The 144,179-nt window shown below is 37.3% G+C and overlaps 3 protein-coding genes across 4 annotated transcripts; 2 read left to right on the top strand and 1 right to left on the bottom strand.

The window, feature by feature from the left end:
• Positions 1–34,282: 34,282 nt before the first annotated feature.
• On the top strand, positions 34,283–64,541 carry LOC131043619 (disease resistance RPP13-like protein 4). The gene is made up of 2 exons (XM_059209962.1): positions 34,283–34,430; positions 63,286–64,541. Exons 1-2 carry the CDS (start codon positions 34,283–34,285, stop codon positions 64,539–64,541), a joined length of 1,404 nt encoding a protein of 467 aa, XP_059065945.1.
• Positions 64,542–64,711: 170 nt separating this feature from the next.
• LOC131043608 (inactive disease susceptibility protein LOV1) lies at positions 64,712–66,037 on the top strand. The gene has a single exon (XM_057976838.2). The coding sequence runs from the start codon at positions 64,712–64,714 to the stop codon at positions 66,035–66,037; it is 1,326 nt and encodes a 441-aa protein (XP_057832821.2).
• Positions 66,038–82,569: 16,532 nt separating this feature from the next.
• LOC131043629 (type IV inositol polyphosphate 5-phosphatase 11) lies at positions 82,570–88,300 on the bottom strand. 2 transcript variants are annotated; one of them, XM_057976865.2, is made up of 7 exons: positions 87,169–88,300; positions 86,252–86,385; positions 85,928–86,004; positions 85,700–85,825; positions 83,819–84,069; positions 83,585–83,722; positions 82,570–83,004 (listed from the first exon to the last, which is right to left on the bottom strand). In XM_057976865.2, exons 1-7 carry the CDS (start codon positions 87,493–87,495, stop codon positions 82,843–82,845), a joined length of 1,215 nt encoding a protein of 404 aa, XP_057832848.1. In that variant the 5' UTR covers positions 87,496–88,300; the 3' UTR covers positions 82,570–82,842. The 2 variants fall into 2 exon arrangements, with proteins under 2 accessions (XP_057832848.1, XP_057832847.1); XM_057976864.2 differs by having other exon boundaries at positions 87,088–88,299.
• Positions 88,301–144,179: the final 55,879 nt, after the last annotated feature.

Raw genomic sequence — 144,179 nt, 5'->3', positions numbered from 1 at the left:
GGTGGCACAGAGGCATTGCGCCGCATATTTCAGGATGACACAGTTTGTGGCTATGAGATCCCCTGGCAGGAGTTTTTAGATTTGGGTTATGTACTGCTGCCATTTGTACTGGCAGGATTCATTGGGGGATTCCTTTGTCCTGATCGTAGGTCAAAGGGATTCTCGGTGGGATGGGGATTAGTGTTGGAGGAGATGGTCACACAGGGTTGGAGGTTTGTATGGGGGTCAGCGATGCTGGCTTATTTATACAAGAGTTTACATGAGGTAGTATACCTTGGGTACGGCAGTTTGTCAGCTGGCGTGACCTTATTACAGGTATGGTGCTGGGAGCACATTCCAGCAGCGAGGCCACTGGTAGATAGAGACAGGCCCGTAGGTGCAGCATATGCCTACGGATATAGAGGTCTAGTTGTCCAGCGTAAGCTGGGCAAACTAGAGCATTGGAGGAGGGTTTTTGACGACATAGATACGGTCACCTAGAGACCGTATATAGGTTGTGAGGTATGGGTGGAGGATGGGCTGGAGATGCCCTTTGTATTTATGACGAGGTATCTGATTGGGAGGACCCTGTTCGTCATTGAGCGGTTTGTGGTGACCCGAGTTTTGAGGCAGTTCGGGCGCCAGCAGGGGATTCCTTAGGGAGCATGCTTGTATGCACGACGGCAGTAGGATGTGGCCGATTGGGGGCCGACTATTGATAGTGCCGTGGCAGTGGAGGAGTTTGCGGGGTTGGCCGGGCAGATCTGGGACTATGCCCTAGAGATTCAGGACGCAGGGATGACAGATGAGTTCGCCTGTTTGTTTGTTGCGCGGGCAGTGGCTAGGATCTCAGATCCGAAGGAGATGAGGCTAGTTTTTGACTCAGATGAGATGGAGGGAGACGGGGGAGATGATGGAGATGATGGGGAGGATGGAGGAGGTAGAGGAGCCAGAGGGAGGTAGGGAGGTAGAGGTGTGGAGAGAGCGGTGCAATAGGGGAGGATAGACAGGGGGAGAGGTGGATTGGCTATTGGAGCCGGGAGAGAGGGGAGAGTGGGGGAGTTGCTAGCTGCAGTGGGAGGTGAGGAGGAGCTGAGGAGACTAGCACAAAGGAGGAGGGAAAATGTACTCCCACCTCCAGCACCGAGGATAGGGCGAGTGGGACGGGTTCCTCCAGCACAGGTACCGCTGCGGGTTCGAGTGCCAGGTCATGTGGAGGATGCACAGATCCAGACCTTGTAGATTATCATTCAGCAGCTGCAGGCGCAGATTTTGACCTATCAGCGACAGATTTCTCAGTTGACCACTGAGAGAGATACTGAGATAGAGCGGCGAGGATGAGCGGAGGAGGTGGTGGTGAGTGTGCAGAGAGCAGCGGCGGGTGGTCCGATGAGAGACACCCTGAGAGAGCTGGCGCTAAGAGCCCAGGAGGCAGAGTATTATAGGCGGCATTATGAGGCTGCAGTACCCAGGGATCGACGAGTGGAGAGTTTTGCACAATCGAGATCGACTCGATCTCGAGCCACTGGGTCACGATCTGAGAGCCGAGGTGTGACGGGGCCACCCAGACAGGACCCTCCTGGAGATCCAGGGGCGGGTGCATCTGGAGCGAGACCATCTGCGTTAGGAGATAGTCATACTTGAGAGACATGGTCTCTGTTGTATTGTTGGATCATTGTTATTCTTTGGACTGGACACAGTGTTTGGACACCTTTTGTAGATGTTGATCATTTTTGAGATATATATATGGCACCATTTTTGATCTATGTGATGTGTTTATATGGATGTATGTTATGTGATGATGCAATATATGATGTAATGCATGATGCAGGATGTATGCTTTTTATATGCTGTGTGATGTAGCTTAAAAATGAGATGTATGTTTTAATATGCTGCTAAATGTATCGTGATATGTAAATGATGTTAAATGATATGCAAATTATTTGTAAAATGATATGCAATTAATTGTAAAATGATGTGCAACTAATTATTTTTGGAGCATCCCGTATTCTGTATTTGCCATCCGATAGAACCATATTTTTGCTTTCTTTGTAGATATCATCATTGAGCATTGATTTGTTTAGGATATGTTGAAAATTTATACAAGCATAATGGTATAATTGAACCATAATGACCTGAGAAATATTTACATGATATTTAATTTTGCAAGATAGCACAAGCGTCAAGGTATAACTGAACTAGGACGACCTGAGTGCGTATTGCGTAAATAGACAAGATTTGATCATTTGTATGCGTGAAGTGGAATCAGGCCTTCAGTGATATTTGATGTATCACGTCTCGAGACAAGTATTCACATAGTACAAGTGATCGCCTCCCAGACAGAAGACTAAGAAAATATTGGAAGTCCCCCTTGACCTCTAGCTGTGAAGCATTTAGTGAGACAAGGAAGAGAATCCAATAATGCAAAAAGTTCAAAATGCAAAACTAGTTAAGATTTTATGCTATAGTACAACATTCAGTACTTCAGAAAATCATCCATCCTTGGTATTTTTGTGAGTTGTTTAGTTTTGCTTGGCGATGAAGCGTAGTTGTTTGTTGGATGTCATGCTGTTGAGTTTTGCATCTAGTCTTGATGTCTTGAGTGTTTGCAATATTGATATGATTTATAGGCCCCTACCGAGTGTGCCTCTTGATGTGAATATATACAGTGAGTCCAAGCCATGGTGGATTAGTGGTAGGAGGATATATATAGACAAATCAGGATAGTGACTACGCTAAGTATGTCCTGAATGGATATTTGCTAAGTGTCGGGCGATGGCCGATAGTGTTTGTATGGATAACATGGTATGGAAATAGATAGATGAGCCATTCTTTCACAAGAGCGCCTGTTTACCAGGTTTTCACCCTTTGTTTTTATTGTACTTTGTTTTTGCTTTTTCTGGATTTTTTAATTTTTTTGTTTGTTTTTGGCTTTTTCCGTGCACTAGGCTACTTTAAGTATAGTACCTCTTCAGATGGATGTTGTTAGTTGGTTCGTCGAGCACATCTCCTTCAGAATTTGTTAGCTGATAGACACCTGATCCATAAACTGATATGATGACATAGGGACCCAACCAGTTAGGCTCAAACTTCCCTTTCTTTTCTCGATCTTGCTGATTTCTAGGATTTTCTTTGAGGACTAGGTCACCGACCTTGAAGTTGCGGGGAATGACCTTGTGATTGTAGCTCCTGCACATGCGTTGCTGATATGCTTTGAGATGAGTATAAGCATGTTGGCATCTTTCATCTAATAGCTCAAGTTCTTGTAGGCGGTTAATTCGATACTCTTCATCAGAGATTAAGCCTTTCAAAGAGACTCTGAGAGATGGGATCTCTACCTCCAGGGGTAAAATAGCCTCTGATCCATATACCAATGAGTATGGTGTTGCCCCTATAGGTGTGCGTATGCTGGTCCTGTATGCCCAAAGTGCTGGATTGAGTTGTACATGCCAATCTTTGCCTGCATCATTCACTGTTTTCTTGAGGATTTTTAGTATTGTCTTATTAGATGCCTTCGCTTGACCATTTCCCTGTGGGTAATATGGTGTAGAGAACCTATGTTGGATTTTGAATTTTTAACATAGTTCTTGGACATCTTGATTCTTGAAGGGTCGTCCATTATCTGTAATGTTTGAACTTGGAATACCATATTTGCAGATCAGATAATTTAGTATAAAAGAGGCAATTTGTTTCCTGGTTACTGTGGTCATGGGAACTGCTTCTATCCATTTGGTAAAGTACTCTGTTGCAGTTATAATGAACTTGTGTCCATTTGAAGATGAAGGATGAATTTTGCCAACGAGGTCCAGTCCCCACTGACAAAAGGGCCATGATGTTGTAAATGGCTGCAGTTCTTGTGCTGGTGCATGTATGAGATTACCATGGATTTGGCATTTAGGACATTTCTTGGCAAAGTGATATGAGTCTTTCTCCATTGTAGGCTAGTAGTATCCCATCCTTAGAAGATTTTTAGCAAGAGTAGTGCCACTTGAATGTGTGCCACAAATACCTTCGTGAAGCTCGTGTAAAGCAGAATCGGAATCATTACGATCAAGACAATGAAGAAGAGTACCATCAAGACCTTGATGATATAAAGTATCAGCGGTAAGGGTGTAACGGGAAGCTTGTCAGATAAAGTTATGTTTTTGGTTACGAGATTGGTCAAGGGGTAAGATATTATGCTTGAGATAGTCATATATTTGTCCATATAATGGAGAATCTGAACCAGTCAAGGCATAGATAACATGGGATTCAGAATGGTCATAGGCGGGGGAGAATAGTTGCTCTACCAGGAACTCATAACGACTCTGTTGCTCTGGAATTTGTAGTAATGAAGCGATAGTAGCCATTGCATCGGCTGCTTTGTTGTTCAACCTTGGTATTTGCTCGAAGGTGATGTGCACAAAATACTGTTTGAAGTCATCCACCATTCACTTGTAGGGTAGTAGCTTGTCATCCTTTGTCTGATAGTCATTGTTGATTTGATGGATGACCAATTGCGAGTCCCCATAAACTTTCAACTCTGTGATTTTCCATTCTATGGCCATTTTGATGCCTATGACCAGTGCCTCATATTTAGCCACATTATTGGTGCATGAAAACATAAGTCTGTATGATCTTGGTATAGTGTGTCCTTCAGGAGTGATGAATAGAATTCCAGCACCGGAACCATGTTGTGTATAGGATCCATCAAAGTATAGGGTCCATTGTTTAGTAGAAAGAGAAAGAACGTCCCTGTCTGGAAATTCAATCTCCATGGTGTGTTTTCCTAGTAGGGGTGCTTCGGCTAACTGATCTGCAATTGCTTGTCCTTTGATGGCACGTTGTTCTGTGTATTGGATGTCAAATTCACTGAGAATCATGACCCATTTAGCCAATCGGCCTGTAAGAGCTGCCTTGCTGAGTAGATATTTGAGAGGATCAATTTTTGCAACTAACTTGATGGTGTGTGCTAACATATAATGTTGGAACTTCTGAGATGCAAAGACCACTATTAAGCAAGCCTTTTCAATGAATGTATAGTTGAGTTCATAGCCATTCAATGTTCTACTGATGTAATATATGGCACGTTCCTTTCCTTGTTGATCTTCTTGTGCCAATAGTGCCCCCAGCGATATGTCTGTGGTTGAGATATATAAAATAAGAGGCTTTCCTACGACTGGAGATACTAGAACTGGTGGATTCATCAGGTACTGTTTGATTTGGTAAAAAGATTCTGCACACTTGGCCTCCCATTTGAATGGTACATTTTTGTGTAGTAAATGGTTAAATGGTAGACTTTTATCTGCTAGCTGAGCGATGAATTGCCTGATTGATTGAAGTCGCCCTTGTAGAGATTTGAGTTGACTGATATTCTTTGGTGGTGGCATGTCCATAATGGCCTGTACCTTTGCTGGATCTACTTCAATACTTTTAGCTGAGACTATGTAGCCTAGTAACTTGCCTGATGTAACCCTGAAGACACACTTCTTAGGGTTAAACCTGACTTGGAATTTCTCCAATCGATCAAAGATTTTGGTTAGGATACCAAGATGTTCGGCTCTGGTGAAAGATTTAGCTAGTAAGTCATCCACATAATCTTCCATAAATGTGTGCATCATGTCATGAAATATTGTGGTCATTGCTCTTTGATAAATGGCCCCTACATTCTTTAAGCCGAAAGGCATAACATTCCAATAGTACGTTCCCCAAGGACAGGTGAACGCGGTTTTATCTTGATCTTCTGGGGGCTATTTTGATTTGATTATAGCCTAAGAAACCATCCATTAGTGAAAGAATTGCATGGCCTACTGTGAGATCTACAATGATGTCGATTCTAGGCAGAGGAAAGTCGTCTTTTGGACAAGCTTTGTTGACGTCTCTGAAGTCAGTGCAGATTCTGATACTACCATCTGGTTTTGATACTGGAACGATGTTGGAAATCCATTCCGCATAGTTAATGGGTTGGATGAATCCGACGTCTAATAATTTCTTTAGTTCAGTTTTGACCATGAGTGCCACCTGTGGATTCATCTTTCGTAGCTTTTGCTTGACCGGCTTAACTCTTGTAGAAATGGACAAGTGATGCATGATTAAGTGTGGATCTACTCCGGGCATATCAGCATATGACCAAGCAAAGTTGATTTGCTGTTCTTTAAAGAAGATGATGAATGCCGATCTTTCTTTCTCTATCAGAGATTTTGCAAGGTGTATGTTTCTGGCTGCTTCTGTGGTGCCAATGTTGATTGATTGAGTGGGCTCAATCAATATGGGTGATCGCTCATGAAAGTGTTCAGGGAGAGTGTCAAGTCTCCCATTGTTAGGTGCCTTAAAAAGGTTTTCACCCTCAGATGCGTCCTTTATTTTTACTGTTTTATGATCTAGAGCTGCCATTGACTGGTTTTCAGCATTGGATCCTTTATTTAGTTCATTTTTGTGACTGAGAGACTTGACACTCCCTGATTGATAGATATCGTTATTTTGTTCACTGGTAGAGCCTGTGTCAGGATTTACGGTACATAGGTAATGGATAATAGATTCATCATTTGGGAAAATTGGTATATCATGGATTTCAGGTTCATCCCAGTCGATGAGATCAGGAAAGACAAGTGGTAAGAAATCGTTAGGTGGATCAAGTTCGGCTACTGTGAGTGTTAGGACAGAGTTTTCATCGCGATGGTTCTTGGTTTTAAAGAAGTTCAGGATTTTGTCGAGATCTTCGATGGTATTATCCTCCACATATACTTGCTCATAATGTTCCTTTTCGCTTTCCTCGGCATCATAGATATTCTGCGGTCCAAATTCAAGAGGTCTATCTTCTGCAGTATGTTCTTCTTGGGAAATAGATATGGAATCAGTATCACTAGAGATATCTGTAGTAGCATTGAAGCAGGTACCCCATTCATATTCATTAGAATCAGTCTCATAGGCATCATCCTAGATTCTATCTGTGCTGTAAATAGGTAGGTTGTATGGTGAAAATAAATCTTTGATGATTGATACCATTTTGATGGTTTTTTTTGATTCTGTGTCAGATCCGTCCTCTACTTTCTGGATTTGTTCATAGACGATGCTTCTTCGGGGAGAGATAATGGTATCTGGAGATGACCTGATTTGTTCTTGAGATATTGGTGTTTGAATATGAGCTACTGCTGCAGATAGGGCCTTCTTATGACTTAAAAGATTTTCCTGATGTAACTTCTAATCTTGACGTTCCCGTGCCTTGCGGATTATTTCTGCTGATTCAAAGAGTGCTTCCTGCTAGGATTCTTCTTTGTACTTTGTCTTTACTTTCCATTGAGGTTTGGTAGGTAGGTGTGGTGGCCGTTTCAATAGGAACATGAGTTTAGAACCCAATCCTGCTTTGTTTCTGCTAGGTTGTGAAGGAAGATCTATAGGTTCAGTGACTCCTTCTTTGCGTTTGCCAATAGGTCCTTTACCACCATATCCCATTTGTTTCATGATTAAGTAGCCTTTTCCATACAGGTGTGTTGGTAGAACAATGTCCAGAGTGGCTGCTCTATGATTTTCTTCCTCATCTTTGTATAACCAGCTAAGAACATCTTTGTCCTCTGATTCATGTGCTAGAGTACCCAGTTGGATGAAGGTACCATCAAATTTAGTGATGGGCTGAGTGGCCAGATGTGTTGATGTAGTAGGCAAATCGTGCGATCTAGATGATGTTGGCAATTTGGCCAAACATAAAGGTTCCAAAGAGTATTCTCCCATACCTTGGTCTTTGATTTGCATTTTCTGCTTGAAGTCTCCCCATAAGGATTTAGATTTTGTTGTGTGTGGATCTGATGTTGAAGATTGCTGCTTTTCTCTATTATGAGGAACCAAACTGTTCTGGGCTGCCCCCATTGCGTTGCAATGTTGAAATGGATTGTGATCAGCAGATATGGATATTTCTTGTCCATCATAAGGAAACTTGACACACTGGTGATATGTAGAAGGTACCGCTTGCATTTCATGTATCCAGGGTCGTCCCAACAAAATATTGTAGGTTAGATCAATATCTAAGACTTGACAAATAGTATCCTTTTGTACTGATCCCACTTGAATAGGTAATATCACTGTGCCTTTAGAGGACCTTTCCTCATCATCATATGCTTTTATGGTAATCTTCTTGTAGGGATCAATAGATTCTTCTGAGAAGCCTAATGCACGGATAAGCTTTAAAGTACATATATTAAGGCCGACTCCTCCATCTATTAGGACTCTTTTGACTCGGTGTTTGCAAACAATGACTTCAATATGGAGAGGAGTATTATGTGGATGGATCAAGGAAGCATCGTCATTCTCGGAGAAGGTGAGGTTATGAGGTCCTGTCATATGGGCGACCATGGCTTGAAATCTGTCTGTATCCAGATTTTGAGGTACATTGGTTTCCAATAGTGCTGGTTCCAATATGTCTTTGTGCTTAGGTGATAGTTTCAATAATTCCAGGATAGATATCTGAGCTGGAGTTTTGCGTAGTTGGCTAACCAAGTCATATTGGATTTTTGGTGTGGTAGTTGCAGGTGCAGTATGTCCTTTCAAGACATATTTCTGAGTTCGGGTCGTTACATTGACAGATTTATGATCACGCTGATCTCGGATAGTGATGACATTTACTTGATAATCTTCAGCTGATATGTGGTTGATGGTGTTGTTGTAGATGTGATTAATACAAGCTCTGTGTGTATCATTTGAAGTGGATGCTCCATCTTTGTTGTAATTTGGGAGAGGATTTTTAAAGGCTCGGTGATCACCATTTGTTTTAAGTCCATCGACTGTTAAGTCACCTCGATCAATCATGTCCTGTACTATGTGTTTCAATCTCATGCACTTGTTTGTTCTATGACCCTTGTTGCGATGGAAATCACAATAGTGTGAATCATTCCACCAAGGTGGTTTGATTGGGGGTTCATAATTGTTGATTGGAGGCAAAGACAGAATCTTGTTTGCCAAAAGTTCTCTGAATGCGGATTCTAATGATTGTCCCAGTGGTGTGAAGATGCGCTTTTGGAAATTATTCATGTTGTTGCGTGAATTGTTTTTAGGTCTCGGATTCATGTTTTTGCTTTGAGTATCATTGGTGTTGTTTGTATTTAGTTGTCCTTGATCAGTGTTTTGTGCATATGTGTTAGCATTTGGTGCAACATTTTTAAGATTTTTCGTGTTTTGAGGATTTCCAGATAATGCAAGCACTGGTTGCTTTGATTTAGGATCATGTAATTCGTTGTTGCCTTCGTTTTTGTTTTGAGTCCAAAATCGAGATTTGTCAAGGTTGGTGTTGTTTTGGTTATTGTAGTTTGATGAGTTCGTTCCTTCCTTGTAAAATTTGAGTGTTCCCTTTTTGACACACGCTTCTTCCACTTGAATGCCATTTTCAATCAATTTAGCGAAAGATGGTATGCATTGAAGTTTTAGTCTGTAACTCATCTCGCCATTCAAGTTATCGATGAAGATTTCCATTTTCTCCTTCTCAGGAATATCTCAAGGATATCTGGAGACCATGCATCGCCAGCGGTGAAGGAATACCATGAATGTTTCATTGTTCTTTTGTTTGGTATTGCAAACATCTAGCATGGTTATGGCATGTTGGATGTTGTAGGAATAGTGGGTTATGAATTTGTTAACCAACTCATCAAATGATCTGACAGGTGGTGAGATTTTGGATAACCATTCCATGGTTTGCCCTCCCAAGCTTCTGGGGAATAACCTCATTAAATAGGTGTCATCATGAGCAAATTCAAGGCTCAGTGTGCAAAATTCCCGTACATGATCTCTGGGATCACTTTTCCCATCATATTTATCAAATTTGGGAACGTTCGACTTTGGAGGAAAAGGCACCATGTTCAAGCTTTTGTCAAATGGATAAGGACAAATTTCATTTAAAGAGTACCGCACTGTTGTCCCTTGTTGCATATCCTGTATTTGTCTTTGCAACATTTGCATTTGTTGAGTAAGGGTTGCCAAGGGTATATTGTCTTGCCGAGGAAAAAGTTCTTGCCTTGTATTGGTTCTCAGCTAAAAAGGTGTGGTAAATGGTATATGTTGCTCTGGTGTTTCTAGCTCAGGTATATGCATTTCGGGTATGCGTTGTTCTAGAATGTGTTGTTCAAAGGTATGTTGTTCAGGTATGCGAGTTTCCTCTTCTCTGTGTTGTTCTTGATATGCAATTTGTCGAGAACCAGTTTGAAAGATGTTTGGGTCGAAATCTTCAGGAAGTTTAACGCCCTTGCTTGTGAGCATCAACAGATATTTTTCTTTGTCATTTTCCATGAGTTTTTCGACAAGTTTTTGGAAGGAAGGATTTTCTTGACATTCCCGAAGAAGTGCTTCAGTAATTTCAGGTTCTTCTACGGGTGGAACTTCAAAAGGATTTGATAATCTTCGATTTATACTTGATTCTGCATGTGTCTCGCTTTGTTTGTCTCGTTGAGAGCGAGTAACAGACATTTTAGTAGAAACTTTCAGTGATAAAGGGACAAAAGCCTCTTCGATGGGTTGCTCGGGTGTTGGTGGTTCTGGTCGAGATGTGTTATATGTGATGCACTCGTCGGGAAAGAATGCTGGATTGATTTTCCCGCCGCGGTTTATGGTTTGATTAAAAGCAGACTTTTGATAGTATGCTCTTGTTTTCAAAGGTTCTTTGTCAAATTCGCTAGATTTGTTTTGGATGTAATGTTTGACGTGATGAAGGAATACCCGATGAGATTTGAAGAGTTGACGATTGATGTATAAAAATTTATTTCTCTTGATGAATTCGGAAAAACTAGGTTGTTGTTTCTTCAACGTGATGTTACGATAGAGGTTCTTTCTTCTCAGAATAAGGGGATTAGTCATGCATGAGTGATCAATGGTTTCCTTTGATTGGTTTGGATTCAGTTGATTCTTGTTTTGAAAAATTTCAAATCTTACTTTATCAGAGTGAAGGTTTAGATGCCCCTTCACGATAAAGCGTGTCAAATGATATGGATAAAAGCTTCCCGATCTGGAAACTAGATTTGATAATTTGAGAATTTTAAACAAAGTGTTTTGAGATAGAAATCCGTAAGATGGTAAAGGATTTTGTTGATACTGATGATGAAATCTCTGGATTATGATAGGAGAGACGTCCTCTATTGTGCGATTTGTTTAGGATTCTGACAACTTTTGTTTTGACACAAATTGAGCTCAAGAAATAGTTTTAGTGGTTTGTTTGTCACTCTGGTTTGATGAAAAATGGTTTTTGATGAAAAAGGCTTCTAAAAATGTTTCTGAAATTTTGAAATTTTTCTCGGTTTTTGCTCTCTGTTTTCCTGTTTTGGATCACGCGTTAGAACAGAGTCTACATGCGCTACTGAATTTACTGGATGCGCTAAACGAATGAGCACACGCGCTAAGCTGCCCCTAGGCACGCACTAAAGTTTGGACTTTCTGAAAATGGCGGCCTAAGAGTTGAAAAGTTTATGCGCTATCCTGGGTCTGCTAAGCGCTAACTTCTAGACTGAATGCGCTAATGTTTCTATGCCACGCGCTAAGCTTTTTCTTCTACGCGCTAAAGTTAGGACTGTTGAAAATTGTTGTGGAATTTGTTCGAAAAGGCTACGCGCTATACTGGGCCTATTACGCGCTAACTTTTAAGCTTTATGCGCTAATTCTTGGCACCTACGCGCTAAGATGTTGCTGCTACACGCTAGACTGTGTTTCAGATGAGCTAAAGAATTTTATTCTGTTTTGCCCAAGGATAAAACGCTACTGTTTTAACTCCATGCGCTAATAGAAGTGTTCCACGCGTTAAGATGTTGCTTTTATGCGCTAGACTACCCTGATTTTTCCGTTTGGATGATTTCTTGAGGTTTTTGAATTTTGTTGAGAAATTTTCAAGTGCGATGGATGATTTTCTGAAGTAATAAATGCAAGCACGACACAAAAAGTACAACCATTTTGCCTAATCTAACAAAAAGTGTCTGTTCTGTGAGGATGTGTTCAAATCCCCAATGTTTTAACAGGTTTGGATACAAGTAATACACTTCAAAAGACTCTTTATTCAAGGGTCATAAATAACATCATAGCCCACTAGTCTCGATACTCCGTCAGCTCAAACAGCCGTGTCACCCCCTAGAGGGCGCCCATTTTTTTGCCTTTTGCCAGAAATTAACCCAAAGTGAATTGCTTCACAGTTGAGTAGTTATCTTGGGAGATATATGGTGAGTAATCTTGGGGGCGGATTCTTCCCCACCCTTGCACTATGATGTTATAAATGTTTGGTTACTGACTCAGTTCAAAGCTTCTAATTCTATGGTTCGTAATCAGGCTTCCCGTTCAGCCGTCAGTGATAAACTCCCTCAGGAGGCTTCCCAACCTTTAGAACAAAGGCTTTACGTATCTCAAGGATACTGGGGGAAGGCTAATCATTTCGCGCAACCGTTGAAAAAGACTTTCGTCACTTTCCACATTTGATTATAGTGGGTTGGAATTCTTGGCGTCAAAGTCGTTCCCCACTTAGGTCGTTCCCTTCACACCGGCCATAAACGACTTTAAGAGTTGATTGCAACTCCTCGGGAAGGCAGGCTTGCTAAAGGTTTTAATGCTTGAATTATTGAAAGCTGTAAGAGTGGTCTAGATTTTTGATCACCCAGTTAAGGGGAGAGAATATTCCTTCCACTTTCAAGACAAGGCAATCAAGTTGTTCTTTTTAGCCTTCAAAACAATGATTTGCTAACTTCTATTTGGAGATGTTGCTCCAACAAGCATGATGTTCTTTTTAATCTTGAAAAGAAATATTTTCTGATCTATAAAAAAGAAATGGTCAACAAAGCAAATTTTTGATTTGGAGGTCAATAAAAGAAAGTGTTTTTAAAATAAAATCCCCCGCTCTATCTGCAAGAAACTGTTAGCATCCTGCAAGCGAACAAAAGAAATAAAATGTTAGATGATTTGGGGGACTTCTACAAATCTAAAATTTCAATTCGGTTACAATAATTTTTTTTTTGTTTGTCTTTGATGCGCTACAGAATGGACTGCACGCACTACAATAAAAATCAGATGCGCTAAACTGATGTTCCCCTGCGCTATACTGTTGCTTGGATGCGCTACTCTGTGAATTGGAAGCGTTGTTCTGTTCTTTTTCTTTCTCCCGCGCTCAGTTCTGCAGGAAAATTTGAAATATCATGCACTAACTTTTGAGTTTCACGCGCTGGATGATGGACTATAAGCGCTAAACTGGGGATCGGATGCGCTAATATGTTAACTTGATGCGCTACTCTATGTTTTTCCTGTGTCGAGACCTATAGGAAAATTTTTGGTGAAGTCATGCGCTAAGAAAAGGTCTTCACGCGGTAAAGTATAGCTCCCATGCGCTAAACAGTGAGTGGGATGCACTAGACTGTTGATCAGATGCGCTATGGAATGTTTCCGACGCGCCGATTCCTGTTTCCCGTGGACCTACAAAAGTCATTAATTTGAAAAACCGATTTGTTATTTGGGGTCGGGCCCCACAGTGGGCACCAGAAATGTATGCGGAAAAAGTGGGTTGATAAAACTCAATATGTGAAAATATGACAAAATAGTAGTCCACACACAAACACAGGACTTCTTGATGCAAGCTATGGAGTAACGTAGTATTACTCAGCTTCCCAAGGAGGGTCCCATGGTTCTCTATCTCACAATGTCCCTCAAACCAATGTTTTTGCTCTCAGATCACTGAACAAAATGGTTTAGGGATGGCAAATGCAAGAATGAGGGATGCTCTGATAGATTTTAGTATGAGATGTATTGTAAGCTATGTATGCTTCTAAGAATGCAATAAACTATATGATAAGATGACAAGATTAGTATGAATACTATCCTAGCATGATATATTTAATCTATGATTGAACTAAAATGATAAAGAAAGTAATCTAAACATGCGTATTTAGTCTACTTCCTGATCTAAAAGAGAGGCTAAATGATGAGCATAAAAATGATATGAAAGCTTGAAAGAATTTGAGCATAAGTGTGATGCTGCAAAATTGAAAGATGATTGTTAAGAATGGAGGAATGAGAGCTCTATTTATAGCACAAACAGGGAAATGGATGGTCAAGATTGAAAGGTTTAATCAAGGGCCAAGTTTGAAAGTTGGGGATCCATGTGCACAATTGGCACCAATGAAATGGTGACAAGTGTCAACATAGGATTGGGTTGAGAAAAGAGGTTGGAGGCATTAAAGGCTTGAGAAGACCTCATGGTTATCTAAAGGCTAAGGGTCAAGTCTAAGTTAGGCTTACCCACTGGATTAAGAGTTAATCTAAGGATAAACCTTTGTGCAAATGATTAAGAGATAATCATGGTCAAAGCATTAATGGCTTGATGAGACCTTTGGGTTGGGTAGAGGTTGAGTTAAAACAAATGTTTTAACCATGTGGGAGGGTTTGAGTTAACCATTAATGGTTATTGGAGACTTTGGGGATTAAGTGGTTGAAGGTTGAAAGCCCTCAATGGTTATCAAAGACTTTGAGCCATTTAGTGGTTGAAGGTTGAAAACCTTTAATGGTTATCAAAGACTTTAAGGTTTGAGAAGTGACTTCCCTTTGCTTAGGGATGTGACAAAGTTTAGAGGAGGGTTAGGTTAATTAGAAGCGATTAGAAGATTCTAGAAGGGATTAGGAATAGGTTTAAGATTTTGCAAGTGGATGGAGGGATAATAGGATTTAATTGAAATAATTTAATTCAATTTGGTTGCTATTTGGGGAAATTAAATAAATTAGATTTATTCAATTTAGGATAACTATTTAATTAAATTTTGAATTTAATTAAAAGTGGATAGGGGGGATTTAATTGAATAAAATGATTTATTCATTAAATGGTATAGTGAATTTATTTAAATAAATTGAGTAATTTATTTATTTAAATAGAGGAATGTGGATAATTTAATTAAATTGGATTTAATCAAATAGAGAAATGAACATAAAATATTCATTTAGGAATATGGTCATTTTTATATGTCTACAGGAACTATGTTTGATACCCATTGAGGATATGCTATAGGTTTGATGAATCCCATGTCTAGTAATTTCTTCACTTATGCTTTGAAAATGAGGATGCATCTTCTTTAATTTTTGTTTAACTAGTTTGGCTCCTGGATTGACATTTAAGTGATGCATAATAAGATCTGGATCCAACCCTGGCATGTCTTCTTATGACCTGGCAAAATTGAATTGCCATCATTTGAAGAATTCCATATATTGCTGCATTTCTTGTTTTGATAGAGAAGTTGTTGGATGTAGAATCTTTGATTACTTTGTTGTGCCAATGTTAACTGCCTCTATTGGTTCTACTAGGATAGATGACCTCTCTTGATAGTACTAAGGTAAAGTGTCAAATCTCCCATCTTCTGGTGCCTCGAGAAGGTTTTCACCGTTAGATGCATCCTTTCTTTTTACTTTTTCTTGGTCTAATGTTGCCAATAAATGGTTTTCAGCATGAGACCTCATATTGTTTTCTTTATTTTTACTTTTACAACTGGGATATTTGGCACCCACTTGACTGGAAGATGCGTTGTTGAAATCCCTGGTGAAATTTGTTGCGGGTTCGATTGCATTAAGATATAAGGATATGGCATGGTCATTAGGAAAGGTATCAATGACAGTATGTTTTTCATTTTCCCTGTCAATAAGTTCAAGATGGATTAGAGGTAAGGGGTCCTCAGGTTGAGATTCTTCGAAGGTATTAAGGGTCATGATAGAGATGTCAAATTTTTCGATATGTATTTCAATTTCTAGAATGATACTCTTGTTAGAATCACCTCTCACAAGTAGCTTCTGATTGTCCTCAATTAAGTTCAATTTAAATGAATGTGATTCTAATTCAGGTGGGCTAGATCCTAACATTTGTCCTACATACGCATGAACTACATCAACACCTGCATCTTCTTCAAAGCAACTTTATTCAGCTGATTGTTCATAATGATAGGAATCCCATTCCCATTCATTAGAATTTGTCTCACTTGCAGCTTGCAATTTGCATATTTTTTCACATGGTGTTCGATTTGTTTCTTCTATTTTTCTTGCTATATCTTGTCTACTCTCATATTTAGCTTCCTCTGCACTGATATAGAGTTTTGTCAACCTAGCTATCAAATCTCCTTGATTTGTACCAGCTTCTTGTCTGTTTTGATTAGGAGTTAACTCTACTTGGGAAGTGCCTTTAGTTTGTTTTTCCTGTTGATTAGAAGTTTTCTTCTTTTGCCATTTCATGTTTGTTTGTTCTCGTTGTTTGGTAAATGTTTCTTCCCTTTCAATTGCAAGTTGTTCTTGTCTGTTATCATGTTGATCTTTTTGCTACCTAGAAGATGTGTCCTCTTGTAGAGTGACTTATCCATACCATAGGCTTGATTTGTCTAAAGCCTGCTGAGTATGAGGTTGTATAGGTTACGAGATACCTTCTTTTCTTTTTCCTACAGGACTCGTTTCAGTGTATCCCATTTTGTAAAGGATGTTAAATCCTTTTCCATATTTTTTTGTAGGTATTCTGACATTATTGATCTTTTGTTGGACTTCTTCATTCTTGTATAGCCATTGTAGCACATCTTTGTCTTTTGTTTCCTTTGATAAGGTCCCAGCACTAACAAATACTCCATCAAATATTGGAAGATGTTTCACAATTGGTTGTTGTTTAGGGTTTGATGGTTTTCCATAGGATTCAGGAGAAAGTGGTAACTGTGATAATGAATATTCTTCGTTCCCTTGATCTCTTAGCTGCATTTATTTTTCCATACTTGACAAAATTGAGGCAAATTATTTTTCCTTGGATTGTGTGGTTGAAGATGATGCCTCCCTATTATGAGGAACAATGACCTCTTCAACCGGTTTTAGATTACTACCGTACTGGAATGGATTTGAATATGTTGAGATCATGATTTCCTGCCCATTGTATGGAAACTTCAGGCATTGATGATATGTTGATGGAATAGCTTGTATGTCATGTATCCATGGTCTTCCCAAGAATGTTGTATGATAAATCCAAGTCTATAACTTGGCATGTTGTGTCTTTCTGCAAAGGTCCTACTCTAATGGGTAATACCACAATTCCTTTGGAGGAATGCTCTTCTTCATCATATGCTTTGATTGTGATCTTTTTACGTGGATCAACTGTATCTTCAGAATAATCGAGAGCATGAATAAGAATTAATGAGAAAATATTTAGGCCAACTCCCCCATCTATTAGGACATGTTTAACGTGCATCTTATGAATGAGGACTTCAATATGCAAGGGAGAATTATGGGGATGTTGCAAGGACATGTCATATTCCTTGGTGAATGATAAGCAGTGAGGGGTTGTGAGGTGTCCCACCATGGTTTGGAATTGATCTAAATCAAGATCTTTGGACATTGTCGTATCTACTAATTCTCTTTCAAGAATTTCTTTTTGTGTAGGTGAAAGCCTTAAAAGTTCTAAGATGGATATTTGTGCGGGAGTTTTTTGTAGTTGATCCACTAGACTATATTGTTTTGAAGTGGATGACGTGTTAGTTGTAGGACTTGACAAAACAAATTGGGTTTTCTTCTTGTGATAGCATGAGAAGGTTCTTGGTGTTGTTTCTCTTTAACCACAATCACATTTACCATATTTTCATATGTATGAGCATAGTTCACCTTTGCTTTACCCTTACCATTATGTGCTACTAGTGATTCACCCTTCTCATAGTTAGGAAGCAGAGTTTTGAAAGTTGTATGAGATTAATTTGTCATATGTCCATCCATAGTTATTACACCATTATCAATAAAATATTGGATGACATGTTTCAACCACTGACAATTATCCGTTTGGTGTCCCTTGTTTCGATGAAAATCACAATAATGGTTGTCATTCCACCAAGAGGGTTTCACTTGAGGTTCAAAGTTTCTTCTTTCTATAAAATTAATAACTTGTTTGTGAGAAGAGTTGATGCAGAGGAAGGGTGTGATAAATGAACCTTTAATATTTATAAGAGAAATACAAGGTTCAAACCCCTAGGCCTACTAGCACCCAAATGGCTTAGATAGGTCAAATGCAAACCAACACTTATCCAAATGATTCCAAAGGTATGGAATGTTTATAAAACTCCCAAATAAGATGTTTCAAATAGTTTTGTGGTTCTAAGAACTTGTCTTTAGGCAAAACCCTCTTTTTAGTCTTCTAGGCCTAGTTGCCCAATTAACCCTCCAGTGAAGAAGATCAATTGTTTCCACTCAATTTTTCCAAATAGATAAAAAAAAAAAATCATATATCCTAACACCCTTTTGGATCTACTTTGACATACCCAAATCTTACATTAGGTTACTTTGGAAAGTATATGCTGTCCTACAACTATGCACTGTTTTGAGACTCCAAAAATGGTAAATTTACAAAGGAGGTCTATGATGTCTTAACTCACTGACTCCAAAACTTTAAAAATTCATCTAATATGGTGTAAAAATAAGGAATATGTAATTGGTTTCAATTTTTAACCTCCCTAAGTACAATATCCCAAATTTAGCCTTCCTCAAACCCTTAAAAATATGGTTTCACACATACCCCTCTTCCAAACACTATACCACCAAAATGATGATGGATTCACCTTCAATAGGAAATGTCTTGACATTTTTAATCATAAAATATACATCTCCTTAAGGTGGATTTTCTACTACTGCTCCTTAGCAAGCATTTTCTCCACTTTTACATTCACTATTTTGGTGATCACCTCGGTTCTCCACCCAATATGCACATCAATATGTTAGTATTGCATTGTACATGTTAGATGAGTGTCATCCCATAAATATTAGGCCTTTTACATTCATGGAATGACCATTCTCATTGTAAATCAACCAAATCAAATGCCAAATTACACAAATCTATTAGACAGTCAATGCAACTGGTCTAAAGTCTGAGACAAATGGATTATCAGTGCATCTTCCCTGCAAATAAGATGTTCAAGTTCTCTTCAATGCATTAGGAATTCGAATACACACTTAAGATAAAGTTATCATAATCCAAAACACCAAAACGTTGCAAGAAAATAAGAATTTGTTGTTATTGCCTACACCAGCATAATCTACCGTAGAAAACATTACATAAACCTTTTATAACTTCCCCCTAACTACACAAACTAATTTTTATTGGTTACCTCTCATAATTAAAGCATTTAACTCTCTAAAAACTAATTTCCCCCCAAAACTACCTAGTCGTTGCCTTTCAAATATTCAAATTTGTCAAGTATGGAAAATGACATTATTTGATCAAAAACTCCTAACTACTGACACTTAAGGTCTTGAAATGTTTTATTAAACTTTCCTAAACCTTTCTAAACTCTCTAAACCATAAATTCCTATTACATCTTTTTGTTGGTCCTAAGGTCCTTACCAGGTCCTTTAGAACAAATTACAAACTTATTACATTTTTCATCATTAAAGGCCATAATGGTCCTCAATACATCATAATTGATTGGTTCTTCACTCCCATGACCTTCAAAAGTATTTAATGGCTTCATTGAGTTCTTTGGTCTTCTAGGTGCTCCTGCACCATGCTCCCTAAAAATGAAAAAACTCTTGTCCCAATAGTTTGGCTTGAGTTTATCTCCATCAACTGGCCAATGCCTCCTCATTGGTTGGTCTCCTAATGTGATCTTTTTCCTTCCATCACCCGCACTCACTTTGCCAAAAATATTAGAATGAAAACAAAATTTATTAGGTCCTATTTTCATATCAGACTGCTGCCTTGCTGCCCCATCTGACTTTGCTACTTCATAGTGGTTTGTTGTTTGCTGCACCACTTGAACCTGTTCTCCCTTCATTTGACCTTCTAATGGATATTTTATAGTGCCTATTTGGAAATAGTTCAAGTCCCAATCGGATGCTCTTTTAGGACCGATTTGCTGCTCTGTCATACCTTGGGTTTGCTGCCCCCAACTAGTATCATACTCATCTCTACCCTGCACATTCAATGGAATGTTGCTTCCAAAACACATCACTATCTTGTCATTACTCCTGTAATCTAGAGGTTGTAACTTATATATCTGTCTACCCTAATGCACAATGTAGGCATTTGAGTAACCATCATGAAGAGTTCTTCTTGCCCATTGCCATGGTCTACCCAAAATTATATATCCACAACTCATAGGTATGATATCACACATTATCTGATCATGATAGGGACCAATTGAAAAATTAACAAGAGTTCTCTATCTAACCTCCACATTCAACACTTGATCAACCCAAGTGGCCTTGTAAGGGTTAGGATGATCTACTATTGTCAATCCTAGCTTAATCACCACATCAACTGAAACCAAATTGTTATGTGAACCAGAATCTATAATCAATTGACATAATTTACCCTTGCTCAAACAATATGTTCTGAAAATGTTCACCTTTGGTTCTTGTACTTGCTCACCTTGTCTCACCATAAGGAATTCTCCCTCTATCTCTAGATATGCTAGTACTTGTCAACCGTCTTCCTTCGTCTCTTCTTCTTGTGTCAAACCCACTCTCCTCTCTTTTCCTTTATCTGATTCAATCCACTTAGGACACCTAAAGGATTGATGACCTACCTCATTACAATTAAAACACTTTCCTTGAAAGGTTCCACTTCCTCTTCCTACTCGAAATCTTCCACATCTATGGTTGTATCGTCCTCTTGGTTCGGAAGTAGTCCCCTTGTCTTTATCATTTTATTACCAAGTATAATTTGTTCTTCCTCCTCTTCCTCTCATGGATCCACCTCCTCTATTGTTTCCTTGTCTTTCATTCTTCCTCTTCAACTTCTCTTTTGCTCTCACTGCTAATTGAAAACATTCTCCAAGGGTTCTTGGCATATTCAACCCTATCTCATCCTGAATATTGTACTTGAGGCCATTGATGTATCTAGCCACCTTCTCTTCTTCATCTTCTGCTCCTCCCCTAATTCTCAGGGTGTGAAATTGTTCAGTATAGGACATTACATCTAAGTCCCTTTGTCTCAAGTTGTTCCTCCTCATCTTTATCTGGATTGCCAAATTTGAAGGCAAAAATTGACTCCTCACCATAGTCTTCATCCTCTCCCAATATGAGATTTTATTCAATCCCCTGTCCTCTCTCTCATTTTGAATACTTGTCCGCCATGTAAGGGTTGTTCCCCTTAGCCTTGCTTTTTCTATTTTCACCTTCTTGTCTCCATCTATATCCTCTAGATCAAAATAGCTCTCAAGTACCTCTATCCAACCACACACTTCTTCACTCCCCCTCTTGCCTTGGTAGATTGGTAAATCAAATTGTGTCCTTGTACCAGTACCTTGTACTACCTTAATCAACCTTATGAATCTTCTCTCCTTAGGGTCTTCTTCATCCCCATGTCTCCCATGTGCTTGCTCTTCTCCTTCATTGTTTTCTTCATGATTCTCTTCTCTTCCAGGGTCTCTTCTTTCTTTCTCTAAGGCTTCTATCCTTCCTTACAAGTGAAGTCTCTCCCTTCTCATTTTTCTTTCTTCCCTTTCCTTGGTTTCCTCTAACTCTTTATTTTCTCTTTCCTTCTATTCTAGGGCTGCTTTCAACTCTTCAATTTCCCTTGCCATTTGGTTTTTAGGTGCCATGTTCTAGTTTGTTGGTTTTCCTCCTTGAAGATCTACTAATTAAATCTTTGATACCACCTGATCCAGAGGAAGGGTGTGATAAATGAACCTTTAATATTTATAAGGGAAATACAAGGTTCAAACCCCTAGGCCTACTAGCACCCAAATGGCTTAGATAGGTCAAATGCAAACCAAAACTTCTCCAAATGATTACAAATGTATGGAATATTTATACAACTCCCAAATAATATTTTTCAACTGGTTTTGTGGTTCTAAGAACTTATCTTTAGGCAAAACCCTCTTTTTAGTCTTCTAGGCCTAGTTGCCCAATTAGCCCTCCAGTGAAGAAGATCAATTGTTTCCACTCAACTTTTCCAAAAAACTAAACAAAAAAATCATATATCTTGACACCCTTTTGGATATACTTTGACATACCCAAAGCTTACATGAGGTTACTTTGGAAAGTATATGCTGTCCTGCAACTGTGCACTATTTTGAGACTCCAAAAATGGTAAATTTACAAAGGAGGTCTATGATGTCTTAACTCCCTGACTCCCAAACTTTCAACAGTCATCCAATATGGTGTAAAACTAATGAATATGAAATTGGTTTCAATTTTTAACCTCCTTAAGTACAAGATCCTAAATTTAGCCTTCCTCAAACCCTTAAAAGTAGGGTTTCACACATACCCCTCTTACAAACACTATACCACCCAAATGATGATGGATTAAAATTTAATAGGATATTTATTGACACTATCAATCATAAAATATACATCTCCTTAAGGCAGATTTGCTAGTACTGCTCCTTAGCAAGCATTTTCTCCACTTTTACATTCACTGTTTTGGTGATCACCCCGGTTCTCCACCCAATCTGCACATCAATCTATTAGTACTATATTATAAATGTTATATGAGTTCCATCCCATGAATATTAGGCCTTCTACATTCATTAAATGACCATTCTCATTGCAAATCAACCAAATCAAATGCTAAATTACATAAATCTGTTATGATAGTCAATGCAACCGGTCTAAAGTCAGAGACAAATGGATTATCAGTGCATCTTCCCTACAAAGAAGATGTTAAATTTCTCTTAAATGCATTAGGAATTATAATACACACTTAAGACAAAGTTACCATAAGCCAAAATACCAAAAAGTTGCAAGAAAACAAGAATTTGCTATTATTGCTTGTCCCAGTCTGTACACCAGCATGATCTGTCGTACAAAGCATTACATAAACCTTTAATAACTTCCCCCTAACTATAAAAACTACTTTAGATTGGTTACATCTCATAATTAAATTATTTAACTCTCTAAAAACTAATTTCCCCCCAAAACTACCCAGGCGTTGCCTTTCAAATATTCAAATTTGTCAAGTATCGAAAATGACATTATTTGATAAAAAACTCCTAACTACTGACACTCAAGGTCTTGAAATGTTTTATTAAACTTTCCTAAACCTTTCTAAACTTTCTAAACCATAAATTCCTATTACATCTTTTTGTTGATCCTAAGGTCCTTACCAGGCCCTTAAGGACAAATTACAAACTTATTACATTTTTCATCATTAAAGGCCATAATGGGCCTCAATTCATCATAATTGATTGTTTCTTCATTCCCATGACCTTCAAAAGTCTTTAACGGCTTCATTGAGTTCTTTGGTCTTTTAGGTGCTCCTGCACCAAGCGTCTTTAATGCTGACCCAAGTGGTTCACCAATGTTTGTAAATTTCCTTCGAAAGAAATTGTTGAAAGTTGATTTTTGGTGATTGTTGTTTTGTTGAGCCGCTGCTGAGTGATTGGATGAATTGAAAACTGGTTGCTTTGGTTTCATATTATTGTTATCATTTATCCCATCATTGATGACATTTCGATTTCTCTTCCGAATTTTGGGCTTATCATTGTTGTTGTTAGCATTGTTGTTAGGAGGATGGACTCCTTTGTATAGCTTCAGCTCACCCTTCATTACCATAGCTTCCTCCATTCTGATTCCATTATCAATCATCTTTTCAAAATTTTGATGACATTGCATTTTTAGATGATAGCTCATTTGTCCATTTAGATTATCGATGAATATGTCCATTTTATCATATTTGGGCACCGTACGAGGATATCATGAAGCTAACCATCTCCATCTTTGTAAAAATTTCATGAAAGATTCTGCACTCTTTTATTTAGTATTACATAGGTCTAGCATTGTGACCTCATGTTGTATGTTGTAAGAGTATTGTGAAACAAACTTATCCACCAATTCTATGAATGATCTAATTCCAGGTGGAAGTTTGGAAAACCATTCCATAGATAGTCCTCTTAAACTCTTTGGAAATAATCTCATTAGGTATGTATACTCATGTGAAAACTCCATACTCATCATGCAAAATTCTCCTATATGATCTTGGGGATTAGTGCTTCCATTATATTTATCATATCTAGGAGTTTCACAACCTGTAGGAAATGGTATCTTGTTTAGATTTTTGTCGAATGGGTAAGGAAATATTTCTTGAAGCGAGTATCTTCTAACAATTCCTCTCTACATATCTTGAATCTGTGTTTGCAGTGTTCGTATTTGTTGTGTAAGAGCTATGAGAAAATTATCAACATGATTTATCCTTGCATAACCATGAGTTTGCATTCTATTATAATCTTGATCTCTTCTGATATCATCCCGACTATTTCTTGTATCCTCATTAGATTTGGCATTGTTGAGAATTTTTACATCATCCTTTTGGGAATGGAAGTTTCATCATTAGTTCTTGTGTTATCAAGAATTGATGTGTTGTCCTTTTTGTGACCAAAATTCTCCTCGTCTTGTTCATTATCATGGAAAGGGTCACTCTCCTTTGTCCTAAATTGCTCACATCAAAATATTGGGGGAGTGTAACACCAAATTTTGCTAACATTAGGAAGTATTTTTCTTTTTCTCCCTCCAATATTTTCTCCATAAATTTATCGAATTTAGGATCTTGTTTGATTTATCTGATATGTTGATCTGTTATGTCCTCTTCTTGTATTTCTCTTTGGTATGCCATGTTCCTATGATCTTTAGTCATTTCAAATGTTTCTATTTTCATTTATGCGATCTTACGTCTCTGTGCTCTAGTTAAAATTGGCATACACGTGTGTTGAATATTATGCAAGGATTTGATTGTCTAAAAGGTGTTTCGATAAGTGACCAACTGTCAATATAAATATGATAGAGTGATATGACATGAAAAGATAATTCAAGTATTTGTAAGTTTGCAAGTTTTTCGATCTTTGGTTGGAGTACAATGATGATGATTTTGATAAGACCAAGTCCAATAGGAATGATATATCCTATGATATGGGATGAGCTTATCTTGATAAAACGTTATAGTTTCATGATAGAGGATGATAGATCCTGATGAGAAACTATGTTTCGAGTGATCATTTTATCAAAGAAGGTGATAATGCACTTTGAGATGTTAGATCTTGAACCTGTTGAAGATGAATACTTCAAAATCTTGGGGTGTCTAGTTCTATAATCGGTTTTGATAGAAGATTACTTAATTGAGAAAACCAAGAAGACAACCTAAGCACAAAATGATAGATTTTAGGTGTATACGCTTAGTGTATATTGACCAAGCAAACATGACAGATCTGGAAAAGACATGCAATAAGACAACTCTAGATTGACAAAGACAGAATCTTGTACGACAATTTAATAAGCTATATACAACAATTTAGATAGTTCCATATGACAAACTAAGAATCCCATATGACAATTTAGAGACAACCATACGATAATTGATAACAAAGAACTTTTGCTGATCTGACTCATATGACAATTTAGAGACAACCATACGATAACTGATAAAAAAGACCTTTTGCTGATCTGACTCCTATGACAATTTAGATTAAATAGAACGATGAACTAGCTTTCTCGTATGGAAAACTAGGAAACTCATATGACTTATGATAGAGCAGAGACAATTTTTGACTTTGACAGATTTTTGACCAATGATGTTTGATATTTTGGTTATGGTTTCTAGTTTTAGATGTTTCAGTTTCAATGCCAAGGATGAAAACACAACAAACACTCAATATGATAAGTGACCTCAAGCACAACATGCTAAATCCTAAGGAAGTTGGCTGAGAGAGAGAACCTTTGCTTGAAAACTTAGGTACATAGTCAATAGCTAATTAGAATATGATCGCTGAGTCTCATGCAATGGATTCTCAACACCATATTATCCGACTCCAAATGCTAATGGGGGCATGATATGGCAAGTGTCTTGGGAGAGTTACTATCTCTCTTGCACAAAGATTATCCACCTTTCAGAGGTGAAATGAGTAGCTTCTATCTTAGGGTTCCTAGTAAGGATTTCTGTTTGGAATTACCCTGTGTAGTTGCACAAGCACGATTTAGACATATAGCCCAACAAGGTACCAAAACAAGAAGTAGTCATGCAAGCGTGATTCAAACCATGAGGCCCTACAAAATGTTTGATATGAGAGATCTCAAAAGAGAAAACTCAAATAATCCAATCATCTGAGACTTGAATCCCGAGAGGCCTATTTTTTAGAGTGATTCAGAAAACTTAGGTCTAGCTGTACTCACTTGGGTCGTTCTCACAGGGTGATTACTTTTTCCCACCATGACAGGCCCGCTAAAGGTATTCAAATCTCAAACTAGAAGCGCTTCAAGGGTCAGGATTTTTGATTGTCCATATGGACAAGAGCATACTCTCCTACCTTTTAGACAACTTCTCAAGCATAGAAAATAGGATTGTTCATTTATCATTAACAAATTAAGTGTGCCTAGAAAACTTTAAGAAGACACAAAATTTTGGTTGAGTTTCCTTAGGCAACTTGCAAAACCAATACATTAGTAATCATGTTATTTTGAGTAATTGATTCTTTGGCCCGCGTAATCTTGGATAAACATTCTACAGAAAACCAGTTAGGCTGCTAGAAAACTCACAAACAAACTAGGGTTAGCATTAGTAATAGCCAAATTTAAGCATAAAAACCCTAAAATGAACTCTGTTTATGAAAAGACAGAAACATAAATTCGTATGAGTTTACTCACTCAACAGTATGAGTATTCCCACATACCCATACGAGTGCACAAAGAAACTCGTATGGTACTGAAAAGGTACTCATACGAGATTCTAAAGATAGCACGACCAAAGATCCATGAGATTGAAGATTTGAAGATGCAAGAGGCCAAGAAATGAGATTTATGGCCCCACAGTGGGCACCAAAATGTCGTGAGTATGAAGTAGGGTACCTGCAACTGCAACACAAACACTCAATAGATCATTACAAGCATGGTTAGCAAATTAAAATCAAATAAAATATAAACCATGGCAAAGCGACCTATCGTCTCCTAAGAGATGCGAGTGTGGATTTGCTCGTAAATCTAGATGAGAAATCTTAGTGACTTGACTACACCAAGATGAAGGATTTAAAATGATATGATGTGCAAGATTGATGAATGCATGATTAAGCTAGATTGATCCAAGAAGGTAATTAGGCTAATGATATGCATGATTATGCTAAATGATAGATGCAATAAAGCTAGAAGATGATCAAATTAAGCTAGATCTAAGATGCAATAAATGATTACAATGATAAATTAGAATTCTAGAAATTGTATGCCTATAATAACAATGTTTGAGATGGAATATATGCCTCTAATAACAATACTTGAGATGGGATTTATTGTGCTCCAAAATGGGGGATATTTATAAGATTTCCAAGGCCAATGGGAGGTGGCAGGAATCAACGGTTAATATTGAGTCTGAAGATATCAAGGGTCAAATTGGAGGAGGTTGGAGAAGAGGTTGGAGGGAGGGACACTTTCCATCTCTATGGTGACAAGTGTCAAGGAACCTTTCTTGTAAGAGGGCAAGTGTCCAAGGGAAGAGACGTGGAAAAAGTGACATGTGTCTCAAGGGGAGCATTTTCAACCCATAGGAGGTTAGAATAAAGAGATTAGGATGTGCAATAGTATAGGGTTAGTTAAACCAAGGATTAGGTGGAATGGGTTAGGTTAGGGGGTGGTTAAGTTAGGTGGTTAGAAGTTAGGAGGCATGTGGGGAAGTTACTATATGTGTCAGCCACAAAAGTATCATTAGGAGTTTTTCTCGCATAACAGGATAATTAAGGAAAATAATGAGCTATCTACTACATCAACAAAACATTAGTGGGATACGAGCTAAATTATCACCAATAGAAAAAACATGCTTAGGAGTACTTTTCGCTTCTCAAAAATTGTGACACTATCTAATCTCTCACTCAATCAAATTGATTGCTAAAATAGATCCATTAAAGTATTTCCTCAACAAGGCAACATTAACAAGAAGACTAGCAAAATGGGTCATGATTCTGAGTGAATTTGAAATCAAATATGTGGACAGAAAAGCTATCAAGGGACAAGTCATTGCAGACTAGCTAGCAAAAGAACCACTTCAAGATGATCATCCCTTAAACATTGAATTTCCAGATGCTGATATCTTCACAATCACCAAATAGATAGGATAGTTGTACTTTGATGGTTCATATACCCAACATGGATTAGGAGCAAGCATTTTATTCATCACACCACAAGGTCACACAATTCCAAAGGCATATAAATTGAGTTTTCCATGCACCAACAATATAACAAAATATGAAGCTTTGGTCACAAGAATCAAGATGGTCATAGAATGGAATGTCACACAACTATAGGTTTTTGGAGACTCTCAGCTCGTCATCAATCAAATTAATGATGATTATCAAATAAAGGATGAAAAACTAATGCCTTATAAAAATATGGTAGATGATTTCAAGAAGTATTCTATAGAAATCAATTTTGAGTAGATTCCAAGAAATGACAACAAAGAAGCATACGCCATGGAAACACTTGCTTCTCTACTTCAGACACAGGAAATCAAGAGCGTTACGAATTCCTTATGGAAGAGTTGTTTTACCCTATCCATGAATGTCCCAATTCCCAAATTATTTGTCACCTTGTTGGGCATAATTTCTCCCGCTATGGCCAAAATTATACATACCTGAAAGATAACACCCTCCCCCCTGACTTGTCAAAGAACCAAAATCAAAATTTCATTTGCCAATCCTCTCATTATACTCTTGTCAAGGATACCCTTTTTAAACAAGGTCTGGACGGTACTCTATTAAGATGTCTTGAGCAAGAAGAATTTGAAAAGGCCTTAAACAAAGTTCATAATGACATTTGTGGCACTCATTTAAGTGGTCTTACTCTTTTGAAAAAACTCATATGTTTGGGCTATTATTGGCCAACTATGGAACGAGATTCTTTTTAGATAGAAAAAATGTGCAAACAATGCAAGATCCATGGTAATTTAATTTATGCATCATCACAAGAGATTCATGTTTTGGCAACATCTTGGCCTTTCTACCAATGGGGTCTTGATCTAGTAGGAAAGATAAATCCTCCTTCATCCAACAGTCACAAATTCATCATTGTAGCTACAAAATATTTTACAAAATGGATTGAGGCAACACCTCTCACAAATATCACAAGAAAAACATTTATTGTATTTATCTTGAGCTACATCATATTTCTCTATGGCATACCCATGACCATTATCATTGATAATGGGTGACCGTTCAAGAACTAGGATGTACAAGAGCTTTGTGAGAAATTTTAGATCCAACATAGATTCTCTACACCTTATTATCCACAAGGGAATGGGCAAGAAGAAGCATAAAACAAAATAATTTTGAAGATCCTAAAAAAGGCAGTGAAAGATACTGGCAGAGATTGGCATATTCAATTGAACCCTGTTCTATGGGCCAACTGTACCAGTATCCACACACCCACATGAGCCACACCTTTCTCTCTTATCTATGGATCATAAGAAATACTACCAATATAAGTAGAGATACCTTCTCTACGCGTATCATTAAAAGGCCTCATACCAGATGAAGAACAATGGGTATCTAGACTGCAAGAGCTAGAATTGATCCATGAACAATGCCAAAATGCCTTTGATCATTTGAAATTTTATCAGCAAATAATGTGTCGAAGCTATAATCACAAGGTGAAACCAAGAGCATTTCAAGTTAGAGAACTAGTACTAAAAGAAAATCCATGCATCCAGTCAAATCCAGAAAAGAAAGGGAACTTTAAACCAAACTGGTTGGGTCTGTTTGTTGTCACAACAATATTTGGGTCAGGAGCCTATTAGCTATCAATGCTAGATGGGGATTAGCTCTAGGAACCCATCAATAACATGCATCTGAAATTTTTTTATGTCTAAAAGCAAAAAATCCAAAAAAAATAAAATCAAATATTAAGAAAAAGGTTGATAAAAATAAGTAGTGAAAACCTGGAAACAAGCGCTACTTGTCAGTTGGCTCTTCCGTCTATTAGTTCATGCATCCTTCCGCTTGCATTCATTTTCATCATCACCGTTCATATCCATAATAAATTCTTTTGTACATAATCAAGCAGTGCCATCTCACCATGGTTTGGATCATTGTATATACCATAATAAAGTTTGTTTCTAGAATGGGGGCAAAATCCTGAACCTAGTTGGGGGCAAAAATTTCCATCATTGAGCTTAATCAAATAGATAGAACAACAATTAGGCAACACTCGTCAAGAGAAAACTAAGACACATCCAACATTGAACACAAGATCAAATTATCAACCATCAAGTATCAAACTAAAAACATAACAAACACATATCAATGGATGATATCTTTTGACTAATGGTTTTAACACTTGGACAAGAATGGTTCAACTTTTGTATCTTGATTTTTTGCTATCATCATTCTTGAGTGACTCAAGGATGTCTTTGACTAGAGGAACAAGGAAGGAACATGATATTTTCTTGTCTATTGTCTGAAAATTAATCGTTAATATATGCAAGTTTGTCTCAGGACATGATCATCAGAGTATCATCGAGGACATTTCAGATTTGTATATAGGAATGGTTAATACCGCATGTTTTATGCAAGCAACACTTAGGTCATCTTGGTTTAATTATACCTTGATGCTTGTGCTAACTTGCAATATCAAAACCTAGGAAAGTAGTGCTCAAGTCATCATGGTTCAATTATACCATTGATGTTTGCACTCACTTCCCACATTTTAAAGCCTCAATGATGACAAAAAGCAATGACCAAATGACTGGTCCGATCGCAACATTTCATTTCATTTGTATTTGCATATTTAAAGTAGATTGCATTTCATTTTGCATGGGATCACAAGAGCTCATATTTTCCAAGGCCAAAAGCTTCAAAACATGTGTTATCTCTCTTATTAAGTGATTGAATACATTGGACATTAACAACAATAATTAATTGATCCATTCAGCATGATAAGTCAGTTCAGTTCATCACATATAAGCATGGCATAATAAGACATCAGTCATATAGATCATTCAATCATTCATTTACAATCGATCATTCCTGGCATAAATATCAATCATGTAAAGTGGCATCATGATTGCATTGCATTGAATCCATCTCATATCAATATGCATAAATAAAATCATATAAGCATCATAAAATAGGAAACATTTCATTGCACATGCATCACATAGTACATAAATTCATCCATCATGTAAATACTGCATTACCATATGAGAGGTGTATATCCATCATCTAGAGTATATAGCCATATAGAAAGTAAAGCATACATCATGAAAGTAGTTACACAACATAATCATATAGCAATTAAAATGCATCCATAATCTCATAGATCACATAGAATGAATTAAATCAACTGCATATCATTTCATCAAAAAGATCAATGTCCAGGGTACAATGATATCACAAAAATATCTGAGATACATAAAAAATATACATTGTGGGAATCCTCGATATCTCATCACAAAAAGGTGTATACATCAATGGATCAATGTACCATATGTGTGACCACTAGGACGTGGAGTGAAACTCTGTCCTGATGCGGCAGGTTTGGTAACACCAACTAATATCCCTGTACTTGGGTCCTCACCTGGGGGATCTCTTTGAAGGGGCCCTATCACTCCTCGGCTCTCAAACTAGCTTTGTTTTGATCTCCTGCTCATATGTGAAAATCTTGGAGCCCTCTAATCAACAAGAACAACAGTGTAATATAAGGTCCTGTAATATAAGGTGCACCTATCCTTGGCTGCACCTCTCTCTACCATGAGAGAAGCCATCCAAGCTTGTACCTACGTCATCTTTGCCTGTGCCTATACCTAGGTCATTTGTGCCTATGCATGTGTCTATACTTGGGTCGTCTGTGCATCTGTGCCTGAACCTGTAATTGTGCCACCTGGACCTCTAGCTTGGCTATCTGAGAATCTCTCTTTGCCACTCGACCCTCTAGCTATTGAACCTAACCATGCAGGTCACTAATTTGAGCCTATTGCTGATGCAATGACATCCTGATGAAGATCTACCATGGTTCCTCTGCCTATGGCTGCTCAACCTATGGTACCTCAGCCGGTGGCTGCTCAACCTGTGGTACTCCTATCTGTACCTGCTTAAATAGGGGAACCTCCTACTCTGGAACCTACTGCCCTTGGTCCATTAGACTTGATCTCCTTCATGTGACCACCTGGGTCACCCAATCCATAGGTAACTCTCTAGTAGATCTAGAACTGTTGGCTCTTGGTGTGCCTATTGAACCAAGGGAAAGATGTGGTGAGGGAATATGGTTAGTTTGAATATAAATTTGCATAAAACATTTAAATAAACACAACAAACATCATTATACATTCACAAACCTTCACTTGTTCCTCAAATTGAGTGTGATGAGGTTGAAGTAGCGCCCCTTCTCCAACCTAATTGGATTTTCTCCTTGATTAAGTGTGGTTGGCTCTCCAAATGTGCACAAGATGATTGAGAGGATGATAAAATGGATGGATTAAGAATGGAATGGATGTGAAAGATAAATTGTTAAGTGATGGATGAGTGTGGATTTGGCTATAGTTTGGGTGTTTGGATGATTTCTTGCACTCAAAAGGGCATCATGAACTTACAAAGCTTGGAGATGTCAAATGAAGGAGTGGAGTCCCCAATTTATAGAAGAAGGGGAGAATAAATAGAGGGCTAGGATTGATCCAAGATGGAAGGCCAAGATTGCATGTGAGCCCACACATGGATCAAGAGAGGTTGACAAGACAAGTGTGGAGTCCAAGAGATATGCCATAAAGGCATTTCTTGTCTCCACACTCCTCAAGGTTTATTGGGAAGGCTTCCCAATGCACCTAGGGAAGACAAAAGGAATACAAATATTCCTTGGATGATGAGAAGGAGAATTTAAAAATTCTCAAAAAGGGAGCATGGGGATTGGAGGAATAAAAATGAATTAAAATTCCTTGGGTGAAGGGATACATACCTAGAGGAATGTGAGATTTTTGAAAATATCACATTCACCTAGGAAAAGAGCATTTAAGGAAGGTAGTTGGATGGGGTTTTGAATAGAGAGATGTGAGAAGAACATTTAAGGAAAGTAGTTGAGTGAGGGGACAAGGAGTTGACTTTGTGGCTAATCATGAGGATTAGCCACTAGCAACCCATTAGAAGAAATATTAGAAGAGGGATTAGGTGGGATTAGAGCAAGTGGGATTTGTAGGAGGATTTGAATAGGAGAGATAATGAGTGGAGGTAATTAAAAATTAGGAAATAATGGTAAGTGGGATTAAGAGGGTTTCTAGAAGAATTAATTAGGCTAATGATGGATTAGAAAAAGGTGATTTGTAGGAATCACAAAGATTAATTAATTAAAAGGGGATTCAAGAAGAATTAATTTTGGATGCCTTAGAAGAATAAAGGGAAATTGATTTATTAAATAAATCAATCATTGGATTATAGTGACAATATTAATTAGATTAAATTTAATAAATATTGAGAAGAATAAGGATTAACATAACTAAATTAATTAATTATGTGGGAGAGTTAAATTAATTAAAATAAATAATTTAAGTGTACATTTTCCCCCTCTTTTACGCAACGACCAAAATTTGGTGATGGGTAAAAGATAGAAGAAAGAGGATGCCCTGATGCAAAGCACAGGTGATGTATACCCCCTCGAGAATTTTTTGATTTTTTTTTTTTTTGAAAAAATTAGCAGAAAATTCTTGGAAAGAAGAAGGAAGGAGGAAAAATGACGAGTGAATGATTAAGGAAATGCGTAAAGAAATAGAAGAAGGAAAGAGATGAAGGGATGGGCATGTGAGGGGGCCATATAAGCCCCATAGGGCCCAATGAAGGGTCATTGTCACAAATAAGCTTTGGAGCATATCAAAGCTTAGAGAGCAGAAGAAGAGATGGACCGTATTCCAACACACAAGCACCGCACCATGAGGGTTTGCAGTCATGAGAGGCCCACCTATTATGGTCCATTGATACGTACCCCAAACCTCCTTTGTGATTTGATAGATTTAGTGTAGATTTTAGGGCTAGAATTAGGGCTTGAAGTCTAACAGGGCAGACGAGTTGATCATCGTTTCAGTGCACGTGCCTCTAGGGGTACTGTGAGCGTTGGCAAAAATGCACCAATGCATGTGGGGGAATAGGGTTTAGAAAGGGTTATGGGGTGGGAAAACGTGCTTGGTGCGAGCACCCACACTAGTCTATTTTATGGTTTGATCTAAGGGGGAAAAAGGGGGCACGCGACGCGAGAACCCGCGTTGATTGGGGCTGGGTCCAAGATCAAAGGGGTTCAACATGTGCGCCTATGGTATAGCACGAGCGGTACAGTTTTGGTGCGAGCGCTAGGGAGGTATAAATGAAAGAATTTTGATAAGTATGGGTATGGGAAATGTCTTAACGGGGATCATGAATGCCTTGAGAATAGAATAAGGGGAGGGTTAAGAAGAATGGTAAGGGATAATGAAGTGGTTTGCGTGGATGTAGGTAGAGTTAGGGCCATTGGCATCGAGGGAGCACTGGCCAACAACTATGAGGCTCTACAGGAAGTTGACGGTGGACAAGCTGGAGATACTGGTCATGGTAGGATTGCATTCTGTAAGCCGATGGCCAAGGATCAGAGCGCATACTACCATGATGACTGCACTAGTAGAGCAGTGGGATAGTAGGACTTGTTCCTTCCATCTACCTACAGGAGAGGCAACAATGACATTATTAGATGTATGGAGGATATTGAAGATCCCCATTCACGATGTGATTCTCGAGTACCAACTAGATGCAAAAAACTTATCTTTGAGAGATTTGTGAGTATGAGGCACTGCCTATGATGGATAGAATCCAGATGCATCTAGGGAGAGCGATGGAGATCCACACATTCCTTGCCTGTTTCTTGTGATTTGTGGGTTTTTGAGCAGACAAGTGATGCCTGATCTGGGAGGGCATGGATTTCCTATCGAATGGAGCCAATGTGTATATTATATGGTACAGGACTATGCGGAGTATGCCTGGGGAGCAACGATGCTTGCTCAGCTATATCATGATATGCATCTCACCATATAAAAGGATTATGCTAGTCTATCTGCAAGGGTTACCTTACTACATGTATGGGCGTGGGAGCACATTGCAGTGACTTTGCCACTTGGTGTATAGGACAGGTGAGCCCAACAACCTTACATTGATAGATACAGGGGCCTTTTGCATTATACACGGATATGAGCTATCGGGTTTTGGTGCTACATTTTTTATGAGCTCATGGAATTTACATCACATAAATTTTTAGACAGTGAGAGATAGAGGGGATACTGGCAGTTGCATTGGGCAGGCGTAGAGATATGGTTTTTTTGGGTGGTCTATATATGTGATGGAGTACTGCGCACCATATAGGGTGGCTCAACAGTTTGGCTAGATACAAGATATAGTAGGAGACATATCACTCTATCCTCAGACTACTTGGGAGGTGAGATAGGGACAAACGGTGAGTCCACTGGAGAGGAGGACCAGTTTATAGATGATGACCTATCTGGTTTGGGACGAGTAGAGGGGTGTAGGGGAGGATCCAGGGATGATGGGAGGATACATAAGCTGATGGGAGGCACACCTACCAGTGCATGTGACCATTCCCAGAGTATTAGAGGATGATGAGTTCTAGCTGGCTGTAAACAATATAGTCAGAGGGGAAAAGGATGCTCCTAGAGACAAGATTTTGGCAGGAGGAGGCAGGGGTGTCATGAGGTAGAGGAGGGGGTAGTGGTATGAGGGAGAGAGCCAGAGGTGGTCATGCTAACACAGGTATAGGTGATGACAATAATAGGACAGGAAGCAGGGGAGGGAGGTGGTGGAGAGGATGAGGCAATGCTGATGGAGATTTTAGATATAAAAGCACAGGGTACAGGAGTAGAGGTCAGAGGGGGAGTATCCTAGGCATATTTTGACAGGGTTTTGCAGGAGAGGGATGCGGCTAGAGCGAGGTTACACTCACTTGAGGATGATATATAGGTGGAGAGGGCAAGGAGGGAGAGTTTGCAGGTAGAGGTGGAGAGGCTACAATGGGAGATTGGTGATTTGACAGAGAGCCTACAAACAACCAGGACAAAGGTGGATGATTTGCAAAGGAAGGGAGAGGAGGTAGAGAGGATGTTGGAGGAGGCAAGGATGGGGACTATTATTGGGGAGTTGTAGAGAACCTTACAACAAAAAGATGAGGAGATGGAGAGGCTCTGAGAAAGGGAATAGAGATTAGAGGCAGATGTTACTCGCCTACGGGGGGGACACAACATGACAGATGTTGGTCCCCGCAGGGCTTGAACAGATGTATTCTGACATGATGCAACATCAGGAGAGGGTGGAGAGAGTAGGATGAGAGGCTGCATATTATAGAGGTTTATACCATGGAGTGGTACCATCAGATCAGAGAGAAGCATCATACATTGAGAGTGTATGCTCCCGCATGACCCATAGCTAGCATCCTACATAGATCCAACAGATAGGTGGATCAATGGGTTTCAGACCACCTAGGAGAGGGGGAGCAGAAGGATCCAAAGGAGGAGGAGGTGATGAGGAGAAGGCTGGGGAGATAGGAGGGGAGAGATAGCCCCATATGACTTATGCATTATTTTTGACCCTTCAAGGCAACCATTATACCATGACTGTCATACTCATTTTTTGAGATATATATATGATTTGGTGGCAGTTTATGCATGCATGTACTTTATTATGGACATTTTTTATTATTTTATGATGTGATGCATTGATGATGTATTGTGTTGACCCATTTGTGATGCAAGATACTTATACTTATGATGTGCTACTGAAACATTGATGGATGCAGGATGGATACTCATGCATGTGTTTATGATAAATCACTGACACTTTGATGGATGTAGGATGGTTGTCTATGTGGATGCATATGTTTTTGGTATTTTATGATACATATGTATATGTATGATGTATTATTGTGGGATTTTTCTGATGATTTGAGAATGCATAAAGTGATTTAATGGATTAATCTAAAATGGTTATGTAACGAAATCTATAATGAAATGAACATTTACACCTATGAAATGAGAAGTGTAACAAAATTTGGATACAAACTAGGTGATAGGCACACCATACAGAATAAAAAATAATAATGCAACAAAATTTGGAATGTAACGTCAATGATGGCTAAAAAATGATTGACGTAACAAAATTTTGAGATGCAACCTTAAAAACAAAAGATTAATGCAATATCTAAAAATGAATAATGCACCTATATGAATAATGCAAAATTTATTTGTGAATATGCCAATCATAATACAATGACCTTGAGTAGGATAGAAGAATAGGGGGGAAATTGAAGACTCCATGGGAATGCTAGATAGGGAGAATTGAGGACTCAATGATAATGCAAAATGGTAATGATAGTGGGGGGAATTGTGCACAAAAGATGTGGAGAGCCAACCTAGTTTGATATTTCCCTAGGTAACCCGCACCAATGATTATAGGAACCAGGATGCCATGAGAAACCCAAGGCATGGACTAACTCACAAACAAGCGAGAACTCCCTACACACAGCTATGCAAGTGTTGAAGAACACTAATACAAAGTTGTGGGTACGTGCAAGGAAACCCTCAAACACACAAATATCCCTTGTACACAACAAAGTAAGTGTTGACAAACACTAACACCAGGTCTCTAGTTCGTACAAGAGAAATCCCAAACATGCCATATCATGAAAACATGCCCTAGTATACACCCATCATAAACGTACCAGGATATGGAGAATCTGAGCAGTTGTAGATAGGATCAGTTGTAGGGAAAAAGATGCAAGTTGAAAATGAAAATCCGAAAAATCAAACAAGTCACTCACACATGACCAACTGTCATCTCTTGCCAGGACTAGGATTAGGATAAAAGATTAAACTACCAGGCGAGGGAAGGATTCATCCCAAGATCAAAGGATAAGGTGGATAAGATTGACTAGGCAATTTACCAGATGACCATGAGGACTAACTTGCAGATGTAGGATTGGCACGAAGACTTGATGAAGCTCACATGGAGGCACAAACTCAGGATGCGGGGAAAAGCTTAGTGTGATGGGATAAAGCTCAGTTTAACAGGCTAAAAGCTCAGTTTGATGGGGTGATCCTTATTCATGATTCAGGAAAAGACTCATCATCATGTGAGTGATCATTTTATCGGGTGTGGCTGAGTAGGCGAATGATAAATGCTATGGTAGAAGGGTCGGATGGCAGCAAACATAGATATCTTATGGGTGAGTGGTGTGGGTGAGCCTGACCTGATAGATGATGGATCCAGATTATTTACCTTGATGCTTGCACGCATGTTTTCACCAAGGTAATTTCCCATAGCATCACAAAGTGGTTTTAAGTGATGGACGATTATTCTTCTTTACTTTTTCCTTTTTCATTTTTTTGTATTTTTCTTTATTTTTTGATTTTTTTTGAATTTTTCTTTCTTTTTTTTTTTTTAATTTTAATTTTTGAGATTTTAAGACAATTGGTGACCTTCTGAGGACTAGGCATAGAATCTCTTCAGGTGCATGATGTTCATAGGCTCATCCAAGGGATCTCCTTCAGGAGTAGCCAACTGATATGCCCTTGAGCCATACTTTATTGTGATCACATATTGTCCAAGCCAATTAGGCTCAAACTTGCCTTTCTTCTCTCTTTCTTAAAGGTTTATCTAATTTTCCATAAGGACAAAATCACCAACTTCAAATTCCTGGGTTCTGACTTTCTTGTTGTAACCCAAGCGTAAGTGATTCTGATACACCTGAAAATGGTTTAAGGCCTTGAGGCACCTTTTGTCTAGCAAATCTAGCTTTTGTGGCCTGGCAACTCTATATTCCTCATGTAGGAGGATATTCTACAGTGACACCCTTAGGGAGGGGATCTCTATCTCAAGAGGGAGGACAAATTTAGAGCCAAAGATGAGGGAATATGGAGTGGCACCTGTGGGTGTGCGAATGGAGGTGCGGTAAGCCCAGAGAGCAGGATGGAGTTGGAGGTGCATGGCCAACTTCATTGACTGTCTTTTTAAGAATTTTGATTAAAGTCTTATTAGAGGCCTCAACTTGACTGTTACCTTGCGGGTAATAGGGAGTGGAGAAGTGATGTTGGATATCAAACTTATGACAAAGATCTTTAACATCCTGATTTTTGAAAGGTCTACCATTATCTGTGATGATGATCTTGGGGATTCCATATCGACAGATTAAATAGTTCAGAAAGAATTTAGAAATCTATTTACCAGTGGTAAAGGTAAGAGGGATAGCCTCCACCCATTTGGTGAAGTATTCAGTGGTGGTGATGATGAATTTATGACCATTGGAGGATGCAGGGTGGATTTTCCCAATGACATCGAGCCCCCACTATGAGAAGGGCCAAGGTGTGATAAAAGGTTGTAGAACTTGTGATGGAGCGTGGATCTTGTCACCATGCTTCTAGCAAGGGATACATTTCTTCATATAATTGTATACATCTACTTCCATTATAGGCCAGTAGTATCCTGTTCACAAGAGTTTTTTAGCTAAAGTGAGGCCACTTGAGTGTTCCCCACAGATACCTTCATGCACTTCACGTAGTTCCCATCCAGCCTCTTGTTTGTATGGACACCTTAGGAGGGAACCATTGAAATGCCTTTTGAATAGGGTGTCGCCAAGGATAGTATAACAGGCACATCAATGGATAAAGGTTTGTTGTTGGGTTTTAGTGAGGTGTGGGGGAATGGTGTTATCTCTGAGGTAAGCGAAGGTCTCTTGATACCAAGGGGATTTGGGAACAATGAGTACGCACACCATTTTAGACTCTAGTAGATCATATGCCGCTATGAAAAAATTGCTTGACCAAAAACTCACATTTCTGACTATATGCCGACACCCGAAGGAGGGAACCAATAGTGGACATTGCATCTGCAACTTTGTTGTTTGTATGTGGAATCTGATCAAACTTGATTGATGTAAAATATTGCTTGAGGTCCTCAACCATACTGTGATAAGGAAGAAGCTTGTCATATTTTGTTTGATACTCGTCATTGACTTGTTGAATGACAAGTTGGGAATCACCATAGACATGTAATTCCAATATCTTCCATTGGATAGCCAAATGTAGTCTAATGATTAATGCTTCATATTCTGCAATGTTGTTAGTGCATGCAAAGGCTATCTTGTATGATTTAGGGATGCAATCTCCTTGGGGTGTGATCAACAATATACCTACCCCCGATGTGTTTTGGGTGCAAGATCCATCAAAGTATAACTACCATGTGGAGGATGCAGTGACAGTCATTATGAATTCATCTGGAAATTTTATGAGGATTGGGTGATCACTTGGAAGCAGAGCATTGGCTAGCTGGTTTTCTATTACTTGTCCTTTGATTTCCTTCCACATATTCGATGTCAAATTCGCTTAACAACATGACCCATTTAGCAGTTCTGCTAGTGAGAGTAGCCTTTGACAAGAGGTACTTGAGAGGACCGATCTTAGCAATCAATTTCATTTTATTGTTAAGCATGTAGTGTTGGAACTTTTATGTGTTGAAGAAAGTGCTAAGTATGCTCTTTCAATAGGGGTATAATTAAGTTCATGCCCTACTAATGTGCGACTGATATAGTATATAGCATGCTCCTTTCCCTAATCATTTGTCTATACCAATAATACCCCTAATGCCACTTGTAGCGTCGTAAATTGTACACACTTGCTAGGGTGGTACAATTTCACACCTAGTTTAGCACCCGCCTTGGCGCATTTTGTATTTTGCATTGCATTTCCCCTTTAGCACTTAATTAATTAAATTAATTAGGTCTAAGGTCCTATTTTATCATCTCCTACATCATAACGTTGGGCCCTTTCATTAAAGTGTGCCCCTTTCAATTTATTCCTCCAATACATCATTTAACCAAAAACCCTGATTAGGTCCTATTTTGAACTTGGGGGCTTGATTTCGGGGGTCAAAACATCTCGAAATCAGCTGTACCTTTGGGATTCACTCTAAAATCATCATATCCGATGGCCCTGAAAATTTGGTGAAAAGTTGTCGGGACCATGGCGCCCAGAGTGCAACATGGTCCCGGACATTTTTCCCAAAATTTTAGGAGCGCGATCCAATCATAAAATAAATCTTAACCCCAAGAAATTGGCAGGAGATTCAATCTCTAAGTCGGCCTAAAGTTGAAATTAAGACCTAGGGTTTCATACATAAGAGCTCTCTTTCTTCATTTAAAAGGATCCAGATTTTTGGCTTTGAGGGACCTTCTATGCAGTGAAAGAGCATATCTTTGAAGACTTCAACAACATTCAACATCCTTCTATCAAGCATTTATCAATTTCATTCATCCATTTAGGGCTTGGAAGACATTGAAGAACAATAGGAGATTACCGACTGAAGATTGGCTTGTACTCCTCCCTTGAGGGTTGGGTATGATTTCATGTTGTTTTCATGTCTTTGCATAAGCTTCAATATATCCTTTATTCATGCTTTAGATCACTTTGCATCTTGATTTAGAGAATTCACATTATCATTTACAAGCAATTAGGGTTTACTTTCTAGGTTGCTCTAGTTTGCTTTCTTGCATTTAAGGACCTTGCACACACACTAGGTCTGCACACACAATACATTTTACAATACAACTTGGCTATTCATGGAGGTGGAAATCACCGAAGCAGGGGTTTGACTAAGGCAAAACCCTATATAGCCGCCCAAACACCTTTTCAGATATAAGTGCAGGTTTCGGGACTCAGACGATGCCGCAAGTTACAGATCCGGAAGAAGCAGACGGAGACCAAACAACACACCAAATCTCAAAGCAAAAGACCAGGACAGGGGCGTGAGGCACCCTGGTCCTTCTAGGACAGGGGTTCTGGGCACCCTGGTCCCTGGGACAGGGGCGCTGGGCGCCCTGGTCTTCCTGACAAACAACATTTTCAGCATTTTTGACAGCTTTTCTAGAGTGCAAAACAGCAGTTTCTGGAGCAGTTTCAGGGGCAGAATCAGGACAGTGGCGCCCGTGCCCCTGTCCCAAACATTTTCATTCATATTTTAACACCAGGTACATGTTTACATTCTTGTCTTGTCCTTGTGTTTACAACTTTCCATCATTTAAGTTCAATTTTGTAATCTTGTTATTAGTTCATACTTGCACTTTGGGGTTAGGGATTGAACTTGCATCATTTCATCTTTCAATTGCAACAAAGGAATAGAAATCCTAATAGGTATCCCGTGGCTCTCTCTTCCACAAAAAGAAGTAGCCAATTGTGTGATACCTCTAGGCTCTTTCGTATTCCACAAATGTGTGATTGAAAGTGAGATTAGGGCATGTTTGCTTAGTGTCACTTTTTCTCCTACACATTTTGGTGAACCCGACGTGAATCTATCATTGCTTCCTCTTGCATTGCATTTGTTAGATCTAGATCTAGATTTAGTGTGTTTTCATTTCATTTTCATTAAAAAGAAAAAAAAAAAAAAAAAAAAAGTGTGTTTCTTTGCATTGTGTGTTTAAATTTTATGCAATTTCAAAATGTCAGATTTTTATTTGCAAGATGTTCATATTTGTGATGATTATGAGTTAGATGAAGCTTTAGATGAGTTTTTGAAACCTAAATATACCAAACCTTCATTTTACCAAAAACTCATAAACATTGTTACTATGCCATTTCATTGTGATGAGAAAGATAAGTCGAATGATTCCTCTCAAGGGTACATTCCTATCAGCTCTTCCACTAAATCTAGTAACATGGTTGTTTTCAATGATCCCCTCTATGAAGAGATATCTCCTTTTGAATCAAAAGATAAACCTTTTAATAGATATGATCATGCTTTGTTGAATGATGCCCTTGATGCCTTTGTGTCTCCTAAAAAACACTCCCTTCATGAGGATCCTTTTGTGCAAGAAGATGACATTATCCCTACATTTCCTAGTGATGGCCTTTCCTTTTCCAACAAAATTCCCACTAGAGATGATGAATTAATGATAAATGCTTACCCTTCTCCTAAAGTTGGTCTTACCCATAAGCATCCCTTAGAGAAAGAAGATGAAATAATAAGCAATTTCCTTAATTCTCTCTCCCCTAAAGATCATACTGAAAATATTTTGAGGAAAGAGGATGAGTTTAACACATCTATTGATGCTCTCCCTCCTAAGGATGAGGAATTAATAAACAATGTTATCTCCTCTCCCGAAATTGACAATACTTCAAACATTCCTTTCAACAACCTCACTATTTGGGATGAACCATTAGAAGAAGGTATAGATTATTCTCTACGCCTAGCCAAAGGGGATGAAATCAAGATTGGAAACTCCCTTGATAGTTTCTCCCCTTCCTTGAATCTCAATTATTCTCCCTCTAAAAATAAAGCATCTCCCTCTCCTCAACTTGGTTCTATTCATAAGGAAACCCTAGTTCAAAGCAAGATGGTTAACATTTCTTTCAAAGGTCTCCCTCTCAAAAGTGAGACTTTAGAGAGTAATGTTGATCCTTCTCCTAGAGAGTTTATTCCCCATGTAGATCCTTTGATAGAGGATGACATGACCTTTCCTAGTATTACTCTTCCTACTAGAACATCAATGCCTATCCCTTGTCTCTCTCCTAAAATTGATTTGATCCGTGATAAGATTTTAGTGCAAGAGAAGACTATCAATAATTCTTCCAATACTTTTGTTCATTCCTCTAAACCATCCTCAATCAATTTGATACATGTGAATGAGACACCTAACAAACCTCTCTTCACTGTCCAAGGTGCTTGTCCTTCTCAAAATTCTCAACCTTTAAATAAGCCTATCTTAGTGGTTCAAGGTAGTTATGCTAATGATTCTTTTTGCACTCCTAAGAAACTTGTTATTACTGTGCAAGGAGGTTATTCCTCTAAGAGCCCTTATGAGTATGCTAAGAAATTGACTAGAGAGAGTTATCATGCGGTTGCCCATACCTATAACACAAGAAACAATAGGCAACCCAATCCTCCTCCAGTTATCCCAACTTCACTTCCTCCTTCCCAACCAATTCTTCCGCAAGCTCCACGTATTTCACAAATGCTTAGTAAGGACTATGATCTCATAGAACAACTTAAAACTACCCCTGCTAAGATATCCCTTTGGGATTTGATCCAAACTTCTTCTGCTCATCATGGAATGTTACAAGATGCCTTGAAAGATTTGAATGTTCCTCCACCTAATACATCTAGTAATATAGTGTCTTTGGTTAACTCTGTGATGAATCCTAAAGCTCAAATTGTGTTTACCCAAGATGAGTTGCCTACTAGTGAAATTCAACATCAATATGATCCCTTGATGATTGTGGTTATCATAAATGACACTGCTATAAGACGAACATTGGTAGATAATGGCTCTGGCCTTAATGTGTGTAGCATTAATCTATTGCATAAGATGAATGTGGATACATCCCTTATTGAGCCTGACTCTCGTCCCATTCGAGGCTTTGATAATGTGGCTAAGTCTTCATTAGGTATTATCACCTTTCCCGTCACAGTGGGACCGGTTACTTTGCTTACTCCTATCCATGTTATGTCAGGAAATCTAACATACAACTTGTTATTAGGGAGGCCTTGGATTCACAGTATGCAAGCTGTCCCCTCTACATTGCATAGACAAGTTAAATTCATTTATAACAATAAGACATATACCTTGATAGGTGACACTAATCTCCAAGCTTGTTTGCAAACATCTAAGCCTTCCTCTTCTAGTAATGACTCTTTGAGCAAGATACCTATGGATGAATCCTTACCCTCTGATAATCAAAATTCTTTGGATGAGTCTGAAGCTCCTGAAGAAGATCCTTCTCAACTTGAATATACGCATGAAAAGGCTTTTGATCCTGAGAAGGTTCTCGCAGATGACGATTGGGGATCTCTTGATTTTAATCCCACCTTTGTAGGTGAGTATAGGGTTCCTCCTAGAGAGTTTAAAGTTAAAAAGAAGGAAGAAACTAAAAATCAATCAATCTTACCTAAACCTATGAGCAATAATTTTGTGGCTGCTTCTCAAACTTCTTCTCCTCACACCTCTAATTATGAAGAGTTTGATTCTTTGTCTTATGAAAAACCACCTTCTCTTCCTGAAATGGCTGATCGTTATGGTCGTGGTTTTCGCATTTTTGCTAAGCATGGGTATCATGGAAATGGTTGTGGTGCTCATGAACAAGGGATGAAGGTTCCTCTAGAGACTAATTTTCACAATTATGCCTTTGGACTTGACTATAATCCCTGCAAACGCACCAAAGCATCTAAAAGACCATCTCTCAATGTGAATGCTATATTTAGTAGTGATGATGATCTCACTTCAACTAAATCATCTTCTACTTCTATCAACTCTCATTCCCCTCATAAGGAAATCTTGGCAATGAACAAATCTCTTTATGAATCCCCTCAAATTTCTAAATCCACTTATGAATCTTTATCTCCTATTCATCATAAAGTCCTTTCCTCTAGGGATAAGGCTCTAATAAATTACACTCATCCCTCTTCTAAGATTTCATGTGACTTTTCTTCTTCAATTTTTATCATTTTATACATGTTTTTGATCTCATTTATAGTTGAGCATTTAGCATGTCATATTCAAATACCTCATTCAATCTATCATGTCTTTAAATAACATTAATGGCTATTATGTTGCTCATCATTATGTGACATTGGTAGCTCATTTACTGGGGGCTCATTGTCATTCATGATGGTACAATTTCAAGTGCAATCATATTTTTTGAAGCAACATAATAGCCTAATTTTCTTGTTCCTATGGGGACAAGAGTGATTTCATACATCTCTTCTTTTGCTTATGTCCAAATCTCTCCCTAGAAGATTGTGTAAGTCCTTCTCATTGTCCTTATCCTTGGGAGGCAATGATCTTTCCTTATTTTTATCTAAGGATCCACTTTTTCCTATTTTGTGGATGGTGTGGACTTTATTACTTGATGTTATGCCTTGTACGCATTTGTTGTTGTTTGTTCAAGGATTCTCTCTTACAAGAGGTGTAAGTCCTTGACTACAACCTCTTTTGCACTTGGTAAAATACATCCATAACGAATTCACTCTCCTAATTGGGTTAAAAAGAGCGTCATCCTTCATTAAGAATCATTTTCACCTTGCAAAAGAAGGAAGTATTGCATTCTTATTCTCTTCTTTGTCTTATTCTAGAAGATGTTATATTTGCCCTCTCGGGGATAGGTGTCTTTTTGTACAAAGATCTCTTCTCCTCTAAGAATCTCCTTTACACATATTACAAGACATCCCTTTTCAACTATCTTATCCTTGCTTAAAGAGTGCAAAACTCTCTTGCTTGGATCTATGACATTGTTGCATTTTTTGGGTATCTTCTTTTGTAATAAAGGTAGGTATCCTTGTTCTACTTTACTTATGACATAAAAATTACACTTTTTGAGCAATGGGTCATTCTCGGAACCAGAGCACAGACTCTTAGAGCGAGATGTCTCCATTTTTTTCTTTTATACAAGGTGATTATTCTCGGAACCAGAGCACAGACTCTTAGAGCGAGATGTCACGCTTTTGTACTATACATATACAGGTTGTAGCATACTCGGGCATAGACTCCTATGAGGTGCTTCTAACCTCCCTTACACACACATGCACGAGGTGGAGTGGAACTAGCAGCATAAGGCTAGACTTTCTCACTCTCCTCCCTTACATGGATCACCTAGACAGACTCTAGGGGCTAGTTTTCCATGTCCTTTTTCTCATGGATCACCTAGACAAGATCTAGGGGCGAGAAGTCCATGTTTTCTCTCTCACTATTCTTCTCATGGATCACCAATGTGTGTATTCATGCTTTTTTTTTCCTTTCTTTTCTTCTCTTTGCATTTTGTTTCCATTTACATCCTTCATCTTGTGTTAGAGAACTCTCAAATCCTCACACTCTTTGTTGTGTTGGAATTGAGATTTAGTCCTCTTTCTTACCAAATGATTCTCCATTAGTTTTTGATCTCATATCAAATCTTCTTGTGAGCATTTGTCATCAATTTTCTTTAACAATTCGAAGTGGTAAACATGATACCCTGTTTCAACTCACTAAAATTAGCAAGCAGAAACAGGGGGGGGCATATAGCTACCCTCGAATTTTCATCACCTTCCTTAGTAAGCATTAGGTGATTTTGTGATCTAACGTGTGTTTTGTAGGGTGCGGTTCCTAACTGTGTACTGTAGATACCGCTGGGGGCTTCGTTCGACAGACTTATGGATATATCCTTTTTCAAATAATGTTTACTTTTCTGTACTTTAGCTTGCATATGCACGTAGTGTTCATATGACCGCTAAAGTGGGGGCTAAATGTAGCGTCGTAAATTGTACGCACTTGCTAGGGTGGTACAATTTCACACCTAGTTTAGCACCCGCCTTGGTGCATTTTGTATTTTGCATTGCATTTCCCCTTTAGCACTTAATTAATTAAATTAATTAGGTCTAAGGTCCTATTTTATCATCTCCTACATCATAACGTTGGGCCCTTTCATTAAAGTGTGCCCCTTTCAATTTATTCCTCCAATACATCATTTAACCAAAAACCCTGATTAGGTCCTATTTTGAACTTGGGGCTTGATTTCGGGGGTCAAAACATCTTGAAATCAATTGTAACTTCGGGATTCGCTCTAAAATCATCATATCCGATGGCCCTGAAAATTTGGTGAAAAGTTGTCGGGACCATGGCGCCCGGAGTGCAACATGGTCCCGGACATTTTTCCCAAAATTTTAGGAGCGCGATCCAATCATAAAATAAAGCTTAACCCCAAGAAATTGGCGAGAGATTCAATCTCTAAGTCAGCCTAAAGTTGAAATTAAGACCTAGGGTTTCATACATAAGAGCTCTCTTTCTTCATTTGAAAGGATCCAGATTTTTGGCTTTGAGGGACCTTCTATGCAGCGAAAGAGCAGATCTTTGAAGACTTCAACAACATTCAACATCCTTCTATCAAGCATTTATCAATTTCATTCATCCATTTAGGGCTTAGAAGACATTGAAGAACAATAGGAGATTACTGACTGAAGATTGGCTTGTACTCCTCCCTTGAGGGTTGGGTATGATTTCATGTTGTTTTCATGTCTTTGCATAAGCTTCAATATATCCTTTATTCATGCTTTAGATCACTTTGCATCTTGATTTAGAGCATTCACATTATCATTTACAAGCAATTAGGGTTTACTTTCTAGGTTGCTCTAGTTTGCTTTCTTGCATTTAAGGACCTTGCACACACACTAGGTCTGCACACACAATACATTTTACAATACAACTTGGCTATTCGTGGAGGTGGAAATCACCGAAGTGGGGGTTTGACTAAGGCAAAACCCTATATAGCCGCCCAAACACCTTTTCAGATATAAGTGCAAGTTTCGGGACTCGGATGACGCCGCAAGTTACAAATCCGGAAGAAGCAGACGGAGACCAAACAACACACCAAATCTCAAAGCAAAAGACTAGGACAGGGGCGTGGGGCACCCTGGTCCTACCAGGACAGGGGCGCTGGGTGCCCTGGTCCTCCTGACAGACAGTATTTTCAGCATTTTTGACAGCTTTTCCAGAGTGCAAAACAGTAGTTTCCGGAGCAGTTTCAGGGGCAAAATCAGGACAGTGGCGCCTGTGCCCCTGTCCTGAACATTTTCATTCATATTTTAACACTAGGTACACATTTACATTCTTTTCTTGTCCTTGTGTTTACAACTTTCCATCATTTAAGTTCAATTCTGTAATCTTGTTATTAGTTCATACTTGCACTTTGGGGTTAGGGATTGAACTTGCATCATTTCATCTTTCAATTGCAACAAAGGAATAGAAATCCTAATAGGTATCCCGTGGCTCTCTCTTCCACAAAAGGAAGTAGCCAATTGTGTGATACCTCTAGGCTCTTTCGTATTCCACAAATGTGTGATTGAAAGTGAGATTAGGGCATGTTTGCTTAGTGTCACTTTTTCTCCTACACACCACTATAGTAGCTGATATGTACAAAAGAAGTGGTTGTGCTGGAATATGAGGCATAAGAACTAGAGGTGATGCAAGATATTCCTTGAGTTTCTCGAAAGCCTTCTAACACAGGCAGTCCCATTTGAATTTGGTATCTTTGCATAATAGGTGCGCAAATGGGTGACATTTGTCTGCAAGCTATGAGATGAAGCATCTGATGGATTGGAGCTTCCCTTGGAGGCTGCGTAGATGTCCAAGGGTCTTTGGGGGAGGCATTTCCATGATAGCTTTCACCTTTGTAGGATCAACCTCTATGCCTCTGCTTGAAACAATGAAGCCTAACAATTTACTTGATGTGATACCAAAGATGCATTTCTTGGGATTGAGGCACAGTTTATATTTTTCCAATCTCTCAAAAATTTGCCTTAGGATAGGGATGTGCTCATGTCTTGTCTTGGATTTTCCTAGAAGATCATCCACATAATTCTCCATGATTTTGTGCAAAATTTCATGGAATTTTTTTGTCATTTCTCATTGGCATGTAGCTCCCGTGTTCTTGAGACCAAAAGGCATGACTTGATAACAAAAGGTGCCCCATGGTGTTGTGAATGTCATTTTGTGTTGGTCTTCCTCCGCAATCCTAATATGATTATATCAAAAAAATCTGTCCATAAATGATAATATTTCATGTCTCATTGTTAGGTCCACAAGCATGTCTATGTTAGGGAGTAGGAAATCATCCTTAGGGAAGGCTTTACTCAAATCTCAGAAATCAGTGCAAATGCGGATGCCCCCAATAGGTTTGCTGATAGGTACAACATTGGATACCCATTCAGGATAGTCTATTGGTTTTATGAATCTAGCATCCAACATCTTTTGAAGTTATGCTTTGACAAGGAGTGCAATGTGTGGATGTATATTGCGTAACTTCTGCTTTACTAGTTTTGTATTTGGATGAACAACAAGATTATGAACTACCAAGTTAGGATCTAGGCCTGGTATGTCAGCATATGACTAGGCAAAATTGATCTTTGCTTCTGTGATAAAATTGATAAAGTCTCATCTCTCTTGATCCATCAAGGACTTGGCAATGAGCACATTCTTTGGAGTGTCTTTGATGCCCACATTGATGGTGTGTGTCTCCTCTATTAGTAAGATTGACCTTTCCTGCTGAGGAGGAACAATGGTAGGGAGGTCAATTCCCTCACCCTCAAGTGCCTAATCCAGGTTTTCACTTTCAGATACACCCTTTGTTTTTACTTTTTCCTCATCCAAAGGTGCATCAGAGAGGTTTTCACCTAGGGAATCATGATTTTTCTTTTTATTATCTTTTTTGCGACTAAGTGTATTGACCTGACTACAAAAGTATCCTTTTTCATGTAATTGAATCCCATGAACTCTGTTGCAGTCTTCTAAATTGTGCATAGTTAAAAGAGACATGAGAGCATTGTCATCAGCACAAATGTCTAAAGCGGTTTTGTCTCGTTGGTCACAGTCTATAAGCTCGGGGTGAATAAGTTGTAGTTCATGTGAGGTGGAAGGGGTTATGAGGGTGATGGTGTTGACGTGGGTGTCAAAGAAGATGTCATCTTCGTATTCAAAAGGCATTTCATGGAATTCCTCTTCATCAACGTCTTTGACATCCAAAGAAGGACTTGAAGGGGCACCAGTGATAGTGATCTTAGGTACTAGAGTATAACCCAATCCCCTGTTATATTTGTATGAGATGGGATTTATCGGTGCTTTGATTCCTTTCTCTTCTGGCCCCAGGTCATGTCCTTTATAACCCATCTTCTCCACTATGGCTAATGCTTTTGGATACATCTTCTTGGATATTTTTGTTGGATCTTCATCTTCTTCCCAGTACAACCATGAAGAAACATCTGTCTCAAGACTCTCCTCATCAAGTGGACCGCATTGTTTGAACGTAGTGTGCTTACATTGTATAACAGGTTTCTGATCTTTTTTAATTTCTTTGGGCTTACCAAATGACTTAGGAGACAAGAGGAGATTGCCTATTAATAAGACATCCTCAAGTTTGTATTCTCCACAACCATTATCTAGGATCTTGACTTTGGGCTTTTGAGATGAGGTGGAGGCAAATTTAGATGCATCAGATGGGGGAGTTGGAGCAAGTCTGTTTAACGGGCAATGATATGGATGTTTCCCCTCTAGGAGCGTATAATACTGAAAGGGTTGTGGATCACCTTTGATAGTGATCTCTCTACCATTGAATGGAAATTTGATGCATTGATGGTAAGTGGAAGGAACGAATTGAAGGGAATGAATCCACAAGTGTGCGAGGAGGATGTTATAGGGGAGATCAAGATCCAAAACTTGGCAAGGGGTCTCAATTGTAATAGGGCCCACTTGAAGAGGAAAAGTAATCATTCCCTTGGAAACCCTTTCTGCATCATCATAGGCTTTTATTGTGATTCTTCTTGACGTATCAATGAGGTCCTCAGAAAGCCCCAATTGATTTATTAACTTATATGTACAGAGATTGAGTCCAGATCCACCATCTATCAAGATGCATTTAACCTTGTGTCTCTAGATAAGGGCTTCAATGTGCAATGGTTTATTATGATCCTCATCTGTAGGAGTGTCATTGGAGGTAAAAACAAGGTGTTGCTAGGCAGTAAGATTTCCAATTAGAGCTTGGAATTGGGCAGCATTAATATTGTCGGGGACACGTGACTCGAGGAGGGCTTGTTCCAAAATCTCCTTGTGGATAGGGAAGGTCTTGAGGAGCTCTAGGATGGAGATTTGTGCGGGGGTCTTCCCAAGATGGTCAAGGAGATCATATCGATGGGTGGATGACATGGAAGGAGGTTTCGATGGAGGAGGTGCTCCTTGGACAGTTACTCTCCCACGACGGGTAGTTACATTGAAGTCATTCTGAGAGTGGGAAGCGGAGGGTGTGGCACCTTGAATGACTATCTTAGTAGGGTTAGGTTTGCTTTCCAGTTGAGGAGGGGTGGGATAACTTTGAACAGTGATCCTAGGTTTGCTTTGGGAAGGGGGATGATTAGCTCCTTGGACAGTGATGACATTGATGTTGTTATCTACAGGCTCAATGCGACCTACCAAAAAGTCAAAGCCCATTATATGATTGGTATAATCATAGTTCACGACATTAGATGATGAGCCCTTGCCTTAATCATGCTTCAGAAATGGTTCCTAGTACATCTTGATTTTGTCATTATTGTTACCAGGTTTCGTTGTTGCTACCTCGATATCACCCTTATCAATAAGATCTTGTATGTAGTTTTTCAGTTTCATATACTTTTGTGTGTCATTCCCATTGATACGATGATAGTCACAATACTCATTCTCATTATACCACCTAGGTTTAGGTTGATTTGGATCAAACGGGTGAGTTATCAGAAAAACGACCACACTCGCTTGGAAAAGATTTTGGAACACAACCTCAATGGGCTCAGCGAGGGGAGTATACTCTCTTGGAGCCTGATTGTTAGATCGGGGTGGTTTCCCTTGAATAGAAACATTGTTGGGAGGCCTTTGAGATTGATTTTGATTGTCCCGATGAGTATTGAATTGGTGATTAGCAGTGGTGGTCTTTGGAGGATCCGCCACAGTTTGAACCCGTTTTGCATCAGTAACACCATCATTGACTACGTTCTTGTTCTTAGACCAAAATTTTGGTTTGTCATTGTGATAAGAGGAGGAATTTTGACTTGATTTTTGATAATGCTTTAGGGTGCCTTCCTCTAACAAGGCACACTCAAGGGATAGGCCCTTGTCAATTAACTTTTGGAAAGACTTTATGCACTGAGATGTCAAGGGTTTTGATAGTTCGAGCACCATTGACAATGTTATAAGTGTAGTGGGCCATAAAATTTTCTGCTAAGTCCAGGAAGGAGGTGATAGAACCTCAAGGCAAGGAAGAGAACCATGCAAGAGAATCTCTTGTGAGACTCTTAGGGAAGAGCCTACAAAGATATACATCATTATAGGAGACTTCTTGGCATAAGATATGAAACTCATGGACATGGTCTCGGGGGTCCCCTTGGCCCTCATATTTTGTGAACTTAGGCATCTCAAACCCTGGTGGGTAAGGTGTGATTGATATCGATGGATCATAAGGACAAGGACAAGGACAAAATTCCTCAAACAAATAAGGTTTTCTCTTGTTAATCCCTTCCTTCATGTTTTTGATGATGTTTTTCATGTCCTGGATTTCCTTGATGATATCCTGTTGTGGATTTTGGACATGATGGATTGTGTTTGTCCCTAGTATCAGATGAGTCATGGAAGGTATACCACCACCACTAATGTATTGATATGATGAAGAAGTGGGAATGTTTTATGTGATGACCAATGTAACGGGGACTTGAGTGACAATTGGTTGTGACCTGCGAATTGCAGTGATGGGAGGAAGTGAATCATGGATGAAGTTAGCAGCACTATTGAGAGGAATAGAAGATTGTGGAATAGAGACATGTGGTTGGGTAGAAGAAGATGAGACATAAGCATGTTGGAGAATGGACGTGATCAAATTGGATATTGGTATGGATGTCAAAAAGGAATAAGGTGGGATGGAAACCACATAAACAAATAGCGTGGGTGCTATTGATTGAGATGGGATGATGGGGGGGGATTGATTGGGGTTGAATGACAGGCGCAACGATGTGAGTAGGAGAAAAGTATCCTTGTGGTTGTTGATCAAGAATGGATCTATCGAAATCAGGGGGAAAGCGAGCTTCATTTTCAATAAGAGTCTTTAGAAGACCACTAGGATTATGTTGGATGAATTTATCCATCATTTCTTGATTGTAAGAATATTCTAGGAATGTTCGCACTTTCAGGGAGAGATCATCTTGATCAACCATGTTAGGATCCCCTTGTGGTGTGGGATATTGGATGTCAGGTTGCTTACTTTGTGTAGGATATTGTGTAGGGTCTTGATATAGGACATGAATGTCTGATATTCCATATTGTTGTTCAACCATCTTCTTCTTTTGGGATCGAGTTGTGACCATTCAAGAATAACCTTAGGAGAATTTATTGGAAGAAAAGTTTTGATGAAAGGACTTAGCTAGGACTTTGGATTTTGATATGATTTGGATTTGATGAAATTGGATAGATTGATTGATGGGGTCCTTGGATTAGGAGGAGAGTTGATTAAGATTGCACCTTAGTCCTTGGATGAGGATTTTAGGTGCGAGATGTTGATGAAACCACAAGCAAGCCAACAACCAAGTTGGGTAAAATTTAGACCTTATAATAATGATCTCAGTCTCTTTTCTACTAAGGATTGACTAATGATCCCAAACAAAATAAAGACATAGGATAAGAGTCTTGATCGACTCAAAAGATGAGGCAAAGGTACTTGGGGGAGATTCTTTCCCAAGAACAAAGGCCAAATGATTAATTGATTGAGGATGAGGTTTAAATAGAACTTCACAAGGTATAAAACCCTAGCGTGATGTTGATTTGATTGAAGGATGATTGATTAATGATGATTGATTAAGGATTGATTTGATCAAAGATAATTGATTAAAGATTGATTGATGTGTTAAGTCCTCAGAAAAGGTTGGTGATGAAAGATCAAAGAAGGGTGATAGTGATGACTAGAAGAACTTGATGACAAGATTATCCTTGATATGGAAATGACTCAATAAGTGATAGGCTTGGATGGCAAATTGTATGAAGGTATGTGACCACCCCGATTTTGATGATAGTTGGTATTGATAGACAAGACGGATCCTTGGTGTAAAGCAGAGACTCTTAGTTCATCGCTAGCATCAAACTCATTTCCATGACCATAAATATAAGAATGATATCGATGCAAAAAGGTCCTATGTTTAAGCAAGAGTTTGCGGTTGGTATACCAAAACTTTCAACGTCTAATGAGTTGTGCTTGTGTGAGATTCTTCTTCTTGATTGGACGATGGATTGACTTCTTAGGATGTTTGTACAACTTAGGCTTATGAAACATTTGGCAAGTGGAGTTTCGACATAGTTTTGACTTATTGGAAAAATTTGGACTTGAATGTGACTTGGACTTGACCAAGTTTGATTCAAAATTTGGACTAGGATATGACTAGGACAAAACTAGGACATGACTAGAATGACAATTTGGACATGACTAGGGTATGACTAGGACATGACGTAAGGATGACTAGGGACTATGACTTGGACTAGGCTTGACTTAAATTATAATGTGACAAAAGATGACTTAGACTTGGACTATGATGACTAGGATGTTGACTTGGATATACCAATTCTACTCTTGGCAAGAAGACATAGAAAACACATTAGCCATTGACTCAAATAGAGACATTAAAAACAACATGATATCCTAGGGAGTTGGTTGAGGAGGAAAACATTTTCTTGTTGACTCAAGTACACACCCAATAGCTAATCAGAATACGACCATTGAGTCTCAAGAAATGGATTCTCAACATCGTATTAGCCGACTCCTGACGCTAATGGGGGCACGAGATGACAAGTCTCTTGGGGGAGTTATTATCTCCCTTGCACAAACATTATCCACCTTTCGGAGGTGAACCCGATAGTTTCTATTCCTAGGGTTCTTAGTAAGGGTTTCCATTCAAAGACTACCCTTTGCAGTCGTGCAAGCGTGATTAAGGCCTATAGCCCAACAAAGTACCAAGAAAGATGTAGTCACGCAAGAATGATTGAGACCTAAAGGCCCTACAAAATGCTCGATATGAGAGTCAACTCTCATATAGCTCCGTAATCCGAGATTTTCATCCCAAGAGGCCTATTTATTATAGTGAGTTGGAATGCTTGGGTTTTAGTCGTACTCACTTGGGTCATTCCCCTCTCACCAATGCCTATGATAGTGTGCCAGACAAATCGAGAGGGCAGGCCCGCTAAGGGTTAAAAAGCATGCAAGCAAAAATAAAAATAAGACACGGAAGCAAGTGGTTAATTTTAAGCCCAAAAACCCAAGTGTTAGCTATCTAGAAAAGCACACACAAGACTAATCTAGTGAAAATTTGGTCTTCTACACAACGTCCTGCAAGAAACCAGGTTAGAAGTCTCAAATTATGTCTTGGACTGCTTCGATAAAACCTACAAAACTCAAAAATCTGATCAATACACAAAATTCAGTAGAAATAGTGCTCGCGGTATTCTGCAGATGATCGCCCTGAAGTGCCTGTGAAAGCATTGAAATGCTTGCATACGTTCTATAGTGAGGTTTGAAAGCCAAAAAATAGAAAACACTTAAAAATGCGAAAAATTCTAGAAAAACACAGATTATACTTGGAGCAGTTGCGCTGCTCTGATGTCGGTTGCACCGAAGCGTGTGTGCTCGCGCCAAAGAAAGAAAAGGGCTAGCAGTTAAATTTTTTTTTGAAAATTAAAATTTTCAAAAATACGGGGGATGTTTTCAAAGCACTTGCTCTATTCATAGAGCGCTCGCGCTAATGTGGCGTTTGTAAAAATAAAACACTAGATAAAACAAATGAACTTATTTTTTTTTATTTTTTAAAGTATTTTTTGTGTGATGTTAGTAACTAATTAAAGAACATAAAGAAAAATGTATAAAAACAAGAATAAGAAGGTGGATGGAGGAAAATTAAAGTCGAACGCATTGTTACCGCTGCGCTCATGTTGATCGACAAACCTACAAAAAGGTGGGTTATGAAATTTTAAATTTAAATCGATTGCGCTAAAGCGCTTGCGCATGCACTAGAGCCTGTATCACTTGTGTCAAATCTATATTGCTCGCATCAAAGTGCAGTCGCTCACGCTAATCCAATACCTATGACTAAAAACCCACAAAAGCTTCACAAAAAACACGTTAAATTAGGGACGTGGGTCCCACCGGAAGTGCCAAAATGAACCAAGGGAAAGATGTGGTGAGGGTATATGGTTAGTTTGAATAGAAATTTGCATAAAATATTTAAATAAACACAACAAACATCATTATACAGTCACAAACCTTCACTTGTTCCTCAGATTGAGCGTAATGAGGTTGAAGTAGTACCCCTTCTCCAACCTGATTGGATTTGCCCCTTGATTACGTGTGGTTGGCTCTCCAAATGTGCACAAGATGATTGAGAGGATGATAAAATGGATGGATTAAGGATGAAATGGATGTGCAAATTAAATTGCTAAGTGATGGATGAGTGTGGATTTGGCTATAGTTTGGGTGCTTGGATGATTTCTTGGACTCAAAAGGGAAACATGAAATTACAAAGCTTGGAGATGTCAAATGAAGGAGTAGAGTCCCCAATTTATAGAAGAAGGGGAGAATAAATAGAGAGCTAGGATTGATCCAAGATGGAAGGCCAAGATTGCATGTGAGTCCACACATGGATCAAGAGAGGTTGACAAGACAAGTGTGGAGTCTAAGAGATATGTCATAAAGACATTTCTTGTCTCCAAACTCCTCAAGGTTTATTGAGAAGGCTTCCCAATGCACCTAGGGAAGACAAAAGGAATAAAAATATTCTTTGGATGATGAGAAGGAGAATTTAAAAATTCTCAAAAAGGGAGCATAGGGATTGGAGGAATAAAAAGGGATTAAAAATTCCTTGGGTGAAGGGATACCTAGAGGGATTTAACCTAGGAAAAGAGTATTTAAGGAAGGTAGCTGGATGTGAGGATGCATAGAGAGATATGAGAAGAAAATTTAAGGAAAGTGGTTGAGTGAGGGGATAAGGAGTTGACTTTGTGGCTAATCATGGGGATTAGCCACTAGCAACCCATTAGAAGAAAGATTAGAAGAGGGATAAGGTGGGATTAGAGAAAGTGGGATTTGTAGGAGGATTTGACTAGGAGAGATAATGAGTGGAGGCAATTCAAAATTAGGAAATAATGGTAAGTGGGATTAAGAGGGTTTCTAGAATAATTAATTAGACTAATGATAGATTAGAAAAATGTGATTTGTAGGAATCAAAAAGATTAATTAATTAAAGGGGGATTTAGGAAGAATTAATTTTTGATGCCTTAGAAGAATAAAGGGAAATTGATTTATTAAATAAATCAATCATTGGATTATAGTGACAATATTAATTAGATTAAATTTAATTAATATTGAGAAGAATAAGGATTAACACAATTAAATAAATTAATTGTGTGGGAGAGTTAAATTAATTAAAAATAATTAATTTAAATGTCTACATCTGTCAATACAACTAGTACTACTCAGCCATCTCCCCCATCATCATCTCCTCCATCTTCGCCTCCACCACCATAATCTCCTACATCTCCTCCGTATCCACCTCTTCCATCCCCTCCATCTTGTCCATCATCTCCACCCCCACCTCCTCTCCCCCCACCATCCATTGGCCGTGTAGGAGCTCTACATCATGGCCTCTCATCGTCCTCATCGAATGCTAGCTCTGGCTCATCAGGACAAATCAATCTAGGAAACCTATGTGCAGTAAAATATGCAGCATACTCGCCAGTCATCCCGCTATCTATGATACCTAGAAAATAGCCCCAATCCTATGGCCCCAATGATAGGTACTCTGTGCACGGCTTCTCATATGAAATAGTAGACCCCCAATTAGACACATCAAGTCTCTTGCACACATAGTAAGTTGTACCCTATGGAATCCCTTGTATCCTGCCATATTGTCTCAGCACCCTTGTGCAAATGAATCACTCAATAACATAGGGTGTAGATCTAATTAGGTACCGAGTCAAGAATGCATAAGGCATCGCAACTACATCCTCTGGCCAGACCTCACAGTCTCTATAGGGTCTCCATATCACTGTGTCCATTTCATCTAGTGCTCGTCGCCAATATTCCACTTTTCCTAGCTTTTGCTGGACAATAATACCTAGATATCCATAAGCATAAGGCCTACCTATAGGTCTCTCTCTGTCTGCCAATGGTCGTGTGATGGGTAGATGCTCCCAGGCCCATATATGGAGAATTGTCACCCCTGCTAATAATGTGCCTAACCTCTGATACGCTACTTGGTACAAATCATAATATAGGTGGGCCAACATGCAAGATCCCCATGCAAATTGAGTCCCCCGTGTAACCAATTACTCAAGGAGACGACCCCATCCAATGGATAATCCCTTTGACCTATGATTAGGACAAAGGAAACCCCCGACGAATCCAACAAGCACAATAGGTAATATGGCATAACCTAGATCAAACATCTCCTACCATGCAGTGTCATATCCACCAACCTCATCATCGTCAAAAACTCTATGAAGTGCATCTGTACCACCCTACTCGCTGAGATCATAATATACCAACTCTCCCATCACTGGGATGCACAATATCTGATATACATCCTCTAGTGTAATAGTCATCTCACCAGTCGGTAGGTGGAAGGTGTTGTGCTCACTATGCCAATGCTCATCCAATGCTGTCAGAAGACCCTAGTTAATCAAGTGTCGGGGCATATTAAGAAGAGAAGATAAGCCACACCTATTGATGTGGTCTTTCTCTTCCTGGCTAAGGTGGGGTATCAACGTCCACATCTTCGGGAAGCGCTCCCGAGACTGGAGAACACTAAAGTACTCCTACAATAAAATCACATCATCATATCAGTATCTCGATTCATCTATCTATCAATCAAATCAATCTATCAGTCTACCTTGCTCGTGTGAGATTTCTATCAAATCTTGTTGAGCCCCTATCAATGACTCTCATCTATCATGAGGTCATTATCAATCCTATATTATCTAACACATCAATCGAGATAATCGAATCTGATCATCATTTTCATTAATTAGGCATATCTAATTTTATTAATTTGATACTTAATCAAATCTATCTTACCCTATCAAAAATAAAAAATAAAAAATAAAATCAACTTGGTAGTATTTCATCACCTTTATAAAAAATCGTGGCAATTGGGGAGTTAAGGCACACGATTTTTGTCCATTGTAATCAATCTCAAAATTTGGCCTCAGTGGTAGTGTCTCAATTCGTGGTGTCTTGGGGGGCTCACCATTGTGGCGGCGACGTCCTTGTGGCGCCTACCTTGGCGTGTGATGCCATATTTTATTTGTATGTTTGTATACCACTAATAAGTAATGTTTGGTTTGAAACCGACACTTGATGGCAATAGTTATTATTTAACTATAATGCACTAAGTTAATATATTACACTTGAAGAATTAAATATGAGACAAGAGATCTCATAAAAGATGAGAGAATGAACTTCCTCTATTATTGGTGCATGAACTACGAAGCCTCTAATTTCCCAAAGGAGATACGCAGAAAGAGTCATCACGAATGAACTCTCAATGTGTAGGACTTGGTCTAGCGATGACCCTAGCCTTGAGAGCTTACCACTTTTGTGTGTAGGCATATAAGCAGTGACATTGAGTTGACACCACTAGGGTGAATGGACAAGTGTGTCAGTACTTCTAAGCTAGAGGAAAAATACTTGATTGATTGTGTTTGTAGTAGATGTTAAGTAAATTGTATGTCTTATCGTGAGATTTTGCCAAGATCAAGAGGCAATGGAAAACACAAATAAGAGAGAACAAAATAGATGATAGAAATAAACTGTATTCTATCAAGAGAAAATACTGATCAACTGGATCATCAATCATTCGTTACATACAATGAATATGAGCCTCCTTATATAGGCAAGGCTTATGGATATGTGAGCACACAAACATGACATGTGACTCAATAAGAAACAAGGGTAGGTAGAAAATAGGTGTGGGTAGGTAGGAGAAATAATATAATAGTCCACATGAGGTGGATCACCCACTGAATGTGGAGTGTAACAACAAGATCAACACCATAAAAGGTGGAAATTCTCCTACACACACTATCCCAATGTGGCACAAACACCCAAGTGTCTCATACCCAAACTACTATGAAATGCATTTCCTAAGTAAACTTAAGTAAGGTGTAATAATATCCAAAATGAATAAATATTTACACCAACACTTATTATATAAAAATAGTATAATAAAAATAAACTTAACACATCCCCCCAAAAAGCATAATTATGCAGTTTTTACCATTAAAAAAATAAAAAATAAAAATAAGGAACAAATGGTCACAATATGCTTGTACCCCAAAGGAATAATTGCGAAAGTGACTTCATATCAAGCATAGATTAAAGGTGAAAATAAAAAAATCGCTAAATATTAATACCGACTTAAAAAACAATCATACAATTTTAACCATTAAAAAAATAAAAATAAAAATAAAAAATAAGATAAGATAAGATGACTTCAAATCAAACATAGACCTAAAAAGAAAGAAAAAAAAAAGAGAAAATTACTAAATGATAATATTGACATAAAATGACAGTAATGCAATCTTCATCAATAGAAAAATAAGAATAAAGATAGGGAACAAACTAAAGTGACTTCAGACCAAACATAGATAAAAAAGAAATCAGACATGCACCAGCTTATCAAGAATGATAATTGACATGATTCGCATATAAGAAAGGCAACATCTACGGCCGTAAGAATTTATGAATAGTGTTAAATGATACGTTTCTTTCAGTCCATAAGTGTGACTATACCCTTCATTAAACGTAATATGCCTTCCCACTTGGCACTCTATAAATATTTTACTCAAAACTTGGTCTACAAACTTGTTGAATATCTGATACCAATTCACTAATGTGACCAAAATTATGAATTAGTATATTGTTTCAAAATCAATTCAAATATTCGATTTAATCTTTGGGTCTATATATTTAAATTTTTCTTCTGACTTTAAATTAACGATGTTTGGAATTCATTAGACAAAAAATGTTTTCTTATGGTCAAGCTTTGTTATTGATTCAACAAATAGATAAAAAAGATCGAGCACAACGAACAAATATAAAGTATTGTCTAGGACATTGATGTATGCTAATGATGTAAGGTTGATAGTTTATCATGTTCTTCTTGTGTAATAATGCAATGATGGTATTAGCTCTTAGGTTGATGTTTGAATGGTTTGAAATGAATTAGAGTTTCTCCTTAAGTACACCACTATAACATGCAATTCAATGAATTTTGTACTCAAGAGAACATTTAATGATTAGTTGGAGGGAGTCATTGATGACCCGAATTTAAGATTTGAATTTTGAAAATAATGAAGTGTCATTATTTTTTTTGTAGTTAGTAAATTGACAAAAAAAGATTGACTTGAGATTTTGATCTAGTCCTTAAAAATGTATGTAGATAATTAGAATTAACTTAAGTTCGTATTATTTTCAAACTTTTTCCTTATAATACACCACTTACATGTTAATCATTACACTAATAATAATCTTATCGAAACGAACCTAAACTATAATCATTAGGAGAGATGATCTGGTAATTGAGCAACCTAACTTTGTTATACATGACATCTTTAAATCACTCCCTATTTTTATTTAATAGTGGGTTACTTGGCAAGACCTTTTCTTATAACTAAGGATGCAAGTCCATAGCATTAAATATGATGCCACAATGACATGTTTTTTGTTGAGGTATCCAAAAAAGATCCCTCAAAAGGCTATACGGTAGTCGTATATTAAATTATATTCATACGCATTAATTCAAGTTTTAGTGGTGCATCAATATGGCATCACATTTTGTGTTTCTTTTTAGATATAAGAAATACATCTCATTAAATTGTGAGGACTCGTGATCAACACTAACAACTTTAAAATCACCACTAATAGTATTCTAATATTAAAATTATTAGACATTAGATTAACAAATACTATGACAACTAATGAAATTTATTCAATTATGAATCCATTCCCTCAAAACATTTTCCATTATTATAAATATTTTTGTAATTTAAAATATTTAATATTAAAAATAATAATTAATCTAAAATATATTTAATAATAAAAAAATCAAAATAATATAAAATATTACAAACATATTAAAAAATTGACGCAAATTGTAAGGCACAAGTTACTGTGAATTGCAACAATTTAAGTTTAGCTCAACATAATACAATTAAAAAAATAAAAGAATATGGTGAAGTTGAGGGAGAAGTGAAAGCAAAAGAATTTAAAGTACATTTCCCCGGAAGAAACAGTGTTAAAGTTTGTATTAAGAAGAAAAGTATTAAAGAACAAAATTAAATTCTGTGCCATCCATTCCTTAAAGCTAAAGCTAACTCGGCAATCAGACAAATCGAATGTGATGTCCCTACCGATGTTCTGTAAAACTGAAGCTGGTAAATAATTCTTAAGCCAGAACTATTCTTTAATACTTTAATTAAAGTAAATAACTTTGGAAAATGCAACGGTCAAAAAAAAAAAAAGAATAATTAAAGTAAAAGCGATTAGAATAACTTGGGCACTCGGTAGTCTGGGAATCCTTCCCAACAAGTTCTGTCCGCACTCTTATAAACTTGCATTTTGCCCTCCTCTACTTTCATCCACTGCAGTTCAATCGGTTTAAGTTGTTTAATAATTGAGTACTAAGCTGCAGTTTCTCAGTTGTTCATAATAGTATTTGAGTGGGTTTTTAGTTATATTTGTATAGGCTGTAATTGTATTTGAGAGCGTTTCTGATTTTATCTGGCGTTCAAGAGTACTTCAATTTCTTAGTTATTGTTAAAAAGGATTTTATAAAATATGGCATCTGGTTTTGGTTAATGTTGTAGTTGGAAACATTGGAGGGATGATAATAGATGAGATGACTAAAGAGGTTTCACTTGTCCTCAACTTCAGAGAGGACTTTGAATGGCTGAGGGAGAAGCTCAGAAGCATAATAGGCTACCTCAGAGATGCAGATGCACAGAGTGCCCACAATGAGTCCGTGAAAAGCTGGCTGCTGGATATCACAGAGGTTGCTTGGGATGCAGAGGACATACTGGATGAATGTGCTGTTCAATCTACTAGAGGTACTAGTCATAAATGCTCCCAATTCTCTTGTGTCCGTACTTTTAGTTCTTGTCAGTTAGTGTTTCGCTATAAAATGGCACGTCGGATTAAGGACGTGAAAGATAGGATGAAATCCATTATGGAAAAGGGAGCGGAGCTGAAGCTTGTTATGGATCTCATTCATCCAGAGCAACCCTCCACAAGTACATCTGGGAATGTGAATTTGAGGGGATCAAGCCTAATAGAGAGCGGCTCACGACCAGTGGGTATTGAGTCTAAGGTTGGACAACTCCTCCACCTAATAGATGACCCTGCCTCTCCTCTCATTGCCGTCGTTGGAATGGGCGGCGCTGGGAAGACATTTCTAATGCAAAATGTTTTCAACAGAATAAAGAATAAGTTTGAGAAGTCGATCTGGCTCTCTGTTTCTCAGGCTTATTCCCTTAGAAAGTTGCAAGCTGATTTGGCCTCTGAAATAAAAAATTTGAACAAGGTGGTTGATGGAAAAGTGAGTGAGGTGCAAGCAGCAAAGTTGATTCATGACAGTTTAGCAAGCAAAAGGTGTCTTGTTGTGCTGGATGATGTGTGGAGGGCAACAGGGGAGGATGACTTGATATATGCACTTGGCCTTCCAAGGGGGAATGACACCCACTGCAAAATTGTAGTCACAACAAGAAGCAGAAATGTGTGTGGCGACATGGATGCCCGTGTTTATGACATGCAACTTTTGTCAGAAGAAGAGAGCTGGGAGCTCTTTTGTGCTTTTGCATTCCCTGACTACCCACGAAATCAACCGCCAAAGCCATTTGAAGGGATTGCTCGTGAAATTGAAAGGGAATGTGGGAGATTGCCCTTGGCTGTTAAAATGGTGGCAGCATCTCTGAAGTACAAGAGATTGTCAAGCAAATGGCAATCCAAATTGCAGCATATAAAAGAGGCATCTTCTACCAACGACCCAATTATGCAGATTCTTCAGTTGAGTTATGATTCTCTCCCTGCTCATCTTAAGCCTTGTTTTGCCCTGAGGATGAGTTAATAGAATCCCAATATCTCATAAACCTGTGGGTAGCAGAAGGATATATTCCTCAGGGAGAGGACCAGCTAGAAATTGGATGGAAATATATAAGTCATCTTTACAATCTATGTTTGCTCGAGAGTGCAGCATGCTATTATGGCACTGGATTTCATCGTCATAAGCTAGATACTATGTACAAATTGCATGATTTAGTTCTTGATTTGGCCATTACTATATCAAAAGAAAGTAAATGTGCATTTAGTGTAGAGGAAGCCTTCAAGAAAGGTACAACTAGGGTTTTAATGGTCAAAAATAGCATAGGCAACGGTGATGTACACGTAATGGCAAGTAACAGGGCATATTCTGCATCACGTCTTCGCACTTCTTCTTTCTCTCAAAATAAAAGCATTCAAAATATTCCAGCAACCCTGCTTAGAGGTGCTAGAGTACTGCGCATTCTTGACTTGAGTCGTACTAGCATCTCATCATTGCCTGCTTGTGTTGAAAATTTGAAGCTCCTTAGATTTTTAAATTTAAGTGAGACAAACATTACTAAAGTCCCAAAATGTGTAAGAAGTAATAAGAGTCTTCGCTTTCTTGACCTTTCCAACTGCTCTGGTCTAGAAAGGTTGCCTAATTGGAGTGGTGAACTGAATTGTCTAGAACATCTGGAACATCTGGATATAGGAGGTTTCAGGGGATTCATGCCCAAGGAAATATCAAAACTTGTATCTTTATGGGTACTGAGGACATATGAATTGGGACCAAATATCTACAAACTATCAGCTGAAGACAATGAATTCTTAAAGCTAGAACATTTTGGCAATTTGGTCAACCTCCGTGAAGTGAGAATAGATATTGATCATGAGGCTGAATTGAAAATTTTAGATGATGGGATCCTTGCCAACTTGGTGAAGATGCGTATCCTAACAATAGAGAACAATGTTGAATGTGATAATCCTCCACCTCTATCAGAGAAGATGATAGCTATGAAGGATCTTGAATTCATTTACTTACGTAACTTTGCAATGCCAAATTGGATATATGTCTTCTCAAATATGATGAAATTGTGTTTATTTGAAATCCATTCTGCTGAATATCCAGCACTACAAATGATGCCCAACTTAAGAAGTTTGGAATTGCTGCAAAATAAAAATTGCAAGGCATTGCCAGGAGGGTTCTGGAAGCCCGGGGGATTCCCCCAGCTGTGTTTTTTTCATATTTCAATGTTTGACCAGTTAGAAGAGTTGTCAGAAAAAGAAGAAGGAGCAATGCCACGCCTTCAGAGACTACATGTACGTTTCTGTGCCAGTCTAAACAGAGTTCCAGTTGGATTGGAGCTCCTAAAAAGTTTGAAAGCTTGCAGCTTTGGAGCAACTGAAGTGGATCATTTGTTCAAAGAAGGTGGGGAATTATGGAATAAAATGAAAGCCAGTAATCCCAATTTCATTTATGAAGAATTTTTAAGTAAGGTTCTGGAGGTTGGGATAGTAAAATATAGAATAAATGTATTTTAACCTTTCCTTTCATAGTGTGGGTATCAGTGTATGTCTAATTTATATATAAAAAATATATTTAGTTTTATAAATATATAATTTAGATGTTATTTTAATGTTTTTAATATAGAGATTAATGTGCATGAAAGGTTGTATATATAGATATGTCTATATGGAAAACATATTAGATTGTTTACAAAGAGGTTCACAATATTATTCAAAAATCAATTAATGAGCAAAGATCATGTTATACTTTTTTCTATGTTAATATTTATAAAATTTAAATAATGTAGTTCATGTATGACTATGGCTTTTCAAGAAGACTACAATTATTTTCCCTTTAAATCCATCTATGTTTGTAGGTATGTGAAATAGAGATCTTAAGAAAAAATTGTAAAAATAACTAGTTATAATTTTTTTTATATATTTTTATATGAGTTATAGATCTATTTTGTAATCACTAAAGGAAAAATTGTTAATTTTAATTAAAAAAATTATATGCAAATTAAAATGTTGCTAATGTTTGTGACTTCAAGGTTTTTATTGGTGATAAAGTTGGATGAAATACTACTCTATACATTGTGTACATGGGTTTATTTTTGTAGGTCAGTAAAAAGAAACATGTTAGTTTCATGGTATTGGTAATTATATCCAAGTATTTCAATTGTTGTTAAATATAGCATAGTCAAGTGATTTTATAGGTAAATTTGCAAAAAAAAATTGTTTTTAAGATCAACCTTTTTATTGTTGATGTAGATGAATAAGGATGTCTAAAACATCTATTTGTATTTTAATTGTAGAAATTTTCAACATGTACCATCTAAATTGTGGGGTTTGCAACAACAAGATGCATTGGATAGCTTATTTTTTCTATGAATTTTTTTAAAATCTTATTGATATTTCTTTGAGGGTTTGGAAGTTTGTATAGACCAACACAAGCATCTATTTATAATAATTGCTAGAAATTTACATAGAATGGAGAGTTCATATTTCCTACTAATATGTTTTGTGTAGTTTATCATGTCACGGACAAATTATAGAGTTAGGGTTTCTAATTTTTATTTATAAAACTAGAACAAAGTTGTATACTATGAATATTCACTAGTATATGAAAATTTTAATAATAAATATGTTTTAACTCCTTTTGTTGGATGTTTGTGTATTTTCATATTATTATTTATATTGCATTAAGGTTCCTAATAGCATCCCATGGGAGGAGGTTTGCATTCTATAAACAAGCATTATTTATGTTGAAATGGCTTCTAATTAGTTGGATTTCTTGGTTCAAGTTCAACCGCATTTGTTAAATGTTGTATTATTGAATTTGAATAATAATATTATTAATATTATTTTATAGCATTCTATTGTTCTTATTTATCTAATAACAACAAGCACACTCTATGAAATTTCACATTTCTAAAGTTATAAAGCTCTAGGGCCAAATAAAATATCTAATATCTTTTGCAAACAATTGAAGAATGGTTGTAAATTAGAATTATTTTGGTTCATTTACATATGATTTCTAAACAACTACAATGTTGAGTAAGATTCTTTTCATGAAATGCGTAGAAGATATTTTTTTAATATTAATAAAGGATAGAATTTGTTTGTTAAAAGGGTGATAGTTTTATTGCTTATTTAGTAAGAAAACTATGAAAAATATTTAGAACTATTGCTTTAGGTTTTCAACCCAAGTTAGATAAAGGTTTCGTAAATTAAATTGTGTTGATAATTTAAAATATATTTAATAATTTTAAAAGTTTGTTTATATAATTGGAAGGGTTGAAAAACATAGTTTCTTATGTAGGAAGAAATATACTAGAAAAATCAAAGGAAGATGTTTTTTTGAATCATGTATATTAAATATTTTAAATTGGTAAGAGTGAGTCCATGAAATATTTAAGACTATATATAATAATTGATTGTTGGGTTTAAATAACTAATTCATCTTGAGCTAGATATTGATAATTTTAGATTGTGAACAAGTTCTACTAAAAGTAGCAACCTAGCTTATTTTTAATATATCTCTTAAATAGTGATATGAATCCTATTTATTTTTGGATATGTGGTTTCAAACTAAGGAATACATGTTTTCTTTAATTTTGTTAAATTTTTTTTATATTGTTAATCATTTATAAATATTTTTGCTGATTTTGAGCAACCATACTAGAATCCATTTATGGAAGAACAAGAGTCACAACATAGAATCCAATTATTAGAAACCACCTCTACACTAGAAGTCAACTATGGAAGACTAAGAGTCACAACCTTAGAATTCCACATTAGAACATGTCCCTTTGGGATTTGAACTTGGATCTCCACAATGAGAACTCGATGATTTAACCAATTGAGCTCAACCCCTTGAACAAATTTTGTTAATTCTATCTTATATGATTTATTTTATATGATAAAAAAAGGAGTATTTTTCTTAATACTGACAAAATTATCATAAGAAAAATCCACCTCTACACTAGAAGTCAACTATGGAAGACTAAGAGTCGCAACCTTAGAATTCCACATTAGAACATGTCCCTTTGGGATCTAAACTTGGATCTCCACAATGAGAACTCAATACTTTAACCAATTGAGCTCAACCCCTTGAACAAATTTTTTTAATTCTATCTTATATGATTTATTTTATACGATTAAAAAAGGAGTATTTTTCTTAATATTGACAAAATTATCATAAGAAAAATCAATATGATATGTTTTAGTAAATTTTGTTTTATGAACTAGGATCATATGAGAATTTAATGGAAGGTGGAAAAATAATTTAGTTCATTCTTCACAATAAATAAGTATTGGAATTGAGGAAAAATCAACTCTACAACTCCTAAAGATCACCTGCTTGCAAACCTATCACAGAAGGAGAGAAGCAAAAAAGATATGGAGGCCAGAATTCAGAGATCCAAAAAAGAGGAGTCATATTGATTGTGCAACGAGAATGCAATTCAATAATTATAGTTGTTATTAAAAATTCAAAGAGAGAATCCTTATAAGAGGATACTTGAAACCCTAAAGGTGAAAACCCTAAAGAATTATAAGATTCCTAAGTTTAGCTTAAGCATAGAGTATAATAGACTAATAATTAAATAAATAATTATTAGCTAATAAAATATTACTCTAACAATAAGCAATACCTATTTTTTGGATTATTACATATGATTATCTATCTATGTTGATATTATGAGAATTAAGTATTTTTAGTGATTCTATTAACACTAGCAAGTTAAAGGGGAGTTTAATGGGTGATTAGGAAAAGTGTTTTTGAGATGAATTTTTTAGTTCTAATAAATCTATGTTTACTAGTTTGTGTTCGAGGATCATTTAGTGGATTTGGTAATGATGTTTATAGTGTCATGTTTACAATTTTTTAAATTATATTATTGTTTTGTTTGAGTCTCTAACTTAGTTTCAGATATTATTTTATATGATTATTTATTTTATTTATATATATATTCATGTAAATCTGTTGTATTATCTCCTTAGGAAGATGAGTCTATTTATTTAGTGGCATCTATTATGTCATGGATAATTCAATTTATTTGTGATATCGATTATACCATGATTTGTTATAATTATATGTTAAATACATTTTATCATTTTTCTACTCATGAGGTTAGGGTTCACTGCAAAATGAATTTATCTCATGGTTTGAACCATTTGAAAGAATGTAATGTGTATTTTAAATTAGTGCATTTGTTTGAGAGAGTAGGGTGGTGGCCATATGAGTAGTAGTTTATTGGAGTTAGAACACTAATATTCTTCACATTTGATTTATCCTATGAGTTAAGATTATTAATTTCTTTTTTTTTTCTACTTCAATCCCAATACTTTGAGACATCCTCCCCCATTAAATGCTTGGATAAGATTCTATATGTATCATCTCGTAATAGGCACAACATTACTAGATTCTCTAATTCTTTATTGAGAGGGTCCATAAGTAGTTTATGTTATGATATGTTGCACCACTAGACATATGATATCTCTAAATTAGATTGTGTGACTCTTTATGTTTTCATTCATGTTTTTACTTTCAGGTAGGGTTCTCCATGGTTACTATCTATAGTTAAACAAGTAATATCTTATTTCAAACAGTCATACTTGGTTTTATAGTATTATTGGGACCAAGTGTGTGTTTCATGTTTATATAGTATTTGTTTGTGTTAACTTATGTGAGTGTCATTTTTGTTGTGATCTTGTAATGTATGGTGTGACTATTTTATCAACTTATGTGTTTTCACTTGATATGCATGTGACTTGTGTATTTGATTTATGAATACTTGATTATTTACTTTTGTATACTACTAATTTTGTGTATGATCTATGCATTTTGAAATTTTCCAATATGTTATATATTTGTGTTTTGTTAAGTTTAGATGCATGTAGCACATAATACATGTAGTGTTACCTTGATCATGTGTTATTACAAAGACACATGATATTTCATGGTGAGAAATTTCATAGTATATATGGTAGCTCTTTGGAAGTTGTGTATTGTCTTTGTATGAAGTCAAATATTGTAAGATTGAAATGAAATTTAGTTTTTATTATGGTCATATTTTCTTAGCTCATGTCTTTGCGTTTATATGTGTAAATAATGCTAGAAATGATGTGATATAAAATCTATTCCATGTATTTGATATTTTTTGTATTTATGGTTTCATGTGTTTGATTATTTTTTAATAAAATAAATAAACTAATAAAGATAGGCATTAATATTATATAGTAGTTATTGGGAAAATGGTGTCTCAACTTTGCATTTACATGAGGTTACTATTTATAGTAATTTTTTATTTGAGCATGAAATGGTGTGAAATTCTCCCCAAAGCTTTGGATTGGATAGATAAGCTTGCCAGTATATTCTTGTCATAAGATCACAATTAGTTTTGAAGATATTAAAGTTTTTTTGTTTTTAAAGGGTGCGATGAAAGGTTTAAATTTAATTTTGAGGAATTTAGATACTCAAAAATGCCCTGAAAAGTTGTCATAACTAGCATAGTAGGTTATGAGGTGATAGATCACTTCACAAGATTTCAAGTGCTTCAAATGGTTCATCAATTGGACACACAGTTCACAAGTTATGGTCTCTGAAAGTTTGGACTCCTAAAATAGGAATATAAATTACATTGGACACATAAATGAGCTATAAAAGGGAGGAACATGTGTTGATGTGTGTTTTGACACGTCCTAGGGCATCTAGAATGGAGATAAGGTTGGCTCTACTTTATTGGGTGGTTTTAGCTCATGGTTTTGTAATATTGTTTGACGGTTTCTTGTATTGTATCTCCTATATATATGAGGTGCGTGAGATAGAGGTTGTGTGTAAAAGTCTTATGGCTATTGAGTTACCTCTGAATATCTGATTAGTGGTACTCCTATGAAGAGTTTTCTCTGCAAGTATATTGTAATTTATTATTGATTGTTGAATAATATACTGGGCTGCTTTTGGATTGTGGGGTTTTTCTCCTAAAAGGGTTTTCCCCATGTAAATCATTGCGTTGTTGGGTTGTGGCATGCATGATATTATGTTTATTTCTGTTAAGTTTATGTAACTGTTGTAATGATCTGTAAAACTTTTGCATTACCCTCCTCTCAAGGTTAGTGTATGAAGTTTTTCTTCTACTTAACTTCCTTACAAGTGGTATCAAACTTGATCACCTTTGGTTTCAATTTTGGGTTGTTGGGTTTTTTGAACTAATCCAGATTTGAGTGGGAGCTTGTGCAGAAGATACTTTTGATCTTGTTGCAGGAATTTTTAAATGACAAGTTCATCAGGGAGAATAGAGGTGGAGAAATTTTTTAGAAGTAGTTTTGAGATGTGGAAGCTAAAGATGGAAGATCTGCTAATAAATCGAGATCTATGTGATGTTGTTGACACAAATATCTCAAAACCTATATATCATATTGTGGTTTCTCATTATGATATTATGGATCGAAAATACAAGGGTCTAATCAAATTGTGCTTGGCAGACTCTATTCTCATCAATGTCCACGAAGAGAACACTGTAAAGAAGCTATGGACTAATCTTGGTGAAATGTATCAAGAGAAATCTTTAATGAATCATATTTTATTGAGGACGAAATTGTATTCCTTGAGAATGGAAGAGGGTGGACGAGTTACAGACCACCTAGAAGCATTTAATATGTTAGTGGCTCAATTGATATCTGTTGGTGTTAAGATGGATGAAGAGGAGAAATTCCAGATCTTGCTTTGTTTTTTTTCCTGATGCATGGGATTCTCTTGTTATGACCATCGGTAGTTTTTCAGTTGTTTTGAAGTCTGAACATGTGGTGGGTGCCCTACTTGGTGAAGAGATGTAGAGGAAGGTATCCAATGGTTCGAAGGAATCCTTAATTATTTGTGGAAGACCTAAGGAAAAAGGCAAGAAGAATGAGAAGCACGATAAGTCCAAATATAGAGGGAGATCAAAATCTCTTGGAAAGACCAAAGTTATTTGATGAAATTGTGGCAATTCAGGTCACATCTGTAAGGACTGCAAAGAAGTCGAGAAGAAGTTATATTTTCTTTGTCTTTTATCTTTCTTGTAAGTTATATATTTTTTTGTCGTTTATCTTTCTTATACTTTAAGTTATATTTTATGAATATATTAGCAAGGTGTTTGGGAATGAATGCTAGTAGATTTCCACAATCCATGAGATTGATATACACTGCTTATGGATTCAATTTTGTGTGTTTTTTTGTCAATGTTTTGGGTCACACTTCGTGATCCATCATCAGGATGAGAAAGAGATCATAAGGAGAAAAAATATTTCTTTCTCATCTTGATGAGGGATCATGGAGTGTGATCCGAAATGTTGATGAAAAACACACACACACAATCAAATCCAGAAGCAACACATATCAATCTTTGAGAATGGTTTCACATCTCTAGTAGTCATAATGTAGATTCTAGATTTTAGGAGATCTTTTCATTTTTTAGACTAGGTCAAATTCCAGTAATCAGTAGACTCCTATCATCATTCCCTTCATATCTCTCTATCTCACACTCTTTGTCTCTCCCAATCTCTAGACCTATCTATTTTCCAATCTCTCTCCTTCTCCCTCTCTACCTCTCTCTATATCACTCTCTCTCTCTCTCTCTCTCTCTCTCTCTCTCTCTCTCTCTCTCTCTCTCTCTCTCTCTCTCTCTCTCTCTCCCCCTTTTTCTTTATCCCACCCTCCCATTTCCCCTCTCTATTTATCTCTCTCAACCTTTCCCTCTAGACTTACCTCTATCTCCCCTCTCCCTCTCTCTACATACCCCTGCATCCCTCCTTCCCCACATATATTTATCTACATAAATATCCCTCTCTCTCTCTCGCTCTCTCTCATTCCCTCCCTCCCTCCTTCCCTCTCTATTTCTCTTTATCCCACTCTCTTTGTCTCCCTCGAGATTTATACATATCTCTCTTCCTAACACTCTCCCTCTCTCCCCTCTCTCTACCTCTTTATATCTCTCTCTCCTCTCCACCCCAAGATCTACACAGGTATCTTTCTACCTCTCTCTCTCACCCTTCACTCTCTCTATATATACCTCCCTCTCACTCCCTCTATTTTTCTGCATAGCTCTCCTTCTCTCCTTCTCTCCTCCCCTCTCTCCCCTTCTATCTCTAATTATAAACTTCTCCCTACTTCACTACCTACCTCTATTTATCTAAATAAATCTATCTCCCACCCTCTCTCTTTGTAAAAATCAATATCTTTACTATTGTATTTCAATTATGTCTAAAAAAGGAAAAGAAGGGTCTCAATATTGTTTCCTTATTAAAAAAAATGTTACTATTTTGGATTTTTTATTTGAAAGGGAAAATAAAGGTTTTTTTAATTGTTATTTGGATTTAATTTTCCAAAGGAACTTTATATCCAAGTTAGTTTGCAACTCATATGTAATTGATTGCATTTTCTTTAAAAATATGAAAAACACAAAAATAAGCTTTTTTTATTTAAATTAATTAAAAGTTACATTCATTGATCAATTTTGATTAATTTGTTGATTTATTAAGTTAAAGAGTAATCTTTTGAACTTAGTTAACTATTTGATTCTTATTTCAATTGATTTAATTATTTAGTTTGGTTCATTAGTAATACAAAAGACCAAAAATAAATTTATTCAAATTCATTTTATTACATTTAAAAAAATCCAAAGCATCTAAAACAAACAAAATAACAAAAACATTTACTTTTGCATACAATTTAGACAAAATAGGCAATCAACACATCCTACATAATTAAAACAATCAAACTAGAATAATTAAGTAAGATTTATAAACAATCAATAAATGATCAATGCAATCAACTCTTGCCAAGTTTGTAGTAATGTGTTGCCTATTAAATTCAATCATTGAGAACAATCTTATGTGAACCAATTTTTATTCAAATGGCCCTGATAGATGATAGCTCACTGTAGCAAATGAATTACTATCCAAACTAGGCAACAAGTTTTATACCAAAAAAGAAGTACAAAATTTTGATCATTTTAATAAAACTTGATCCAAAATTAATAAGAGTGGTGCTGAACTTGCTTTGGGACTTTGGGGGGGGGGGGGAGGGGACATAGGTGAATCTGTCTGGACCAAATACTTAAACTTTATTTCACAATCCACAATCAATTTAGCCTTATTCTTATCAACACCAATGAAAGATAAAATAATGAATCACCATGCATAAGCAAGGAAAAACTACAGTGAGATTCTACTCACAATATATGAAATGATTACAATATTGTTTTACACTCACTACCAAGGAAGCACACTATTCCCTGAAGGACTTGTAGGTTGAGATACACTATCCCAAGGTAAGTACAAAGGACTTGTAGGTAGAGATGCATTGCCTCAAGGAAAATAAAAAACATGCGAAGAAGACTCACTATCCCCAAGCAAGGTACATGAATATATGGATCAAGAATGAAATGTAATGTCCCGCCAGGAAACCCCGAAGGGATAAGCCAAAACACAAGAATAGAGTGCAATAATTTTTTTTAAAAAAAAGTTACACCACATTAAGATATAACAAGATATCAAAGATTCAGATTACATAGCGGAAGACATCAACTAACACCTAAAGAGTTTCCCAACGAGATTACTTAAATTTCACAATTCACTCAACTCACACAATTAATCCAATAAGCTGATTATCTTAATAACGAGATAATTCTTAATCAGGATAATTTCTTTTAGAAGATGGAAATATAAATCACAAGCAAAGATTCATCCATTAAGATCTATTCATAATCTTCATTCAAGCTTTTCATTAAAATATAAGCCATGCATCTAATATTCTAACACACTAGAATTTCATCATCAACATATGAGATCTTTACAAGCATACTAAAATTTCCTTAACAACAACTGAATATATTCCACTATTCTAAGTTACTTTCTTTCATATTCCAATTTATTGCATTTTAAAAGACGATTGCATACATGCATCTACGATAAATCTCATCTAAACCACTTATGCATTCGATCAAAATGGTATTCAAGAAAGGACTGCATATAAGCATTTAAAGTTAATTCCATCTTATCCACTTATACATTCTAACATAAGCTATTCATACATGATAAAGTTGAATAAGGGAAACATAAGAGAATAACATCACATAACACCATAATGATCTCGGAGTTCACCCCTAAAGGGCTACATCTCCGGGTCTGCTCAACTGCAAGACCCCTCTGATAATTAATAAAGTTAAGAATACAAGAGGTTACACCATTACAATCCGGTCATCAAGGCAAAACATAAACAATATACAAGCGACCGCATCGGTCAATTAATACATAAACGATCCCTGAAAAGAAAAGGATCCAGTTGAACATAATCAAAGCTAATACAAAGGTCCAGGAGAGCATCCACAAAACTGAGTCATCACCACCCAAGGTCTAACATGAAACCAGGTATTCACAAGGGTAAAGACAATAGGGTGACCCACAAACGTGCTCCTAACAGGACAAAACGACAACACACTAGTGAACGTAGGGACAAGTGTCATCACACAACCTAGTATGGTTACCATGGCAGGTCTTCATAGGCCCTGGCCCCATACACTGGGTTACCTTGGCAACCTAATCCGAGCCTTTGGCCCATCCAAGCCTCATGTGGACCCACACATCCTCTCGTGAAGACAAGGATGATGGATTGCCATTTCAGGCCTTCTCACAGCATGTCGGGTCTATGTTAGCACTCGTCCCATGTGTGAGGCACATTTATCTTACTTAGAGATTACATCCCAATCTACTGTTAGGTTATCACTTATTAGACTCACTTTCGATGGGTTACCCAGCAGCCACTTTGGGTGCGGCCCCCAATCGAAAGCCACTTTCCCATACGACACTAGACTATACTCAGACGAACTCAAAAACCAAGGAATAGACATGGTCAGACGAACGAAGTTCAAAATGGAGAAATCCACCATTTGGTCAAACATGACTTCATACGAGGTGCACTGATCGATGGTACTCTAACTAGAGACCTGACCAACTACGGTCAACCACGAATCATCATTCGACACCCACACAAAGGATATGACCAAATACGACACTACCACAAAACAACAGTCAACTCGGAACCGAGGACTGAAACAGTTACCCCAAGTAAATCCATACGACAGGGACCTATCAAACAAGCATGACTTGCCATTACATAAGCAAAAGCGAATACAAAAATTAAACTCGCATAGGTAATATTCAGCAGATACAATCTTTTCCGAATTGATCTAAACATTAAAAGTCGATCAAGTTTTCTACATGATCTATAATAGATTGCAGTTATCTACCTCATTTTGATACAGGTTGTCCTTGGTTTTCTAACTCTCTAAGGTTCATTGCATCGAACATACAAAAATCCATAACGAGTTCTTTAATCAATTTCACAAGAATATAATTTAAACAACCATTAACCAATTAATTAAGATATTTAATCTTCAATTAACATCATCATTGGCGTACTGGTTCAAAATAAATCCTACACATTTGTCTTTTCCAGAACCAATTTACACTATACAAATCAAGGAAATATACATATTTAGGGAAGCCAAATAAAGAAAATCCATTCCCAGATTAACAAATTGTTTCGTTGAGCATATAAAGAAAATTACTAAAATTAACTATTAATTAATGAATATATTTAATAATCCATGATTAATTAAATATAACAAATTAATAATTAATACAAAAGTGACAAATTAAATATTTAATTACCAAAATATGCATTAAAATAAGATGAGTTTTGAATATTAACTATTGTATTTTTTAAAACATTATACAATAAATTAATAACAAATCATACTTGAATTTTTTTAATTAAATGCCAATATTTATTAATAATCAAAAAACTTAATTAAAATATTAAACATTAAATGATATTAAAATATTATATATATATATATTTTTTGAATAAGAAAAAATACATAAAAAAAACATTTTTTTAAAAACTAAATTGCAAAGGGCAATATGGGGAATCGAGCCCGTGCCCTAGCCGCAGTGGCGCCGCCGCGATGGGCGCAGGACCTGTGGCTCCCACGTAGGGAACGCAGCGCCCTGCGGCCACCGCGGGGGACACCACTCCCTGTGGCTCCATGGTTGTGGCCTCCGTGAGAGGGGGGAGGAGGAGGCAAGTGGAGCTCCGCTCCCCGCCCTCCAAACCCCAATCCAATATATTTTTTTTTTTCTTAACAATTTCGATTTTAAATTCAAAATAACCAAATGAAATGGTTCAAAATTTCATATTTCAATTTAACATAAAAGAAATCAATTTTTCTATAATTAAAAATTTGGGTTTTAATAACTTCCTCTCTAAACAGCAAAACCCCATAATAAAAAAAAAAACACAGTCTCATAAAGAGACTTACAATATAATTTTCCAGAATGATAAGGTTTCACAACCCCAAACCATATTCCAACAAAGATTCATAATGGGCTAAAAAGAACCATTTTAACACAATGATTCAACTATGTTTGCAAGAACACTAGTCATAAGCATAGTTCTAAACCCACAAATCCAAAATTAAATCTAAAATCAATTTTAAAAGATTGGATTTTTAACACAAACATTTTTCAATCAACCAACAGAGCATTTCCAAGGCAACAAGGAGGACAAATAAGGTAATTCCTACCTCCATACGCATTCCTGGAAGAGCTTGAAGGAGAGCCCAACCTGCAAGATCTAGAAGAACTTCTTCCTCCCAAAACCCCCAAAACTCCTCTAAAAATATTTTTCCAACAAAACATTTTTCCAAAAATATCCATCCTCCAAAATTTTCCAAAAGTCTAGGTTATAAGGAAGAGTTGACCAAATTTTCATTTTTTTGGAATTAAAATTTTTATTAAAAAAATAATTCTCAAAAATAATTCTTTTCCAACTATATCAACAAATTAAATTGTTTTTCCCATTTAAAATTGATTTTCTCACTCAACTGAAATCTAACCTTTCTATTTCAAAAATGCCAAAAGATTAAATTAATTCTATTGCAATTAAATTTAAATCTTTCTTTTTCAACAGCATATACAAAATGCATTTAATATTCAAAATCAACCATTTAATTGAACTTACTCCCAATTTAAGACGAGTAATCCAATATCAACGATAATCGCATAACGAAATCCCGATTAATTTAGTCCATAATCTTTAATGCACAAACACATATTTAATCAAATTAAATACTAAGGACTAATTAGCCAATTTAACCATACACACCAAGCACGCAAACCAAGAAAGTCAACCAGACAGACGACTCGCAAACCCAAACAAAAAGGGAATATCGACAACGACTGACGATGCTCACTTGAGCACGACTATGGTCAACTAGGGTCCTACGACCACCTAATCCAACTCTAAGGATAAAAGAGGTACACTCAAACCTGCAAATCCAGGTGAAGACGAACCTCGCACTCATGCGGCGTTGTACCTGAAATCTCCTACAACCAAGAGTCATACATGCATATATATGTAACTTAATGAAAGTGTTAGCTCGATTTTAATACCACGAAATAGGCACACTAAACAACTTGCATACAACTGGTGCGAAAACCACAACGACAGCTATGCATTAAATCAAACATCTGACTATAACATTATATTAAGATAAACTAACCAAGATTAAACCGAGATCAGAAATTGATTAGGGCAGGGGTACTACATGGGCCTTCTACAACACTACCTTTGGAAATCTCCAAGTATGAAGTTATCCTTGAATCTTTATCTCAAGCAACCAACTTTAGAACAATCACCACACATTTTCTCTGTCACAACTTCACATCACCAACTTTTGCAAATAATATAATCTTGTAAGTCCAGCAAACATATTGATCCACACACTCATCCACACCATTAAAATCAATTGGTCTTATATATATACCATCTTCTTCATTACAAACATTAATTAGGTTGGTCGAAACAAAGGACAAGCATAGGTCCTATCAAGATGGCCACCAAAAAATAATTGTGGTGAAAGCAGTCCAATCTAGGAGATAGAGAGGACCTAAAAATATCATATAACTTCTTTCTAAGTAGTTTAGAATAATTCACACCTTGTCACACATATTACAAGGTTGGCAATAAGTAACATGTAGATACAACAAGCAACACATCATTAGTTGGACCAAAACATATCTTCTAGATGAATGGCCCCGATGGGAAACCTCACATGCCAAGGTAGGATCGAAAAAAAATGCAATGCATTCTTCAAGGAGAGACACCCAAGCATTCAAAGTAGGCTGAAGAGCAATTCTTGTCGATGAAACTAGAGCAGTGACATTGAAACACACATTCCAATCACAATGCACCATCAAACAAAAGATATAACATCATGTGTGTTGAATGGTTGAATGGTCTAGAATACTGAGAGGGGGGTGAACTAGTATTCCCACAATTATAAAATGTTTACTGATATATTAACCTTAGCAATTAATCTCATCAACATGAATCATCAAATGCAGAATAAATATATAACATAACCACAAAATGAACACTAGATTTTTTAATCATGGAAAACCCAAATGGGAAAAACCACGTAGAGGGTTAACTCTTAAGATAATATAACTAGTTATATGGTGTTTACAAAAGGAGTGGCTCAGTGTTGGATGGCTCAATGCTAGATTACAATGCAAATCACTACCAGAATACTCACTGCAATAGAAATAAGTGAATTGAGGAAAATTGCATCTCTAAATGCACGAGGTCGGTTCCAAGATAAACTCAATTAACAACTCATAGCAACTCACAACAAATATGATAAGGGATCTCTCCAACCTATCCACAACTGCCTGCAACAAATCCGATAAGGGATTACTTCAACACTATCTGCACTCTGTCAATCCAACTGCTTGCAGCAGATCTAGTAAGGGATTATTGCAACACTGTCTGCAGTTGCACTTTTCCACATACACCTTCACAACTCACATACTACTACTACTCTCCTATCCACAACTCATTCATCTACACAAATATGTATTCTATATATATAATCTGGTAAGCACATACACCGAGATAATATGTTGGCCAAGCACAAATGAATTACACAATAGATCAACACACTACATAAACATGTCTCGACCAAACTAAGTCATCCTTCACTTATCTTCTACATGCTTCCTTCACACACTTCAATTACTAAAACACATTGCCTTTATCACTGAAACAAAACAACTTGGGTCTATCAGACCTATAGATACAAACCCACGAGTACATATTCCAAGCATAACAACTCCTATCTTCAAGATATAGATGCCACATATTCTAGATAAAACATTTGATAATACAACAAACACAACTGATACCAGAGTTCGATACATTTACCATGATAAGAAAAACACAAGATTCCAAAGAAGAGGATCTTCTAGAAATAACCCTAGTAGATCATACATGCCTTACTTCTCAATGCTTGTTCAATATCATTGCTTTGCTCAATATGCTACATTCGGTCCTAACCAGACCACTGGGTTTGACATCAATGACAACATTCACACAAATCTAAAATTCTCCCCCATTTCATTGAAGGAAAAATGTCTCAAAAAGAACAATCTCAAAAACATGTTTGTATGTATATTTGCATTTAACCCCCCCTTACTTATATCACTCATATTTCTCCATTTCTTTATTTATCTTTCTCCCCCTTTGACATCAAGGACAAAGGGTGCCTTTGATGAAAAATAAAACAATTGAGTTCAACAACAAAAAGAATGTCAAAATTGTATATCAAACAGAAATTCCTTAAGTGCTTTTCTTCTGAAAGGCTTCTATTGATCCTTTGTGGAGGTGTTTGTTCCCCCATGTGCATGGTGACTCTGGTTCTGGATTCAATGTTGTCTTCCTACATATTTTGGTTGGGTTTTCCCTTATGGGGCTTGGTGTCAAAACCCTTTGTTGGGTGTTTGCATATGTTTATTTGCCTCTACTTTTTATGGTAAGGACCCTATGGAGGTGGGTTCGGATGAAGCATATCTCAATGACTTCGGTTATGCAAGTCCTTTAAAGGTGGACTCTTCTTTTTTTGTAGCCCTTCATCTCTTTGTGATGGTTGCAGAGGTTTGCTTACTTATGAAGTGAGCATTCAAGAGGGTTGGTTGATGCTCCTGTTACTTTCCAATTTGACTAGGGGTTGATTTTATTCTAACTTTGTGTTTCTTTAAGGCTTTTGTTCTAAAGGGATTGGGGCTCTCCTTTGGGTATCTTGTTGAGGTAAGTGTTACTGTTAACAATGAACCTATTGAGGTTGTCCAAGATGCTTTGTTTGCAAGGATTTCTACCAATAAAAGGCTTAGGAATGCCTTTCAAAACCCTTTCAACATTTTTGTTCTATTCCATTCTTTGGCTATCTTGTTTAGTGATTTTTTGGAATGGCTAGGCGATTCTATTGTTGCAAGGTTTTTGGGTGCCTTCCAAAACTAGTTGTTTTTTAGATATTTTTGGTCTGCTTCCTTGTCTAAAAAAGTCTTTATTCAAGGTGGTCCTATAGGTAAAAGGTTGCAGGAAGCCTTTCAAAATATGCTATTAGAAGACTATTCCCTTAGCTACTTTGTTTCTAGTGCAAGGGTTTTTGTGTGGAAGATGGTTTGGGTTGCTTTCTTAAATCCCTTAGTTCTAAAAATGTGAAGCTTTTAAAGAGATCGAGATCTTTATTCCTACTAGTTTGTTGCTCTGGTCAAAAGCCTCTCTCTAAAAAACTGATCTTCTCTTTTTTGTTTTGGTGGTCTCACTACTTGTGAATTCCTCCCTCTTGTCCACCTTGTTGGTTGTTATGTAAGGGTTCGAGCCCTCTCTTACTTTATCTAATTAGAAAAATATAATATCCCTTTCAAAAAACTCCAAAAAAAACTATTTCAATTGATGTCAAACATTTTCAAAACAAAATTGAAAAATATAATATTTCTAGAAAATAACACGACACTAACCATATATATCATGCTAGCTCATAATATGAAATTAACAATATATGATTTTACTAATTATCACTAATATTTCTATTATTTTGAAAAAGTAAGGTGATATCCACCTACAAGTGAACACCACTTCCAATATGAATAAAGCCAAATTATTGGAGAAATGAGGACAGTCCAAAACCAAGTATAATTTCTTATATCAAAGATATTTAAACAGGGGTCATAGAATCTTGAAGAAGACGTCTACAATATATTATCAACAAAAATCGAGCAATAAGAGCAATTAGAAATAGAAATAATAATAGAATATGCTCTTGCTTTAAGCCTCTATTATTCCTCCACATTCAAAAGAATCAAAAAATAAATGGTCCCCAATGGGGGAAAACTTATAATGAATAGTTTTTTATACCTCAACTATAGACAACAGTTAATATTTAACAGATTTTGTGTTATGTGAAGGCGTCTAGATGAATGGTTAGAAGAGCTTTAACAGGTCTATGATCCGACGCCTTTATATGGTCGATAGAGTCATAGTCCTGCACGTCGGCTTTCACATTTGTTGCACGATTCACTTTGTACAATATTCTATCAGTCCATGATGGAACTCTTTCCTGGAAAAAAGAAAATTTCAAGGTCTCAATGAAAAAATAAAATCTGTACTTTAAACAAACATTTTTTCTAATAGACTTTAAATTTTATTTTTTTTCAATAAAAGTGGATAATTTCACTAAATTTTTTTATTAATATTTTTTATTTTTTACACGGATTTAGTGAGCATACGGGAGGAAAGACTCCTGGGAAGAAAACCTCCAATCACAGCTCATAAAATAAACCTATAGTATCTAACGGATCAATTTATGCACCCCGCCGAAAACCACATACAAAATGCGGTCACAACACATATAATATCAGTTTTACATAGACTTTAAATTATTAATAGAATTTGACTAGAATGAATTGATGTATAAATTGAAAATTGATATGTTTATTTTAGATGATCAAAATTTATGAAGTAAATCAGATGCCTGGGATCCACCTTCTTGTTGCAGAGGGGTGGGTGGCAGGCCCTTAAGAGAAGGAATTAGCACATTCACTATTCCTTTCATATATAATGATGTTTTATTTTGATTATCGTGAATATGTGTAACACTATTTTATTAACAATGGAACATTTATTCATTGATATAATACCTTAGCACTGGTATCATAATTGTCAGTCCCGATATCATATTTGTAGGTGGGTCTGAAAGATAGTGGACCTTCGCAGAAGCCATGGAATATCTCCCCTCTTTCTGCCTCTCTAGAAAGTTGGTCTTTTGCTCTCAGCAGCTGTATATACATTTGAATATCTATGTCACTCTGAAGTCTATTAACTCGTTGATGAAAAAACATTTGCATAAAGAGTCTTATTCTGATATAAATTACCTTTTGGAGGTTCTGATTAATGAGAAAACTGACTGATTTTCTGCTTCCTTCGATTCTGTAGTTAAGATCACCCAGCCACACCACTACATCGGACTGCCCAACAGCAGGAGATAAAGCAGTTTCGTGCTCTGGAGTTTTCCAGGCAGGAGAAAGACTGTTGATTCGGCTTGGACTTCTCTTTGCTTTGCTAAATATGGTTTGGCAAATTCGCTGGTACTGAACATTTCGCTCCAGGACATTGTTCTCGTGAGCTGCACCAAATGATATGAGAGAGTTATATTAAAAAGCCGGATGCATCTGTAGACCAAAAGCAAACTTATCAAGTTCAATTTTTTTTTTCTAAAATTCAAGATATTCAGAATTTTTTTATTGGTATTCTATTTGAATTTCAGACTGTTAGGGAAGGATGTCATAGTTGTTATAGCTATTGTCACTTATCTTAAAGATTCTAAATGTTATATCACATTTTGAAGATTTTTATTTTGTTTTCTTTATATGTAATTTAAGAGTTTACAGTTATTGTTTCAACTTTTGAATAGTTCTAATGAACATTGGAAGATTGTTCCGTCAAATTAATCTTCCGTCAAATTTATACACAAATGACCTCTTAATTCTTCACTATAAGTATCAATAAAATTACATAATTCCTCTGCTTAATAATTTTTTTCAATATACAATGAGACTATTGATCTAAGATACATGATTACTGAAACATGAACGATTGCCCCTTAGATTCATCTGTGAAATTCTGAAAAGTAAATGGACGGTGGCTAAACTTGACAATTCTGCCATGGAGGACTTTTCTTCTCTCCCCACTGACTTTTCAACTTGAGAGTGAGCTGGACTGCAATATTAACCTATAAGATGAAATCATGGAATCCAACGTATGGAATTTTCAAGATTATTTGGAATTATGTTAAAATTGACGACCGTTAACACTTTTTTTTGGTGTTTCCAGCACCTTATTTGAGTGGTCCAACTGTATGCACAATTATGGTCAATCTTATAGGATAGGATAGCAGTCACTTTAAATTTTCCTGCCGACCAAATGTGAGACCCAGATTCAATTGTTGATTTTTTATTTAGATACAGTGACATATTCGTCATCATGGTTGACAATGTGTACGTTTTGTCGGGGGAGAATGGACCATTTTACCTACGCACAAGGCAACTGCATTTATGGGTGGAGTAATTTTGTGGAACCTTCTAGCTTGAAGCTTTTACAGGTATCTCTAACAGGTTGGAGGACCGGTATATGACATTTCTTACTCGTGATACAGTGAGGCTGATCTTTTTAGATTTGTTGTTAAATCAAAATTCATAGGTGTTATTGAACGTTCTAATTTTCATTTCAATTATATTTAGGGTGATGGTTATGTTTATAAGATCAATTTTCAGAGGTGTGGCTATTAATCCAACATCTCCGTTTGACATATCTTGAGGAATTGATCTTGGGTTGAGACTCTGGTATCAGATATCTCACTCTATATCTAAAGTAGCCATTAATTCAATAAGATCAATTACATGAAATGTGACAATTATTCCAACGATTTTAAAGTGATAAAAGTATAAAAATCTCAAAAATAAACAGTTGTAACTATGTTAGTAGATTTGATCATTTTGAAATTTGTTGGTATAGGAACTATCACTTCCTTCAATTTAGTTATAAGACTTAAGAATTTATTGAGAAAACATCAATACAAAAAAAAGTTTATTGATATAAGGTGCATAGATTATATCTCCTGAAAGACTAACAAGTATCCATCCTACCAAATCCATCAGTAAACGTTGGATGTCCCAAATAACAAAAAGAAAATGTGACAATTATTTAAGCTTTCCTTATTAGAATACCCAGACAGAGGGCGGAATGTATTTACTTACGAGATAGATGGCATGAAATCAAAAGGAAGGAAGTGTCTCTGTATTTGAAAGCTATGCCCACCGCCCCCTTATGTCGTCTTACAACGCCTCCCAAGCCCCCTAATGCAACCTTGTCAATTCTAACATCTGCACATTCTCTCACCACAAAAAGCAATTTAGCACTGGTCCACATAGAAATCTAATCAATTTTCGTTTTACTACATGGACTAGGAAAATCAAGAGATTCACCTTTTATAACAGGCTGTATAACATTCCTTGCAAATAGGAATAGCTGCAGAGAGACCATGATAGAAGCAGCAACCAAGCTGCATCCAGTTAAACCAAAAAAATTCATGAGGCGATGATTTGATGACAATGAAACTATTTTTATGGCATGTATTGGTTGTGGAAAACTCTATTTTCTTTGCACAGCCCATAACATCAATTCTAACACATTCTTAATAATGTAACTTACTTAGTAGGAAAGCTTTGCAGAGTGCATTGTAGATTACAGACATGCCATTAGCTTAATCACAGTGGAGTCTATAATGTTTCAGAAATTGGGAAACTAACCTGTAGTTTCCTCCCAATGCATTGAGAATCAGAGAACTAGCATTGCAGTTGGGAACTTCTTGCAATCCTATAACATACAAGTCGAAGCTTTCTCCTCTCCCTCCAACAAGTTTATGAAGTTCATGGCAAGCAACCTACAAAATAGAAAATGTATATCCATATCATTCATTAATTACCAGGATATGTCAATTGGATAGAAGTAAATTTATGGACAAGAACAACAATAGAATTATTACATGGGTATCAAATAAATGATACAGCAGCTTTCTTCTTTAAAATTGTCCTATGGTCATATAGCCTTCACTGTTTGAATCTTTGGTTTAGCAGTATGATGAACAAAATCAGGGCAAAAATGGCCTAGGTTCAAAATCATATGTAATTTACCAAGTTAAGATTCAGTTATTCAGTGGATAGGATAAGCAAAACAGGCGGTCCAGTTATGGTGTAAAGAGAGAGTTTTTCAATTGAATACACTTGGGTTTAAAGGGGGATGCCGCCTAAGCCTTAAAATATAGTCTCTATTGTTTAAGCTTTATCTACCCATAGTATACAGGCAGAGCAAAGTCATCAGTATTAGAAAAGAGCCTGAAACTGCAATTCTTAAGCACCTAAAAAGAGCCTAAGAAAGTAATTCCTTAGCACCTAAAAATTAGACTGGTTTAACAGACTCGATTAACATAAACATGTGGTGGTAAATCAAACATAAGGAGAGTAAAACTGAAAGTCTCATTGTCAGAGCTAAGAACAACAAAAACAAGTAATTTTTTCACTTTGGGAGGTTACATATCAGATGTTATAATCTCTTATTGCATTTTGAATAAGTATAATCACCATACCTTCCCATTCATATTCCAGGTGACAACATGCACACAGAGATCTGAGACATTGGCAGCAGCATTCTTGGAGAGCCTACAAACCTTTGTTTCAGTTCTTCTTATGCCGCGACTGCAAATCTTCTCCTTCTCACTAAGACTCCTTTCCAAAAGGCAGAGGATATCCTTCCTTGTGAGGCCATGAAACGCTGCCAGATCAGACCCATTCAACCCATCAATCTTCAACCTCACTTCCTCCATATCTGGATCCTTCTGCACTTCCAGTCTAGGTCTTTGCTTGGACACCTCAGAATCTATTTCTGCATAAACAAATTCACTTGTGTGGGGCTTTTTCCTCTTCTTTAAAAGGCCCTTCTCCTTAACAGTTTTGGAATGCCTGAGCATAAAGCAATTCCCCATTCTTCCAAACATCCTCTAACAACCCAATGTATTTTTCCACAAGCTTCAAAATATTCATCTCATGTATCATAGCTTCTTTCAAGAACAGCTTCCTTAACTTAGGCAGGGCGATCTATCTAATCCAGTAGCTGCAGAGCACATAGGTCCTAATGTCTGTTCAGGGCTAGATTGAATAGACTGAATCATTTCATTTTTCAGCTGAACAATTCAATCTCATGACAACTAGGGTCTGGATTTCTGCAGACTGGAATATATCACTGGCATAAAACAGGGCACATTGCAATTGAATGGAATTAACTAACTGTAGCAAATTCCAAGCTTTACTGCTAACATTTCTCCTATACTTTTATTCAACAAGTTTCTCTAAACAAATCTTAAATCTTTTGGGCTGTTCTTCAATTTTATTCCACTGAAGTTGATTTTACAGCATACTGACTATTTACAGTCCTCCATTGTAGAAACCTTAAAAAGGGTACCATGAAAGGAGGAATGAAACAAGCAAAACACACAACTTTATTCTACAGAATGTCTGTTTTTATTGAACTAAAACCTCAAAATAAGTCAACCAGAGCAACAACTCCTAGTTTCCTGTCATTGTTGATAAGCAAAGGAAACAAAAAAAAAACAGAATTTCTTGCAGAGTAAGTCAATTAGTTACTCCCCAAAACCAGCGACTGAGTTGGAATACAGAAGGCAGGACTTTTTATCTGTTGGAACAGGGTAAGTTGTAAAGTTATTGAGCTAAGCAAGGAAAGTGCGCATAGAGAAAAAGTTCTGGTGCATCGATTTCTTGGAAAACCAGCTATGCAGTATGAATAAAAAGTAAAAAAATTGGTGCCGGCTTGAAAGGAATATATATTGAATTCATATAATTTGGCGGTGTCGTCGTTGGGAAGTGTCCGTTTTGTTTGAATCGAGTCCTCACGTGGGCCGCATACGCGTATTCCTCTCCATAATTATGAATATTTAACCGTTGGAAATCGAGATGGCTCTTTTTGACCTAAGAATATGCCACGTAAGCAACGGGATCTTCGATCCATTTTGATCGTTAGCTGATTAGCTTTTGTTTTGCTGGGGCATTGACGAAAAGGGCGTGTTCTACGGTATGCTCTTATTTGACTTTAGGGTTTGTTTTTATTTTGGGTCCGTTTGTGGGTCCCATTTCGCTAGGCGGTTAGGAATGGGACAGTAAAACCTTAACCTCGGCGTTTGCTTCGATAATTTTTTGTTTATTACACCAAATCGGCCCCTATGATACGAATGTTTTGTTTATTGAGTTTGAATGGAATGAATTGTGGTCTTCTATGTTTGGTGATGCTGACATAGGAAGGGAGAAAGAAAGAGAGGAGAACTAAAAGTTCAGAAAAAGTACGTACTTTGGTGTTTTATTTTAATGTTTTAGGTTATTTTATGTGGATAACTTTATTGGACGATTTTAGTATATATTTTGTATATGATTTTGAAATTTATTAGTTTAATATTTTTTATATTTTGTTTTTCTTAGTATTTATATATTTTGTATATGATTTTGAAATTTATTAGTTTAATATTCTTTATATTTTAATGTTTTAGGTTATTTTATGGGATGATCTTATTGGATGATCTTAGTATTGACTTTGTTCCTAACTTTGAAATTCATATATTTTTATGTATTAATTTTTTAGTTTAAAATTGTTTATATTCTTGTATTTTGTTTTTCTTAGGTTCGACTGTAGTGTTATTGTTTTCTCAGTTTTTTCAAAGTTGATAATCCTAAGATATGATTGTTATTTCTTTGTGGGTATATTAGGATATCAATCTTTAGAAAAATCTATGTAAAACACGGTGAGAGATTTCATTATGGAATTTTTTGAAATAATAATTATTTTAAATTTTAAATTGAATTTTGTCACATTATTTATTGTATATTTTATTAAAGTGTTATTTTATTTTTCAATAATAAGACAACAAATATAAAGATTATTATGGAAGATTTTTAAATAATTATCATTTTAATTTTTAAATAAGATTTTCTATCACGTTATTTATTTTATATTTTATTAAAGAGTTAGTTTAATATTTTTCAATAATAAGACAACAAATACAAAGATTAAAAAAATGCTCTGCAACTCTCCGACTCTGCAAGGTTTTTGAATTTTGAACTCTTTCTGTTCATGGTGGCTTCTTTGGGTGGGGGTCATCTCCCCTTGCCAACTAAACCCCCTTCGGACTTTGTGGTGCTGACAATTTTTATCACTGCTCCTCCTTCCCTTTCGAATGATGTCACTCCTGAAGGGGCTCTCACCAGTTCAGTTGAGTTGAAGGAAGCAACTATTGACATTCCTGAAACCATGGTGTGTCTGGACAAGGTTGTGGACCCCATCCCTAACTCCAAGGAATATGTCGCTCACGATGAGGGCAAGGACAAAGGGACCCCTGTTGATAGCACGATTGTCAAAAGATGGAAAAATGTGCTGGTTGGAAATTCTCTAGGGGACGTGGACCCCAACTTGATCCCTCTTTGTATACAAATGGAGGAAGGCATGACTATTGAGCTCCCTGACAAAATAATGGACTGCATTCTACTCAATATGAGTAATACTTTGATGGGGAAATTCTTTTCTCTCCGTCCCACTGTTGAGATGGTCAAGAAATGGGTTTTGGACAAATGGAAACTAAAGGGGAGTTTCTTTGTTAGTGCTATGCCTGGGGCTCTCTTCCTTTTCAAATTTACTACTAAAGAGGATGTTTTCATAATACTCTCTGGTTGTTGGACCTATGGTAAATGCAACCTATCCCTCTGTAGGTGGAAGGTTGGTTTTGACCCGGCTGTTGATCTTCATAAGTCTGCTCTGGTTTGGGTTCGCCTTCTTGGACTCCCACTTGAATATTGGGATGACTCTGTCTTCAGATGGATTGGTAACACCTTTGGGCACTTTGTGGGCGGAGACGAGATCACCAGAGCCAAATCCAGACTGGTTTATGTGCACTTTTGTGTTCAGGCAATGGTTAGTAAGAACTTTCCTAACTTCATTACGCTTAAGTCTATGTTGGAAAGATGGACTCAAGCGTTGGTCTATGAAAATGCTACCCTCTTCTGTCAGAAATGTCATAAGGCGGGTCATATTATCTTTGAGTGTAAAGCTTAGGACCCTAAGCCCCTCAAGCTCAAAGGTCTCGCGGTTGATGAGGGGTCTAGTAAAGAATATGCTTCCACAATGTGCCATGGGACTGACTGCAAGGACTACCCCTTCACAGAGAGTATCTACAAACTCCTATGCTCACCTCCCAAGGTTGTTGATGGGTTGTCGGATTCAGATGGTAGGTTGGCCCCTCAGGAAGTTGCTTTATTGACCAATGGACTTTGTTCTTCAAAGATATTGGTCTCCACCCTCTCGAAGGTGTTGACTCCTCTAGAGGATGGAGAGATTGTGGATGGTTCCTCAACCCCAATTGTTCCTGGGTCTATTGGGACCCCCCCTCCCCCCGCCCCTGGTAAGAACCTCTCTTCCCCTGGAGCTTCCTCTAATCGTTGTAAATGTCCTAAACATGAGGGTTGGATCACACAAAGGTGCAAGACAAGAAATGGGAAGATTGATGTTGGGATTGACCTAAAGGTGTCGACCATCACAGAGACTCCCTCAGCAAAAGGAAGCAACAAGGGAAGTCACCAATGGCCGACAACGAACCTTGGAAACATCCATCAAAGGTAAGAAATGAAGGTTCTATCATGGAATGTGAGGGGTCTAACTAACCCTCAGAAGCAGTACTCCCTGAATAATTGTATATTTTAAAATAAAATAGAGGTCCTTCTTATTCAGGAGGTTAAAATGAATGAAACCTCATTTTCTATTATTGTTGGTAAAATATGGCCAAGTTCTCAGTTTCTTATTAGTGATGCCACTAGGGCCTCTGGTGGTTTGGTTACTATGTGGGACTGTTGGTATAAATAATTATTCATCTTGGATATTATTACACTTACTTAAGTTTACTTAGGATAATGCATTTTCATAGTAGTCTAGGTATGAGACACTTGGGTGTTTGTGCCACATTGGGATAGTGTGTGTAGGAGAAATTCCACCTTTTATGGTGTTGATCTTGTTGTTACACTCCACTCTTGTTGTTACACTCCACTCTTGTTGTTACACTCCACATTCAGTGGGTGATCCACCTCATGTGGACTATTATATTATTTCTCCTACCTACCCACACCTATTTCCTACCTACCCTTGTTTCTTATTGAGCCACATGTCATGTTTGTGTGCTCACATATCCCTAGCCTTGCATATATAAGCAAGCTCATCTACATTGTATGTAACTATGTAATTTGATTATTGATCATTTTCTATTGATGAGAATACAGTTTATTCTTGTCCTATATTGTGTCTCTATTTTGTACATTTCATTGAGCTCTTGATCTTGGCAAAATCTCACATGGTATCAGAGCCATTGGGGCTTCATTGATTCGTCTTGAAGAGGCATTATTACGACGTCAAGAGGCAGATCTGAGGAGCAGCATCTTTTGGAGGCGTCCTAGACCAGATCCGACCCCGCCATTGCGTCCAGAAGGGCGTTTCCATGAATTTTGGTTATAAAGTCGGCCTATTTTGGTGAGAAAAAAATTTTCCCCAATTTTGCTATAATCGTACAGATTTCGAAAATTTTTATATATTTTTCAAAAAAAAAAAATTTTAATTTTTTTGAAAAATATTTTTCGAAAAAAAATAAAAAAAAAATTGAAAAGTCGAAAAAAAAAATCATCAAAGAAAAAAATTGAATATCAAAAAAACAAACAAAAAAATTTTGTGTTTGGGGGTCCGCAGACCCCCGTACCCCGTACCCGTACCTGCAGTCTATGTTGCAGGTCTGCACCACTCGTACCGCATCCTCCTGCCACCGTCGTGCATGCCGCTGATCACCGCCGGAGGTTCCCGCCGGCTTGCTTGGTTACCGTGCTTCCCCAGTGGCACCCGCCACTACCGCTCGCCCGCTCCCTCCGCCCTTCGGCGCCCGCTACCTCCGCCTCCGGTGACGCCGACCGCCACCGGCAGAGACCTCCGGTCACCGCCCGCCGGCCTCCGTGCCACGTCACCCAGATCGGCGAATCCCGCGTCCGCCACGTGGCAGGCGGCCACTGGCCCGCGGATTACACCGTACACACAGTCAGCAATCCGTACACAGCGCCACACAGACTTCCGTACACATAGTCACCGTGCCACGTCATCCGTACGGACTACATAGTCATCTGCCACATCAACCCATCCGTACAGTACGGACACCCAGTCAGCAGAGGGCGAAGTTTTTGCGATGGTCATACGGCCATCAAAGTTAACCTATTGACTTGCTAACGTCAGCTCCACGTCAGCATTTTTCAAAAATTTGGCAGGCCCCTCTCATTTGCATTTTTGATTTTACAGTTCAACTTCAAATGGCCATAACTTGCTCATTTTTGCTCCTTTTTGGGTGCAATTTGTTTTGAAATGGGCTAGAATTTCGTGCTCTCCGCAGTGGTGAAGATTTTTTTTGATTTTGATGCACAGATTTTTCAGAAAATGCAGTTTTTGGTGACTGTACCTGAGTAATCCCAGTTTTTGCAACTTCAGAGGCTTCATTTGGGGTCATACGACCTCCTTTTCAGGTGCCATTTTTTTTGAAAGTGCATATTTTTTCATCTAATTTCACATGATGCTATCAGATTGATGCCATTGTAAGTAGAAATTTTACTTTCAGATTTTGGCCATTTTTGGCTCTCTTGGTACTTGTATATTTGCTTGAATCTCAGTTAGATTCATTGCACTATTGATTGAAGTCTCTTGCATCTCATTTGATAAATTGTAAAATTTGCATCATAAGCCCACTTTGCCTTGTTTTGCAAGTGGCTCATTGTAATCGCACTAAGTATAAAGTGCCAAAATCATCACTTTAAGGGGGGTACTTTGATTGAGTGAATTTGGGGGGGTGTCTCTTGTGCTTTTGTGCTCTTGTGTTCCTTCTTTTTTTTGCTATGGGTTCTTCTAAGTTTCCTCTCTTAACTCCACATAACTATGCTACTTGGAAAATTGATGCATGGAGTAAACTTATGGAAAAAGGACTCACTCATTATATTGATGGAACTATTGTTGCTCCAGGTGATCCTAAGGCTGATCCAGTTGGTCACTTAGATTGGCTCACTAAAAATATCATGGCAATTGGTACCTTAAGAAAGTATGTATCAAAGGATCTCATTTTTCACATTGAGAAGTGTACTCTAATCAAGGATGCTTGGCAAAAGTTTCAAGACTTGTATGGTCAAGTTGATGAGATTAGGGGATATCAAATTGATAGTGATCTCACCATGTTAGATCCTAAGAACTTTGATACTATACAAGATTATGTCACTAAGGCAAACGAGTTGAGGGCACAACTCAAAGATTGTGACATTAATAAAAAGGATACTCAATTGATATTCAACTTGATAGGCAAGCTTCCACAAGAATATGCAGCATTTGTTTCTAGTTTCCAAACCCATAGGATGACAATGGGTTCAAGCTACAAAATGCCTACATTTGATGCTTTCAATGAAATGTTGATGATGGAACAAACTAAGTTGATAAGCATGGGCATTCTTAAGGCTTCTAAGTCTCAAGCATTAGTGGCAAATCAAGGAAACAAAGGAAATCAAGGAAAGGACAAGTCAAACAAGAAGAAATGGCAATCAAAGACTAAAGACAAAGCACAATCTTCTCCACAACAAGGAGATTCATCCTCTTCCAAGAGAGATAATTCACCAAAGAGAGAGAGACCTACTTGTGCTTATTGTAAAAAGATTGGTCATGAGGAGCATCGTTGCCATTCTAAGAAGATTGATGAGCTCACACATATCATCAAAAAGCATAACATTGATTTGCCTAAAGTCTACAAGAAGGATGATTCATCAACTTCCACTTTCTCACATTCAAAAGGAAAAATGGCAAGCATTCATGGCTTCTACAAGTGGAAAGACTCACTCTTTTGGAACAAGAAAAGGAAAAGCTCTATGTGCTACTATCAGTCATGATTCAGAGAGATGGCTTCTAGATTTAGGGGCTTCTCATCATATGGCATCTTCACAGTCTATGTTCTCTACATTTGAGCCTTGCACCATGCCACAGATTTTGATGGGCAATCATACATACATGGATGTGATTGGGAAAGGATCTATTGACATTGGGGATAACTCCTTCAATGATGTGTTGTGTGTACCCCACTTGACAAACAATCTCCTTTCTATCTATCAAATCACACATGGCGCAACTAAGAGAGTTGTGGAGTTCACACTTGATTTAGTTTTTATTAGAGACATGCAGACTAGAGCTATCATTGCAACTGGGGTGGTTGATCATGCATCTCGGTTATACTCCTTTTCAGATTTTGTTGATGATGATGATTTCACATTTGATGATTCTACACATTATGATCACACTTCTTGTGATGGTTCAGATTTTGAGGAGAACTTTGGACACTTGAACATGGGGATTCTCACATGTGAACCCGTTCTTGAGTCTTATATTTCATCTCCTCATATTGATATCACATCACCTATTGCACCTGATGATGCAGATAGTGCGACAGTTTTGCCTTCATGTGATTCAGTGCAGCAGGATATTCATTGTCTTCCAGCTTCAGATTCATGGGATGATTACTTGACAGATATTGCAGGTTTATTTATGGAATCCTACATTGCAGATTTGGGAGACATCATTGATGACATTCATCTTCTCTTTGATGAAGGTGATCCTTCTTCGATTGTTGCGAGGGCACACTCTGACCCTCTTGTTCATTCTCTACATGATCATTCTTTCGAGGTTGCAATGATTGTGGATACTTATGTACAGCAGTTGGAGGAGGTCTCTTTATGTTTTGAGGAGACATGTGAGTCTTTGGGACATGTTCTACATCCATCTCCACTAGATCTTGGAGTGCCTTTTTCAGCAGTGTGGCACAGTTTACCACCTTTGGAAGGGGTATCTTTCAGCATCGACATGGGGACATTTGAGCAGTTTTCAGAGATTCCTTTCATCATGAGTTTTCTTCATACATCTTCCCTTCATGATTGGGGAGACTTCATGGATACACCTTTGGTTTTGTTTCTTCCTAAGGGGAGGAATGTTGTTCGACGTTCGTGGAGCAGTTTCTTCATACATCGAGCTTCTATCATTGGTGCAGATTCCACATTGAGGGGGGGCTTCCTAGCTTCTCTTCTTCTCTCATATGGGGGGGACTTTTTCCTCACATGGGGTTTTGTTCTTCACATACTTCTATGAGAGTTCTTTGTATGTTCACATCTCTCTTTTGGGGGAGGGTTTTTTCCCATTGGGTTTTTCTCTCTTTCCCCACTTTGTGAGAGTTTTCATTGCATTGGTTTGCATGCATTTGCATTTGTACATGGGTACCTAACATGGCCTCGTAGCCGAGACCCATCTTGCATTGCTTAGTTGCATTGTAGACTTAAGTGCATTCCCCTAAGTTGCACTTAAGGGGGGGTGTTGGTGTAAATAATTATTCATCTTGGATATTATTACACTTACTTAAGTTTACTTAGGATAATGCATTTTCATAGTAGTCTGGGTATGAGACACTTGGGTGTTTGTGCCACATTGGGATAGTGTGTGTAGGAGAAATTCCACCTTTTATGGTGTTGATCTTGTTGTTACACTCCACTCTTGTTGTTACACTCCACATTCAGTGGGTGATCCACCTCATGTGGACTATTATATTATTTCTCCTACCTACCCACACCTATTTCCTACCTACCCTTGTTTCTTATTGAGCCACATGTCATGTTTGTGTGCTCACATATCCCTAGCCTTGCCTATATAAGCAAGCTCATCTACATTGTATGTAACTATGTAATTTGATTATTGATCATTTTCTATTGATGAGAATACAATTTATTCTTGTCCTATATTGTGTCTCTATTTTGTACATTTCATTGAGCTCTTGATCTTGGCAAAATCTCACAGGGACCCCTTGCAGTTTTCCGACATCCTAATCTCTTCCTCAACCAACTTTCTTATTTCCTTGTTCTCTTCTGCCCTGGGATCTTTGTTCCTTATCAATATTTATGCCCGTAACATTAGATTGGGTTGTCTCTCTCTTTGGAAAGAGATTTCTTTCCTTCTCCAGAATGATATCAATGCCCATTGGATGATTGTGGGGGATTTTAATTCCCCTCTCTCCCCCTCTAAAAAAATGGGAGGACTTCAAGAGTACTCTGACAATGTGACCAACTTGGCAGATTTCAGAAATAGGAATAGTTTACTTGATGTGGACTTGATTGGACACAGATTCACCTGGTCCAATCTTAGAAAAGGAAATGACCTCATCCAGGTTAGATTGGACCGATTCCTCATCTCTGGCAACTGGGGTATCAGTTTTAATGTGAAGCTCTTAGCCCTTCCTAGAACAGTTTCTGACCACGATCCTCTTCTTCTTATGAGCTCCCCTCAACGTGTCAGGAAAAGTTACCCCTCTAGATATGAAGTCATGTGGAATACTCACCCCGAGTTCAAAGATTGTATCAAAAGTTGGTGGAACACTCATATCTTTGGCACACCTATGTATCGAGTTGCTTAGAAATTAGTCTTAGTCAAAAGAAATGTTCATGGATGGAACCTTCGATGATATTTTTGTTCAGAAAAAGGATCTCAACACCAAACTTGCAGTCATTCAAGAGCAAATTGACAATGGGGACCTCCTCGAAGCTTCTCATCATGAAGAGGTGAATCTTAGAAGGAAATGGAAGGAGAACTCAACTAGGGAGGACTTGTTTTGGAAATAGAAATCATGAGTTCAATGGTTGAAAGAAGGAGATAAAAATACGACTTTCTTCCACAAATCAGCCAGCATTCATAGGAGAAAAAATTGCATCTCTTGTCTAAGGAATGATCAGAATCAAGATCTCAAGGACGAAGCTGGTCTTGGAAACTTGGCTACTAACTACTTCTCTTCTTTGTTTAGGGATGATTGCAGAACTAGGGACCTGAACTTGGATGGGAACCTCCTTTATTGCCTTCCTTCTCCCCTCACTAAGGAAGACAATGATCTCATTATGTCCCAAGTTACTGACGAAGAGGTGAGGAATGCAATGTTCTCTATGGGGTCTTTTAAAGCTTCGGGCCCAGATGGCTTCCCTCCATCATTCTTCTAGGACTTTTGGGATGTGGTTGGCACCGATGTGGTTCTTTCTACTAAGGAATTCTTCAGATATGGAAAAGTACTCAAGAAGTTAAACATCACATTCATTGCTCTAGTTCCTAAGGAGCTGACCCTCCTAAGGGACTTTCAGCCTATCAGCCTTTGTAACACTCTCTATAATATCTTCACCAAAGTCTTGGTGAATAGGCTTAAACCCTTTATGGATTCTCTGATTAGCCCAAGTCAGAAGGAGTTCATCCCATGTAGACATATTCTTGATGCGGCCATCTCCACTCATGAAGTCATCCACTGTATGGACAAGAGTCACAAACCAGGTATGGTTCTGAAACTAGATATCTCTAAGGCTTATGATAGAGGAACTGGAGCTTTCTTTTTAAAATCCTGCAAAAGTTAGGTGTTGGGGGAAAGTTTCTTAATCCCATTAGGGAATGCATAATCACTACCAATTATTCTGTCCTCGTGACTGTTATACCTCAGGAGTCCTTCAAGGTGTCCAGGGGTCTTCGTCAAGGCGACCCTCTGTCACCCTACCTCTTCATTATTTTGGCAGAGGTTTTAGCCAAAAATTTTAGTTCCCTCATTAATAGAGGTGTCCTCAAGGGAATTAAACCTGCTTACATTGTTCCCCATACTATTCTACAGGAGTTTGTTGATGACGCCATTCTTTTTGGGATTTCTTCAGTGGTTGAGGCTAAGGGTTGGAAATCCTTCCTCAACCTTTATGTGAATGCCTCGGGTCAACACATTAATTATGATAAAAGCAATATCTATTTATTTCACACGAAGAATAAACTTAAAGCTAAAACTCAAGGGATCCTTGGCTATCAAATTGCCTCACTCCCTAGCACTTACCTTGGGCTACCAATTACTGTTAAGGATGTCTCCAATTCCTTTTGGGTTTCTATTCTTGAGAGAATGCATAGAAAGCTGACATGATGGAAAGGAAGGTTCCTCAGTAGTGCAGGGAACCTTCAGCTACTGGCCTCTTCTTTGCAGTGAATTTTGGTGTGCTTGCTCTCCCTTTTAAAAATATCTGCCACCATAGATGACAAGCTGGAAAACATCCAAAGAAATTTCCTTTGGATAGGAATGGAAGAAAAAAAAAAGGCTTTCTCTTGTTAGCTGGGATAAAGTCTGCTATCCGAAATTTAAGGGGGGCCTAAGAATCTGCAAAATCACACACTTCAACAGGGCTCTTATGACTAAAATATCTCGGAAGCTAATCCACGAGGACTTGGACTGGGGTCATATAATGAGGGATAAATACCTTGGCCAAGGTTGCTTTCTTTCTACTCTGAATGAAGAGGGACTCCCCAAAGGCTCCAAAATATGAAATAATATTCTCAACCACAGAGAGCCCATATCTCAGGGTATGAAGTGGCTCATTGGTAATGACAGAAATATTTTATTCTAGGAAGATAGCTAGCTTGGGGAAAAGAAGCCTTTGATTTCTTTCCCCTCCCTTATAAGGATTAAAGAGGTTGCCAAGGTTTTCTTTGGTGTTAGGGTCTCCAATTATTTCTTCAACAACACTTGGAAGGCTATTTGTGGTTGTTGTTTTGATCAGTCACTCCTACTACATGTTACCATGGAACTGCAAAATTTGTTGGATAGGACAAGACTCCCACTCTTTCCTAGGGAGGACAAATTTATTTAGAAATGGAACCCCACTAGAGAATTATCTGTTAATTCTACTTACCATAGCATGCTCTGGGACCCTATCTCTCTGGTTAAGTGGAATGAAGTTTGGAATCCTCAACTTATCTCTAAGATCATTTTTTTCTGGTGGACTACACAACAAAATCCTCACTTAGGATAACTTGGCTAAGCGTGGATTTTAGTTCCCTAATAGATGTGTTATTTGTAAAATGGATATGGAAAGCCCCCCCCATCATTTCCTCCATTGTGCCTTTGTCAAATCCCTTTAGGGGATGGTCTATAGTAAGATCAACCTTTGCTAGACTAAGAATGAAAATTTGATACATTTGTTGCAGGAGTGAAGGGGCCCCACTTCCAACCCCCTGGTCCACCATCTCTAGAGACAAATCCCCTCTCACCTCTGCTGGAATATTTGGAAGGAGAGGAACAACAAGATCTTCAGGGATAAGGAGGCCTCTCTTGAAAATGTCTTTGCATGTTTCCTTAAGCTCATCTTAGAAAATATCTCTGTCACTAGGGTTAGGAAGCCTCCTAATCCTCCCTCCAATAGGGATTGGTAGATTTCTCTCTGTTGGAACCTTCCTAGCTCCTTTGCTCACACAGACAGCTCCAGGCATCTCCAGAGACAGATTACTAAGTGGTCCCAACCGATCTCGAGTTGCTTCAAACTTAACTTTGATGGGGCTGTTAGACACGGCCTAGTTGCAGGGAGCAGTTTCTGTAGAACTTATAGCGGGGCCTTGGTCGCAACCTATACGGGGAACCTAAATGGTCAATCCAACAATCAAGCGGAAGCCATGACCTTGGCTTGGGGGGTCCGTTTCGCCCTCTCCATGGGCATAAGGACTATGGACATTGAAGAGGACTCTAAGCTTATAATTGATGCTATCACAAGGCAGAACAAACTCAACTAGTTGATTAAAGGTATAATCAGAGATACTCTTAGACTCATTTTAGGGCTTGACTCCTTCCACATCATGCATATCTATAGAGAAGGAAATGGGGTTGTTGATGCTTTTGTAGCACTTAGATTAATGGATTCAAGCCTACAATGATGGAGGAATCCCCACTCTTTTCCTCCTAATGTTAACTCCCTCTTGAAGGGAGAGTGCACTAAGCTTACTCCTCATGAGTAATCTCTCCTTTGGTCTATACTGCATTATCCTCTTGCCTTTCTAGGGCCTCTGGAGGAATTATTCTTCAAATTTGAATAAGTGCAATCCTTTCATGACTAACAACAACAGTCTACTAAGGTGGACTGCAACATGGCTATTAAGAGTGAGGTGTACACCACTATTATTTTTTTGGTACACTTTCCTTGGTTTTTTCTTAATGATGAATCTAAAGTGTGATCGCATGCAAATCAACTGTCCTGGTTGGATGGATTTGAGTGGTTGTTGAATGCAATTTGCACCACGTGCTCCTTGCATTCATGATAGTAGATTTTGTTGTGATTTCATGATGGTTTTCTACGTGCCCAAGGTCAATTCGCATGAGGTGATTAATGGCTCTCACAAACTTCCTACTCCCAAGGACAATTATGGTAATAATTTCACTACAAGGCACCTTGATCTCCAAATCATTATTAAAATTGCTAACTCATACGAAAAACTTGTTTCTTTTTTTGCTAAGGGCCATACTCTCGAAACTTCATGTGTGTCAATGCTCATGTCTACTGCTGAAAACACTCTCTCTACTAAAACTATGAGGGGAGACAAAGTGCAATATGAACCAGTCAACCTGGAGGATTTAAAAAAGGACGTTGTTGTGTGGACTATAGTGTTGAATGCAGGGTGGAATATTTCATGGAAAGCCTTGCCGGCCATGATGAACAACTCTCGACCCAATTTGCAACCTCTTGGTCTGGCATAAGGGTTATTGTTGGGGGGTCTCTTTTGATGTCTTTGAAAAAAAAATTTCTCAGGTGACGGGCCTTTCCTTGGATGGGAGAAGATGGAAGAGAACCGGTCATTGTCAACAGTGAGGTGCTGAAAATATTTTTCAAGGGCAAGGAGGAACCAATGAAAATGCAAGGTGGGTTCGCCAGAGAAGAGTTGAAACACCCTTGGAACTAGATTTGTATGATGATTATGAATGATTTCATGCTAGAAGATTGTTACAAGTTATTTTATTACTATCAATTGCCCTTGCTTAACCATTTTCACAACAATGATCTTCTTTGCTTGTCATTTTTTCTCCTGCATTCTTCAGAGGCTTCAATTAAGGGATCCTTGGACCCTAAAAATGGGGATAAGACACCCATCCCTTTGCATTAGGGCCTCATATATAGGTTATACAACTTCCACCTATCCCTTTGCCCTCCCAGGAATCTTACAATCTTACAACCCCCATTAGCTTCTTCGCACCCCCTTATGGCCTTCTTTAGTGGCCTTACTCACCCTAGAATTTTTTAATTTGTGAATGAAGCCTTTTCTTCCCCTTATTTCCCCTCTATTGTTTCTATCACAAAGATTGCCCTTCATTTTGTACCCTCTTTCTCGGTTGGGAAAGATAAAAGACACACTCCTACCAAGGGCAAAGGGAAATCCCCTTCAAAATGTAAGCGAATTGTCATTAACAATTCTTCCTTTGATGATTTGGAGGATGAAAACCATATCCTTGATACTGAAGGAAGGAGGAGGTCCCACAAAGTTGCTTCCAAGGGTTCCTCAGAGAATAAGATAAAATCCCAAAATGTCTTTGACTCTGAGGAGGATGACACTCATGGCAAGGATTGAGGTGTTTTGTATGGGTCGGCGGGTGGTGAGGATATTAAGGTGTCTATGCATGGAATTGAGGAAGGTACTTTGGGGCCCCCTACTGGTGTTGGTAATGTTACGTTTGTTGAGGAACCTATGGATCAAATTAACCTTGTGGACCCTGATGAGGTTATGAAGATGGTGGACCTTGACACTAACACTTTTGGAGCCCAGATTGTTATTGTCCTTGGGGATGATGTGGCTAAGGTAGCGGCGACTACCAAGGATGACAAGGAGAATTCAGGTGTTGATAGTTTGATCAATCAGGAGGAGAATAAGGAGGATAACAGTAAGGAGGAATAGATTCCCAAGGGGATCTCTACCATTGAGCAACTCCAGAATATTAGCAGTGAGGTTAGTGACCTTCTCAAGCATATTGATAGCTTAGGCCCACTCCTGGATGCTAAGGCCATCAGAGAAGAGATAAAGGAGATCACACGTAGGATGGATGTTCATGATAATCAAATTGTTAGCATTAACGAGTTTTGTCTACAAGTGTTGCATAGCTCAACGTTGACTCTCTCCCTCTTGCGAGAACACACTGCTACTGATGATGTGGATAAGGAAGAGGCCAGTGAGCTTTATAAATTTCTATGCAATGACTAGAATAGGGTCATTGAGATAATTGGGGTCCGCAAGTCGACCCCTTAGCTCTTTTCAATCTGGTCTTTGTTTTGGTCAGAGGCCCCCTTGTTTTTCTATTTCAAACTCTTCGTATGTTTTTTTATCTTTGGATGACTATTGTTTTAGTGTTGCTAAAGTGTTGTTTTAGTGTTGTTATGGTGTTGCTTATAGTTCTTTCTATGTAAAGGGTTAGTGCCTTGGTTAACGTTGCTTAGTAAAAAACAAATACAAATATTATTTGTATTTTTCATATGAATACCATTTTTAATATTTATTATGAAATTTCAATTGTATTTGACTTTTACGTGAGATGTTTATATTCAAAAAGAGTCATTTTATTTACTTAAGAATTATTTTGTAGTTAGTATATTACTTTATTTTTATTTTTTAAATTTTATTCACTTAATTGGTATTTTATAATATGTTTTTTATTATTATTTTTGTATGTTGGCTCTACAATTTTTTTAAAAATAGTTTTTTCTAACACACTCACATCTTACCTTGTAATGCCACTATAGTTACATCTCTTGACATGATAAAATAGTTTGAATGTTGTGTCTAGAGTTGTGTATGTAAACATATCATCATAAGACATTTTTAGATCATGATCACATACTTTAAAAGTCACAGACGAGCATTTTCTCTCATAGGAATAAAGCAATGTTAGTCATCAATTGACATTGAACATCAATAGCCTAAGATATACTTCATTCTTCTATTTTAACATTTTAGGTTATTTTATGTGGATATGTTTATTAGATGATTTAAATATATATTTTGTTCATAATCTTGATATTCATTTTTTGATATATTATTTTTTTTGTTCAAAATTGTTTATATTCGTTATATTTTATTTTTCTTAGCTTGGATTATAGGTGTGATTGTTTTCTCAATTTTTCAAGTTTTAAATTCTTATGTTTCAAAGTTGATAATCTTAGGATATGATTGTTATTTCTTTGGGGGTATATAAAAGAGTTTGGATGGTGTGTCTAGAGTTGTGTATTTAAAGGTATCAACATAACACATTTTTAGATCATGATCACATAGCTAAAAAGTCACATAAGAGTGTCTCCTCTCATAGGAATCAAGTGATGTTAGTTATCAATTGGCATTGAATATAAATAACCTAAGATATACTTCATTATTTTATTATAATTTTTTAGGTTGTTTTTTGTGGATATGTTTATTTGGACGATTTTAGTATATATTTTGTTCGTAGTTTTGAAATTCATATTTTGATATACTATTTTTTAGTTTAAAATTGTTCATATTCTTTATATTTTATTTTTCTTAGGCTGGATTGTAGGTGTGATTGTTTATTTGGTATCCTTATTTTTTCAAAGTTGACAATCCTTCGATATGATTTTTATTTCTTTGTGGGTATATGAAAGAGTTTGAATGGTGTGTCTAGAGTTATGTACTTGAAGTTATAATCGTAAGACATTTTTAGATCATGATAATTAAGTTAAAAAGTCACATAAGAGCATATTTGCTCATAGAAATCAAGTGATCTTAGTCATCCGTTGGCATTGAACACCAATACCCTAAGATATACTTTATTCTTTTATTTTAATATTTTAGTTTATTTTATGTGGATATTTTTATTAGATGATTTTAGTATATAATTTGTTCACAATCTTGAAATTAATTTTTTGATATATCAATCTTTTAGTTTATTTTTTATTATTTTCTTTTACTTTTTTTCTTAAATTAGATTATAGGTGTTGTTGTTTTTTTCAAATTTTCAAATTTAGATTCCTATTTTTTAAAAGTTGACAATCTTGGGATATGATTGTTATTTGTTTATGGGTACATAAAGGACTTAAAATTGTGTGTCTAGAGTTGTATACATAAAGATATCATCATAAGACATTTTTAAATCATGATCACATAGTTGAAATAGCATCTCTCATAGGAATTGTTAGTCATCAATTGGCATTAAAAATCACTTACCTAAGATATACTTCATTCTTTTATTTAATATTTTATGTTGTTTTATGTGGATTTTTTATTTGATGATTTTATTATATACTTTGTTCATAATCTTGAAATTCATATTTTGATATACTAAATCTATTAGTTTAAAATTATCTTTTTCTTGTATTTTTTTTTTCTTAAGTTGGTTTATAGGTGTGATTGTTTTTTTCATTTTAAAAAAATTTACAATCTTAGAATATGATTTCTATTTGTTTGTTGGTTCATAAAATAGTTTAAATGGCATGTCAAGAGTCATGTATTTAAAGGTATCATTGTAAGAAATTTTTAGATCATGATCACATAGTTGAAAGATCACATATGAGCACCCTTCTCATAGTAATCAAGTGATTTTAGTCATAAATTAGCATTATAAATCAATGACCTATAAATCAACATTCATTGGGTCATCCTAACATGTAATTCTCAATCTAAAGGACAAACACAAAACTTGATGGAACAACGCTTTTTGAAATGACAATCAACAACATTGAATACACAATGACATGTCACATTTGCATCACATGTGAAATCAATGGTTATAAGAACCTTACGACACTAAATAATAACTACATAAGACTACACCATTGCACAAGCAAGGTGGCACTGAAGGAATACTAAAAACCATGGAACAACTCACCATAATAAAATGATGAGAGAGAGAGAGGGAGAAGGGACAACACCTCAACGATGATCAACACAATCCATAATCATGTTCTCTCATAAAACATCACCAATATGAGATGAGGGGATCATCAACCTCCAATTCACATCAAACCAAACCAACAAACTCAAAACCAAAACACTTATGATACACTCGAAAGATTGACATAGACGAAGGGAGTCTAGGAGCCAAATTGCTTGACTAGATGACGACTTCTAGTCAATTTTAGAGGTGAGCGAGTAGGAAAATTTCCTAATCACCTCTAGTCCACTCAACAAGACCAACACGAAGCTTGAAACATAAGGATTGACCTTTGCAAGAGGTCTCTCAATTAGGACATAATTCTCCACTAAATGGAAGGATGACAATCTACTTCCAAGCAACGACTCACTTCCCAAGGTATGGAGATGTTCTAAACCCTACTATAGGGAAATTATCAAGGTAATGATGGCCTAAGAAGGCTCTAGATAAAAATGGGACCAAATTCCACCCACTCTATGTCACCTTAATAAATGTTCGACAACCAATTTTGAACAACTAAACTATAAAACTAAACACCCTAGGGATACTAGCACCTAGGGACCTGACACTAACTTGTTGTGTTGGTGTCCTTATTTAGCACTAGAGTCTTGGAATCTGCTATCATCCAAGTTTGGAATTTATGTCCAATTTTGGCGTTAGAGTCATGCCTATGTGTTGGTGTCATACTTGCACGCTAGTGTCCTAAACATTTGACTAATTTGGAGTTAGGGATTAATCACCATGACACACTAAACAAAGAGGATGTGCACAAAAGGGCCTACGATGCCATAAGAGCCCAAAAATGAGAAAAATTGAGTTAGGGAAATAAAATGGTAAACATCTCCCTTGTGTTCAAGACAATGCAAAAAACTAAAAGAAGAGGCTAGGAGGAACTATAGTAACCTCGCCAACACTCCCAACTCCTGTCCTAAACTAAAAGACACAAGGGAAAAAAACTAGGACACTTTGGGAACTACCTTTGGATCTACAAAACATTTTGTTGCCCCAATATAAATCAATATAAAAATGAGATGACCATATAGCTTACAAGTAAATTGGATCAATGTATCTTGGAAGTCATCCTTGTAATTATCTACAACTGCATGAATCTGATGTTGTGGTGCTCCTTAATTCTGTCCCATTTATCGTTGAGGAAAATCACTCACATAGTACTCTCATCTGCATACATAACATCCATTATGAGGTGCATCGGATCCTTTGGGTCTATCTAGTCTATTATTGTTGTAGTTATCCCTCTTATTACAACCATTATGATTCCCTTTAGCTTTGTCCATAAATTTGTTGTCTCTTTTCATGTTATTGATCTAATAATTGTTTTTTCCCTAGGATTGATTGTTATTCTAGAAATTTGTTTTCTGAAAATTGGTCTTGCGGTAGTTGGCTAGTTGTTGAAGAATTTGTTCCTAATTGATTGCCTTCTCAAATACCTCATCCATAGTTAGTGGATTATGGATATCCACCTCTACTCTAATATGTGACCTCAAACCCAATATGAACTTATGAATCCTAAAAGTGCTCATTTAACTGGTACTATGATACATAAATGAGAAAATGGGAGAACCTTTCCCAAAATTGAGTTATCATGCCACCCTAGGTTAAGTTTTCAAACTTAGTCATCTTCTTGTCTAAAAAGAGTTAAGGTGGCCACCTCTTCTTGAATAGTTGAAGAAAAATTCCCCAATTTACATCTCATAATAGCAACATCCTATTAGCCTTCTCATTATTCCACCAAGTGGCAACTTCGTTGATGAGTTGACATGCTCCACACATCACCTTAGTTTCATTGGAAAGGTTTTAGAGCTCAAAATATACTCCATTTAAATTATCCATGCATCTTCCATGTCACCTATGGATTTTACATCAAATTTGGGTTGAGCCACCTTCTTGAGGTCCTTACCCAACTCCTTTGCAATTCTGCATTGATTGTTGTCAGTCTTCTCCTAGTTTTGTTACTCATTCTAGTCTGGACCTCTTCTGATGTCTTGTTCTTAGTTATCCATCCTAGTTCCTTGTTGGGTCATGAGGTTGACAATTTGGTGTAATGTCTCATTCCTCTCATTGTTGGTCCACTTCTTGACCCACCATTCCTTGCGTTTACCATGGTTGGCTAGGTTGACCTGCACCACAACTTGTATTGTAGCATGGTCAAAATAGGCCCTAGAGTTTAACTAATATGATACCAAAATGTAAGGTTACATACCCTAATTATCTTAGAAGTTAATTAATTACTCATATTCCACATAACTAAGGAGAAATACATAATTAACTCCATAAATTAGGAAAATAACACAATACGATTTTAGAGTTTAAGTGCTCATTCCAGGTAATAGCATATATACATATAAAGTACATTTTTAGTATAATGGCTTTCATGCCATGTGCTCATGAATATTTAATCAAGGAAATATAAATTTACAATAATGATAAATACAAGTTCATAACAATATCTTTGGTCGCCATCAACCCACCTGCTCATCTGCAAACTGAGGATGAGAACATTGCCCAAGCACTTTTTTGCCCAACCACGAAGCAATGCTTCCCCAAAGTTCTTCATGATTTGATGAACACTCAACCTTGGACGAAGAGCCTAACTACCTAGAAATAATGGTAGGATGGAAACCTTGGTGCAACCTGATAAATCTGCATGCATATCTAAAGCCATGATAATACAATGCCCTATTATCAGAATATATATGACAAAGAAACATATCAATAAGTTTCCTAGGATAATTCATATATTTCAATGAACATGGCTTTGTCCAAAGAACTTTAAAATAGATAGCTTTTCCCAAAAAGAGGATCATCCTTCACTATTTACCCATATTCAACAACCTTCCTAAAATCATAGTTCAAACACACACAAAAAGAATTTAATCTACTTTAAAATGCAAATATTCAAACATATGCCAAATGGGTATAACTATTTCTTTTATCATGCTCATGTGCATACTTAATGCAATATTAACCTATAATGATATCATGACATGAACATGCAAATGATTGTTATTTTGATATATCAATATTTTAGTTTAAAATTTCTTTTTTTTCTTGTATTTTTTTCTTAAATTGGATTATAGGTGTGATTTGTTTCCAAAATTTTAAAATTTAGATTCTTATTTTTTAAAGTTGACAATATTAGGATATGATTTCTATTTATTTGTATGTATTTAAAAAAGTTTAAGTGTGTGCATATAGAGTCATGTAATTAAAGTTTTTGATTACGACAAAAACAGGTTTTGAAGGGACCCAAAACCCTTTACAAAGAGGTTACAAAAGATATATCAAATAACCCCATCTAAACAAAACAGACCTAACAAAAACAAGATTGGGAGAAAACTAATAAGACACCCAGTCCAGACAACATCACAAAGTCGATAAAATGCTAGCAGAGAGATCAATAGCACCATTCAAGAACTAGCCTAGATTCTTCAAGGTTTCAGCAACTTCAGCTTCAAGTTGCTGCATATTATGAGCAACATCCTTCAAGTCCTTTTTGTCCTAGGGAAAATTTATAGTCTTCTTCTTCACACTAGCTCTTGTATGCTTTCTTGGTCTAGAGTCTTCAGTATCTATATCTTTATCCTTTTCCAAATCAACCACATTCCTATCCATGTGAAGTTTCTCCAGCTTCGCCACCGTTGTCGCCAAACTCTCTGCTGAAACTTTGACAACTTTGTGACTGTGCTCTATAATATTGAGAAGGAAACTCTCACATTTACTAATCCTAAGCTCAACATCCCCAAATTTCTTCTTGTACATATCCTTCATATTTTGAATTGCATCCATATTTTTAGACAAATAGTCCGCTAGGACTTTCTTCTCATTCTTAGTCCACAGAGCCCCAACAAAAGTCCCTTCAAGCGTCACCTTAGCACCACCATGGGGCAAGGAATTAGTCATAGATTGCATCACATCCCCACTTATCTCCTCGGGCTTAAAACCCCCATCTTAGATGAGAGATCATGCTATTTGAGATTGATATTTTTAATTTCAAAAAAGACCCATCTAAAGAGTCTAAAAAAGGTCCACAGAATTACTCTTTGCACTCTCCAAAACCTCGAACAAAATATCATGTTTTGGGTGGAAGTCATAAGAGGAAAAGTACATCGACTCCTGAGAATTCCCCTCCTCATCATGATGAGAGAGATACTTCTCTGAATCAAAAGGGGAAGTAGGGACGTCTTGTTCATGTGAACTCTTAGATATTACAAGGGGAACCCGTTTCCCTTTCCCCTTGGATTTCTTAACGAATTTCTCTCCACCAGGAGAGAGGGACTCAATACCCTTACTGGTACCAATGGAAGCTAACTTCATCCCTTTCTTAAGATTTTTGTTGGGGGGAGGGGAAGCTTCTTCCTCTTCATTCTCTATTTCCCAACCCTCACTCTCAAATCCCTCATTGTCCTCCTCATCTTCCTCTGAAATCAAGATTTCCCTCTCAAGGTCAGTAGAAGCCCTAACCTTAAGGTCTTCATAGATTAGCAAAAAAAAACCTCAGTGTAGAATAGGGTTACTGAGGGAATTCTCTCTATGGTCCGCAATGCTAGAACTTAGAGAAGAAAGAAGGTAGAAAGGAAAGGAAATCTTCACATTATGTCTAAAGTGATTTAACAACACAAAGTGATAACCATAAATCTTAGTATACTTACCATCCAATGTAAATAAATCCATGATGGCTTTGAGAAATTCCCTCCAGATAGGCTTAATTTTCTTTATCTCAAAGTTAGTCTTGTTCACCTTAACCAACTTAGCCCTTTCCTCATCTATTTTAGGGAACTTCTTAATAGAAAATTCAAAGAGATTTCTGTCCCTGTAAAACTTGATACCATCCAAGGAAAGACCAATAACCTCCTCCACAAGACTCTCATTGACCACCATTGTCTTGCCAAACAGTTTAACCTTCCCATTTCTCCAACCCTTCACAAAAATCTTGGTCACTTTTTGGTCATTACCACGCAACCTTTCCAGGTAAGGCATAACCCCCCCTTAATGCAGGTGGTTCCAGGTAGCCGCCTTGTTCCTCCAAATATCACAGTTGGAAGGCTCAACCCTATGTCTATTACCACCCATATTGTAGAGCACGAAGGAATTCGGTAGGGATTTTGAAAAAATAGAGTATCTCGCAAAAGAACTAATGATTACTTTCAAATTAAAAGGACCCAGAAAGCATGTGAGGTGTACATGTAGTAATTGATAGTGAGGGAAATCTGATAGAGGACACACCAGATAATAATAGCAATAAAAGCCATATCTCTAGTTGGCATCATCAAGATTAGTGGCCAATATTCCAAATTTTCCACGTGTTTGATCATACACAAGGAGGGACATAACTTCAACTACCAGCATGTCCTCCCCATGCCAAGTTTTAATTTAGATGGACTTAACCCCAACATTTGCTAAACAATCAACCACATTATTAACCTCCCGATAGGCATGAGATATATAATATTTTTCAAAAGATTGAATAATATGGAGGGATGAGTTAATAAGGTTCTCAATAGTCCAAGAGGCTCTATTTTTCCTTTCAAGGCATTGAATAATATTATTTGAATCCCCTTCTATCCAAACCTTTCTACTGTTAAGATGCCTAGGAATATTCAGGATTTGATAGGCACCCATGGCTTCTGCAAGGTGGTTGGTCTGGCTGCCCAAGGGGAGTACCACCACCGCAAGAAACCTACCATACTTATCTCTAATAACTCCCCCACACCTAGCTGGCCCAGGATTTACCTTCACCGCCCCATCAAAATCAATATTCACCCATCTAGGAGGAGGAAAATTCTACACTAGACCTTCCTCCATAAAAGGGGAAAAAGAGGGATCACCACTTAAAGGTTCATTCAATAGCCAAGGGTCTTCCCAAAACATGACCTTCCTACCCTTACCAATCTTCCATCCCACTCCAAGAGCAACAATATCCCTCGCTTTAAACACATTATTCTACAACTGAGATCCAACGGGAATAACAGAAGATTGGAAAAATTCCTCCAAAGTAGTGACACTATATAAGTACTTGTTGTTCCATATAGAGTTCCATTCCCTCTTCTCATCATAAATTCTCTAAATCTTCTTAGCCAAGAGGACTTTATTGAGGATATGGATACTTCTGATGCCAAGAACCCCTAGTTTTTTGGGTTTACAAACATTTTCCCATTCAAGTACGGACATTCTCTTTCTCTCCTCCACCCTAGACTAGAGGAAACGCTTTTGGATTTTTACAATAATATCTGCAAATTTAGTTGGAATCTTGAAGAAACTTAAAGCATAGAAAGGTAAGCTTTGGAGAGAGGACTCGAGGAGTTGAATTTTACCCACTTGACTAAGTAAATTATCTTTCCAACCAGTCAGTTTCTTATTAAATCTATCAATCAAGGAAAGCCAAAAGGAATTCGATAGTTTTAAATAGAGGGGGAGACCCAAATACATAGAGGGAAGGGAACGTATCTCACAGCCAAGAATATTGACAATCCTCCTTTTTCTGACCTTGGGAGTGTTAAAAGAAAAGAGAACTTTTCCTCCAATTAATCAGCTGACCCGAGGCATTTCCATAAAGATTAAGAACATTCTTCAACATCCTTTCTTCTCGAATAGTTGAGCAACCCAATAAGATTGTATCATCAACAAACTGTTGATGAAAAAAAACCAAATTAAAAGAAGAGGGATTCAAGCTTTTAACAATCCCTTGACACCAATTTGTGCATATATCTCCCTATACTTTCAGCCATAATAGTAAAAATAATAAGGGAGATATGATCACCCTATCTAAAGCCTCTAGAAGGCTTGAAAAAATGAGATGGAGAACCATTCACAATAACAACAAATGAAGAAGTTGAAATCAACTGCCATATAAGTTGGAGGACTCTTTCACCAAACCCAAAAGCCCTTAGGATTTTAGAAAGAAAAAAACCAATTGACCCTATCATAGGCTTTAGATAAATCCAATTTCATCAAGAAACCCTCTTTACTAGAAACATCATGTTGACGAGTGTTTTGACACACTCATCAACAGTCGGGTAGTTTATGTGCACACTCACCACCTCTCCTAAAAAGCAATCAATCTCGAAAGACTAATTACTCCAAGGTCTCTATAGTTGGGTCTCAACGGTGATGGGTAGCTCAGTGGCTAATGTGATTGTACCTATCAAGGGGCTTTCTAGTGGTAACTACTTTGAATTGCCTATATTTTTTTGGTATTTTCTGATTTGGATTCTCTCAAAATAAATAGTAAAAGATAGATCAGGGGAGCAAGGAAATAATAATGAATTGATACAATAACAACTGAATGATCTACACAATTAGAATTTCATAATCCAAATATTATCAATATCACTAAATCAACATTCAAACAACGAGCTCCAGAAGTATATAAAGCTAGACAACTTCACACACCAATGGAAATGAATATCACCCAATCAATAATCGCCCTATCAATTTAATCATCATATACCATTAGCATGCGCAATATGATTCATAAAATAATAAAACATCCAAAAGAACTATTTTTTGATTCAAATGATAGAAGTTACCAAATCACGAAGAACACAACCATATAGAACACGCAAGCCGATCAGGCAATCCACAAGTTGTTTTTATTAAACTTCAAAGAGTATCACAAAATCTTCTAAACTTATGAAAATCTGCATATAATCTCTAATAGAATCTCTAAAATGGACCTCAAATCATCAATTTGTGGACCCTTACAATGGCCCAAACCCTACAATTTATAGAGTTTTATCCTACATTCTAGGAAGGCATCCTGCCTAAATTAAGGATTACAAAAAAGCAAGGAGTCACAGTTGACATGCAAGTCTTTGCCTTTGAACTCCAGTTAAGTACTACTAAACTGATACTCCATGTCCACTTCAAAAACAAAACTCCAACAACAAGTATTTCGGATCAAGCAAAGAATAGTGACTCAAAAATCAAGTTTCGAGATACAACTCTAGTTGACATCTCAATTGAGATGGCAGTGGTGGTAACCTATCATGCATTCGTCCTCCAAAACTACTTGTTTATCGTTGACTTCTTCTTGTAGTTTCTGTAGTCATTGATGAAGCATTCCAAAGAAGTAGTAGGTGGATCAACAATATAAATTATCTAAAACTTAGATACTCTGAGTATCTCTTTTACACTTTCTACCTTGTCGACCATCACATCCATTAAAGTCTTAGCTTCTTGGCACTAGAATATTACATACATATATCGGTTTATTATATATGCAGTGAACTTGAAACAATCTCTGAAAAATGAGCTGCAACATAAGAATCCCAATGGCTGAGTACACTCCCTTGGTGTAATATTCCATCTTGTTTGAGACTATGACCATGCCCTCCCAGCAGTTTAGTAAAAAATGCTTCCTACTTATCAAGTGTATCCAGGAGCAAAGGATGTTCCTTGATCACTTTGATGCTACCTTGCTCCATTACTTCCATTTTCAAATCTAAAATATCAATGTATGATTGCAAATTCACAACCGTCTCACCTCCCAATAGATCTTCCCTAGAAATCATATCTTCTTCCAGCTCTCTAGTCTTCTTCAAATTCTTCTACTTTTTAGAAAGCTGATGCAGTTGTTTCTCCCACTGTGTAACACAATATATAAGAGCATTTTCACTACAATTGGCTTCTTCTACTATCTTCATTGTATTTTTCAAGAATGCTTTCACCTTGCCTAAATGGTCCTTCTCCCAAGCTTTAACTGATGTGGCCACCCTTTTAATCTCATATATAACCTTAATATCACCAAGAGGGAGCGATGAAGTGGATGGAAAATCATAATTGGTTCTGGAGTTAAGAGGCTTGGCTATCTCCATAATCAACTATTTATATTGCCTCAATTGTGCCTTAATATTTGCTTGTCTTATGTTACTTTTCCATCCTTGATTAGACAGTAGACATTGCAACAACCAAGGTAGCCATCAGTAGAATTTGTTTACCCAGATTCACTGTAGACACCTGATATCTGGGGGTAGCTTGAGATGATCCTTCGACATCCTGCATCGGTGTTGCTATATCAGCAATTACTTTCCCAAAGTCTGTTCTTAAAAAATAATGAATAGTTTTAGTTTTCTTCATTCTCCTCGAAGACTCTATAATCGCATCTTGTAGTGCCATACTAGGGAGGATGACCTTCTCTTTCTTCTTAAAAGTAAAAATTAACCATTGTGGGACAGTGTCATCATGTTCCTCTCACTGCACCGCTACTTCCGTAGTAACCTTATGAGCCTCTAAAGTTTTCTCTCCCTCTTCTTTCTATTGATCTTCATATTGTTGTTCTTCATGTTGATGATCTTGTTGATCTTGAGGAGTTGGTGGACTTTGATGAAATTGAGCAACTTGTTGGACGAGACTAGTTTGAAGAGACTGGTCGAGTTGTTGTTGTATTTCCTCTAACTTTTCAGAACCCTCTTCTTGAAATTTCCTCTATGTCCATCCTTATTCCCATGATCATCTCCTCCCAATTGTTGCAACAAAATCTCTTGATCCTTAGGAGTGAGAACCATCCTTTCATCTTGTTCATCATTAAGTTCCCCTTCTCCAACAACTTGTACATGAATCTCCATAGGTTGCACTGGTACGACTGGCTCTTCAATAGCTATAGAAAGTTCCTCTTGGGGTTCTTTTTGTTTCTTCTCCAATTTCCTCTTCTTTGATATTACGGAAATAGGCTCATCATCTTCATCTGAATCTGCCTCAATTTTATATATGGTGACCATTTCCTATGTTGGTATTGGTATTGGAGTAGGTGTAGCTTGTTGTGTAAGAGAAGTAGGAGGAGGCTGCACGTCGGCTTCCTTCATTTGAGTGGTAGGAGGTGGTAGTGTTTTAGTTGTCTTATCTTGAGAGACACCTTCACCTGGAGAAAGACCAATTTTAGGAAGGATGGGAGTCATAGAAGCCTGTGGGATAGCTTGTATCCTTATAGTGATCCCATTATCTGTAACAGTTTTGAAAAATTGGGACTCTTCCATCTTAGCATCCAATTGTCTTTTGAGCTCCCAATTGTCAATTGGAATTGCTGCTTCTTCTGGATCAGTAGAAGTGTTCTTCCTTGAATCAGACCTTGTTATCCTTGCATATTGTTTGTGTACCTTGGTTTGAGGGTTATCAGTTGCTTTCCCCTTCTTCTTCTCCTTGTAATTGTTAGTCCCAATCGATGCTAAGAGGGGAGGGGTGAATCAACACTTTTATCAAATTTTCACATTTAATACTTTAAACTCTACTATGCACTTATTTAATATTCATCAATATACTTAATCACTGTAGTAGAATATGCATGCATGAAAAGATAATAGTGACACCAATATTTATCTCATGGAAACCCAAATGGGAGAAAGCCATGGTGTGAGTAGGAACTCACAAAATTTTTACTCTTCTAGAGTATGCCCGGTGAGGAGCCATCCCTGTTAGGAGATTACAAAGACACTATTAGGTTCCACCTGATTAAAGGATTTTATTTAAGTCCTATTAGTGCCTTTAACCTATTAACGGTAGCTCGATTAAAGGACCTAAAAATATCAATTAAGATGTCACCTATTTAAGGGATTTTACGAAAGAGACATGTTAAAGTCCACCCGATTAAGGGATTTAAGTTGCAATGGTTAGAAAACAACAAATAGATGATCTGCTAAATTAGCTATTGATAGCTTGATTAGATCACAATGAGAATCACACTCTATCCACACTAGTTGTGTCTGAACTGCACAATAATGGTTTTCTTCTTATACCTTCGGATCTGCACTCAGTTGGGTCTTTGACCTTTGGCTCTGCACTCTGTCGGTCCTCTGTCTCTCGGCTCTGCACTCTGTCGGTCCTCTAACCTTCGTCTCTACACTCTATTGGTCCTCTGTCTCTCGGCTCTACACTCTGTCTGTCCTCTAACCTTCATCTCTGCACTCTATTGGTCCTCTGTCTCTCGGCTCTGCACTTTGTCGGTCCTCTGACCTTCGGCTTTGCACTCTGTCGGTCTACCTCATACAGTCTCTTCTCTGCTAAATCATTTTAGCACTTCCTCTCACTCTTCTCTTCACTTTGGATCACCTTCTACAAGATCTTCTCTTTGCAAATTTTACGATCAAGAATTTTTTAATGAATTCAAAAATACTTTATACATTTTCATCGTTACCTTTAGGTGTTTTCCTCAAACCAAGCAATCACATATTTCGGAAGATTTCAAATTCAAAATCTCCCACTCTTTCTCTACGCACCCTACAACAATTCTGCCAAGTGTTCAACGAATTCTGCCACCACATCCCCCAAAAATAGTAACTTCTTGGTTGAGTTCAGTCATTTAAGTGTGAACCAGAAAATCCACAGGTAATCATGGCTTGACTGCATGATAACTGAAGTTGACCTCACCAACTTGTGATTTGGAATAGACACAATCTCACCAACTCACCTTTTGCCACTACAACTAAATAACCAATCACCACTCCGAGATTTTTGGTGATCACCTATCTTCCTTCTTTCATACCGGTGTACCGGTATACAAGTACACTTCTATATTACTGGTCCATCCTTTGATTGCCGGTTTTTTGTGCTAGCATTAAGTCTCTTTCTCTGTTTGCCAATGAGGTTCCAATTTACATACAACCTCAAGTCTTCTTGCCTGAGTCATCTTTCGTGACTTCATCATCATCAGAATGATCGATCTTCTATAATTGCAGACCGGTTGGCTTAGTCTATCTTCCTTTGAGATGATTGAACTTTTGGTCATCTATTTCTAATGTTGTTTCCATGTGTTTGCAAGTCATTACCTTTTCTTACTAAAATACACCACTCTATCAATACCAATTCACCGGTCAATGTTAGACATCAATGAAAAATCTTAGCTCATATATCGGTTCTCTAGATTGACTGCTTTTGTCAATGCCAACAATCTCCCCCTTTGGCATTGATGGCAACACTTGAGAATTTGTCTTATCAGTTGCATGTTCTTCCTTCATTTCTATATCGGTCATTAATTCTGCCATGAGTAATGAATATCTCCCCCTAACACTGGTAATTCTCTATTTCAGCAACTTCATCTCAATCACTGCTTACCAATGCTCAAACACTATAATCATATCTCTCCCTTTGAGAACAATGCCAAAGATTCATTTCAATACATTTACAAGACTGCTCCCCCTAACCAGAGTAGTCCACACTTATCAATCTGTTTTTAGAAAAAAAAAATTAGGAAATCATACCAGATTGATATAGAGCCCTTTTTGCTTACTTTACTATGGGTAGGGGCATCACCCCAACTTACCTCTGAAATATTCAAAGGTGTCCTTCTGTAGTGGCTTGGTGAAGATATCAACCACCTGCTCTTTTGTTGGTATATACTCCAACATCACTTCCTTTTCTTGAACTTGTTCTCTTAGATAGTGATATTTGATAGCTATATGCTTCATTTTGGAATGCATCACCAAATTCTTGGATATATCAATGGCACTGGTGTTGTCACAATGAATCACTACCAATCTAGTTACCTTTTCTTCGATACCTTCCAATAATTGCTTGATCCACACTATCTGTGTGCAATTGATTGCAGTAGCTACATACTCAGCCTCAACTATGGATTGAGAAATGCAATTTTGTTTCTTGCTTGTCCAAGATACATCCTATCTCCAAGAAAGAATGCACCCCCACTCATGCTCTTTCTATCATCAATGTTCCCTGCCCAATCTGAATGAGTGAAGATACTCAAGCTGAAGTCTCCCTTATGTGGATACCAGAGACCATACTCATCAGTCCCCTTGAGGTATCTAAATATTCTCTTGACTGCCACCATGTGAGTCTCTTTTGGATTTGCAGAAAATATGACAACCAAGACAATAACTTGTGCTATGTCTAGTCTACTATGTACTGCATACTGCAACTTACCGATCATGGACCAGTAAAGTGTCTCATTCACTTCTTGAGCCTCATCATATTTAGAGAGCTTGCAACCTGTAACCATTAGAGTTCCAACAGGTTTGCAATCTTCCATTCCAAAAGTTTTCAGAATTTCCCTTATGTACTTAGTCTTACTGATGAAGATGCCATTCTTTAGCTGTGAGACTTGTAGGCCAATAAAATTTTGTCTCGCCAATCATGGACATCTCAATTTATTGCTTCATTTGTTCTACAAAACTTCTTCTCATCTCATCGTCTCCTCCAAAGATGATGTCATCTACAAAGATCTCAGCAATTAGATATTTTCTTTCAGCTCCAGTCTTCAGTTACAAGTTACTATTATCACTAGTTCTTTTGAACCCTATGCTTAGTAGATATGAGTGCAACCTTTCATACCAAGCTCTTGGTGCTTGTTTTAGCCCATATAGAGCCTTCTGCAACCTACATACCATATTTCTTCCATCTTTAGATACAAACCCTTTCGGTTTCTCTATGTATACTCCTCCCTCTAACACCATTTAAGAATGCCGATTTGAAATCCATTGATAAACTGAAATTGTTGTAAGTAGCATAGGCTAGCAAAATTCTGACCCCTTCTAGCCTAGCCATCGGTGCGAAGGTTTCACCATAGTCCAAACCTTCTTCCTAAGCATGGCCCTTGTAGACTAATATTTCTTTGTTTCTTATCACTTTACCGATTTCATCCATTTTCTTTCTAAACACCCATTTAGTGCCTATTACATTTTTGCTTTCTAGTTTGGGCACTAGATGTTGGCATATGTGCAGAGTTTGATGACATGATAATAATGTATGTTGTCATTGATGTCAATATACTAAAGTGTGAACTGGTATGTTGAAGTAAGTAAACTGGCAAGTGAACCGGTATGATGAAGTGTGAACCAGTATGTTGAAGTAAGTAAATCGGCAAGTGTACTGATATATGCAAAGTTTGTATTGAGGTTTCACTTGATATGACTACCGGTTGGTAATCTTAGCTTTAGGGTTTCCGGCTGATGCATTCCAAGTCTATGCGATTCGACCAACAACATTTTGTGATGAGTTAGCATTGAAATGAAGATTAGATTGCGTTTCCATGTTAGCCTTGTGTGCGTGAAGAATTTCCTTGAGGATCTGGCATAAGAAGATTGATTCTATCTACCTCGGGAATGTGCAAAGTCTTAGTAAACAGTGGAGAGCGCATGATGGGTTATCAGCTTCCAGAAGCAATGAAGAATGAACGATGCAGAATGTCTTGAGATTTGTTCAAGATTGTTTTACCCTATGTAATGTGTTTAAACGATCAGGATTAGAATGACTATATTGTTAACCTAGATGCTTAGTGTTGTAGGTTTTGGCCACCGACCTAATTGTTGTCTATAAGGTCGATGATGATTGTCATTTGAAGTTGTTGGCAAATGAATGTATGTGAGGTGATTCTTGCCAGACCGGAGAAGTGAGTAGAGATCTATAGAGTGTGATTGTAGATGTAAAGGAACTGAAGTGGATCTACCTTGGCATTGAGTGTTGTTATCAGATCAGTGTATTACCCGTTGACTTCTAACCATTTCAGCAGCTGGAAAATCCCTTTACTGGGTAGCTTTAACAAGCTTTTTGTAAATCCTTTAATAGGGTGACTCAAAATCATTGAGTTCTTCAAATCCTCTTGCGAGGTAACCTTTAACAGGGTTTAACCTCTAACTGGGTATTTAGCCATCCCTTAACCGGGTGATCCCTAGCAGGATCGGTTCCTAGAAGAACCTGTTGTAAAGTTTTTAACCGGACTAGGCTCCTAACAGAGCGGACTTCAGAAGAGTTCAAGAACAACTTGTGGGTATTCATCCCCACCGTGGTTTTTCCCAATTGGGTTTCCACGTGAAAAATCAATGTGTTATGTGTGATGCTTTTTCATGTGATGATTTAATGTTTTCAGTTAAGCGGTAAAGCATGTTGGTCTAATGGTCATTGCATTTCTCATGTATTACCTGCTTAAGCATATGGGTGAAGTTGAGATGAGATATTAGGTTTTGATAAGTTCTAAGTGTTACCGGTTTATGTCTTTTACAGTCTTACTGTGTTTTACCAGTATAGTCTTGATTTAGGTTTGATGACGTTGTTTTCCAGTTAGTGCAGTCTTTGCAGTTTAAGTTGTCGGTGAAATTTTCGTCTGTACTAATTCACCCCCCCCCCTCTGTACCTGTTGGGTATTTATTGTTCATCATTATTCATCAATTGGTATCAGAGCATCCTCCAGGTCCTCGGTGCTATAATCTTAACCGCTTGAGGAAAAGATCCTATTCTAATGATGAAGAGGGAAGGTCCTAAGTTCAACAGAGATAACTTTAAGACATGGAAGGACAGAATGAAGAACTACATTAAAAGCATGGGTGGTCAATGTTGGAACTATGTTGAGAATACTTATGTTGTCCCTATTGGTACTCTCATCAATGATCAATGAAGAGAAATTCAGGAGAATGGGAAAGTCATGGAAGCTCTTATCAATAGTCTATCTGATATTAATTTTATAGATGTTCAGGATAAAGACAATCCCAAAGATGTATGGGATACTCTGGAGACTATCTATGGTGGTGATGAGCATGTGAAGCAAGCTAAGGAAGAGAGCCTTAGAGGAAAATTTGAAGACATGTGGATGGTTGAAGGAGAGACCATTCAACAATATGGGATAAGAATTAAAATTGTTGTTGGAGACATCAAGAGTGCAGGAGGTTATACAATGGATGATCCCACCATTGTTAGCAAAGTTTGGAGATCCTTGTTACCGGTCTATGCAATAAGGATTGCATCTATTTAGGAGTTGAGATCTATTGACAAGACAAAAGTATCCCTAGACTCCATCATTGCTAAGTTGACCGCATATGAGCTAAATAGTTATGATGGCAGTGTTCAAAAGACTGAATCAACCTTTAGAGCATCTACTACACCATCTAGAAAGGGAAAATAAGTTGGTACCAGCTATGAACCTAGACAAAGCAGAGATATGGATGATGAGGAAATCTTGATGGAGTTTGAAGCTCTTCTTGCCAAGAGACTTCCTAAGGGAACTGGAAAATACAGAGGTAAACTCCCTTTGAAATTTTTTTCTTGCAATTGGATAGGACACATTGTTGTCGACTGTCCTAATAGTGATAATAAGGACAAACCATATAAGTTTAAAAAGTTCAAAGGAGGAAATATTAGAAATTGTCTTGTTGTAATCGATGAAGGTGTCACTGATGATGAATCAGAAGATGAAGAAAAAAAGACATAGTGTTTGTAGCCATTAAGGAATATGTGTCAGACAAGAAGGCTCTTATCTCCCACTTTGATAATTCTAATGAGTGGATTATTGATAGTGGATGTTCTCACCACATGACTGGTGACCGGAAAAAATTTCTATCACTAGAAGAGTACGATGGAGGTGTAGTCTGATTTGGTAATGATGCACCATGTATGGTAAAAGGCAAAGGGTCCATCTCTCTAAATGGAAAAGGTAGTGCTGATAATGTGTATTGGGTAGAAGGTCTCAAACATAACCTTTTGAGTGTTGCCCAGTTGAATGATAAAGGACTCACTGTGGAATTCAAAGGTCGAGTGTGCAAAATAAAAGGAAATATTGGTGAATTGATGGCCACCGGTATGCAAACCAAAGGTAACTTATTTTAGTTAAATACAAATATCAGTCAATGTCTAATGGCTAAGTTTGATGATAGTTGGATATGAGATAGAAGACCTTGCCATGTAAATTTTGATAATATTGTGAAGGCTAGTAAGATCAAGGCAGTTAGAGGATTGCCAGTGTTGAACAAACCAGAGAATCCTTTGTGCAGAGAATGTCAACTGGGGAAAATGTCTTCCTCAACCTTCAAAGTTAAATCTTTCACAACAGATAGTTTACTTGATCTTGTGCATACTGATTTGTGTGGTCCTATGAAAATTAGGAGTGTTAAGGGAGATAGGTACTTTATGATTCTCACTAATGATTGCTCAAGAATGATGTGGGTCACATTCTTGAAAGACAAGTCTGAAGCTTTTGGAAAGTTTAAAGCCTTCAGAGCTAGTTGAAAAGGAAAGCAGTAAGAGGATCAAATGCTTTAGAACCGACCAAGGAGGTGAGTTCGCTTCCAGTGAATTCAATAAGTACTATAAAGAGAACGACATCAAAAGGCAATTGTCTAGCCCCCAGACTCCACAAAAGAATGGCCTAGCAAAAAGGAACAACCATACTGTAGTTGAAGCAGCTAGAATGATGTTGATTCAAGGGAAGGTTGCTCACACTTTTTGGAGAGAAGCGATGAGCACTGCAGTCTACACTATGAACCAGGTACTCATCAAGAAAGGTAAGGATAAAACTCCTTATGAGTATTGGACCGGTAAGACTGCAGTAGTAAGCTACTTTGGAGTATTTGGTAGCAAGTGTTATATCAAGAGAAGTGAACACTAGAGAAAGTTTGATGCAAAATGTGATGAGGGAATATTCCTAGGGTATTCCACCAAGAGCAAAGCTCTCAAGTATTTTAACAATAGGACTCAAAAAATTGTTGAAAGTATCAATGTTAGAGTTGATGAAACCTCTAAGAAACCTGAGGAAACCAGCAGCAAGTGAGTGGTAGATGAACCGGGTGTAACCTTCTAGGAACTAGTTGCAAAACAACTAAGTACAAGTAATAGTTCTCCTACACCAGTAGATGCTGCGACAGATATAGATGAAGATGAGGATGAAGAGGAAAAGCAAGAGGAATCGGCTAAGATCATTCCTAGGTATGTAAAGTTGCATCATGATCCAAAGAAAATCATAGGGGATAAGGATGCAGGAATACTTACAAGAAGAAAAGTCAGAGAGAATTCCTGTATGATTTCTAAATTTGAGCCCAAAAAATTTAAAGAGGCACACAAAGATGAAGATTGGATTAAGGCTATGGAAGAAGAAATTGACCAGATAGAAAAGAATGGTACATGGTCTTTGGTACCCAGACCCGAGCACAAAAATTTTATTGGCACCAAATGGGTTTGTAGAAACAAGTTGAATGAAGATGGCATAGTGGCAAGAAACAAAGCAAGATTGGTATGTAAGGGATATGCTCAAGAAGAAGAGGAAGACTATGGAGAAACCTTTTCTCTAGTAGCTAGATTGGAAGGAGTTCGAATGCTACTTGCATATGCAGCCTTCAAGGGATTCAAAGTGTATCAGATGGATGTAAAATTTGCATTCCTGAATGGAATACTTGAAGAAGAAGTGTATATAGAGCAACCAGATGGGTTTTCCCTATCAAAAGACAGTGATATGGTGTGTAGGCTACATAAAGCCTTGTATGGATTGAAGCAAGCACCTAGAGCATGGTATGAATGTTTACACTCTCATCTTATGAAGATTGAATTTGAAAGAACAAGTGAAGATAGAAATATCTATCTAAAGTCAGAAAGAGATTAGATTCTGATCTGTGAAGTGTTTGTTGATGACATAATTTTTGGTGGAGATGATATGATGAGCCATGCATTTTTTAGATGAAAGGAAGAAGAAATTTGAGATGTCACTAATCAGAGAGATTAAGTTCTTCATTGGACTACAGATTCAACAAATGAAATATGGTATCTTTATCACTCAGTCTAAGTATGTCAAAGATTGAAAATCTTTGGCATGTAAGACAACAAATCGGTTCATACACCGATGATGACCGGTTGTAAACTGTCAAAAGAAGATGATTCAACATTGGTGAATGAGAAGGAATACCGGTCAATGATTGGTAAGTTGCACTATGTAGTACACAACAGACCAGACATTGTACATGCAGTGGGCATTGCTGCATGTTTTCAGAAAAGCCTAAGAGAATCCCACTTGGTAGCAGTCAAGCAGATTCTTAGATATCTGAAGGGAACTATAGATTATGGATTGTGGTATCCATACAATAATGATTTCAATCTCAAAGTGTTTACTGATGCCGATTGGGCTCGTAATGTGGACAACCAGAAAAGCACAACCGGTGGTGCATTCTTTCTCGGTGGTAGACTAGTCTCATGGATGAGAAAAAAGAAGAGTTGTATCTCTCAGTCCATAGCCGAAGCAGAATATGTAGCAGCATTTATGAATTGTACTTAGACAATCTGGATGAAGCATTTATTAAGTGGTTTCAAAGTCCCTATATCTGAACCAGTGAGTATATTTTGTGATAAAACTAGTGCAATCAATATTTCCAAGAATTCGGTATTGCATGCTAGAACCAAGAAATTTGAGCTCAAGTATCATTTCTTGAGGGAGAAAGTTCATAACAAAGAGGTTGTATTGGAACATGTTTCGAGTAAGGAGAAATTAGCAGATATATTCAACAAGCCTCTACCGAAGGCTACATTTACCTATTTAAGAGGTGAATTAGGGGTGCTGCCCCTTCAAGAGGTGAACTAAAGGTATGTGCTCCACATCAGTCAGGCATTACATTATCAAATCTTTTTAGGATTGATGTGTTGAAGGATGCTACTCCTTAGGGAAGCAACATAGTGGAACATGGAAGCTTGTGCCTCCACTTTAGCATTGTTGTAAAAGGAGAAAAGATGTGAAGCAGAGAAGATATTTGTAGTATTGAAGACATATAATATGGAAGAAGATGAAGAGATATGTTTGTGTATTGCCATCAATGCCAAAGGGGGAGATTGTTCGCATATGTGCAGAGTTTGATGACATGATAATAATCTGTGTTGTCATTGATGTCAATATACTGAAGTGTGAACCGGTATGTTGAAGTAAGTAAACTGGCAAGTGAGCTGGTATGATGAAGTGTGAACCAATATGTTGAAGTAAGTAAACCGGCAAGTGAATTGGTATATGCAAAATTTGTTTCGGGGTTTCACTTGATATGACTACCGGTTGGTAATCCCAGCTTCAGGGTTTTTGGCTGATGCATTCCAAGTCTGTGTGATTCGACCGATGACATCCTGTGATGAGTTAGCTTTGAAATGAAGATTAGATCATGTTTCCATGTTAGCCTTATGCGCGTGAAGAATTTCCTTGAGGATTTTGCATAAGAAGATTGATTCTATCTACCTTAGGAATGTGCAAAGTCTTAGTAAACGGTGGAGAGTGAGTGATGGGTTATTAGCTTCCAGAAGTAGTGAAGAAAGTATGATGCAGAATGTCTTGAGATTTGTTCAAGATTGTTTTACCCTATGTAATGTGTTTAAACAGTCAGGATTGGAATGACTGTATTGTTAACCTAGATGCTTATGGTTTTAGGTTTTGGCCACCGACCTAATTGTTGTCTATAAGGTCGATGATGATTTTCATTTGAAGTTGTTAGCAAATGAATGTATGTGAGGTGATTCTTGCTAGACCGGAGAAGTGAGTAGAGATCTGTAGAGTGTGATTGCAGATGTAAAGGAACTGAAGTGGAATTTTCTTGGCATTGAGTGCTATTATCAGATCAGTGTATTACCTGTTGACTTCTAACCATTTCAGCAGTTGGAAAATCCCTTTACTGGGTAGCTTTAACAGGCTTTTTGTAAATCCTTTAATAGGGTGACTCAAAATCATTGAGTTCTTCAAATCCTCTTGTGAGGTAACCTTTAATAGGGTTTAACCTCTAACCGGGTGATCCCTAGCAGGATCAGTTCCTAGCAGAACCTGTTGTAAAGTCTTTAACCAGACTAGGCTCCTAACAGAGCAGACTTCAGAAGAGTTTAAGAACAACTCGTGGGTATTCATCCCCACCGTGGTTTTTCCCAGTTGGGTTTCTACGTGAAAAATTAGTATGTTATGTGTGATGCTTTTTCATGTGATGATTTAGTGTTTTCTGTTAAGCGGTAAAGCATGTTGATCTAATGGTCATTGTATTTCTGATGTATTACCTGCTTAAAAATATGGGTGAAGTTGAGATGAGATATTAGGTTTTGATAAGTTCTAAGTGTTACTGATTAATGTCTTTTACAGTCTTATTGTGTTTTACCGGTATTGTCTTGATTTAGGTCGATGATGTTGTTTGCCAGTTAGTGCACTCTTTGCAGTTTAAGTTGTTGAAAGAAAATTTGTCTGTACTGATTCACCACCCCCTCTCAGTACCCTTTGGGTATTTACTATTCATTATTATTCATCACTAGAGTCCACATTTCATTTTTCTCAATCTGCTCTAGTTCTTTTTCCATGGATTTGATATAGTCATCATCTTTTAGAGCCTCCTTTGTTGTTTTGGGCTCAATTATGGAGAGCATACAACCATTCTCTCTTGATCTTCTTCTGGTTAGAACTCCTGTATCTTTGTCATTGATGATATTTTTATAGAGTGATTGTTTTTTAGATACTTAGACAATACCGGTTCACTTCTTGGAGCTTCTATTGGAACTATGGATATGCGTGGCATTGATGTCAACACTAGTTGTTACCGGTAGACAGATTTACACTAGCTGATATGGATGGTTACCGACAGACAGGTTAGCGGCAGAAGAGATTATCATGTTGGCACTTTTGACATGTTTGGATTAGTAAAGTATATTGGATTTGATGTGTTATATGCTCCACAAGAATGTTTTAGTCAGTTGGTATTGGCTTGATAATTGGATGTCATCATACACATTGGTAAACCCTTACTGACACTGGTTTAAGGCTTTACCAACAGAGCTTTCATTGAGGAATCATGATAGGATGCACAATTGGTGTTGGTGCAACTTCTTTGAAGATTTCAGGATGCTGAAGATGTTTGTTGATCGTGCTTCAATTGCTTGAAGACATTGCTTTGGTGTGGTGGACCTAGAATAGGTCTGGTACCTATCTAGGTTATGGACTAGTATCATGCTAGCGTGTACTCTATAGGTTACCTAGATGATTCAAGATGTTTAATGGATTTGTTATTATTGTTTTGATCTTAAGCCGACATGGCATATCATTGTAATAAGGAATTATGTACTGATATTATTGTAATATCTTTAGGTGGCCAACCCAATTGGTTTAGGCCTTAGGGTTTGTATAAATAAGAGGTAGAAACTCTTTGTAAAGTATCATGGTTATTGAAAAAGGTCATGATCAAGGAATGTAATGTGTGAATATTGTATTATCATTCAAACAAAGGATTTGATTGATCATTGGTGATCGGATTGGTTTTAGAAGAGGATTTAGTCCTTCGGCATTGAGCTTAATCGGGACTGTAATCAGACATAGTAGATGCTATTTCCTGCAGTTCACTCTATTGGATTATTGTCCATTTATCTTGAGAAGGTTGTAGCCTCTTTGTAGTCAGTGAGACTCTTTTGTAATGAGCAGTACACTCTAGGCAATGTGCCTTCCTGCAAGTGCAGACCCCTCATTGTAACAAATACTTTCTATAGAAGTATCATCTAACTGTGGGTAGGCTTCCCACCGTGGTTTTTCCCTTTCCGGTTTTTTCATGTACAAATCATGGTGTTATGTGGTATGATTGATTTGCATTGATTATCTGGTTAATTATTGTTTACTGGTATCTGTTCCTACCGACATCTATCTATACTGATACTTGATTTGTTTAAGGTTGTATTGTGGATTAAAAGTCATAATTTGTTAACAACTGATTCACCCCCCCCCCTCTTAATTGTTCACCGGTTATCCTAACAATTGGTATTAGAGCTTTGGTCCTCTTTTGTAGAAGCTTAACCGCTTGAGGTAGATCCTATGGAAGCTAACACTTCTAATCCACCAGCAACTATTTTTAGAAGAGAAATCTGTAAGCTTGATGGAACAAATTATGGGATATGAAAAATTAGAATGGAGACTCATCTTAGATGCCTTGGAAAGGATATTTGGGAGATCACTGGGAAAGGATATACATCTTATGATCCGGCATGCGGCTCCTATAGACCTGGACAAGAATATTGAAAATGATTGCAGAGATAGAGAAGCCCTCTTGTGCGCACTTACTGATCAACAAATCATGGGATTGACTAACAAATCATTAGCTAAGGTTATATGAGACAAATTGAAAACTTTGAATGAAGGTGACCCTACTGTCAAAATTGCTAAACTTGATGGTTACCGGGTAAGGTATGAAAACTTGAAAATGAAAGAAAATGAAAGAATTATTATGTTTATGGAAAGAGTAAATAAGATTGTTATGGGAATTAAATGTTGTCAAGGATTTCTATGTGCAGATGAAATAGTTTCCAAAGTCTTGAGAGCCCTTCCACCGGCTTACAAGATGAAGGGAACTGCAATTAATGAGTTAAGAACAATGGAAAACACTTCAATCAACAGAGACATTCTGATTGGGAAATTATCTGCTTTTGAGCTTGAAGAATTTGGATCTTCTGGAGTTGTAAAGTCTGAACTTGCTTTTCATGCATCATAATCAACATCTACCGGAAAAAGTGATTGGAGAACCCTATATGCAAAAGAATTGGAAGACATGAGGAAATAAGATGAAGAGCTTGAGCAACTTGAAGCCTTATTTTCTAGAAGAGTGCCTAAAGGTCCAACTGGAAGTAATTATGAAGGAAAATCACCTTTTAAATGTTTTGCATGTAATAAGATTGGTCATTTTGCATCTAGATGTCCTGAAAGGAATGCAAGGTTTGAGGAAAGAGTTAAGAATTTTTTTAAGCCGAACCCAAACAGATATAGATTCAAGAAAAATAAACACTGCTACATAGCAGATGAGGAAGGAGTAACTGATGACTCTAGTGATGAACCAACCAAAGACTCGGCTAGTGGATTTGGAAATGGAAAGGAATGGGTGTTCTATGCTTTGAAGGAAGATGAACCAGAACCGGCTATCAAAAGTGAAGAGAAGGCCCTCGTAGAAAAATTTGAAGATAAGGATGAATGGGTAACTGATAGTGGATGCTCACATCATATGATTGGAGATAAAAGGAAATTTATGTCCCTGCAAGAATACAATGGTGGTCAATTCAAATTTGGAGATGACAAGGCATGCATGATCAAAGGTAGAGGTATTATTTTTTTGGATGGCAAGCATAACACTGATAATGTCTATTATGTAGAAGGTTTAAGGCATAATATTTTGAGTGTTGATCAATTAGTTGATAAGGGTTTTCAACTTCAGTTTTAAGATAGAAAATGCAAAATCATTAACAAAAATGGTTTGAGATTGCAACCAGTATTAAGATAGGAAGTAATATCTTTCACTTGAACACTGGTAATAAGACATGTTTGATTGCTCATATTAATGAGAGTTGACTATGGCATAAGAGGTTATGTCATGTTAATTTTGATTGTATTGTTAAGATCAGTTCAACTAAGGTAGTCAAAGATATACCTAAGATTATGAAGCCTCATAATCTAGTATGTAAGGAATGTCAATTGGGTAAGCAATTCAGAAGTTCTTTTAAAAGCATACAAGATAAATCTAAAGATGTACTTGATTTGATTCACACTGAATTATGTGGTCCAACAAGGACTAGAAGCTTTCCAGGTGATAGGTATTTCATGCTGATTATTGATGACTATTCTAGAATGATGTGGGTGACTTTTCAGAGGGAGAAGTCTAAAGCTTTTAAGAAATTCAAGATCTTTAAAGTGAAGGTTGAAACATAAATTGGATTGAAAATAAAATGTCTAAGATCAGATCATGGCGGTGAGTTCACTTCTTTTGAATTTAACAATTATTGTGAGACAAATGGAATTGGGAGACAACTATCTACACCTAGGACTCATTAGCAAAATGGAGTAGTTGAAAGAAAGAACAAAACCATTTTGGATGCAACTAGATCTATGATGATGGAAGCCAATTTGTCTCATATCTACTGGAGAGAAGTAGTGAGTACAAAAGTCTACACACTGAACAAAGTTCACATTAAAGGTGAAACCGGTAAGACCCCTTATGAACTATGGTTTGGACTTACACCTACTGTTAAGTATTTTAGAATTTTTGGAAGTAAATGCTATATCAAAAGAGCTGATTCAATTAGAAAGTTTGTTCCTGGATGTGATGAAGGGATATTTCTTGGTTATTCAATTCAGAGCAAAGCATATAGATGTTATAACAAAAGATTGCAGAAAATTGTGGAAAGTGCTAATGTGAAAGTGGATGAATAGTACAGAAGTCATTCTATATCATATGATAGGGAATTGATAGTGGAAATAATCATAACTAAACCAACGATGCATCAATCGGTATAGGAAGCTAAAACAGTTACACTGGCACAATCAGAAAATTCAACTGTGACTGATGATCAGAATGGTGAACCTGAAGTTCAAAAGACTCCAAGGTATGTAAGATTAAATCTTTTTGAAGATCAAATAATTGGAGATAGGAACAAGGGAGTAATGCCAAGAAAAAATTGGAAAATGAAGAGGTATGTCTTATTTCTCAAGTTGAATTGAAAACTATTATTGAATCTTGTAAGGATAAACATTGGTTAAAGGCTATGGAAGATGAATTAGATCAAATAGAGAAGAATGAAACTTGGTCTTTAGTTTCGCGGCCTAAAAATAAAAATGTTATTGGAACTAAATGGATTTTTAGAAATAAACTGAATGAGGATGGTCAAGTTATAAGGAACAAGGCTAGATTGGTTTGTAAAGTATATTATCAAATGAAAGAAATTGATTATGGTGAGACATTTGTACCTGTAGCTAGAATTGAAGCTGTTATACTATTTCTTGCCTATGCAGCTTATAAGAGCTATAAGGTTTATCAAATGGATGTCAAATGTGCATTTTTGAATGGTGAGATTGAGGAAGAAGTTTACATTGAGAAACCTAATGGATTTACACTGACAAATGACAAAGACATGGTTTGCAGATTGAAGAAAGCTTTATATGGTTTGAAACAGGCTTCTAGAGCTTGGTATGCAAGGTTGGATAAATATCTTTTGAAGCTTGGATTTACTAAAGGTAGTGCTGATAGTAATCTATATCATAAGATCACTGATAGTGATATTTTGATTATTGAAGTCTTTATTGATGATATCATTTTTGGAGGAGAAGATAAACTATGCATGGAATTTGCTACCAATATAAAAACTGAATTTGAAATGTCCATGATTGGTGAGATGAATTTTTTCTTAGGTTTGTAGATTACTCAAGCTGACAAAGGCATTTTTATCTGTCAAACTAAGTATTTGAGGGAATTGTTGAAAAAGTTTGGTATGGAGAATTCCAAATCAGTAAGTACTCACATGGCTACAAGTGAGAAATTATCTATCAAGGATACTTCTTCACCGGTAAATCTGGCAAGGTATAAATCTATGATTGGTGGTCTGTTATATCTAACTCAGACTAGACTTGATATCATGAATGCAATAAGTATTGTTTCAAGATATCAAAGTAATCCTAAAGAAAATCATGAATGTGTTGTAAAGAGGATATTTTGGTATTTGCAAGGAACAACAAAATATGGCTTATGGTATTTCAAAAATGATGATTTCACTTTATGTGCATATACTGACTTAGATTGGGTAGGTGATACTAATGTCAGGAAAAGCACTTCTGGTGGAGCTTTCTTTCTTGAAAAGAAACTGGTTTCATGGATAAGCAAAAAATAGTCATGCATTTCTTTATCTGCTGCAGAAGTTGAGTATGTTGCAGCAACAACTAATTGCACTCAAGTTTTGTGGATGAAGCAAATGTTGAAGGATATCAGGGTAAATTGTAGTGAATCGGTAGTTATCTATTGTGATAACTCTGCAGCTATTGACATGTCCATGATTCTGATATTTCACTCTAAGACTAAGAATATTTCAATAAATTATAACTTTCTGAAGGACAAGGTAGAAGCAAAGGAAGTCAAATTGTTTTATGTGAACACTAAAGAATAGATTGCAGACATAATAACTAAACACTTGTCTAAGGAATCATTTGAGTACTTGAGAGATAGGTTAGGGGTTTCTACCCCTCTGACAAAGACTTGATTGATGAAGTTTTTCATCAGTCCGGTACGCATTATCAGAAACATTATCTATTTCATCACTCATGAATGGAGCTACTACTTAGGGGGAGTAGTCAGCTTTGAGATTCAGAAGTTTATATCATTGTTTTGATATTTTTGTCAGGTTTTTGGCATTGATGTCAAAGGGGGAGAGAGATTTGTTCAGAGCCTTACAGAGATATCATTCACTGGGGGAGAGCTATTGATTGTTGGTTGTCTTCCATAGGGGGAGACTTGTTTGGCATTTCTTTGTACTTAGATGTTTTTCACATCTAGTGTTGCCATCAATGCCAAAGTGGGAGATTGTTGGCACTATGGATATGTGTGGCATTGATGTCAACACTAGCTATTACTGATAGACAGATTTACACTGGCTGATATGGATGGTTACCAACAAACAGGTTACCGGTATAAGATCTAGTGTTACCGGCAGAAGAGATTATCTGGTTGGCACTTCCAGCATGTTTGGATCAGTAAACTATATTGGATTTCATGTGTTATATGCTCCATAAGCATGTTCTGGTTAGTTGGTATTGGCTTGATAATTGGATGTCATCATACACACTGGTAAACCCTTATCAGTACTAGTTTAAGGCTTTACTGGCAGAGCTTTCATTGAGGAATCATGACAGGATGCACAATTGGTGTTGGTATAGCTTCTTCAAGGATTTCAGGATGCTGAAGGTGTTTGTTGATCGTGCTTCAATTGCTTGAATATGTTGCTTTGGTGTGGGGGATCCTGAATAGGTCTGGTACCTATCTAGGTTATGGATCGGTATCATGCTAGTGTGTACTCTACATGTTACGTGGATGATTTGAGATATTTTAGGGATTTGTTATTATTGTTTTGATCTTAAGCCGACATGGCATATCATTGTAATAAGGAATTGTGTAATGATATTATTGTAATATCTTTAGGTGGTTGACCTAATTGGTTTAGGCCTTAGGGTTTGTATAAATAAGAGGTAGAAACTCTTTGTAAAGTATCATGGTTATTGAAAAAGGTTATGGTCAAGGAATGTAATGTGCGAATATTGTAATATCATTCAGACAGAGGAGTTGATCGATCATTGGTGATCAGATTTGTTTCAAGAGGATTTAGTCATCCGTCATTGAGCTTAACCGGGATTGTAATTAGGCATAGTAGATGCTATTTCCAACAGTTCACTCTATCGGTTTTTGTCCATTTATCTTAAGAAGGTTGTAGCCTCTTTGTAGTCAGTGAGACTATTTTGTAATGAGCAGTACGCTCTAGGCAGTGTGCCTTCCTACAAGTGCAGGCCCCTCATTGTAACACATACTTTCTATAGAAGTATCATCTGACTGTGGGTAGGCTTCCCACCATGGTTTTTCCCTTTCTGGGTTTTCCATGTACAAATCATGGTGCTATGTGGTATGATTTCTTTGCATTGATTATCTGGTTAATTATGGTTTACTGGTATCTATTCCTACCAACATTTATTTGTACCGGTACTTGATTCATTTAAGGTTGTATTGTGGATTAAAAGTTATAATATGTTAACAACTTATTCACCCCCCCTCTCAGTTTTTCACTGGTTATCCTAATAGCTTCTTCTACCAATTGTGCAGGTTCTACTTCACAAGCTTCTTCAATTGCCACTTCAACAAGATCTTCTTTAGTAGGTTCCACCGGTACATTGTACTTGAACCCTTTATAGTCCTCTGGTTCACTCTTGCTATCCTGTTCATTTTTCTCAAAGTACTCATCTACTCTGACATTTGCATTCTCCACAATCTTGTCGGTCCTTTTGTTCAAACACCGGTATGCCTTACTCTTTGTGGAGTAACATAAGAAGGTTCCTTTATCACTCTTGGGATGAAATTTTCTAGTGTACTCATCCCTCTTGATATAGCACTTGTTTCCAAATACTTTGAAATAACAAACATTAGATGAGTATCCATACCATAATTCATAGGGAGTTTTATTTGTTCCTTTCTTTACCTGTATCTGGTTCAAGGTGTATACAATAGTGCTTATTGCTTCTCTCCAGAAAATATGTGGAATATCCTTTTGTATCATCAAAGTCCTTGCACAATCAATAAGAGTTATGTTTCTTCTTTCAGCAACCCCATTCCGCTAAGGTGTTCTGGGTGCAGACATTTTTCTCATAATCCCTCGTTCTTCACAGTAGCTCATGAACTCTTGAGAGGTGAACTCTCCTCCTCTATCTGATCTTAGACATTTCAAATTCTTACTAGTTCCTCTCTCTACTCGCACCTTAAAAACTTTAAATATGTGAAAGGCTTCAAATTTTTCCTTCAAGAATACAACCCACATCATTCTTGAGAAGTCATTCTCAAACAACATAAAATACTGGTCTCCTCAGAAACTCTTGGTTCTCATAGGACCACATAGGTCTGTATGAACTAAGTCCAACGCATTTTTAGATGAAAAAGATTTTCTATTGAAACTAGACTCGGTCAACTTTCCTAGTTGACACTATTTACACATAGTATTTTCAAGTTTCACTATATTAGGCATACCTTTGACAGACTTCATCTTACTGATTTTGTTATACTATCAAAGTTAACATGACATAGACTTTTGTGCCACAACCATCTTCTACCTTTTCCATTAGACAACTACCTATGGTGGTTTCTAGGTGAAACAAATTGCCTCTAGACTGTTTACCGATAGCAATCATACTTTCTGATTTTGATTTATTTTGCATATCCCTTCATTGAATTCTAACTGGTAACCCTTATTGTTAAGTTGTGCAACACTTAACAGACAATATTTTAGCCCTTCTACCCAATAGACATCTTCACAATTTGTTTTACCATTTACGGCTATATATCCCTTACCTTTTATTGCACAAGGAGCATCATTTCTGAATCTCACAGTTCCTCCATTGCAATCCTCCATGCTGAGGAATTTGTTTCTCTTGTTGGTCATGTGGTGAGTGCAACCACTATCAATTACCCAATCTCCACACTGGTTTGAACTAGAAATCAGTGCCATATCACCTTCCTCTGTGTCATCTTCCTTAACTACCACAAATACAATTCCATCTCTATCAGATCCTTCTGATTCTTCATCAATGACTCCTTCTACAAGATAACACCCCTTTTTGCTTTTGTCCTTGTAGCTTCTGAAATTATCCTTCCCGTCTCTATCATTGTCAGGACATCTTGAAGCAATATGACCTATCTTATTATAGGAGAAACACTTTAAGGGTAATTTACCTTTAAAATTTTCTTTTCCTCTTGGCAATCCTCTTGCCAATAGAGCTTCAATTTCATCTTGCTCCTGTTCTTCAGATAACAAATTGTCACTTTCATGGGAATGACCAGTTCTTGTAGTATAACTACTTCCAGTTTCTTTTCTTCTCCTTGTTGGTGCATGCATCATGGAGGCTTTGAAAGAATCATCAATCTTTGGTACACTTTTGTCATAGTTGCTCAGTTCAAAAGTAGTCAACTTACCGATCAGTGAGTCAAGAGATACATTAATTGGTCCCAAGGATCCGAGTTCCTGGATAACAGAGACCCTTATGGCATATTGTGGTAGCAAGGTTCTCAGGATTTTGCAAACCACATCATCCTCTTCAATCTTTCCTCCAACACTTTTAATGAAGTTTACTACATCCTTTATTCTTTTGCTATACTACTCTACGTTTTCTCCTTCTCGCATTCTCATCTCATCATTATTTCCTCTCAAGCTATCTACTTTAGCCTTTTGAACATGAGGATCTCCTCCATAGTCTGTCTTCAACTTATTCCACATATGAAAAGTTGTTTTCAAGTCTTGAACCTTAGCATATTCATTATCAGAAAGAGTACTAACAATCAGACCCATAGCAACAGTATTGTCCTGCCTTTCTTTGATCTGATCTGGAGTGAGAGTCCCTGAAGATTCATTGTACTTTGTGATTACATGATTCCAGTAATGTTCTCTTAGGGATCTTAGATAAAGCTTCATTCTTCCACACCATAAGGTGTAATTCTCCTTAGAGAACTTAAGACCCTCCTTTTGCATAATCTTGGATCTTTCTTTAAGATGTTTAAGCTTCTTTTGAATCTAATGACTTGAGGCTCTGATACCACTTGTTAGTCCAAACTAGTGCTGAGAGGGGAGGGGTGAATAAACACTTTTATCAAATTTTCACAATTAATACTTTTAACTCTACTCTGCACTTATTTAATATTCATCAATATACTTAATCACTGCAGTAGAATATGCATGCATGAAAAGATAATAGTGACACCAAGATTTATCTCGTGGAAACCCAAATGGGAGAAAATCATAGTGTGAGTAGGAACTCACAAAATTTGTACTCTTCTAGATTATGCCCGGTGAGGAGCCATCCCTATTAGGATATTACAAAGACACTGTTAGGTGCCACCCGGTTAAGGGATTTTGTTTAAGGCCCATTAGTGCCTTTACCCTGTTAAAGGTAGCCTGATCAAAGGACTTAAGAACATCAATTAAGATGTCACTCGGTTAATAGATTTTACAAAAGGGACCTGTTAAAGTCCACCTGGTTAAGGGATTAAGTTGCAATGGTTAGAAAGCAACAAATGGATGATCTATTGAATTAGCTATTGATAGCTTGATCAGATCGCAATGAGAATCACACTCTATCCACATCGATTGTGTCTGCTCTACACAACACCAGTTTTCTTCTTATACCTTCAGCTTTGCACTCAGTCGGTTCTCTGACCTTCAGCTCTGCACTCTGTTGGTCCTCTGTCTCTTGGCTCTGCACTCTGTCGGTCCTCTGACCTTCGGCTCTGCACTTTGCTAGTCCTCTGTCTCTCAGCTCTACACTTTGCCAGTCCTTTGACCTTCGTCTTTGCACTCTGTCGGTTTACCTCATACACTCTCTACGCCGCTAAATCCTTTTATCACTTCCTCTCACTCTGCTCTTCACTTTGGATCGCCTTCTACAAGATCTTCTCTTTGCAAATTTTACAATCAAGAATTTTTGAATGAACTCAAAAAAAATTTATACATTTTTAGCCATTACCTTCAGGTGTTTTCTTCAAACCAAGCAATCACAGATTTCAGAAGATTTCAAATTCAAAATCTCCCACTCTTTCTCTGCATGCCCTGCAACAATTCCATTAAGTGTTCAACAAATTGTGCCACCGCATCCCCCAAAAATAGTAACTTTTGGGTCGAGTTCAGTCATTTAATTGTGAACTAGAAAATACGCAGGTAATCATGGCTTGACTGCATGATAACTAAAGTTGACCTCACCAACTTGTGATTTGGCATAGACACAAGCTCACCAACTCACCTTTTGCCACTGCAACTAAATAACTGATCACCGCTCTGAGATTTATGGTGATCACCTATCTTCCTTCTGTCATACCGGTGTATCAGTATACCACTGCACTTCTATATTACCGGTTCATCCTTTGGTTGCTGGTTTGCTGTGCTAGCATCAAGTCTCTTTCCCGATTTTCCAATGAGGTTCTAGTTTGCATACAACCTCAAGTCTTCTTACCTGAGTCATATTTTGTGACTTCATCATTATCAAAATGATCGATCTTCTAGAATGGCAGACCGGTTGGCTTAGTCTATCTTCCCTTGAGCTGATTGAACTTTTGGTCATCTATTTCTAATGTTGTTTCCATGTATTTGCAAGTCATCACCTTTTCTTACTGAAATAGACCACTCTACCAATACCACTTAACCGGTCAGTGTTAGATATCAATGACAAATCTTAGCTCATATACCAATTCTTTGGATTGACTGGTTTTGTCAATGCCAACATGTAGCACTAGGACGGATCCTTAAACTCAACCATTGCTTTGTCCTTTCCAAAACTTTTGCAGTAACAATTTCAATACTCAACTCTTCGTGATTGAACGATCTGACTGGAGTAAGTGATCTTTGATCAATTCCCTTCTCTTTGAATTTAGGGTCGAGTAATTCACCATCATCTCTCAGTTCCTTAGGGATATTTGTTTCACTCTCAAAATTCCTGATTTGGGGCATTGACAACCTATAATATCCCTTCTCTCTAACTTCAAAACTATCTTGGAGCTTGGCTAAAAAATATTCCAATGCAGGCTTACATCTTTCATATGATTTTGGCATCATTTGCTTCAATTTTCCATATGGATCACATAATTTGCGAGTATAATCAAACTCCTTTAAACTCAAATCTTGCAATTCTTGCTCATCTGCCTTTGCGACTTGAATGTTTGGACATGTATAATGCTCTAAGGAAATAGACAAGGTGATTCTGGTCTTGTGTTTGAGCGTTAGCAATGCTTGCAAACCTGCCAATTGCCTAGCATATTCCAAAATAATTATTTTGTTGCTGCTATATCTAGGTAGAAGGAATGGATTACTTATGAACCTGCTAACCCTAATGCAAGTAGATCATCATTTTTGCAAGAACCAACACCCCCATATTTCAATAAATTGCATGGCTTCAACAGTTAGCCTATATCCTACATCTCCTGTTAATTTTATTATTACAACATAAAGGAATGCATCATTTGTCCTTTTGAAGTGCAATTTAGCTTGAGAGAGGGGTAGCTGAGTATAATACTCCCAATACCCTTTTCTGTCCTAGCTCTTCTCCTAGCTTTCCCTCGGTCCTTAGCCCTATAAATTTACTAGCTCAGGAAACCACCCATACCACATAAGAAGTCATGAATAACTTCTTGGTTTGCTAGATTGTAGTCATCTGATTATGAATATTGTCTGAAATTATCTAAGGTCAGTCAAAATAATCTTTTTCAATTAAAATTGTAGTCATATAGTGAAACATCCAAGTGTGGAAATGTCTACAATCTGCCTTTCCAAAGGCTCTTCTTAGCATAATTATGAGGTCTCTTGAAAATATTCCCTTAGAATATCTATTGCTTTGAGGCCTGTTTTCCTTGGCTCTAATAGCCATGACTCAATAATATGCCTTTTTATAGTTATAAGTGTTCCTTACAAACAAGGAGACAACCTATTCTTCTATGGTTACTAATACCTTTTCCCTCACTTGTATCCCAAAATTCATTGCTATCATGTCTAGGGAAAGGTCTACAATCACATTTCCATCACCATCCACACATTGTCTTGTTTCCAGTTGATATTATTTCACAATAGTTAAAATGAGCTCATGTGATTGTATCGCCTGAGGGAAAATGGTCGCTTCTACCAAGCCTGATCTTTTAATTCTTTTGTATGGGGCTTCTCTTGCTTCATCTTGCACTTGAGTTTTGATGTCTTCCAGCTCTATGTGGCCAATTTCTGTATCTATCACCCATTACACTTTTCCATCTAGCTTGGAAGCCAGTGTCTGCCCTTGATATTGATATTGATATTTCATTGTTATAGGTTTCTTGTCCAATTTTACCTCCTCTTTTGTCCTCTTCTTGCTTGGGGATGGGTCCATAAATCTCCTTTATCTTGCAAGAAGAAATCCGCAATTAGCTATTATACCATATTATAAAATCATCACATACTATGGGGTCCTGGGGTTTTGAAGCATATGAACCCTTTAAAACAACTAATTTTGATACTTCGGGGTTCCAGAGTTCCGAGTTAAGAAAATCCAGAAAACAACTAACTCCGAAACTTCAAGGTTTCGGGGTTCCAAGTTTGGCAATAGACCTCAATAGGCTGATTTAGGAACTTCTGGGTTTTGGAGTTTTGAGTTTGGTAATAGACATCAATAGGCCAATTTCAGAACTTCAAGGTTCTGGAGTTCTGAGGTAGGTGGCAACACTTCTAAGGACCAACTTTGGAACTCTGGGATTCTAGGGTTCTGGAATCCCGAAATAGGGTACATCAAGATCTTAAGAACAAATTTTTGAAACTCCAGGGTTCCGGAGTTCTGGGGTGGGAAAGACCAAACTTTCAAATCATGCTCAAGGGTTCGGGATTCCAGGGTTCCGGGATCCCAAGATAGGTAAAAAATTCTTATTCGGTTACTTCATAACTTCAGGGTTTTGGGAATCTGAGGTAGGGAAAGATGGGCAAAATTGAAGTGCCCTAGGATTTTGGGGTTCCGAGACCCCAAGGTGCGCAGATCTAATCTCCTCTAAAAAAACACACACAAATCTAATCTAGCTAAAAAAAACACAAAGAACGAGAACAACAAAAAAAACACAAGAGGAGACCAACTTGGAAAGTTAGCAAGATGGAGGACACGAACGAGCGAGGAAGTGGAATGTATAGGAGGAAGAGATCGAATTTCGTAGAATTAGTTTGCACAAATTAATGAAAATCACCCATTTCGGCCTATTTATATTCCCCCCTTCACGACCGTACGACCTCACGAAAAACACACCTCAGGACTTCGAGGTTCCAAATTTTTGAGACAAAACACAAAGAAGCTCAAAACTCCGGGGTTCTGAGGCTCTGAATAGAATACAAAAATACACCTCGAGACTTCGGGGTCCTGTGGTTTTGAGGTAGGACACAAACACACTTCGGGAATTGAAAAATATGAGGTGGAACATAAAACAAGCCCAGGATTTTGAGGCTCTAAAATTCTGAAACTGACCACAACAAAACATGAAGAACCCACAGTTCCAAAATTTTGGAATCCCAGGGCTTCAACAAGACATAACCACAAGACTTCGGAGCTCCAGGATTTCAGGATTCCGGGGTTCCAGGGTTCTGAGTCTTGAAGCGAACAAAGAAAGGAGGACCTCGGGGCTTTGGGGTTTCAAAGTTCTAGGGTCCTGATAGAGAACAAAAGAACAAAATGACAAGGAAACCATTTCAGAATTGCAGGGTTCCAAAATGGATCAAATCAAAATAAAAAGAGCAAAGAGACCATTTCAGAACTCTAGGATTCTGAGGTTTTGAAACTGAACAAAAACAAGAGAAAGATCACCTTGGGACTCTGGGGTTCTAGGGTGATCAAAACAAAAATAAGAAAGACAAACAAGAAGCAAAAAAGGGAGACTAACATTTTGAAATCAAAGAAAAAGATGGGGTGGGTATGCAAGGCATAACACATCCAAAGGATGAGTATTCTCATGCACAGTAATAATAGAGTCAAGAATCTATCTTCCCAGGATGAAGTGATTCTGTTGAGGGGAAATAAGAGAAGGCCAAAGGACCAATAATCTCAAAGTTAAAACTTTTAAAATAATCTTATTACAGGAATTACAGAGGTTGATAGGACAAAAGCTATCCAAAGAATCTGCCCCCAAAGATTTAGGAATTAGGACATTAAAGTGGAATTGAGCTCTTTAAGTAAACTCCTAGCTCCAAAAAATTCTTTAACCCCATTAACAACATCTAGATTCGTAATACGCTAGAAAGATTGAAAAACGAACAAAGAGAATCCATCAAGGCACAAAGATTTATTACCTTCAAAACAAAAAGTTGTCATTTTAATATCTTCCATAGAAGGGATAGCAGTCAGAAATTTATTTTGAGCTTCATCCAGAATAGGGGGGATTGCCTCTAATAGGATATTTTGAGCATCAACATCCAAGTTCGAATCAGCCAAAATAAGAGAAGAAAAGAAATGAACAACTTACCTCTAAATATCTTCTTCTTTATTCAAAACCACCCCATCCACAGAAATATTGGAGATCCTGTTAGCTACTTTAAGTTTGAGAGTCCCCATATGGAAGAACCTAGTATTCTTGTCCCCAGCCAATAACCGTAATGCCCTTGATCTTTGCTTCCAAAATTCTTCCTCCCTTGCTATAATATCATGATATTTAGTCAAAATTTCATTTTCTATAGCTAAAGAAACATAATTATAGCCCTCAACTTGAATCTTATCTTGAACCTCTTTTAGCTCCAATTGGATAGCAGCCTTCAAAGCAAATAAATCTCCAAAAACCTCTTTGTTCCAACACTTAACACTGTCTTTGACAAATCTCAAATTTTTAGCCACTTTAAACATCATAGAGCCATCCATAGGGATTTTCCACCAAGGCTTAATGCAAACCTCCAAATTAGGGTGAGACAACCACATTTTTTTTTAACCTGAATGGGAAATTTCTCCTACCCGAGAAAGCATTAGCAACAAAATTTATTGGGAAATGATCTAATCCAATTCTAGGGAGGGTCACGAGGGAGCAAAAAACTTAACCATCCAATCATTTGATATGAGAGCACGATCTAGATGCACTTGAATTAGATCATTGTCACTCCTCCTATTGGTCCAGGTATAAGTAGTTCCTTGGAGATCAACATCATGTAAAGCTTGATTATTTATAAATTCCATCAAATCCAATCTGCTCTCCATCTGCACTTGTGATCCTCCAAATTTTTTAGTTTCTTGGAGAGGTGTGTTGAAATCACCCATGATAATCCAATTATCATCCAAAAATTTCAACTGTTGAGATTCAGGTTTTTTCCAAAATTTGTTCCTTGCAGATTTCCTACTTGGGGCATAAATATTATAAAGGACCCAAGTGAAGTCATCTCTAATGCATGATGAAACCTAATAGAGACAATATTAGTCTCCAAATCAAAAGGCACACCCTTTATGTAGTTAGAATTCCAAAAAATAGTAGTCCCACCAGAAGATCCATTAGAACTGCTACTCATAACCCCACAATTCTTTAAAAATATTATCTTTTTCACTTTCTCCTTAGTCATTTTTTTTTCTTGAATTAAAACAATATCTGGCTTCTGGTCTCTAACTAGATTTCAGATAATATCCTGCTTATGGGACCCATTCAGCCCCCTTATATTCCAAGAAATAATTTTCATTTTTTACCTTTAGAGCAAACCTCCAAGATAGTTTTTTTACTACCATCCACTATATTGTGATGGAACTCCTTCTCTTTATACCATTTAGAGGATTTCCTACCAAGTGGAGATTTAGGAGTACCAGTGTCATCTTTTAGACACACCAGCTTGAGGACTGAGTCTTTTAGCTTTCTTTTTATCAACTTGCATGAAGGGGGCCACCCCTTCCAAAGAAAACTATGTTGACCATTGATTCTCCTTGCCAACCTTTGGAGAGCAGACTTTATCTTGCACCTCATTCCATTTCATATTAAACGGGGTCTGTGAAAGAGGGGAAGGCTCAACATCTGGGAATGTAGATTTAAAAAACTCCGATTTCTAAGATCTTGACAGTGTCGGAGACCCAAAATCCTCATTTGTACATAACTAAGAACCGACCGCCCTCACAAAATCCTTTTCCTAATCAAAGGTCATTGCTGAAGTTTCCTCCCTAGCACCAACCTTTCCATCTTTTGTTTCTCCCTCCTCTAGTTGTTGATTAATTTTGTGATCTTAGCAAGGCTCTTCAACCTCTTTTTTTTCCTCTTCTTTTCGGTTCTTGTCCTGATCAGGGATAGGATTCTTGTTAGAGAGAACAACTTGACTGTCCTCCACCATCTTCTCTACCTCATTCAGCTTCAGGAGAAGGGTTTCACCTTCAATATTTTGATCACTAGGGTTACGTTGAGGACATGTCTCAGCCTCTTTATCTTTAACCTGATTCTCACTACCTTTCTTCTCTCTCCAAACCTTTTTATTCAAAATATTTTTTGAGTCATCCATCTTAGTACCCTGCATCAGACACTTTTTTGCCCATTAACCAAATTTCTTGCAGAGGAAACATATAAATGGCATTGTTTCAAATTCAACCAGCTAAACCAATTTCCCCAACTTTGATATTATTTCCATAGAGGAAGGAATATTTGTGTCATAGCCAACACAAACATAGATCCTAGCATATACCACTCTTTCTAGTTGTTGTCAGTAGATCTATTGATAAAACCTCTCCAAAAGAAATAGCAAGTACCCTAAAAACATCCTCATACTAGTAATCCAAGGGAAAACTTGGTAGTCTCACCCATATTGGGGTTGAAGCAAAGATGTCATCATTCAAGTCAAGGTTAGGATCCCATCTCTTTAGAGCCAGAGATGACTTCCCAATCACCCAAAGGCCTCCACACAAGACATTAAACAAGTCCTCTTCATGGGAAAAGGCAAATGAGAAAAAACCTTTAGGCATAGCCGTAATCTCAATTTGGCCTTTTAGACGCCATTTCTCTTTGGAAAAAGCCCTAACTAGATCAATATTGGGTCTAGGACCCATAAAATTTCCAACTAGAGAAAGGGCCATCAAGGATATATTATGGTCTATCACCTGATCAAGGATAGAGATAGAAAAGGTCCTTGAAACAAGACCTAATAAATTA

This window comes from Cryptomeria japonica, chromosome 1 (assembly GCF_030272615.1).
Source record: "Cryptomeria japonica chromosome 1, Sugi_1.0, whole genome shotgun sequence".
Lineage (NCBI taxonomy): Eukaryota > Viridiplantae > Streptophyta > Pinopsida > Cupressales > Cupressaceae > Cryptomeria > Cryptomeria japonica.
The sequence above is the reverse complement of the archived record's forward strand: the minus strand, read 5'-3'. Positions and strand labels throughout refer to the sequence as shown.

Coding starts and splice junctions, on each gene's coding strand:
- LOC131043619 (XM_059209962.1), top strand. CDS start 34,283: ATGGTAAGGGATAATGAAGTGGTTTGCGTGGATGTAGGTAGAGTTAGG. Junction 34,431..63,285: donor TCATGGTAGGATTGCATTCT/GTAAGCCGATGG, acceptor TTAATGTTGTAG/TTGGAAACATTGGAGGGATG.
- LOC131043608 (XM_057976838.2), top strand. CDS start 64,712: ATGTACAAATTGCATGATTTAGTTCTTGATTTGGCCATTACTATATCA.
- LOC131043629 (XM_057976864.2), bottom strand. CDS start 87,495: ATGTTTGGAAGAATGGGGAATTGCTTTATGCTCAGGCATTCCAAAACT. Junction 85,826..85,927: donor TATACAGCCTGTTATAAAAG/GTGAATCTCTTG, acceptor GAGAATGTGCAG/ATGTTAGAATTGACAAGGTT. Junction 83,723..83,818: donor TTAATCAGAACCTCCAAAAG/GTAATTTATATC, acceptor ATGTATATACAG/CTGCTGAGAGCAAAAGACCA.